At 47.7% G+C, this 144,179-nt stretch overlaps 1 protein-coding gene across 1 annotated transcript; it reads left to right on the plus strand.

Annotated features, from left to right (window-relative positions):
* The first annotated feature begins 6,645 nt into the window (after positions 1-6,645).
* TCF19 (transcription factor 19) lies at positions 6,646-66,476 on the plus strand. Its single transcript, XM_078641731.1, has 3 exons — positions 6,646-9,789; positions 23,772-24,726; positions 65,505-66,476. Exons 1-3 carry the CDS (start codon positions 9,507-9,509, stop codon positions 65,731-65,733), a joined length of 1,467 nt encoding a protein of 488 aa, XP_078497857.1. The 5' UTR covers positions 6,646-9,506; the 3' UTR covers positions 65,734-66,476.
* The last annotated feature ends 77,703 nt before the right edge of the window (positions 66,477-144,179 follow it).

Here is a 144,179-nt window from a genome sequence, read left to right on the forward strand (position 1 = left end):
GCATTCGACAAGGACAAAAGGACACAACTGAGATCCGAATGCCCAGACCTGCCAGGTAAAGGGGCAGCGACTCCAGAGGTAGACCCCTCTATGCTTACATACTTGAGAAAATATGCTAAAGACCCTAAAAAGGGCATACCGGGCATGGCGATCATGCCAGGACAATCTATTGAATATGACAGGCCCTTGACAAAAATTCTGGAGGTGGGCTTTAGAGCCAAGGAGTCTGCTATGGCGATCGACCCAGAAGAATTAATTGGATGGGCGCAAAGGACGGTGTACCAATTAGGAAATGCGAACTGCGCAATGTCCAGTGAGAGCAGATGCCTAATCTTGTTAAATCTGGACCCCAGGTTAGCAGAACTTTCTTCCTCCGAATCAGGGCCCCTAGCTCAGGGCCTCCTATTCGGCCAACTCTTCCTCAAACAGCTTACAAAATTTGTCACCACATTCAGTGGGTTGGACAAGGCACAGGGCTCCCTCAGACGTGCCTTCCGGACGGTTTTCTGCAGGGCTGAATGATACAGAGGGCGGCTGTTTGACTGGAGTTATAACCAAGGCGCCCCACATGGCCAATACCACCAACAACGAGGGAGTTACCAGGACCCCAACTACAAAGACAGCACCTCCTTCTACACGACACAGTATGTAAAAAATAGATTCTGGAAGGGCAGATACAGAGGAAATCAAGGTGGACAATGGGCTGCCGGAAATTCAAGTGAAACTGATTCTATGTTCAGAAGTAATGTTGGGGTGCAGGATCCAGTTTTTTCTACACATATGGCACACAATCTCGAAAGATACATGGATCCTAGAGACAGTGCAAGGTTACAAGCTAGAACTGTACAGCTCTCCCTGTTAGAGTTCTCCTCCCCTCAAATGTATTTTTCCCACCAAGAGCAATACTTTATTTCCGAAGAAATACGCTCCCTACTGAGGAAACGGGACATAGTGGCCACAGACCCTCACCCGGAGGCTTTACCAGCAGTATCTTCCTACTCGAGAAGAAGGGGGGTGAATCGAGGCTAGTTTTAAATCTCAAGAAGTTCAATGGATGGGTAGTATATCGACACTTCAAGATTGATGGCATCCATCTTCTTTGCGACCTTCTTCAGGAAGGAGATTGGATGGTCCATTTGGACCTGAAAGATGTGTACCTGTCCGTTCCCAGGTTGGAGATGTTGTGGTGGTTAGACCACATGGAAACTTGGAATGGCAGAGACATCTTCGGATCCACTCCGGAAGTAGTGATCGAGTCCGATGCCAGTCATTGGGGTTGGAGAGCCCGTTGCGGCCAGATTTCCACTGGGGATCGCTGGTCACCGGAGAAACTCGCTTTGCATGTCAACTGTCTGGAGCTGCTGGCAGGCTCCTTTGCAATCCGCAGTCTTTCACCTCGGAAGACGAAAAGTTGTATCCTGCTTCGCATGGACAACATGTCAGCGGTTCGATATGGAAACAAGCTGGGAGGAACGAGGTCCTGGATTCTAGCAGAGATTGCCAAGAATTTTTGGCACTTCTGACCTCAACACAGAATTTCAGTTGTAGCGGAATATCTCCCAGGTTGCAACAACAATATGGCTGATTGGCATTCCCGATATCTTAAGGACTTCAGCGACTGGAGACTCCACCACCGGATTTTCCAGGCACTGAACCGCTTTTGGGCCCCCTGTCGGTTGGACCTGTTCCCTTCACGTCTCAACAGACAACTCCCAGCCTTTTACTGCTGGCGTACGGATCGGGAGGCCACAGATGCGTTTCTTTAGAGCTGGCCAGCATCTCTGTGCTACGCCTTTCATCCGTTTATGATGATTCCCAGTGTTCTGGCACAGACCCGGCATCCGCAATCCAATTTAATACTGATCACCCCACTCTGGAGAGCACAAGAATGGTTCCCAGTTCTTCTAGAGATGTCATGTGCTGTGCCGATCCTCCTTCCACATCAGTGGAACCTTTTGCTGGACCCTTATAAAGCTCCACATCCGTTGGTAGAATCGGGGCAACTGCCTCTGGTAGCCTGGCAAGTTTCAGGGACAGATGGAAGGTCCCGGGCCTTTCGAGAGATGCTGACAGGTTTATCAGCGAAGCCTGGTCAGCTAATACCCACAAGTGATATTCATCAGCTTGGAAATGATGGTGTGGTTGGTGCTCTCAACAGGAAGTGGATCCCGCTAAAGCACATATCTCTTTGATTGTGATTTTTTTGACCTCCATTGCTTCCTCTGGTTTTGCTTACAGGACTGTAAACAATTTCTGTTCAGCCGTCTCAGCAGGGCATGATCCAGTGGCAAACCGGTAGGAGAGCATCCCCTGGTGTGCAAGCTGCTCAGGGGTATCCGGATGGTCAAGCGACCTTGTCCTAAGTAATCGGTATTATGGGATGTGTCTATCGTCTTGAAATTCTTGGAGGCCTGGCCTTCCAATAAGTATTTATCAAGGACGCAACTGTCTGCCAAGTTGACCATGTTGCTGTGCCTGATTTCCTGCAAGCGAGTCTTTGATGTCCGAGCTTTAGATCTAGCGGGTTTAGATTTTCCCCGGCGGGAGTTACATTTGCTATCATAAAATGGACTAAATGCAATACCTCATCTGTATCATATCCAGCTTTCCCAGATAAGCCTAAGCTGTGTGTTGTGCAATGTTTAAAAGAGTATGAGGTAAGTACTGCTGAATTTCGTTCAGACATGAAAAGCCAATTATTCATTGCACTGCAAAAACCTTTTCGCCCATTGACTCCAGCCACCTTGTCGAGATGGGTGCGTTGGCTCATGGGTGAAGCAGGCATTGATGTGTCAAAATTTGGAGCCCATTCGGCTCGAGGGTCTATGGTATCTAAGACTTTCTCTTTAGGAGTCAGCCTTACAGACATTATGAATGCAGATGATTGGTCAACAGAGACCACTTTTAAATCATTCTATTATATGCCTATTGTTGATGTGGCATCTGTGGTAGTGGCTAAGGTTTGAAAAAGCATATTTGGAGCCTCCGGCCCTGACATAGAATTAAAAATTTGCAAACATTTGTGACAAGAATTTTCAATTCCATTAAAGACACGGAGGCGAGGATTATCCCTCCCAAGCTATATATGTATTGCCATTGTATTTGCATGGTACTATTTGCATTGTATTTTTTATACTGCATAAGTTGTCCCTATGTTTTTCCCTTCCCTTTATGATTACGGTATCAGACATGGAGACCGGAGTTACGGTTTATCCTTTACAATTTCAGGAGCTGAGCAAGTAGAGCGTAATGGAATACAACGCTGTAATGTCTTCGCTCTGCTGTTGGTGCAGAGTATGTCGCTTTACTCAATAAGACTACTGTTGGGCTATAAATTGTCTCTTCACGAGGAGGTTCTTCTATCATAGCTGCCAAGGTTTCAGATAGCTATGTGTGACAATTTTCTAATTTCAGTGAAATTATGAGTGACATTCAACGATTATGAGTGACACTTTCTCGGAAGTTAAATCAATCAATGAAGACAAGAGAAACATACAAATATCAGAAATTACACCCATTTGAGCAAAAAAGAAACTCTAAGAAGATCTTTAAATTGCTGTGATCACCAGAAATGGAAGGCTATCGTGGGACCCCGGAGATCCAGCAACTGCTTACTGAGGGAGGAGGCCAGACACAGTGTAACTGTGTACAGTACAGGAGGCTCGGGGTTTGCAAGTCACAGTGTACAAAGGAGGCCCAGAGATTAACGATGGCTTGGGGTTTATATAGGAGAGCAGTGTGCACAGAGAAGGAACGGAGGTTACATTTAAAACGGTTATACAGGATGTCAATAGACTAAGTATTGAAGGTTACGGTGTTTACATGGGGCTCATGGCTTTCCTGTGGGTTCTGGACAAAATACCTGGGAGGCCTGGGCCTGCTTGGTGTACAAAAGACGTCCACGGACTCCACAGCCAGTGCAAGTGCACACAGAATGGATAGGGGTTATAGAATGATACTGTAAGGTGTACACTGGAGACTGTCTATTGTTCACCGTCTTGACTGCCTTTTGCTGTTTGGCCTTCCCTACCTGCGCTCCTCTCCCTCCCAGGAATTCTCCTTACCAGCAGGGTCTAGGGTAGCTTGAAGCCTTGCTCCTCTTTGACCGTCCTACGCCTCCTGCTGTGACCCTCAGCTCCACTCACTTTGGAACAGCTGATCGCACTGACCTTACTTCGAGGTTCTGTGCACAGGAAAGTGGGATTCACAGCGAGGGCCTTTCTGGGGCTTGTAGCTCTTCCATTTTCATTCTCCAAAGGAATCTAGGAAAGCTTGGACTTAATGTCCCAGAAAGCAACGAGGTAAACTGAGAAAAGATTCACGCCCAACACTTGTAGATAAAAAGCAGGCAGAAGTGACAAGCCGGTTATAATCTAATGTACGTTGTAATAAGCTGCACTCAGTGCTCATTCATGCACAGCGCTGTAATTAATAGCAAACAGAGGCTTTGTGTACTCTCTTGCCACAAATCATGTGCCACCCAAATGCGTCCATAACTCAGCCTAACCTGGACGTGTGTCTGTGTGTGGTGGAGGGAGTGGGGGGCGGGGGAATGGTGCAGGGTGAAGGTCTCGTCTTGTGAAGCACCTGCAGTAGTGTGTGACAGCGAGCACGTGGGTGTCCGGACCGTGAATTAAGAGCAATTTTAAAATGTGTATGATGCATGTTGGGCAATTCATTGTGGGAAATATGTGGCATTAGCAGAAGACGTATGAGTGACAGCGTTTAGGCCAGCTACAGGGGAGTCAAATGTACATCTACCGCCAGAGGCGTAACTAGAGCCAAATTTCGGGGGAGGAGGGGCGCTAAGAAAAAATGTCGGGTGGGGGGGGGGGGCTGATGCTTCTAGCAAAATGCAGAGTCGAGCTGCAGGAGTTCTTAGAATGGGGTGAAAAACATTAAAGCTTCATTAACAAGGAAAGGGTCTTTAAAAGACCTGTGAAGTGCTCAGCTGCAGCTGTGTGTGTGCCCGGGAAGCCGTGTCATCATCCCAGGCTTACACACACAAGGGGGGTGGGTGGAGGATGAAGCCCTTTGAGTCCGCCTCTCTACCGCTCAATTTTCAGCCAACCTTAGTCAGGGATCGTGGTGCCTGAAGTGAAATATGTGGCTGCACGTGCAAGCGTCATATGTGCGAGGAAGGAGGAAAGCAAGAAAATACCCGCAACATTAACTGAATATTTTTAATGTATGCCTCTGCTTACTTGCTTGAAGATGATTTGCAGAAACGGCCAACTGCAGCCAGCGAGAGCTGCATTTCCCGACGGGGCCGGCCGCTGGATTTACTGCGGGGCAGCGATCTAATTCATCACAGCAGCCTCTGCGCTGGCCTTTACAACACTGGTCACTCCCCTCGGCAAACTTGCACCGTGTTCAGCTTAGCAGCAGGCGCCCCTGCTGCACAGTGGGCTCCACATGCACAGCGGTCCCGTGGGGCTGGGTCCGGGGGTCATGGTGACTGATTTTAATTTGCCACCATGATGCGCTTCTATGATTTGCCATAGCCTAGGCCTTAGGGCAGCCTCCCACAGACTTAACTGCAAGCCCGGGAGTTTGCAGTTGAACGTAACGTCGCGCCGACCGGCCGGCGCCTATGACGTCAGTCAAATTGCAACGTCTCTATATTGATACATTTTAGCACTAGCAGCTTCTAACTAAGCCATCCCACATGAAGCCCTGTTTTGTGAGCTGCAAGCACACCACGTTGTGATGCGCTGCCAGCCACTCGACTCCAGCTTAGTCTAATCAGTATAGCCGGTTTGACAGCCAAGGCGCTATCAGCCTATTATGCGTGACAAAGCATTTCAGTGCGGTGAAGCGGATCACCACACTGAAATGCGTTAGTATCACGCCTGATGCGTGATACTTGGCAGGACTGTTCTATCGAAAAGGCTGGATCTACGAGATCAAGTTCTAAGGTTTTATTAACAACTATTGGATGATCATTCAAAGAAAGAGGACACTGTTACCGTGGTCAGAGCTTAAATAGGGTTTAACTCTATGTTTGGTCATGTGACATTGAGGTGTTCACGGGTAGTGTTTATGACTTTTCTTTTTATTGGCTGTTGTGAATAAACAGTAAAGAAATGAGAAGCATAATATTCCTTAATAGAATTGAAAATTCTTGTCAGTAATGTTTGCCAATTTTTTATTGTTTTTATAATCCAAATGTATGCTTTAATGGTTTTAAATGTAACCGAATTAAGTTACATATTGATTATACTGATCGTCTTTCAAATATTTGCCAAGAGAGTATTATTTGCCTTTTCTTGTGGTATAAATTAGTGAACCCTACTACGTAACTTGGTGTTCCCCTAACGCATAATTCCATTGGCCCCGTTACGAGCTCACTACGTGCGAAAGTCGAAGTAATTTTTCCAGTTAACTACGGTTAGCGTTCTAGCTCTACCGTACATTCACATGGGCGTATGCAAGGTCTGCGCATGCGTCAACTCCCTCGACTCATTCCCATTGGTAGCCGCAGAATTTTTTCAACATGGCGTCGTCAGCCTTTGAGTCTGTCATCGGCTGCTCGCGCGCCACTTTTAGCGGAGGGGAGTCACGTGACGGCGGCGCGCGCTAAGTTTCAAAGCGCCGCGACGTGGTCCCGCCTCTCGCTCCTCCTCCGCAACTCGGGCTCCACCCCCACCCACTGCCGGAAGCGGACGGAACAGCCGCGCGCGGGTGCCGGCCAAGGGGCGAGAGGGAGGGGGGTGGCGGGAGAAGGCAGCGCGAGCCCGGCGGCAGTTACCAAGGAGGACCGCGAGCACTGACTGGAGGGGGGCTCGCGCCAGGCCTCAGCCAATCGGAAAAAAGAAAAGCGGGAGCGGGCACCGCGCGCCGGAGGGGGTGGGAACTGGGAGGGAGAGGGCGCCCCCTGGAGGGCTGGGGCAGAAACTGGGGTGGGGAAGGGCAAAGCCGGGATCAGAGCGTGACACTGAGCCCCGAACGGTGAAGGGAAAGTACTGCGCTCAAGGAACTAGAACTTCTCTCAAAGTGCCCTAGGTCTACGCTGAGGAGCTTGGGTGGGCGGGGCCTGGGCAGCAAGGGTGAGGTGTCTGAACCCGAAGGGTCAGGGCTCTACGCTAAGGGGGCGTGGCCTGAAGGGTCAGGGGCGTGGCGGTGACCCTGAGGGGGTGTGGCCTGGAGGGTCTGAGCGAAGGGGGCGTGGCGGTGACCCTGAGGGGGTGTGGGGTCTGATATCAGGCCTAAACAGCAGGGAGTGTCTGAGCCTGAAGGTTTAGGGGTATGTTCTAATGGGGTGGGGCCTGAACAGCAGGGGTGTCTGAGCCTGGGTGTCTGGAGTCTAAAAGTTTAGGAGTCTGATCTATTGCGGATCCTTGGTGCCTAGAGCCTGAAGGTTTTCTAAGGAGGGTGGAACCTGAGCAGCAGGGGTGCCTGAGCCTGAAGGCTTAGAGGTCTGATTTAAGGGGTGGCGCCTGAGTAGCAGACTTACCTGAAGGCTTAGGGGTTTGAGCACAATGGGTGTCTGGGGCCTGAAGGAATAGTGGTCTGATCTAAGGGGTGGGGCCTGGACGGCAGGGGTGTCTGGTTTCAAGCGCATAGGTGGTACCTAGACAGGAAGCTTCAAGGTCCTGAATTGGTTGTACTAAGGCTGAAGAGTTATGGGTAGGTTCTGAGACTTACAGGTTTGGATTTAAAACGGGTGAGGTTAATTGAGGTAGAGATCTTAGGAGTCTGAGCCCCTCCAGAGCCTGAGGGGGCAATGCATGAGTGGTGGTATAATTATTATACAGGAGGGTGCAGCTCTGCCACGGTGATAGGAGCTCTTAACTTGAGCAGCCCTGAAGGGGGTGTGAGCAATGAGGCAGGCCTGAACGAATACTGATCTGGCGAGGAGGCCTGAATGCGGAGTTTAAGAAGTTTCCTGGTCTGAGCTTAGAGTGGGTCTGAGGCAGCATTTGTAACTTGTGTCTAAACCTCTCATGGTTGGAGCTTGAGGAAGGTGGGCTGATCCTCGGGCAGGTTTCTGGAGCTGCAGTAGTCGGACAGGCCCATCGGTGCGGGTTAGGAACAGAGGTTCTTCCCGAGGAGAACGCACATATAGTGTGTAATCTGCATGGACATAACGAGGGAGGGAGTTGGTCCGACCTTTTTGACGCACTGTTTTGAAGACCCTTCAGTGCTTTGTGGCACCCTTACTTGGGTATTGCTTAAGAAACCCCCCTTCCCTCAATTAGTTGTTGGGTCCAAAGAAAGATCAACCTGTGAGACTAGATTCTGCTTTTGAGCCATTATCCACTTAAACTAGGCGTCTCAATTCCCTCTCCTCCAACCCCCAACAGCACCTTCGAGGCGTTTAACCAGTATACGTTTGTGTTTTATTTCCTAGCCCCAAGGCTGTTACCCAGGGTAACGCATTGAGGAAGGACTTGATCTGTAATGCCCTGTTGTCTGAGTTCAAGACATCACTTGGATTGATGGATGAGGGCAGGGTTCAGATATTACCTCATAGGTATTGGTGGCCATGCCGTTCCTTTGAAATAGAAAGGGATGGTATATTTGTGGAATAGCCCCTCCAGGATCCTTTCAGTTAGATTCTGTGTCTTTGGGAGTCCTTGTGTCTGGTCTATGCATTTGGTAAGGCAAGCTGCTCGCTAGTTGGTAGTGGTGTCATTGCTGCTGCAGTTCATAGGTAGCAAGGGGTCGCTTCATTAAGGGCACTACGGGTTGGGTTATAAACTCAAGCACTGCAGCAGAGCCATTCTTTTCTGCCAATCACATCCCTAAACTGCTTCCTTTCTATTTGAACCATTGACCCCTCTGACACGTGGGCTCTGCCTCTTTGGGGTGGTAGTACAGGGCCTTGGGTATCCCTTTCCCCCGGCCTTGGAGTGGGCAAGGCTTCCACAAACACTGTGAGCTTGAGCTTTTTGGCCAACTGTCTGTCTGCCAGCTTGGTGCCAGTCTGCACTGTCGCAAACCTCTGCTGCCTACATCTTGACCTGCATCTTCTGCATTAAGCTTATGCCCCCCCCCCCCACCAGCTGCTGTACTTTGCGCCCCTTTGCTCACACTGGCAGAGAACAAATTAAATGTATATATATTTATATCTTCAAAGAAAGCACATTATATGTCCGTTTAATTTAAAGAAAAGTGTGCTTTTTTTATACAGCCGCTAAAGAAAAAATTTAGTAATTTAAGCTCTGTGAAGCAGGCTGTTTGTGAGGACGCTTGGGCCTCTGGGTTTTGATGGCAGTAGGAGCGCGGTTTCCATAGGTTTAGCCCACTCCATATTTATCTTCCGTTTGCACTGTTTTTATTTGGGGGGCTCTCTGTGTACCCCCAGGCTGCCCCCAAATAGCGCCCCCTTTATTGCTAGAGGGACCTGGTTGCTGCTAAATGCTCAGGATCAAACAGGCTGCTGCACACAGTTAGTCTAGGAGCCCTGGACATTAGATCTCCATTCTGATCTATACTTCTGGAGGGGAACGAAGGGTTCTGCAGATGCCAGGCACAGGCTGGCACTGACCGGGGGTACTGCCATGCTGTCAGAGGCGCTGCCCTGCTTCCAGCTCCTTCGCATCGGCCTGGCCCCTGCCCCCGGCTCTAACAGCCCGGTCTCCCAGGACCTGTACACCTTCCGGCCTGAGGCCCCCCGTTGTACCTTCCGCCTGGGTCGGCGGGCCGAGGTCTGTGATGTTACCCTGGTTTCCGAGCGGCACCCGGAGCTCATCTCCCGCGTCCACGCTGAGATCCACGCCGAGAGGGATGCAGAGGCCCCATCCGGGGAGTGGCGGGTCTACCTGCTGGACTGCAGCTCGCATGGTAGGTGTGTGCGCTGGGCCGGGGCTACTAACTGCTCACTTCTTCCCTTTACAGGCAAACCCTGACCAGTGACTGGAAACACCCTTCAGGTAACACCCTTCACTTAGCGGCCAGGTTTATCACCGACTATAAAAGTTCTGACCACATCTCCTTAGCCCTGAAGGCCCTTAGGTGGCTACCCATTGAAGGTAGAGGCTCCTACAAGACAGCATGCATTACACATAAATATGTCCACCAAAACACCCCGGCATACCTCACCAACAAATTCAAATTAGTGGGCGGCTCCAGACTAATGAAAAGCACCAATGTCCTCCTCCTCGTCCCCCATTTGTTAAAACAGAACTCCACACAATCACTCTCCTTCTCCGGAAATGCCCCGAACATCTGGAATTCTCTCCCCAAGGACCTGCGATGTAACCCCTACTACCTCCGCTTTAAAAAAGACCTTAAACACCACCTTCTCATCAAGTATTGAGGTCCATAGTTCCTGCCTCCTATCCCACACTCTACTGCCCCCGTCATGAGTCTCCGCTCTCTCTATCTTCTCACCTCTTCCCCGCGTTCTATTTTTCTCCCTGTTCATACCCCTCACCCCTTCCCCCTCACCCCTTCCCCCTCTCTTCCTACTACCCCTACCCCTCTCCTCCAAAATCTGACTACATTACCTCCTCTTCCCCAACTTCTACTTTAGCTCTTCTATTCGCCTTCAAATCATGCCCCTCCCCCAGTTCAGCCCAGAATCTTCTTTTCCTGCCTACTTTACCCCTTACCGAAAATTACCGGCGCTGCTTATTACTCTGTAAATAGCACCTGTATCACATGCTCATGTATATTGTTCTTTGCCTATTTTGTGGTCTAATGCTTTTGTTTTAAATTGCAACTGTCTGAATGCTCCGCTACTGAACAACTGTTTTTGTTCCTGTAATTTTTCTGATCTCATGTAAAGCGCTCGGATACCCCCTGGTCGAGTCGCCACTTCACATTAAATGATTGCAGTGGCGAAGACCCAAATATTAAATTTATATATAGTGTCTTAGCACCCGGAGGCGCAATTGAGCCCATATACCCTTTCAGAAGATAAGTATCATTAAATTGCAAAAAGGTAGGTCTCGTACTAGAGTCCTCCCTCATTATGACCCGAGAGGTCAATGCGGTCGCCTCCACCTGCTTCAACACCTTCTGCATCCTTTGCAAGGCTTTCAAATGGATTCCCCCACCTCCCCAAATCAAGTAAAAACGTCACGCACACAGTTCTAACCAGCAGACTGGACTACGGAAACACACTTTACCAGGAATCACGTCTCTGCTCCGCAGACTCCAGACCATGCAGAACACTGCAGCCAAACTCCTCCTCGACAAGAACACATCACCCAAGACCTGCAAGACCTCCACTGGCTCCCCGTTGAGAAGAGAGTAACCTTCAAGATACTCACCCACGCCTTCAAATGCCTCCACAACAGTGGACCCCAGTACCTCAACAAGAGAATCTCCTTCCACGTACCCAAGAGAAACCTCTGATCCACCGCCCTTCCTGAAACACCGCGCATCCGCAGAGCCAGAACGGGCGGAAGGGCCTCCTACATCGCGGTCAAGACCTGGAATGAGCTCCCGTTCGACATCAGATGCGCCCCCTCTCTGAACATCTTCAGGAAGACACTCAAGACCTGGCTCTTCGACTGAACAGAGCAGCTTCCCCCCCCCCCCCCCCTCCCCTCAGCGCCTTGAGACTCACAGGTGAGTAGCATGCTTCACAATTCCCGGTTTATCCCTGGTTCATTGTAGAGGATAAAGTGCTTGCCCTTCCTGGTGCAATCTGCAGTCTACGTGTCTCCAATAACTCTCCTTGAGCGTAGACTTGGAAGTACCACTGGACATTTCTGGATGAGCCCATGTCGCTGCACCCAGTCTCCTTGAGTGAGTTCTTAATATACCCCAGCCAAGGAATTCTTATGACCCGGGAAGTTTTGTAATCTCTTCCATGCCCTGCCGATAGTGGAATAGATCTTCTGAGGACCATATCCTCCTCCAGTACATCAAGGGTCTAAGTTTTACTTTATGGGTAAGTGAGCGAATGCCAGAATCTAAATTAAGTAGTACCAATGGAGTACTGGGGAGATGATTGGTGAGGAGTCTGAGAAAATGATTTTCAGTCAACTGCAAATCGGTAACATTAACATGCCTCCAAAGCTCCCCACCGTATAAAGACCCCCCCCCCCCTTCCGAAAAGCTTGTAAATTGGCAGAGAATGTGTCACTGGTCGAAATCTGGATGCCATCAAGGCTCTCAGGAGGCCACCACTATAATGTTCTAATCTAAGTTTAGATTTATCTGCTCACTCTCTTCCTGGCAGACTCTGGCCTTTATGTAAGGCACGTCCGCAAGGAGTCATGTTTACATTTCTCATTTTGTGTGCCCTGCGCCGGTGCCGCTGAGTGCTCACTCCCTTCCCTTACAGGCAAACTCTGGCCTTCAGGTAAGGCACGTCAGCGAGGAGTCCAATTTACAGTTGTCTTGGTAAGCGAGTGCCCATGGCAGGGGTTAGTAGCTGTTAACTCCCTTCCTTTATAGGTAAATCCTGGCCTTCAGGTAAGGCACGTCAGCGAGAAATCCTATTTACAGTTCACATGGTAGGCGAGTGAGTGCCCTGGGCCGGGGCTACACGCTGCTCACTCCTTCCCTGATCGGCAAACCCTTGCCTTCAGGTAAGGCACGTCAGCGAGGAGTTCTGTTTACAGTTCATTGTAGGTGTGTGCCCTGGGCCGGGCTGCTGACAGCTCACTCCTCTCCTTACTGGCAAACCCTGGCCTTCATGTAAGTCATGTTAGCGAGGAGTCCTGTTTACAGCTCACATTTTTACTCCATCTGCAGCCCCTCAGGTTTGCTTTTCCCAGATATTGTTTCTTTAGTTTGTTTTCAGCAACTTGTGACGCTTGTATGGTGGATTCTGTTTAGTGAGCGGCCTCCAGTCTTGGTGAGTTCAAGATGTGGATGGCTAACGACAGAGTTATGGAGCTGAACCTCACAGTGCCTGACTCCATGCACATCCAATCCTTGGCCACTCTGTAGCGGGCATAGAGCGATGCTCCCACATGTCATTTGTAATGGTGGGAAGTGTGTGCAGGAAGGCAGTGCTTGGGAAATATGGACAGCACCAGCAAAAAGAAAATGCAGGGCTCGCAGCTTAGTGGGTGGGCTCTGTGTGTGTGTGTGTGTGTGTGTGTGTGTGTGTGTGAGAATTGGAGCAGATGAAAGGATTTGTATTCAGAAGGAGACTGCGAAATGATGCTCTGAAGAGGAAAGATTTAAGTTGAAGAATTCAAGAAACTTGTGGCGCGAGAAGTGTAGTAAGAGTGGCAGAAGTATTTGGTGTGGTAATGCATTGTTTTTAGGTCTCGCAGACCTGCGTTGCAGCGCATGTGCGCTGCTTGCTCTGCAAGGCTTCTTCTGATCGATAAGATTATAGAAGTGGAGTGTAGGCTCCGCCCCCTATTTCTATTGGCTAGCGTCATCATGCATGCTAATCCCTGGCTTCCCAGTCTTAGTGAGGCTTCTTAGTCTCTCCTGGTTACCACCCTGTCCAGTTTTAGCCCCGCCCAACTGGATTGGAGGCTTTACTGGCGATGTGAACTCTCCTCTTCATTACACGGTGTAGGCACTATTTATGGGGAGAAAACGTCTGCTGTTCCGCAATGGCCACAGCTAGTTTTGCCCAAAGTACTGAAAAATTGCTCAAAGCAGGACGTCTTTCAAGGTGTTTTCACTATTTCTGTGGCCGGTATCAGAGCTTCATTAAGCAATAGACATAATTGCTGAGGAGGAACAGCTATATTTGCACTGTTGTGCTTTGAAAACTGAGGGTGGTTCAATATCCAAGTTTGTAGGGCTGCTTTCGGCAATCAACTTGTTTCCCTGAGCAGTGACGAGGGACAGCTCGTGAGTACACCACACCTCTAAAGGATCTCGCCTGAATAGGAAAGAATCCAAATTCTCCCCCACCACCCTACCCGCCGGCCCTCCCCGTCCCTCTTTCCGCTATTGCAGTACTGGTGAGTACCTGGTCTTGTTTTTTAAGCACACTATTGCGCGATTTTACTATAACGGCTGCCATGCTCCTTTCGTCATAACAGCTCGCCATATATAAAGAAAACATTTTAACGCACTCATGCTGCGCTTATACTTTGTCAGCCATAGGCCTTTATTTATAGGTTTGCCGTATTTACATTAACAAAGAAATAGTTTTTAAAAGCGCACCCATTCCGCGCGTGTACTTTTCACATTAATGGCGGCCGTGCACCGTAGATAGCCTTGCTGAAATGATTTGGGGAAAAAGATATGTCGGGGGCCCTTGACGGAGGGTGGGGAGACTACAGCATCTAAGCCTTCCACTATTTATCACCAAGAGGTAGGGAACCATGTATTATCAGAAGATTATCCTTCAGTAAGGTTAGAGGGACAAACAGCATCCTGCCCAGAGAAAGGCCCAGTAGAGCTCATTGTAGAGGCCTCTCCTCTTGTCTTGGTTTTGGCTAATATACCACCCTTGAAGCCTGGTCAGATGGAATCTACATCGACTTTGCTAAGTAAAGCACTACACTGGCTATCCAATAACATGGCAATATCTCCATGGGGCAAACCGCAACTAGCGGGGGAATTAGTCACGGCAAGAAGAGTTGATTGGATAGGGAACAGCCTTAAAAAATTTGGGGGTGACTGTGTGGTGTTGAATTTCTCAGGGCCTGATGTACTCCCTAATATTCTGCCAAATTTATTCCCCCCTCAACGCAGAACAGCAGACATAATCCCCCTCACTTTGGATTTTTTTCTATCCTAGAAAGGGAACTGTTCTGAATACCAACACATTGAGGACGAAGTGGAATTTGGTGACCAAGAGAAGGGCTAAGGGTGGTCAAAATAGTGACTGGGGTTTGAGCCTTGAAAATAGATTTACAGCACTGTCTAATCTTAACGAATGCGATTGACTTGGCTGGGGTGGTAGTATTGAATGTAATGTCCCAATAGTCTTCGATAATTCTGGTACTTCTGCTGAGAAGGATTCTGGTACTACTGCTGAGAAGGATAATGAGCCGGTTGTGCACTCAGTAAGTGAGAGGGGACTATCCTATTTAATTGAAAGAGGGTTAGAGAAAGATGTCCCTGCTCAGTCAACTGCGAGCAACTTGGAGAGAAACATTGGCCTTGGATCTGTACTTCCTTCTTTTGAACCAATAGATCTCCCCTCTGGTAATACAGATTCTGATCCTGTTGTGATGCATGCTAGACAAGATAGGTTGATACCACTTGACCAAGCATGTTCAACCATAGATAAATCAAGGCTGACTTTCCTTTCTCGGAATCTTGCCGGAATAGTAAATAAACTGATTTTGCCGGAATGGTGTGACTTCATTGACCAACATGATATTATTTTATTGCAAGAAACATGGTCATTGAATCCAGTCCATCGCCTTGGGTTTCTCAACTTCTATATACCAGCTATAAAGAAGCCCAAAGGGCGCCCATCTGGTGGTTTGATAATCTGGGTACGCCAATCATTACAATGTAAAATCCAGCAAAGGACCGTTTTATCAAGGGACATATTTCCAATCAACATTATGTGGGCAAATGGCCGGGGATGGCTATCTTTAATATCTATGCCAGGGGGGTTTGGGGGGGGGGGGGAATACCTCGGAAGTAATATCTGTCCTTGACCAAGAGCTCGAGTTGTTGCCAACCCAGCTATCTATTATAGTTGGGGGTGACGTTAACATCACTTTTGAACCTCTAGGACATGAGGATCAGATCTTGGCCTCAGAGGAGGATAGCAAATGGGGAGTTACCCAGCTTGATCTGCCTGTAGTCAAGAGATGGTCAGCTGTGGCCATACAAATCAAGAGTCTATGCCTAGCAAGGGGCCTTAGAGCTGCAAACGGATGTACCCCATCAGATAGCCAGGGGAGTAACACATTTGATAACGAGAGGTCAACTAGCCGAATAGATTATTTCCTGGTGGATATTAGGGATTGGCACAGGCTGCTAGATATGATCGTAAAAACTAGAATTGAAAGCGATCACAACCCACTCTGCATAGACTTTCAAATTAACACAGGGACGAGAGAACCTAGCTCCGGGGTTGACAAGGTGACATTAGATATAGTTTCCTCAAACAACCAGCGACATGTTAAATGGGAAAGATTGGTAGAAGATCCTAGCAAGCTTGAGGATCTTAAGAGAGTAGTGACTGAGGAAGTATATAACCTGGAATTACATAGTAATAAACCAAACTTCTCGGAAATTATGCCAGAGGCTCATACACATTTTTTTATTAGGCTCCAAGGATTCTTTTTGAAAACAATAAAACAAAGTAATATCATGAAAAAGATATCTAAGCTGGGGTGGTATGACCAATCTTGTATGATAGCCCGCCAGAATCTTAGTACCGAACTTAGGTGTAGGGATATAACAAGAGTAAGAAAGGCCAGGGATCTATATAGAAAAGTCCAAAAAAAAGCCAAGAAACAGTGGGATGAGGATCATTGGCGCGATTTAAAAACTGCTTGTGCTGCTAAAGACCAAAAGCAATTTTGGGCAATTGTTAAGTGGGATAGAGGAGGGACAGCAGAATCGCCACAAAATAATGTTGCTAAAGACCGGTGGGTAGATTTTTTTTAAGCCGCAATATGCCTGCAATTTAGCATCAGATTGCTATACCCTACCCCCATGGTCTTCTTTAAACAACAAGTATTCACCATAAAAGATGTTAATATAGCACTAGACTGCGTTACAGGGGGGAGAGCGCCAGGCATTGATGGCATTCCAGCCGATGTGTTTTTAAGTGACCGGGAATCATGGTGCAAGTATTTCACATGGCTAGCCAATTCTTTGGCCCAAGGTGCACCTATGCCTAGTTCTTGGAAGGGTGCGGAAATTATTCCAGTTTTTAGAAAGGGGGACAAATCGCTACCCAGCAACTACAGACCCATCAGTCTTATAGACTCTGCACAAAAACTGATGGGTCGATTAGTGCAGAATAAGCTCCAATCCTGGATAGCTGAGAAAGATATTTTGTCTCCATATCAAGCCGGATTCCGCCCCCTAACAAGTTCAATTGACCAGGTTTTCTTTTTTAAAGCCCTCTATTGGAGGAATGTGATCCTGACTAATGGTCCTTTGTATGCTGTTTTCGTTGACTTAAAATCAGCCTTTGATTTAGTTCCACGGCCAAAACTCTGGAGTGTGCTTGTTGAAGCTGACATAAGCCCAGAACTGCTGACGCTGCTTGTCCGCTTGCATGAAAATAACTACGCTAGAATTAGGTGGGGGGCACAGGGTGAAGTGACCGACTCTTTCCCAGTGGAACGTGGGGTCAGACAGGGGTGTGTCCTGGCCCCCACATTGTTCTCCATATATATTAATGGCATTGTGGATCATTTAAGAAGGTCCCCCACCGACGCACCAGTTCTAGCAGGGGCTCGCGTGCCAGTCCTCATGTTTGCGGACGACACGCTGATAGTATCACAAACTCCTAGTGGGCTTCAGAAGGCAGTTACTGCATTTGGAGAGTTTTGTTGCATCCGTGGTTTAGAGCTGAACACTTCTAAAACCAAATTCATGTGCATGAACCAACGGAAGCCATTCAAAGGCTCAATTACTTTTAATGGCACCCCATTGGAGCAGGTAGAGGCCTTTACATATTTAGGAATAACCCTCCACGGCAATATGAGATGGAAAAACCATATTGACATGGCGGTTTTAAAATTTCACCAACTAGCAGGCGTAGTAGCGTTAAAACACAGAGCCTCATTGACCAAACCAATTACCCCTGCACTTGAAATCTACAATATGAAGGTGATAAGTGCTTCATTGTATGGATCTGAACTTTGGGGATTTTCTAATTTGAAGGAACTGTCATTGGCTGAGAATAGGTTTTTGCGACGCCTAGTTGGGGCACCACAAAGTACACCCACTATTCCCTTGTTGCTCGATCTCGACAGGAAAAGTATAGAGGACCTAGCACGTCTACGCCCTCTGTTATATTGGAGACGGATAATGGTAACCCCGGAACTAGCTCATTATGCTGCCGCACTAGCGGATATTATCAATGCTGATCGTTTTCATACCATCGTGTGGCTTAAAGAAATCCGGGGTTTGTTAATTAAGTTGGATTTAGACCATCTGTGGGCCAATACTAATGCATCATGCTTCCCATCAAAGTCTACTTTGAAAAAAATTTACTGGGACATGGTTCGGTCATCTGCTCTTTGTACTGGTCACAACTCCAAATTAACCTGTCGTTTTCTTGATATCAAATCAGTACCATTTTGTGAACATTATTGGGATATTATTGAAAAGCCGTTCGACAGGAAATTGTACTTCCAATTTAGACTTGGTACTCTTCCTGTAAACGCTTTTACACAAAATTAGTCTGTGAATGGGGATGGAAAATGCCATTTTTGTAAAGATCTAATTGCGAATGTCTCCCACCTACTATTTGTTTGCCCTTTATATGTCTGCCCACGTCGTAAATGGATAAAACCAGTGTGTGTCAATTTAGGGACACGCAGACATAGAGGCGCTTAGAATTTTGGAAACGGACTGTTCACCGCACTTTGCGATTGCTGTTGCTAAATTTTTAGGCTGGGCCTGGACTATTAGAACTCGCACTTTAGTGCCATCTGATGCAGTATAATGAATTATTGTCACCATGATTTTTATGTTTGAATAGCTTTTAATAATTCTTGTATGGACAATCCCATATTGTGTATTGAAAGTGACAGCATAAAGTGTTTAATGTGTTTTTTAAAAGATATAAGAATTTTAGATTTAGTATTTATTGTGTAGTTAGGGTGTATCTTGCTTTTATGACTTGCTGTCGAATAAAGCTTTGAAATTTGAATTTGATATGTCGGGGTAGGCGCGGGAGGCCTCACAATGTAAAGAAGCCAAGCGACGAGGAGAAGTAGGTAATTGGTAGTCTAATGTGCTCTCTGCACTATGTGTAGCTCACTTTCGGGTTACTCCTGACGTCCGTGTGAGCATGACGTAGTAAAAAATGATTGAGAAGCTGGCTTCTTTTATTTGGTTTGTTCAGGCGGATAGTTTGTCTCTGTTGTTTTGTCAGGGGAAGAAAGAGTAGACTCTTGTGCCTTGTGTGTTTCTCTCCCAGGCCTGTTTGGAATGTGATTGGAGTGTGAGTGTTGTCTGGGAATAAAGAGTTAGACGTTCAGCCGCAGGCAGAGGCTAAGGTGTGAATATCTGCTACTCTTGGTCGGCAGTGCAATAGGTTTCGCATTTGCAAGGGTTTCAGCTATTGGCATTGTAAATGACTGACTAACTGACTGAAGGTATTTATAGAGCGCACTACTGCAGAGGCTTCTTGACGCTAAAGAGAAGTGAACAGACACCATGCATGACAAGTTTAACGCTGAGTAAAAAGCCAGGTTTTAATTTCCTTCCTGAACAGCAGTCGCTTAGATACCATTCTCAAGTGAACTGGAATTGAATTCCATAGCTTAGCCGCTAGGAAGGAAAAGCGTTTTCCTCCCCATCTTGCTCTTTTCATCTTGGGAAGTTTGACCAACCCAAGAGTGGCAGACCTCAGAACACGCATTAGTATGTACCGGGGGAAAACAGGGACTGAACATCCTCTGCCCCTCCACAGAACAAGGCTTTATGAACCAAGCAGAGTGATTTAAACTCAATGCGCCGCCGTACAGGGAGCCAATGGAGTTGTTTTAACGCTTGTGATGGAGGGGGATGTTTCGGTTAATTAAGCAACACTCTGGCTGCCGCATTGTGAATTGATTGCAGTTTAGCCACATGTGCCCCACCCACTCCTAAATACAGAGCATTGCCATAATCAATTCTGGAGAGAATTGTGACAATTATAACTCTTTTCCTCAAGAAAAGAAGAATGAACAGGAGGATCTTTCTCAAGCGTTTCAACATAAAAAAGCAAGCAGATGAAACTTGATTAATCTGAGCAGCCCAGGCCAAATCTTTATCTAACATGAAGCCGAGATTCCTGGCTTTATTTACTGGTACTGGGCAGACCCCAGCTGAAGATGGCCACCAAAGCTGATTCTAGATCGAGGCTTTGTGACCAAACTCTAAAACTTCAATTTTGTCAGTATTCAGTTTTAAAAAGTTAGATTTCATCCAAGTCCTCAAAGCCGAGGTGCACTTGGAGAATTCCGCTGCCATGACATCCGCCGCATGAGTTAGACAATATCAGCTGAGTGTCATCAGCATATGACACCAGCGTGAAGCCAAAACTTTTTATTAATTTTGCCAGTGGGGCAACATAGATGTTGAAAAGAGTGGGGGATAAGGCGGAGCCCTGAGGGGCTCCTCCAGGAAGTAGAAATTCCTCCGACTGATATCCATCCCAACAAATGACTTATTCTCTAGATGATAGAAAAGAGGTGAGGAGGGCAAGAGCTGTACCCGAGATACCTACGTCCTGTAGCCTTTGTATTAGCACCACATGACTCGCGGTATCAAAGGCTGCTTTTAAGTGAAGCAGGACTAGTATAGCCCTTCCTCTCTCATCCATAACCGTGCGAATTTCTTCCGCTGCCATGTTTTTTATTTATGCGTTGGTGTTTAAAACAGATAAATAAAAGGCAACGTCATTTACAATACCAATGGGTTAAGCTGTCCCAAATGCGAGACCTATTGTGTTGCAAATGCTTGTTTTTATCATGGCGTCACTGCTATAGTGGTGGTGTCGATTGTAATAAATGGAATGACCTAACGAGGTCTGTGAAAACAAACATTTATATCTAAATCTAGATATCTAAATGTCAAGCTTGCATTGGAGTGCTGACAAAATTAGTGAAAAAGCTTATTATAGAAAAATGCTTGTTTTGTGCATTGTAATCCAAACTCCATGGGTGCTGGAAGGACAGATGAACAAATCTAATAGTATGTGTGGCGAGTGGGTAATACCCCTCTGGGTGGAGCCAAAGCCCACTGTATGTATATTTTATATAGAATTGAGAACTTAAGTCTGCAGCCAGCAAAGCTATAAAGCCAGACCTAAAACAAAAAAGAACAGTTGGCACAGAAAGTGACAGGTTGCGCAGAGACATGGCTCGAACAGCCAATGCACCTTTGTGCACGCCTCTTTGCAAGCGTTCGCACATTGAAGTCAGACCTATGGGCTTTGCCATCAATTGCTTTGTACATATTGGAAGGCTCGATTTCTCTATAATTAGTGCAGTATAAAATCACTTTAGTGTCTGTTTTTGGTTCTACCAGGTGCATGCTTGTTGGACAGGTCTTGTCTCTTGTAAAACGGACTGCCAAAGTTTCAGAAACACACGTTAGTTCTTCATGTTGGCGCTACACAGCCTCTTGGCTAACTTCCTACCCCTAACACACGGGAGTAGTTCATTTATTGTGGACCAGGCTAAATCAACAACGCTGTCTGGATATTTTCTGAGATTGAAGTTATGGCCAGGTTGAGGTTGGCTGTCCATCCTTATTGTCTTTGCTCTTTGTCGACTTGCCCTTTGCGCTTGAAATTGAATGCTTTGCAGCTATTCATGCATGCTGCTTCTTTGCCAGTACTTAACACCTGGGGAACTGGTTCCTGTGGCACCCAGGCCTCTGCTGGGACATGCCGCACTTTGTTTACCTTGACCTGCTGCTGCTATAACACACACGGGTCCTGACTACTGCCTGCTAGATGCCTTCATTTTTCCGTTCCAGTGGCACATCTGGGAGAAAGCTCCGTTCTATTGTCTCCTTGGCAATGTAGTACTGTATCCACCTCTGAGCTGCTCTTAATTGGTCTACATTGCAAGGTGGAAGACGCAATGTCCTGTCTTAGTTCTGCTTTCCACTGACATCTGCTCTGGCTTGCAGGTGAGTGCGAGACAGGGACTTGGGTTCTCATGTAAATACTTTTTAACTCGCTCACTGTCATCTGTGACTTGACTGCTGCTGAAAAGTTTTCTTGGTACATCTGGGATTGGTTGGGGCACCTTTCTTTGGGAATGTTTGGCGAGCCGCGTCCTGGTGTTGGTCGCATCATGTTTCCCATGGTTGAGTCAGGTCATTTTGTGCTTGGTCTCTAAACCACCCCCTGTCAACCACTTTTATGTGCTGGCATGTGTCCCTCTTGTGAAGAGTTTTTTGATTCCCTTTGTTGTCATATGTGGACAAAATGGTTGAACATTGTGTCTAGGGCGAGTAAGGCACATTCTGTTTGAGTGGCATGATTTGATGCCCAGGCCAGAGGCAAAGAACTTCTCAGATACTAAGTTTCCCTCTATCTGGGGGTCTCCATCTTCTGATTGGATGGACTTTGTCAGTCCCATCCGTAGTAGTGGACACCGTTGACTAATGTTATCACCGTCCTCCTTAACAAGGTAACCAGTGGCCCTACTCTTGGCTTTACAGTTACTTTAATCAGAAGGCTGTTTATAAATTTAAGAGGTAGCCTGGCCATGTATTGCTGACATTGGGTTAGAATTGCCCTGGCAGGTGCCGGAGCATCAACTGAAATTGTTTCCAGAGTCTGTGCAAGAAATGCCTTTTGTCTCCGTTGCTAACTGAAGAGAGAGGTGTCCACTTCAGTACGTTGGCTAATCTGATGTCTGGTGATTTAGCCACCTTGTCCTGGTTTGGTGTTACCTGCAAAGCAATTCATACCATTCTGTCACTGAGTTTTAAAAGGATCCCTTGCGTTTATTATGCGAGCCAGAGACTGAGCATAAAGTGCAGGGCTATCTGCTCCCTCCGTGTACATTTGGAACAGCTGCCGCTCTACAACACAGCAATAGAAAAGCTCTAAACTCCTCATTCAAATGGGGAATGTTCCTTTTGGCACAGAAGGTACTCCAGTGTGCTTGGCATTGTGTGAGTCAAGTATAAGGTGTGCACAACATCTATATGAACAGAGAGCCAGCACCACAGGCTACGAGTTGTCACAAGGAAGCATTTGATTGTGAAGAACTAAGCTTGAGAGATCACCTTTGCTCTCTGCAAAGGGTGTAGTTGGGATCTGAGTGACTGGATGCATATAAACATTTGGCACGTCTTTAGTCTGTGTTGTGGAGGAGAACAAGATAAGATGTTTATTTAATCCAGTATGTGGCAGTGTACCTGCAGAAGTGTGGGAACTCTTTAGAACTTTAAGGTGTGCAGGTGCAGACTGGGGCTTCCTCCACAAGGAATGTTACCAGTGCTGCAGAGGGCCAGAACAGTCTTGCACGCATTTCAGATTTGGCCTCCATAGACCATCGAGTTCACTGTGCCCATTGTGCCACATTCCTCCTCTTGTCTGTTTCATCTTAAACCGCCCTACTTGCCTCTTGTTTCTGTTTGCAGCTCTACAGTCCTGTGGTGAGCTGTATGTCTGATCCAGGTGGCCTACAGTAATAAAGTCAATGCGTTCATAACCACGAGCTGGCTCTCGACTGCCTCCACTCTAGGCAGGCAGCTGCATTGTGCATCGTGCCTTAGAACTGGGGCATCCTGCACCTTCCTTTGTAGGGGGCCACCTAGGGGTTCAGAGATTCCCTGCAGCCCCACAAATTCTGGTGTGGCTGTATAGCGAACATTGAAAGGAAGTGCCTGATCTCTGATTTAACTTCACCTTTGAAATCTTAGATGGGAAGTTCTTGACATTTCAAATTCAAAATGCTTTTGAATCTGTGAAAGTTCCAATGCTGAACGAGTTGATTTTAATATCTGTGTTGCATTGGAATGTGTGCATGGTAATGCTACTGTATTTGGGAGCCTGAGTAGTGTTCATTACTGCAGAGGAGATGGAGCAAAAACGTAGACCACATTTTTCTAGCACTATTATTTTGATCTGAATTTTGCGAAAGCGCTGTTCAGCAGCACTTGAAGCAAAGGCATTTTGTGTCCTTCAAAGTATTGGAAGAGCATGTTGGTGGAATTTGGCAGTGATCTATCTGTATCAGTCTGTCAGTTTTGTCCTATCTTAACATGGTTTCTTTGTGTTCCAACTTTAGGCACTTTTATAAATGACATCCGTATGACCCGTGGCGAGAGGGTGGAGCTTTCAGATGGGGATATGGTCACCTTTGGCCACGAAGATTCTGATAGTCTGCCTGAGGGATCGCTGTCCATGCAGCAGGAGTCTGAGTTCTACTTCATGTTCCAGAAAGTGCGCGTCAGACCACAAGACTTTGATGCCATCACTGCCCCTAAGGTGCAGAGCCTTTGTGGCTTCCAGCCTGTGAAATTCCCTGACAAAGGTATGAACTCGAGTGGCGATCGGATCCGTGAGCTGACCAAGTTCCCTCCCAGCTCAGGTGCCACGCTCATCCTAAACTCCATTGGCAGCATCAGCAAGTTCAAGCCCCAGCCATTGACTTTCTCTCGCACCAAAGGTGACAGTCCAGGATGGGCTGGCAAGCAAGCCCAAGCAAGTTTGCCACAGCCATCCCGGACTGCGGAAGAGGAGGTGGCAGCTGCTGCTCCAGCAGCCTCACCGGTTACCCCTTCCCGCTCTGCCTCTCTTAAGGACAAGCCCAAAGGCCGAAATCGGCGCAAGTCAGCACACACAGTGTTGCCGGAACTGGAGGATGAAGTACCACATGGTGCCGAAGAACCGCCCCCTCTAAAAAGGCCAAAAATTGAGAGAGAGGACGAATTTAGCCATTACAGTACAGCCTGGTCTGTGATCGGCAAAAGAATATCTGATGAAACTGGGCTTAAGAAGCCAAAAATTGAAAGGGATGAGATGACCAGCCATTTCAGTGCAGCCTGGCCTCTTGGTGGTAGGAGGGTGTCTCAGGAAGCGGAGGGACTCAAACTGAACATTGACAAGGAGGATGAGCCCAGTCATTACAGCCCTGTTTGTTCTGTACGAGGAAGGAGAATGTCCGAGGATGCAGGGGGACAAAAGAGGATGACAGCAGGAGAAGAGGGAGAGCAGCCACTTGACGCAACACCTCCAAACAGGTGAGAAGATACTCAGCTGTTTCTTAGTAGACCGGTTCTCTGCCGATCCGATGTTGTGGAGAATTGAAGGACGAGGATATGTAGAACTGAGTGGTCCTAAGTTCTCAGTTCTCTCTTTTGAATGCAAAAACATAGATTCATGATCCTTTTTATGGCTCGCTTCTTTTTGGTCGTGAGTTAGCATACTTGTGTACCCTCTATTAAATGTTTTGGAACCTCCTGAGGCAAAATAGCCGGGAGATAGAGACTTTTTTTTTTTTTTTTTGGTAAGACTTTATTAGCATTTGTCAAACTTACAGTAATTGTACAACACAATGGAGGGAATGAGTTCTCGGTCAGCCAAGGTTGTACATTGTGACACAGCTATTTAGCCGACATCCTTCCGGTCCGGCAGCAAATGTTTGACAAAACACATAAGGCAATCATGATATATCAATAGTTGGTAAGACGTCTTACTGTTTTATGCTTTTTATAACAAACAATCCAAACTTTAGACTCATGCCAATAAGGACAGTTACGTCGAATCTACCCATATATCCCAGTGTCACTTGATTAGGACCAGGTTCCTACGCTATCACCCCTCTCCTTCCCCACACCCGCTCCACTGTTATCCCTGGCACTCGACCCCTAACTTCGCCAGTCTATCCACCCACTCCCTTCAATCTAGTCCTCCAGGTCTTCACCCTCGTCTGAGCTATCGTCCTCATCCTCCGGGAGCGGCTCACAGAGGTCCCCCCTATACTTATTCCAAGCCACCCAGATTGCATTCCACTTGCGCGGGTTAGCCCTCATTTTGTAAACTGCACGTTCAACAATCATCAGTTTGTCCATCGTTCTACACCACAACGCCAGCGTAGGGATTTCCGCCACACCCCACCTCTGCGCAATGTCGCGCTTGGCTACCATAGTCCCAATGGTGACCCACTGCCGTCTCCGGTGCGGCAGGTCAACCCCCTCCCACACATTCAGAAGGCATAGACGTGGGTCTGGCGGTATGGAAGTGTCAAGGGTTTGGGAAATAGTGCGCATGATTTGCCGCCAGTATTTCGAGATAAGAGGACATTCCCAAAGTGTGTGTAGTAATGTTCCTTCCTCCCCACATTCTCTAAGACAATACGGGGTTTCTGCCCTATGCATTTTGTGTAGTGAGGACCTGGTGTAGTATACCCTGTGCAGTATTTTGAGCTGTATCAGCCTGAATCGGGCCGACACACCCGCCTCCCGTGGCGATGCCAGAGCGGCATTCCATTCTACCTCATCCATGGACCCTAACTCAGATTCCCACCGTTCCTTCAACTTCTGCAAGGGATCAGGTAAATTATTCAATAACTTACGGTACGTGAGTGAGGTGGCGCGTGTTTGCATGAATTCCGTGAGGAGACGGTCCTCCAGAGGTGAGGAATCCGGGATTTTAGTGCCCGGCTCAATGACCGCCATGAGTGCATGTCGAATCTGTATGTATCGGTAAGTTTCATTGGGACCTAACGCATATTGTTGCTGCAGGTGTGGAAAAGGGATCATTCCCGTAGAAGTCCATAGGTCTCCCACTGTCGAAATGCCGATATTATCCCACTGAGTAAAACCTTTACTTGATCTAAGACAGCCCAATTGTGCAGTGTCCCACAGTGGAGTAAGTTTGGTTAAGACTCCCTTCCACTTAAGTCGTGTCAGTGCCCTGTGCCATATAGTGACCGTGTGTTTGGTTGGACCGAGCAGCGTCTTCGCAAGGGTAGGAGTATAAAGCGGGGCCAGCAAACTGTGTGTCCCTAATTGCGTTCTATCTGAGAAGTACGCCGGGTCATTCTGTGGAACGTGTAACCAGTGATTAATAACTTTGAGTTGCGATGCCCAGTAGTAGAGCTCAATATTAGGTAAGGCTATCCCTCCGTCGTACCATCCACGGTTAAGCTTCGTGTGCGCAATTCTGGGTGGACGTTCTCCCCAGAGCAACTCGGAAATCAGCGCCGTCACTTTACGGAAATAGGATGGTGGAACCAGGATCGGGGTGTTTTCTAGCACATACAGGAGGCGCGGTAAAGCCTTCATTTTGAATAGCGCCGCGCGTCCCAACAGCGTAAGGGGCAAGGTTTTCCAGTGTCGCACATCCGCCCATAGACGGGTAAGAGGGGGCGCCAAGTTCAAGTCATAGAACGTAGCCGTGTCACTGGTGACCCGGACGCCCAAGTATTGAAACGAGGTATCAGCTATAACCAGCGGGCAGTTATCGGGAAGGATTGGCACCGGGCCTTTCAGCACGTAAACGACTGACTTCGTCCAGTTAATCATGTATCCGGAGTGTAATCCATGCGCGTCGCAGATCGCCAGCAAATTCGGGATGCCCGTGTCCGGGTGGGACAGGTAAATTAGCATGTCGTCGGCATATAGGGATATCCTGTCCTCCCAGGCGTCCCCCCACGTGAGACCTTTTAGCAGGGGAGTGGCCCTAATGACAGTAGCCAGTGGTTCCAGCACGAGGGCGAACAGCAAGGGGGACAGTGGACATCCCTGACGCGTCCCTCTAGCCAAGGGAATCGCTCGAGAGATGTGGCCGTTGGCCGCTACGTGTGCCACCGGATCCGTGTAGAGTAGTTTGATCCACGAAACGAATTTGGGACCAAAGCCCATACGAGCCAGGACCGCGAAGAGGTACTGCCATTCCACCATATCGAAAGCCATTCTGGCGTCTAGTGACAGAATGGCCGCCGGTTCCTGCAGTAAGTGGGCTCGCGCCACCACCCCATGCACGCGTCGGAGGTTAAGTGCCATGCTTCTGTGTGGCATGAAGCCTGACTGATCCGGGTGGACCAGACATTGCAAGTGTGGGGTCAGTCTGTTCGCAATGAGTTTCGCCAGTATTTTAGCTTCAGCATTAAGCAGTGAAATCGGGCGATACGATGTACATTCCGCGGGTGGTTTACCTGGTTTTGGGACAGTCACTATGGTTGCTACCCGTTGATCCAGGGGCAGAACCCCCGTCTCCCTGCACTCCGCGAACATGGCCAGGAGTGGCGAGCTCAGGGTGTCAGAGACTGACTGGTACCACTCAACTGGAATCCCGTTAGGGCCGAGCGCCTTGCCCGTACGTAATGCACCAATGGCCGCCCAGAGTTCTTCCTCCGTCAGATCAGCCTCCAATTCAGTCATCGCTTCCGAAGGCAAAGTTGCGACCGGTATGGTTTGCAGCGCTGCTACCGCAGCTTCCGCAGTGACAACCTCCAGTGGGGTGTAGACCGTCTGGTAGTGGTCAGCCAGGATCTCGATAATTTCGGAGGGACGTGTATGGGGCGTACCCATCGGATCCATTAATTGTAAAATGTGCCTGCCGCCCTCGTTCTTCCTATCTAGCCAAGCCAGTAGTTTGTTGGCCTTGTCTCCCACATCATAGACTCTTTGCGCAGTCGTCTCAATGTTTTCCACCGTTCGCTTTCTGAGGAGATCGGTATGCAACTGTTGGCGGAGGTGGAGTGTGTGGCGTGTGTCTTCCGTCGGGAGCGCCATATGGGCCGCATTAGCTTGCTCCATTTGCAGCTCCAGAGCCAGCAGTTCAGCTTTCTGCTCACGTTTATGTCGCGTTATCGCTGCAATCGCCTGGCCCCTGAACACTGTTTTATATGCTTCCCACAAAGTCGTAGGGGAGGACACCGTGCCTAAGTTTTCCGCGAAGTATAGCTTGGTTGTTTCCTTCAACGCTTTACGGACTTGAGGTATTCTGAGGTATCCTGGGTAAATGGGGTAAATTCTTTTACGAGCGATCGCTGCGCAGGACAGGGACATAGTCAAGGGGGAGTGATCCGAAATACCCCGAGGTCTAATACATACATCCTCCACCGTGAGTCGACCACCCCCCAGTGTGAGGAAGTAATCAATGCGAGATAGGCAGTCGTGTGTAGCAGAATAATAGGAGTACTGGAGATCCTCGGGGTGCAGGTGTCGCCATATGTCTACCAACCCTTGTGCCTCAACAAAGTCACTAAATCTGGACAGGCCAGGTGTTTGTGTCCGGGCCGGGAACCTATCTTTCGTAGCATGGGCCAACGCGTTAAAGTCTCCTCCCACCACTAGGTCTCCGTCCGGGAGTTCCAGAAGGAACTTCCCCAGGTCCGGAAGTGCAGCCGCATGCAATGCCGGGGGGATATATACAGACACCACATTAAGGGAGACTCCCTCCCACTGCCCACAAGCTGCCGCAAAGCGCCCGTAACTATCAATCTTGGTAGCCTGTAAAATAAATTTAGACGCTTTCTTCAGTAAGATGCCAGCCCCACGAGACCCCGTAGTGAAGTCCGAGTGTGCGATCATGTGGTATCCCCGCCTGTTCAGAGCCTTACTAGCCGCACCAACTAAGTGTGTCTCTTGAAGAAGGATCAGGTCGCAGTGGAACCGCCTAATACTTTGAAGAACCAACCCTCTCTTTACCTTATCCCCCAGGCCCCTCACATTCCAGGACATAATTTGTAACGGAGGCACAGGCCCCACTCCAGGAGCATCCATCACGTTACTCGGTTGGGACATTCCCGCCATTGTATATCTGTATGTAGAGACCCAGGACCTGTAAGGCTCGGCAGTGACATGTCTGATGAGTACCCAGTCCCGGGGCATTCCCCCCTCGCCAGCAGTGGCTGGCCTGGCGTCTTCGAGTCAACAGCAGGCCATTCGGCGTGCGTAGTCCGGTCCAACGCGACAAATGTGGATACCAATGTAATTAGCAGAGTCGAACAATACAAACCATGAAACCGCAACAACCCTCCCCTCCCCAAAACTCCCCCCCTCCCTGCTTCCCTGCCACACGGACTCAGAACTGCCCGCCACCCCAACTCAGCAGAGTGCTTGAACCCACCCAAGTAAAAGTACAAAGTTACTTGCTCGTCGGGGTGAGGAGTACTCCAATGTCAGCGACCCCTCGTACCCTCTGCAGGGGCCCTCAGGCCAGTGCGCACGGCAGCACAGGCAGCAGCCATAGTGTCAAAAAAATAGTCTCGTACCTGCCGGGTCACTAAACATCAACCTCCAGATCAGCATCAGCATTGTCTCTCAGCGGCGAAGTCCTTTCGGTTTCAAAGCCCTCACCTCGATTCTCGCCCTGGTCCACCAGAAGTCGGCCCCTTTGACTTCGCCCTTGACGGCGGGGTTGTGAGGCTGGCCGCCATCCGTCCAGCCAGTCCCGGGCAATCTCAGGATTATCAAAGAACCAGGTTCGATTTTCCGCTACCACCCGCAGTTTCGCCGGGAAGATCATGGAGTATTGGATCTCCCTCCTCCTAAGTTCCTTTTTGACGTCCATGAACGTTTTCCTTCTTCTGGCCACCTCCGCTGTATAGTCCGGGAAAGAAGCCACGGTGGAGTTCTGGACCTTTATAGGTGGGGACACTCGCGCAGCCTGTAGGATGGCATCCCTATCTCGGAAGTTAAATAGTCTCGCCAGGATTGGTCTAGGGGGTGCTCCCGGTTTAGGCTGACCACCAGGTACTCTATGCGCCCTCTCGACCGAAAAGAACGATGACAATCCCTTCGGTTGGAGCTGCGATTTGATGAGGTCTTCCACAAAAAGGTCAGTCGCTCTAGTACCTTCCGACTCTGGAATTCCAAGAATACGGATGTTGTTCCGTCTGGAGCGTCCTTCTTGGTCGTCCAGCTTGTCCTTCAGTATTTTATTCTCAGCCACAACTGCCTCCATCGCCGTCTGGAGCTCCGAGACATCCTCCACCAGTGATTTTGCGACAACCTCCAGCGAGCCCACTTTTTCGGCCATTTTGTGGAGGTCTGCTCGGATGAGGGTGATTTCCGTCGAGATCGAACCCACCGTGGTCTGGACTTGCGTGAGAGCTCTCATTACGTCGTCCAGGGTTGCCTTCTTCGACCCCGCAGTGTCCGCCGGTCTCGTAGATGCATGCCGTTCTTCCGCCGGAGGGGAGGCCGTTTTATCACTGGTGTATCTCTCGATACGTGTCTGGGTCGTGCCGCCCTTGGCGCCCTTTCCTGCCATGATGACCACTGTAGAGCGCAGCAGGTCAGTTGGTGGGACGGATCAAGAGAGATAAGGTCAGCCACAGGCCCGGCCCCACCTGCAGCACTGCCAGGGCAGACAGTCGGATGTAGAAGGGGATCACGCCCCCAACGATGGTGGAGAGTCAGCCACGGTACGTTTGCCCCGCCAGGCTTTCCGCCCCCTCCGGTAGCTTCACCCCAATTACGTTTGCAGGGTCACAGCTATGGAGCAGTGCGGGGTCCCACTATGGCTCCGGGGCGCCACTGGGAGCGCCTCGTGTCTAGTGTGTCCCTGGGCGTTACCACGGGCCCATGCTATGGAAGTTGGTAGGCAGTCACCGGTCCACCATTTGTGTCCCCCAGTACTGGAGTCGCGCAGATTTGCGTTGCAGGCGTAGCGCCTGGTGCTGCCTCCCTGCTAAACGCACGCAGGTGGTGGAAATGAGGGGGGGGGGAGAGCTCCCAGGTACTCCGCAACCCCCGCGGATCTTGCCCGCTCCGGTGGTAATCACTGCTGGCTCCTCACCGTACCCTTCCAGCTCCCTCCTCACAGCGCCTCGGTCCACGACAGGTCCTCCGCCCCACCAGCTGCGCAGGATAGCGTGGGCGCTGCACCGGTAGAGCCAGCGTAGGCAAGAAAGGTCGCCGAGCCTTCCGCGGGGTCTCCTACCAGTCCCGGCCACTTCCGGTCTGTCACCGCCGGGCCGCACACACTTCCGGCCGGGCGCGCTGGCAACTGGCTTCCCCGGTCTCTGGCCTGTGGTCTGGGCTCGCTGATCCTCGGCCGCAACTCAGCCACCCGGCACCCGAATTCCTCCCGGTTGCTCGCCGCCTGCACCGCCCGGCTCCGGGCCCTCGGTGCCCCCGCCTGAGGCACAATTCTGCCACGGATGTATATTCGGATCGTCAGAGAGGCCGCTTCGTGATCGGAGCTAGTCCTCTACGCTGCCGCCATGTTCGGCCGCTAGCCACGCCCCAGATAGAGACTTTTACTTTTAAATCTTTGGTGCTATTTTGTGATTTTGTGTGTAACTTTGATATCTTCTGCTTTTAAAAACTTGCCTTACCTGGCTGCACAAGACTCGCCCCTGTCAATCCACCGCTCAGCTGCCCTGCGCTGACAGCGGGTCTCTCCTAACAATCACGGCGCCATTGCCGGCGTGCGACTAGGCCACGCCCCCTTGGAGGCCACGCCCCCTCCCGAGTAGGTATAAAAGCTGACCACTAGCGCTACCTGCCAGAACCCTGAACCTCCTGAGGCAAAATAGCCGGGAGATAGAGACTTTTACTTTTAAATCTTTGGTGCTATTTTGTGATTTTGTGTGTAACTTTGATATCTTCTGCTTTTAAAAACTTGCCTTACCTGGCTGCACAAGACTCGCCCCTGACAATCCACCGCTCAGCTGCCCTGCGCTGACAGCGGGTCTCTCCTAACAATCACGGCGCCATTGCCGGCGTGCGACTTGGAGGCCACGCCCCTCGCCTGCATAAAAGTATGTGTCACTTCCGTACGCGCAGCGGACGGGCGCAGCGGGCGCGCCGTTTGCGTGCCGAAGGCGCGCCTAAGGCAAGCCCGTCTGCGGCCGTCCGCGCCGTGCCTAGGGCCAGTCCCCCTGCCCGTCCGACTAACATCGACCGCACGTGCTGGACCAGATCCCAACTTCTCTTCCTAAAACCCACTACCTGCCCGGCTACTTCACGATGTTGCCCGGATCACTTGGAAGAGGCTTCTTACCACTGCCCCCGTTGCAATTTCACGCTCTTGCCGTGGAGTCGTCGCTCCTCTCCCTGCCCTAACCTGCCTACCCGCCAGTCCCTCCCCCTTACGCTGAAAGCTGGCCTGGTCAACTGCAGGTCTTTGCCCCGCCATACCAACGAGATCTGGATGTCAATTATCTCCGACGCTTGGGACATCCTATTTCTCACCGAGACGTGGCTCACAGATTCCTCCACCCCTGACATCCACCTTGCCATCCCGCCAGGCTACACCTTAAAGGGCATCAACCGTGCAGGGGGCAAAACAGGAGGCGGTCTAGCCATCATCCTCAAATCTCATCTTAATTTGTCTACTACCAAATTGACAAACATAGGGATGATTGAAGCTATGTACTTCACTGTCTCGGATTCCGCGGCAGTTATACTGGCTGGTACACTAGTATACAACCCTCCTACCACCTCCACTCTCCCACTAACTGCGCTCACCCACCAGCTGGCTGATCTCTCCCTCAAACACCAATACTTTTTGGCGCTGGGAGACTTCAACCTTCATGTGGACAACCCTCTCTGCTCGAAAGCGAACAATCTACTTGAAACTATGCAGAGCTTAAACCTACTACAATTAGTCAAAGGCCCCACTCATACAGCTGGACATACCCGTGACCTAATTTTTTCTAACTGCACGAACATCACAGTCCTCCCTTCTCTCCCTTTCACCTGGTCTGACCATTTTCTTATCCCCTTCAAACTTGCGCTAAACCTAAAACCCGCCCCCAACAAAGAGCTGAGGAGAAAATGGCATAAAGTTACCACTGCCACCTTTGACCCAGTATTCCACTTTCAGCCGGAACCCCACTCCAGCGATATCGATGGAAATGTCACCAGACTCAACTCTGCTTTGTTCCAGGCCATCGATTCCATCGCCCCCCTCAAATCCATCTCCTCCACCAGATGCCGCCCTTCTGCTCCTTGGTTCTCTACCACCCTCCGTGAGGAAAAAAGCAGATGCAAAACACTCGAACGCAAGTGGCGACAAAATTACGACCCTGAAGCCAAAGCTATTTACAAAACCGCGTTAAAAAATTTCCTTAAACAAAAAAAATAACCATGAGAGACTACTTCTCACTACAAATTGCCAATGCCAAAAACTCCTCAAAAACCCTTTTCAATATTGTCAGAGATTTCATTAAACCCCCCCCCGCTACGGCCACGCAGAACTCACCTAGCCAGACACTATGCGATGGACTCTCTGACTTTTTCTTTGAAAAAATAAATAAATTACGTGCCGCCTTCCCTTCCGGGGTAGCCCCTCCGCTCCCACACACAAGGGCTCCGGAAGCCGTCTCCCTGCAGTCATACAACGAACTGACTCTTGAGACCGCACTTAGGCTATTCACCCAATGCAGATCTGCTGCTCCCTCCGATCCTATCCCCGCCAAAATCATGGGTGATCTGGCCCCCTCACTGGCAAGTTCCTTTCTCTCCATTTGGAATGCCTCCCTCCATCATGGCATCTTTCCTACTACGTGGAAGGAAGCACTGGTTGTCCCCATCTTGAAAAAGCCCGATGCCGACCCTACCCAATTCACTAACTAACGTCCCATTTCCCTCCTCCCGATACCCGCTAAAATTCTGGAAAAGGCAGTGCAACTACAACTTACAGAGTATCTGGAGGTCAACTCCCTTCTGCACGATTCTCAGTCTGGATTTAGAGCGGGTTTCAGCACTGAGACGGCTCTATTGGAAGTGGCTGAAACTATTCGTGAGTGTGTAGATAGGTCGAGGAGGACCAACATGGCCTCCTCGCCTCTATCTGCCGCTTTTGATACGGTCTCCCACAATATACTCCTAAACCGTCTCAAGCAGGTTGGAATCAGCGGCATCGCTCTTACCTGGATTGAATCCTTCCTCACAGGCAGAAGTCAGAGGGTGATACTGAGACCATTTAAATCAGAGGGTAAACCCCTGCTGTGTGGTGTCCCGCAGGGCTCTGCCCTCAGCCCTCTGTTTTTCAACGTCTATCTTGCTCCCCTGGCCGCCGTGGTGGAGTCTTGTGGAGTCAGAGTGGTCTCGTACGCTGATGACACTCAGCTGCTATTCTCTTTCACAGACTACTCCACGTTTGCCAACTTCCGCCAATGCCTAGACAACATCAATATTTGGATGACTAATAATCATTTAAGACTTAACTCTGATAAAACAGAAGTTCTGTTTTTTAATCAGAAAAACCCTATCTCCCCTTCCCTATGGTGGCCTACAGTACTTGACCCCGCACCCATCCCAGTTCACTCTGTTCGCAACCTGGGTTACCAGTTCGACGACTCACTTTCATGCAAAGCACAAGTCAATAAGGTCACCTCTGCCTGCTTCATGAAGCTGCGCATGATCAAGAAGATCCTTCCCTATCTACCCTTGGTCGCCCGCCGAACGGTCACTCAGGCCCTCATCACCTCTCACTTGGACTACCCTAACAGCCTGTACGCCAGCGCTCCTCAATATCTGATCGACCGGCTCCAGATCGTTCAGAACGCGGCGGCTAGACTGATTGGAAACATCCCCTACCGTCAGTCAGTCGCCGCCTATCGCAAGGAGCTACATTGGCTCCCTATTGCAAGCCGCATCCAGTCCAAGATCCTCACCCTCGCCTTTCGAGCTATCAACGGCCTTGGTCCCATCTACCTTCAAAAGCGAGTATCAATATCCCACTCCGTTAGATCACTGCGATCTAACCACTTACGCCTTCTGACCTCTCCCCGCTTTCGACGTGCCAGAATGGGCGGCAGATGGTTCAGCGTAATCTCTGCTAAACTGTGGAACTGCCTCCCAATCGACCTCAGGTTCTGCCCGTCCGAATCCATCTTCCGTGCTAGATTAAAAACCTGGCTGTTCTCCGGACTATGATCCCTTCTTGCTGACTTCCTTCTCTCCCCCTTTTTCCCCCCGAGGCTCTGGTTCTAGCGCCGGGACACCCCTTCGGGGGTAGCTGTGCGCTCTATAAACTACATAAATAAATAAATTGGTGTAATCAACTAGTTTATGGATAACCCTAAAACGACAGTTAACATTTCCCTCCCAGAATTGTAGCCCTACTTCACTTCTACTTTTTTTTTGTGTAGAGTTTTATATAGCGCGAACTAGACCCGACCCGAATCGGGTATCAGAGCGCTTTACATACCACAAGTTACGTTTTACATGAGGACACACACTTTCATTTTTAGGCACGGGGAGATTAAGTGATTTGCCCGGAATCACAGGAGGTTTTGGCGTCGTTACCGAGACTCGAACCCAGATCCCCAGGTCCTTAGCCGTTAGGCCAACTCTACCATCTTTACCAAAAAAATGCTCTTCCAGCTCCTAATCTATATTAATTTCTCCACACTCATATGCTCTTCATTACTAAGTGTTATTTATCAACTTTCATTCCTTGGATGGCTATCTGAATTTCATGCTGTGGTACAAAATTTGAATTTAGTTGACATATTATTATTGAAATTTAACATATGTTAATGCCAACAGCTCATCATAGGTGTGTAGGAAAGGGGAAGGAGGGAGGTAAATTGGTTAGGATAATTCATAAAATATAGTAAATCGGTCAATACCACTAGGATCCAGAGTGTTTGTCTGGGAGTTCTTTTTCTTCAGGCAGTGAGATCAGATGGAGATAGATTTTTTTTTTTAAATATCACTTGCATAGGATCACAGATAATAGAGCCATAGATCTTTTAAGTATTTCTGAGAGAAGTCTCCTTGTATGGATTCAATTCTGTGAGTTGCACAGACCAAGTTCAACCATTGCTTTTGGGTTGGCGGTGTGGAGGTCTTTCTTGTGTTTGGTAATTTATCGTATCTCAGTCAAGCTGAGCATCCTTGAGGTGGCCATAGGCTTTTGGGTTGGCGATGTGGGGGTCTTTCTTGTGTTTGGTAATTTATTGTATCGCAGTCAAGCTGAGCATCCTTGAGGTGGCCATAGGGTTCTCTGTAGTATGAAGAAGATGCTGTGTGATAAAGCAGAGGTTTTGCACGTCTGCTGGTTCTGTTCCAAAATTATACTTGGATGTCTAATAGCTGCAGGTTTGGAGAATTTGCCCATTAAACCAGAGCATTAGGCTTTGTAAGGCTTCCATAATTACTGTGGTTTTTCATAGATCGCATTGAAACTGAAGGAATTATGGCTTTTTTGTTGAAAATCATGAATCTAACATTTGTATTGTGAAGGTGGAATTTCTTTCTAGGGAGAACTTGTAATATAGATTGTCATTTCTTTTCTTTTCAACAGTCTAGGCCAAACTCTGAATGCTTTGGAAAGATCTTCGAGTCCTCATGAGATAGGTGGCTTATGATGTAGTGTTTCATCCAAGAGTTCCAGAAAACCTGTGTACAGATGGTACATATTTTTGCATTATACTGTTGCTAATTATTCAGCTGGTGTTTTGTAGGAACCTAACAATTTAATAGGACTTATTAGGATTTCCTTGGTAGCTAAGCGGGTGATGGATGTAGAGCTATCTCTTCTTTTGATAGTTGAGTGGAATAATGTTAAAGATATATGATGGGTTAAGGAATGGTAAATTCAACGTGTCTGCAGGGGAGAGCAACCAATATTGATACTCCACTAGTCTGATGATTGTTTGGTAAGTAATAAGTTGAGGCCACCGAAATGCTTAGGTGGTTGCAGTTTGGCAAGGTAGATTTTCAGACTTTTCCCTTTTAATGGAAAGGCTTTGAGTAGCTTGCCAATTTCTTTAACCGCATGCGTGCGGGCGGAATTCCGCCCGTACGCTGAGTTTTTTAAAAACGCATGTTACGTGACGAGCTGGGCTCGTCATGAGCGTGCGTAGAGGCTACCTCATGACGAGCCCAGCTCGTCATCAGCGTCGAAGGGGTTAAAGAAACGAAGCATTGTCAAAGTATATTGGATAATTGGTTTAAGCATTGTTTTGATGGTGTCAAGGAGGGCCCTAGGAGGGGGATCAGTTAGATATTTTACTTCTGGACCAGTCTAGGATTTTATTCTGGTTCAAGGATAGGAAAAGGTCTAATTCGGTGGAAAATGATGCCCAAGTTGTTACTTAATTTGTGTGCCAGGTGAAGTTAGTTGAAAGGCTTTTGGCTAAAAGAAGTTGGTCTTTGTCCTATTTAAGTTTGCATCCTAAAATATTAGTGTATCAGTTTACCTTTTCTTGGAGAATTGGTATTGGGTTTACAGGTTTGTTTAAGAATAGGATATAATCCGTGTATGCTGAGTTTATATTCATGAGCTTGTATTTTGCTACCTTGGATGGTTAGGCTTAATCGAATTCTAGTCTGTAATATTGCAAGGACTGATATAGTGTAAGAAGACACCATTGCTTGATTCTTCTTGAGAGAATGAAACATTCTGACAGCAGCCCGTTGATTGAAATTGATGCATTCAGCTTGCTGTAGAGGTTTTTTTTCTGCATTTGAAATTTTATTACGTTTTTACAAGAATCTAACAAGCCACTTTGTGTGTTACACCTTGTACAGTGTAAATCCCAACTTCACGCCAACCTCCTTCTTCCACCATAAGTTGAGACACTCGATGTGCCAACTGTAAGGAAAAGAGTTTGGATCTTCCCATGCCTCCCATCTAGCCATTGTGATTCTTTGGAACTCTCTGCCCCCCTATTCGGGGCCTCAACAATCTTATTGATTTTAGAAAAGCTATTAAAACTACTGTGTAGGCTGCTTTCTGTGGTGATGTTGCCTTTCTGCTGTTAGCGCCGGGACGCCCCTTGGCTGGGGCAGCTGTTGTGCTCTACAAATGTTTTAAATAGAAATGTCACTATCACTATTCTAATTCTTACAGGCCTCAAGCAACGTAGTGATCTAGGAGCGGGCAAGCAAAGTGTGAGCCCTTGTTTAGGAAATGCAGCTAGCCCAGTCCTGCCCCCTTGGACTGGTCAAACATTATCAGATGGCGCTCTCTGTGACTTGAGCTCTGATTGGTCCAGATGGCTCAAGTAGGGCAGGTAAAAGGCTAATATATTCTCTAAAAAGTTTTAGTGTGGATCTTTGCATCAGAATTTAAGAAGGCTATTGGCTGCAGGAATCAACAGGATTCCCCAGTTTGTATATCATGGTAATATTTGCTTCCTTCGTTGAGGGTGTAACAATTTTGGACTGGAGAAAGGAATTGACCATCTTCACAGGGTGTGGGGCAATCAATGTGAATGTGTTTGTAAGAGCTATTTGTGAACCCATCTCGACCCGGACTTTAATTCGTTTCAATTGTTTAATTGCTGTTGCTGCTACTTCCATCTTTATGAGCTTCCAGGGTATCTCCTATTCTTCGAGGCAATGAGGGCATTCCAACTGTTGAGAGGAATGTTTCTTGATCTACTCGATTCTTGAGGTTCTCAGCATAGAGCCTATTTTAGTATTCATTAAAGGTGTTGTTTTGCTTGCTCATTTTGCCAGACTCTACCTTGGGATTCTCTGATGTTGGGAATTATGTGTTTGGGGGCAGCAGTGTCTTCTCAGAGAACTTCTTTCAAACAGGAGCACTTTTCTAATTTCTCTGTAGCTAGAGCCAGGTGGCCGTGTAGGGAAGTCTCAGATTTAAGGGATTTGTGTAAGCCCATGGGCATCCTCTCATCTCAATTTCTAATTTCTGCTTCTAGATTCATATTTCTTTTTTGCTCTAGTCTCCCCACTATATATTTGGTCTCCAATGACTGCATTGAAGGCATCCCACAAGGTGATTACTTCACTCGTGTCATTGATCTGGAAAAGTTCAATTAGACGCTCACTTCGTTGTTGGCCTATAAATCTAGCCTACAAAAGAAAAATGTATCCTATTTCTAATTTGCCCTTGTGGTAGGTCTGAGGTCCAATCCACGGCTACACTAACATTGTGAGGTCTGAGAGCACACACTCCCCTACCTTCATCGTTCTAGTGCTTTGAAAAAGTCCCACAGAGCCCAGGCTTGAGATATCCGTGAATATGACCACTGTACATCCCAAAAATATGTTGATCATGTGTGATTAGTTACTGCCAAATATCAACTGGCTCTTGTTCTAGCATTGTTTCCTGTAGTTTGCTCGACATATTGCCTGTAGATATTTTTTGTGGGTATCGATCAAGTGTGGGGTTCGGGAGTAACTTGAAGTCTCCCACGCCTATTAGTTCTCTTGGGACCCATTCCTTCACTGTATGGCGCATAGTCCTCAAGAAGTGTTCTTGATTGGCGTTTGGTGCTTACATGGCAAGAATATCTCACCCTTTTCCTCCCATTACCCCTGTTGCATATACACATTTTTCTTCCTGGGAGTTTAAGCTTATTTTTGTAACTGTGAAGTCACAATCTTTTTGCTGTCGTAACTCCACATCTCTTGGCTTCTTCGATTGAATGAAAGTGTCGTCGGGAATAGCTGTATTTTGGGAACATCCCTTTTAAAAAAGTGAGATTCCTGGAGGTAAATTATGTTTGGCAGCTCAACTTTAGTGCTCCTGTAATTGTTTTGCCTTTTGGCAAGGGGAGTTCAAGCTTCTGACATTAACCATGATGATGCCAGCTTAGAAATATCAGTTCTAATAGTTATTTGAAAAGTGTACTTGGATATCCCACTGTCAAAAGGCACTTGTCTCTTGTTGGGGGGGGGGGGGGGGGAGGGTTCCTCCCTCTCCAACGACCCAAGCCCAACACACACACACACACACACCCCTTGACCCTAAAGTAATCACCAACTCGAACATAAGAACATCTTTTAGGGAAAGGACTAGATAAATCACTGATGCTTGAGTGGAATGTGTCGTAGCCAAATGCACCTCCTTTGGACCTTGCCCCACCAGCCAGTAGCACATGGGTGCACACAATATATAGACTGTGCAGCAATAGTAACATATACCGTCAATTCAACCATATTGAACTTTCAAGAGTGGTTACAGACATTTCGACCCCCCAAGATTTTTGTGGAGTGCATCAAGGTGTATTTCAAAGGAGTTCTTTACATTTCCTAATAAGAACTTTGTTGCTTGATCAATAAAAATCATTGTAATCAAAACATCTTCACAATTACACAATATATAAAGAAAGCTGTACCACTGACTGGTATTAACAATTCACCAATACTTTCATAGTTATATCATAGTACCGTTCCCGTTCACCACACATACTTTGCAAAAATGGATTTATAAAATCTATCAAACATGGGCTAACTCATGCAATAAATCGTAATCCAACATATTATAAAGTACATCAATAATTACAATAACTGGATATTACACATTGTGGATATCAAAGTGCTGACGTGAAATAATTAGTAATTCCATTGTACAAAACAATTGTAAAGTGCATCAATTACAATAGCAGAGTAACTTCAATTATTACGTTCCTAATTATTACCCTACCGACATGAACATTAAGATCTACAAAATATTAAACTATGCAAAAGTCTCTTAAGTACAACTAATATAGATCTAATACATCTCGAATTGACTGTACCAAACATTTTTTGGGCTGCATTTAAATATATCAATTGGCATAACAACGGGGTCGACTCTGCAGTAAGAGACATAAGTGCCTGGTGAGCTGATCTAATCCTGATCTTCAAAAATAGGGGTTTCAGAATATACGCCGTATGTTAATCAATTTGGGACACACACATTCTATATGAACTAATGATTCTGTGGCCATCCGCATATTGTACAGTTAGTATCCTGCCACTGCTGAATCCAAGGCTACGTGCCCTCTTTTGTTAGATTTATTCCCATTCGTAGATTAAACATTTATTTATTTTTTTGCCGAAAAATGAGCAGTCCGATATTGCTGAATACGTAGACTGGTATGAGTTAATCACATACCATGCATGTTTTTTCCCTACTAGTGCGTTTTTATCCAACTTAAGGAATTCAACTTTGATTTGTTTTTTTTTAATTAACTTATAATTGGGGATTTTGAATTCTTGCAGTGCTATTTGCAGGTCAATATCCCTTAGGCAAGTTAAGAAATGAGATCTCCATTTAACAGCATAAGTAGACTTATTTATTTCAAGCCAGAAATTGTTCTCTAGGGAAGGAGGAGCAGAAGAAAACATACATTTCAAAAACGCACCTTCTGACACCAAACACTGTCGTTGAAGACCTAACTCGAATCTTATTCCTGCCTGGCCTACTGGTCTGGAGATCCTAAAGTTGATTTTAAAGCCTTAACTACCAGTAAATCTAAGAGCTCTGCATCTTTGCCTCTAGTAATGGTTGAACCATATAAAAGGGTTGGCTGTAACTTTGCTTTTATGACATAAAGAATATGATCAGAAGATTGACAGTTCAATTATTTTTTTCAAACATTTAAAAGCATCCGCAGTTTTTTCCCTTATGTCTTTAAAATGGTATTTAAAAGATTCTCTGTTAGCGAACACAACCCCTAAATATATATGTTTTAACAACTTCAAGAGGAGTTGGCTTAACGGCTAGGGCGGTCGACCTCTAATCTGGGGAACCGGGTTCAAGTCTTGGCAATAACGCTGAACATCCTGTGATTCTGGGCAAATCACTTAATCTCCTTGTGCCTAACAAAAATGAATGTGTCCTCATGTAACTCAACTGGTGCTATGTAAAGCGCTCTGATACCCGATACCGGGTCAAGTTTGCACAATATAAAACTCTGTTAAAAAAATAATTGGCCCTGCTCTGGCCCTCCATGTGTTAAAGGTCTGTTTTGCAGGTTCAATTTTTATGCTTTTAGTTTTTTTAACATTCGGTTCAAGGCCTATCGTTTGTATATAGTCATCAAAAGCCTTTGAGTCTTTGTAGGTCAATAGGAGTGTGGCTCAAAAGAATAGTATCATCAGCATATTGGAGGTTGCTGATTTGCACCTATCCCAACCTTGGGACATGAGCATTAACAGAGCCTAATTGCTGAAGAAGGTATGATAAAAATAGGTTAAAAAGGCATCATGCAAGAACACAACCTTGCTTTAGGCCATTATATGTTCTAATTTTCCTTGATAAAGAACTACCATCACCCAGCCTGACTTAAACCCAGGTATCCATATACAAAAGGATAATAGCCTTCAACAGTTTCACTGGGATACCACAACCAAGCATTTTTTTCCGTAACAAATTTCGAGGCACTGAATCAAAAGCTAGCTTTAGATATATAAAGGCTATAAATAAATGTTGTTTTTTAAGACAGCCCGCTCCGCAAGTAAAGTAAGTTCCAACAGGTTGGTAGTGTTAGATTGGCCCTTCTGAAAACCAGTTTGGTTAAGCGGAATGTTTTCCTGCGTGGCCCATTTTTCTAATACTTTCTACAGACTTCGTGGCGAAAACTTTAGCATAAACATCAGTCAATGAAACTAAACGGTAGTTAGCAGACACTTTTATAAATAGGCTGCAGTACGCTTCCTTGCCATGATGCTGGCACAATTTCCAATGTCAATACTTCATTCAACAATTTGTCGCGTTCCAGCCCACAAGTCCGCATTGGCACGGAACATGGCATTAGGCAGCCCATTAGGACCGGGAGCACCATTTGAACGAAGCCCACGTAGCAGAATTAATTGCAGTCAATTAATATTGACTACAACTTATACCTTCTAAATTAATACACAAATCAAAACTGTAATCACTAGGTTTCCCAGAAGTACACTTCCCCAGGCACATGCCACTCACCATATCAATAGTTGATGTTCTGTTATTCGCATAAGCAAAACACTGTTGATTTACAGCTTGATCCACCATGCCATACAGATTAGTAATAAAAGTTACCCAACCAGTTTCCGATATGTTTACACAAAATGCCCTGTTGTCTCCCCTTTCAAGCTTGTTAATTATTTCCCACAATTCTTTAAATTTCCTAAAAAGACTCTGGCCTAGTCAAGTCTGACACCCACAAATCTTTGTTTCCCTCTTTCATAGTGCAGATCACGTGGGTTCTGGATGTAGCTTGGATCCAGAGTGCCAATTGAAAGACGTGTCTATCAGATGTGTTGCTGGAGTCCACATCCTGTGATTACCAGTGCGAGTCATGTGTCCAGGATGGTTTCTGACAGGTCCTGGTATATAGTCACCACGTTCCCTCTGAAGGCAAGTCTTTCTTCGCTTCCCTAATATTTCTGTCCTTCAACTTGGAGCAGCGTGGCTTCACCACCATGTGTCTGGGAGAGGACACTGAGGCGTCTTTTAGAGCTCCCACTCTTTGGGCTTGCAGAGGTCTTATCCTCACTCAAGATAGACCTGAACAGGTCAGTGCAGAACCTTTTTAGTATCTGAGACTTCCCCTGCTTCTTTAGCATTCTATATTCTGGTGTAATCTCTGCACGACCTATCGCCAAGGTCAGCAACATTTTCTGTTTCAGATCATCCTTCATTCCAACCAGTAACGATTTGGGTGGTCAACCAATCCTAGCTATGACTGGCCAAATGGACTTTATTTTTCAATAAATCTCTGATGGTCTGTGCATCATTGTTGAGATCTGCTAGGACCGCTTTAATTTTTGTTGTCAGAGCTTGTAGCTGTGTGAAGAATCTCTGAAATCTTCTGTTGGACTTCAAGAGACCTAATTTCATCACCAAGGAATACCTGAAATTATGGCTTTCTTTTAAGCACGTCCAGCGCCAGATAAAATAGGTCTTTTCGCTTTTTTAGCAGCTTCTTTTTTTCTTCTTGACCACAAGGGTTATGATTTTGCTTCGTAGATTAGCATTGTATCCTTCCTGGTAAGTTTCTGTAGAGGTTGACTTTGTGTTCTTGATCCTAAAGAATTCTTTCTAAGCAGGTTTTACGATGTTTTGATATTTTGGTCATTCGGCAGTTTAGTGTTGAGGCACCATTTGGGAAGGTGTTGTTGAACATTCTGTTCCCCGGTGTCATTGACAGGGCAGAATGATCCGAGGTAATGATTACTCCAATATCGTTAGCTACAATTTTGTTGAGATCGGTATTGTGATGTGGACAGATCTACCGGTCTTGTTGAAGTTTATGTGTAGGGTATTGTAACACCATTCTTTACCTGGTCAGGTTCCTTTTAGTTTAGAACGTTCTGCTTTGTTGAGGCTAGTTTCTTGTATAAGGCTAATGTTACATCTTAACCTTTTCAGGTGGGTGAGGAGTCTCCTACTCTTAATTAGGTTATTGAGTTCTTTCATGGAATACAGTTGAAATGCGTTGTCCGTACCTGTGAGGAGCTAAGCGACTGGCACTAATGATGAACACATAGGTTGGAATCTGCCAACAAGGGGAAGTCATTATCTAACGAGAGGAAACAGATGATCTGAGGGCATCTAGCTTAATGGTTTATGCTGCGCATCATGATGCAATGCTGAGTCGGCCTTAGTTGAGGAGTGGCAGAAACGCTACCATTTTGTATTGGAGTATTCGAGGGTCTGTTGCTTGGAGTATTTAATCGAGGTGGGAATGACGGATTCATTTCCATTTATTAGGGTTCAAATTGTTGAGGAAGATTTGCTGTTCTTTCAGTTTGTAGAACATTGTCATTGTGGGTGATTTTGCAGTGGCTATCCTATTTTATGCCCTATCTGAAGTTTGTTTTCAATATTAGTCTCATGTAGTCTTTTATTTTTCTTACTGTTGTAGCTTTTGCTAGTTTTTGCAAGAGGAAGGTTTGAATTCACCCTGTTTTCGTTTTGTTCTAAAATCATTGTGGTCTGTGTGTATTCAAGACAGAACATGGTGATTCTCTTAAGGGTGATTCTGATTGCTTGAGATAGAGGGCTGAGCAGGTGGTCTTGTTCCATATTGCCACAAATCCAGGGGAATATTTAGTAGTCTGGACCGAAAGAGAGTTACGAAAGAGCGTCTTTGCATTTCCTCTCTGGGATCCAATACAGTCTTAAATTGTTTCATCTACTTCTATTTTCCATATCATTTTGAGCTAAGTTTCATCTGTTATAGCTCTTAGGCTCTAAATGGGAAAGGTTTCGGGTGTTCTATTGGTGTTGTCATTGATGTTCCTTACCAGGTTGTCAAACTTCACTTTGATGGACTTCGAGTTGTCTTTGGTTGAGGTTAGGCAAGGTATGAGTGCTTTGAGTTCATTCATGACTTCGCTGTGTTGGCTCATTGTGAGGATTTATGGGTGAAGGAATCTCTTTATGCAGGATTTCGGACAGTTGTTGGGGTCAATATTTGGTTAGCAGCTTTACGTATTGCAGGTGAAGTGGAGTCATTTCAATTACAACCTCAGTTTTAGGGCAATAATGAAAGCTAGGGTGCACCATTTCCTGAGTTATAGAAGAAGTTCTGGGCGGGGGGAGGGGGCATGGTTACTGTTTCTACCCCTGTTAATGGTGCAGTCACTTCCACTTTCACAGTGTAGGTTGTGGTTTGGAGGAAGGGTTCTCGATTGCTTTGCTTACACACTGCTTGCTATGCAGAGTGCAAATGGCTGCGAAGTGCAGGCAGCCAGTTGCTTATTGTGCTGGCTCGGTGGGCTGAGATCTGCACTCTGTAAGGGGCATGATTTTGTGCCAGATGGTCCCCGTGGGCTATAAAGTGCTGTGTAGGCTTCCCTGTATGTAGATCATAAAGGTTGCTGAGAGGGTAAGAAGAAAAACGCGGAGCATTGAGTATTAACAAGTTGCAGTTGTTACTGTGTGTTTGCAGTTTGGCATTGTGGATGCTGTGATGCTTTAGTGTTTTTAGACTGTTGATATTGAGGGAACTCTGTAACTAAGAATCCAAGATGGCGACCACGACTACTGGTTAAGTCGGATGCCTGGAAAATGGCTGGGAATAGCAAGACCAAAGTTTGATATTTCTATAATCCCAGCTAGAGCCTCAGCATTATTATTCATTCCTTTGTGTTTTAGATGGGGAGGATTGAGAAAGGTGTGGGACTTTAACCGTGTGGTATCTGTGGGATTCCCCTATCACAAGATGGCAACTTTGGCTGCAAAATGGGAGTCGGTGTGATGTGGGAGAGGCATGGTAACAGCAGGAGCTAAGTAATGAGCAAGGTGCAACCGTACCTATTCTTTTGGTCTATAATTCCAGATGCCCCTTGGTCCGTCGATAATTCTGTTGTGTCTCGGTAGTGATGAATTACGGCTTTATCTGTGATGTTCGAAATAGGGTTTCTGGTTGGCAGACGATGCACCCTGTCCAAGCACGAGCCAGTCATAGTCGGGGTAAGTCACTACACAACCTAAATTATCTTGTGCTCACCCTTGTGTAGCTTGGCATTGGGTAAATGTGCCTAGCCCAGCAAGGCACTGTGACTCATGGTCTGTCCTACCATACGGCTGGTCCTGGCGGGCAAGGTAGGAATACAGAGGACAAATCTCCTTGACAAGAGTGTGACAACAGGAGTCTTCCACACCCGAACAGACGATGAGGCACAGTGCCTGGCTGGGCAAGGTAAATATACCTAGTGACTTTGAAAGGCAAGGTAGGTCCTCTCTTTCTTTATATGGTCACCGTAACCAGTATAGGGGTCCATACATGAGCCCTGATGAATGACGGAGACCAAGTTAGGCTACCCATGGGTAGAACCATGTTGATACCTCAGAGATAGCGAGGGCAATGGTTCCCAGTAATGTCCTCTGAATTTACTTTCCAGTAGTTTTATATATACCCAGAGAACCACCTATTAAAGGATTCTTTGTGTTTTACTCTGAGGTATTTTTAGCTGAATTAACTGGATCCTGGGTATTTATCCAGACTAAATAATTTATAAGAACTCCCTCAAGATAGTCCCACTTGAGGTCCAAAAGCTGCCTCCCTCTTGGAGAACTTCGCCAACATTGGACTCAAGCAGATAGTGGCCGCACCGACCCACACAGCTGGACACATGCTCGCCCCTGTTTTTTCCGCCAGCGGGAACATCACCTACAGACATACCACCGAGTTCCTCTGGACTGACCACCACTGTGTACATCTCTCCTTTGCCACGCCCACTGTACATCACCACCCTAATGGCCCCTCCCCTCCAGTACCCCAACCCGGTCGCAGTTGGAACAAGGCCACCAAACAACATCTTGTCAACCTCCTTGGTACAACCACCCCACCAACACCGCAGCTCGCAACCTTCACCAATGGATCTTCAAACTGCTCCAACACTCTAGCTCCCCTCAAGAAGACACCAGGCAAGCAACGCTACAAGAAAGCCAGCTGGTTCTATCCCGCCTTCCAAGAGTCCAGGAGCAACTGCCGATTTCTCGAGAAGAGCTGGAGGAACAACAAAACCCTGGAAACAGACGCAACCTTCAAATCGGCTGTCATTGCACACCACCTTCTCCTCAAAGTAAAGAAAACCGCGTTCCAAGAGAGAATAAACGCCAACGCACACAACAGCAGAGAACTCTTTGCTATCTTCAAGGAGTTTGCCAGGCCCAGCAGCAAGACCACAGACGTCCCACCTTCCCAAAACCTCTGCAACAAACTCTGCACCTTTCATAAGAAGATCCGCCAGATCTACGACTGCTTTTACATCCAAGACCCCACCAACACACTTACCACCTACACTGCACCCAACAATGCCGCACCACAAAAGCTTGTGCTAAACTGGAACCCGCTCACCACACTCAGGAACTTGAAGAGTATCCACTTGTGAGCCTCCCAGCTTCGCCGCACCACCAGCTGCTCCATTGAAACCGCCACCTACCCAGACAACTTTAAACACGCCAAATTCAACCCCTTGCTGAAGAAACCGTATGCCGACCCGACCGACCTCAAGAACTTCAGTCCCTTTTCCCTCCTCCCCTTCCCAGCCATGGTCCTCAAGAAGGCCATCAGTACCCAACTCTGAGTTCATCGAAGAGAACCACGTCCTGGACACCTCCCAGTCGAGCTTCTGAAGCAACCACAACACCAAGTCCAGACTCCTCACTGCCACTGACAACATCCGCTTCCTCCACGACTGGGGGGAAACTGCAGCTCTCCTCCTCCTGGACCTCTCGGCCTCCTTCAACACAGTCTCCCTCTGCACCCTAATCCCAAGACTCCACAACGTTGGCATCCTCAACCAGGCACTGGACTGGATCCACTCCTTCCTGACCGGCTGAACACAGCTAGTCAGATTACCCCCGTTCATCTCAGAACCTACCGAGATCAGCTGCAGAGTGCCCAAGGGCTCCTCCCTGAGTCCCACCCTCTTCAACATCTACATGGCTCCCCTCGCAGCCATCCTCAGAAGCCATGGACTCAGCATTGTTTCCAACTCTGACTACACCCAGCTGATAATGTCCCTCACCAACAAATCCACAACCATCAGAACCCCCTTTCACAACGTAATGAAGGGGCTCATTACCTGGATGCAAAAAATCTGCCTCAAGCTCAACTCGGACAAAACAGAAATACTCATCCTTGGACCCACCCCCTCAACCTGTGACTACTTCAGGTGGCCCGCCGCGCTAGGAACCCCTCCCACCCCTATGGACCATGCATGTAACCTTGGCATCATACTGGACTCCTTGCTCTCAATGACCGCCAAACCAACTCCGTATCCTCATCCTGTTTCCACATGCTCCGCCTACTTCAAAAGACTTTCAGATGGCTCCCCACAGAACCAAGAAAGAGGATCACCCACCCCCTCATCACCAGTAGTCTGGACTACAGCATCACCCAGAAACAACTCTGTATACTACAGAACATCCAAAGCGCTGCAGCCAGACTGGTCCTAGACCTCCACAGCCACATGACATAACACCCCTGACAACTCCACTTGCTCCCTATCAACAAAATAATCTCATTCAAGCTCCTCATATATGCCTACAAAGCTCTTTACAATGCAGGACTAGAATAGCTGAACCATCATCTCACCTTCCACACACCTGTTGGATAACTCTGCTCCGCCCAACTCGCCCTAGCCAACGAGCCACAGATCCACAAGACAAGAATCGGAGGAAGATTCTTCTCTTTCGTCACTGCCAAGACCTGAAACACCTTGGTCCTCCCCCTTGGGCAATCCTCGTCTTTGACACAGTTCACAAAGAACCTCAAACCTGGCTCTTCGACTGTACATCTTAACCCAGACGAATCAGCAGCCCCCGGACGCCAGCACCCTGAGACCCTCGAGGATGACTGGCCGTGCTTCACAAACCCCTGATTGATTGATTGACATTGTAGTACCATCTTACCAGGATGGGAAGAGATGGCCTGTAATGAAGCATGTCACATTGTGAGTGAGCCCACCTCATCCAATTCTTGGAATTGCCAGGACCTAGAGTAGGAAGTTAGGACAGGTAGGCAGAATCACTCCTAGAGAGGCGCATACAACTTTAAGTCCCTTCCTGACAGGTTACCACTTCATTGTGTTTAAATACAGTATTTGTGCAACAATTACTTAAAACAGTGAAAACGCTACAAACAGTTTAGGGAAAAGGTATGACTTTATAAATAAAACATGACAAAAATTACCGATGCAATATATAGAAGTTGAGATATGAAATTTGAAGAAATAAATGTGAAAGCGTTTGGACTGGAAACAAGCACCCTGGGAACGATTTTTAGGATGCCTGTTTCCGGTCCAGGGAGGACCTGGCCTGTCAGTTCGCTCTGGACTGTTCCCATGAGGAGCAGGGTCAAGACTGATTTGCATATGGCTGGGTTCAAACTGGAGTGGTGTTAAAAATAAAACAATGTATTTAACCCACATCTAACTTAATGGGAATGTTTGATTTGTTCAGCATTCTGGCCATCATTTGTTATTATTTTCTAAGTAATGTTAAATCCAATTTTACCTGTAATGAAGATTTATCATTACCATTCCAAAGATATAAAACATAATGCAGCTATTCCTTTCTGATCAGGAAGTGCAGCTTAAGTGTGTTAAGGAAATCCCAATGTTATCCTTTGAGAGGAGTAGGCCTCACAGTAGTGAAAACGAATTGAGCTGTTTGTCACTACCAGGCCAGGTAAAACTTACGAGTGCATGTCCTACCTTTTATTTACACGGCTCACTGCCCTTAGGGCTACTTAAGGCCTACCTTAAGGGTGACGGGTGTAATAAAGGAGGATTTTAAAGCTTGGGAAGTAGCTTCAAAGGCTAAGTCAAAGGGGATGTGAACTGCACAAGCAGGCCCTGCAATAGTAGACCTGAGCTATAGTTAAGGGGCTACTCGAAGCATTTAATTGATAGACTCTGGACACATGTAGTGCACTTTAATAGGGATGTGTAAGTAAATTAAACATGCCAATTGGAGTGAACCAATTTTACCATGTTTTATGGGAGAGCACACAAGCACGTTAGCAGTGGTAAAGTGCGTAGAGTCTTAAAGTCAGCCAAAAGGAGCTCTGAAATATGGAGGGAGACAGACTAAAAGTTGGGGGAGACCACCCTAAGGCTGTCTGGTTTAACATGTGGCATTTGCATTGTGGTCAAGGTGATGATCCTTGCAGCCGGTTGCAGCTGGATCCACTTTAGTGGAGCACTGAACTGGCCAGGAGAAATATCATTTGTGATATAACTAGCCGGTCCCGAAGGTTTTCTTGGTGAATACACGTAGAGGATTCTCTCATTATATTATTATGGTTTAAATCTCTGTATTCACTTTATACCAAGAAGTACATTGTAAAGCAACACTGTATGCATCACCCTTGTAGAAATCCACCAATCTTGGTTTGAGTAATCCACAAACAAAAACATAATTCACCTCTTCCTTCCTTTACATTTTTAAAGAACTGATTGTTAAGGAGCTATAAGCAGTGGTGACCATCTTATTGCTGGGCAAGCTCTGGCCACCCAAAACGATAATTTAAATTCCCTGTCTTTAGCCTTTTCCTGGAGGTGTTTTTGCTGCAGGTGTCTAGTCCTAGTGCTGTTCTTCACCGGCTAACACTAATCCCTTCTGTCAGTAGCCAGCTTGACCTTGACAGTTTGTTAAAGCCAGTTGTTTTGAAATGTGTGCCTACAACATTGCTTCCAATCAGTTAGGCGAGTTGTCAATGTCAGGCCACTGTGACCAGTGCCTACCTAATTCTGTGTATGGGTCTTTTGAGGTTTGAGTATTTGTAGTTTTTATATAGTGTGTACCTACCCAATATGTAACCTATGTTGATGAGTGGGCGGGACCGAGGATATAGAGACCCTTACTCTAAATAGTGACTTCACATTTCTTTTATTTATAAAGCACTTGTTTGGTGCCAAATGGTCGCTTCAGAGCACTAGAGAATGAGAAGTAAAAGTCTAGCATTTGTAATGGAATAGGTCTCACATTTGCGAGAGTTTAAAATATTGGCATTTAAATGGCAATTCCTTTTATTTATGTTTTGATAATTAATGCATAAATAAAAGGCATGGACATTTACAATGCCAATAGCTCAAACTCTTGTAAATGCGAGACCTATTTCATTTCAAATAAGCGGCCATCATTGTCCTGAGCTTCTTGGAAAGTGAAAGCGTGCATGGTGCGCTTAATGTTGCTGGAAGCATGTTGTGCCTGCAGTAGGAGAATATTGTTAAAGAAAATAGTGCTTACCGACTAAAGAAGAGCTACCTTGTAACAGAAGTAAAAGGGCCAGTCCTCATGGCAGGTTAGAAAGGAAGGCAAGGCGGTACTAGGGAGAGACTAACAAGCCTATTAACGAATTAGAAGCCAACATTCACCAAGGACAGTGACACAAGCCAATGACCAATATGGGCGGAGAGTGGGTGGGGCGTCAAGTCTATACTTGAATACAGCATGCCTCGCAGAGCAGGGCATGCTCTGCCTAGGCTTGACCTAAAAAATGGAAAGGATAGATGGATACGCCTAAAAGCAAGATAATTGTAAGTTTACAAAAGAAATTAACAGCCAGAGGATGCACAACATTCTACTTGCAGTATAAAATGTCTTTTTAAATATTGTCCACCCTGAGGCCTTTTATTGAAGCATTGAGAATCTTTCAATAATAGGCAACATCTATAGGTTCAGAGCAGTATAATACAATGAACGCTGTGTGGTCGGGTATAGAAATCTGTGAAGAATAGGACTCTATGGGAGTTTAAAAGGAGCAGTTAAATCTGAGGCACAGGCACACAACTTCTAAGGTGATAGCACTGTGTGGAACCTGGATATGTTATGTTAAAGCAATTTCTAAAGCACTCGTATACCCGGAGGTGCGATGGCTTTGCTCGAACACAACTATGTAACGACACCCAATTCTTAAAGAGCTAGGTTTTCAACTCCTTTCTAAAGGAGAGCAGAGTAGTTAAAGCCATAATATGTGGTGGAAAAAGATTCCAACTCTTGACTGTGCCCACAATTAAACTTCTTCCTCCCAGTACGATCTAAGGGTTCTAGTGGGTTTGTACCAAACAAATGCTTGCCTTAGAAACTCAGGGCTGATGTCATGCAACACCTTGTAGGCTATACAGAGTCTTAATTTTGACACACTTCCTGACTATCAGACGGTGTAGTTTATGCATTTCCTCGGAGACTGACTGAAACTTGGGGATCTGAAGAAGTAACCTGGCTGCCGCATTCTGTAAAATCTGTAATTTATTCAGGTACTGTTCTTGCCTATTTAGATAAAGGCCATTGCAGTAATCAAGTTTTGACAGGGCTAAAGTAATGTTTAAAAAGAATATCGGATAGAAGGTATGGAAGTAGCTTTTTCATAATTCTCAAGGTGTGAAATGAGGATGAGCTCAGGGTTACAAGTTGTTCACTACCTTCTGAGAGAGTTTGTCAGTGCCAGAGCCTTTCCTTGCGTGTGTGAGTGGCGTTGCGTGTGTGAGTGGCGTTGCGTGTGTGAGTGGCGTTGCGTGTGTGAGTGGCGTTGCGTGTGTGAGTGGCGTTGCGTGTGTGAGTGGCGTTGCGTGTGTGAGTGGCGTTGCGTGTGTGAGTGGCGTTGCGTGTGTGAGTGGCGTTGCGTGTGTGAGTGGCGTTGCGTGTGTGAGTGGCGTTGAATAGAGTGAATTGTCCATTCAACGCCACTCACACATTCTTGAACAGGGCGTGGGGTGCACCAGGCGCAAAGCAAGCTGTAGAAGTTGCTGCATCACTGGCGCACAGCCTTTCAGACCTTAAAAAGAAACCGTGGGGGGTTGGGGTGGGAAATCATAGGCATAATGACGAGTACCGCCTAAGAAGGCACTCTTCCATCAGAGACGAGCACGCATCAAATCAAGAAGACCCGGGGCACATGATGCGTGCCAAGTCACAAAGCATCATCTAATATTTCGACCGGGAATAGAAGCTGCTTAGGTAAGAAAAACATGCATCATCGTAGAGAAATTTGAAACGTCCTCCAGCCCCGTCCCTTCCTAATAATGTAGCATGTAATGGGGCCTAAACACAGTATGAACAAAGAGTGCACGCACTGATAATACAAGAGAAATAATCTTGGAATATATGCTGTACTTACGTAAAATTCTAGTAAGGCAATTTCCAAGTGGCCTTTGATCTCATGTAACCGGTCGGAGTCCGTCCTATTAAAGTCAGCTAATGCAGAAGAAGCCATGAGGAGGAAGCTGGCTGGGGAGGGGGAGGAGAAATCCATGGAAGGCGGGGTGCGGGGAGAGAGGGGAGGACGAGGCGGATCCGCCTGGATGTCTGCTGCGCCTCCGTGTAAAAGGCGAGAGAATAATTAGGGGAGGAGAAGCCGAGAAGCCGCAGAGCGCACGCTGGGCGAAGCCCTTTGATGTGCTCTGCGGCAAGATGCAATTAGGAGGGAGGGAGGCTGATGCGCGTTCGTGTTGATCACGTGGTTCACGTGAACTTCGTGAAAACGCCAGCAAAAAAGCTGGTGGTTTCACGAGCAGTTTGCAGACTTGAATTCTCGCTCCGCTCGATGCGCTTGCGCGCATCGATAGGTGCGAGACCTAAAAATGAACTCAAGGCTGGGAACTACTCAAAGTTTCTACGAGCAACTGGTAGCTCGCGATCTACTGGGTGGAAGGCACTTGCTCTACAGTCTAGAGGTAGAGATATTTGGATTAACATTGACCTCAGTAGTTTATGGCCCCGGATTTGTGTAAAGTGTCCTGCCCCAATGTTTCCATACATCTGTCTCCATGAATGAACATTGTGGATGAGTAAAGTTTGATAACCATAGCTCCGTTGCTCATGTTGGTGTAATTGGGATTTATTGCATAGAGCAGCAGGGAAGGCGATCTCAGGCAAATAACCTTCACCAAAAGAGCATTCCGTATGTATTTTGTTTGTGAGCATTTGTCTGCGAAGAATTTGATGTTCTCCAGTATTGGGGTATCTTTCAAAGATTCACATGCCTGAATCATTCCCCTTCGTCGGAGTGGGAGCCCTACAGTACATAAAAATAGCAATAAAAACGCACATAATAACTATACCATAGGTAAGATAGAAACAGGAAGTAAAGTAGCTAGAAATTAAAAGGAAAAAACTTCCACATTTATGACTCGTCCAAGTCATTATATATAGTCCAAACTACAGCCAATCACGCAACAGCACCCTCCAGAATGTTCTCCTCAGAGGCTCAGTCGTGTGAAGGGAGTCTCCTCGAGTTCTGCTCCGTACTTTTCAGTTTTCTTCAGGAATTCTTCATTTCATGATGAGTTCTTCAAGAAATCGCTTTAGACCTTGTGAATCTTGTGGGCAGCTCCGGCTGTTTTCTGAAGACCCCCACAAGAAGGGCATTTATTGCTTGCATCCTGACCACCAGGTGAGTGACTGCAAGATCTGCAGAACCTTCCCTCAAAAGACTCTCAGGGACAGAGAGGGACGCCTACTTCTGTGGCTACAGTAGATTAAAGATCAAGACAACCCCTTATCTGAGGTTGGAAGTATTGCCTCTGGTAAGATTACCTCCTCTAGGAAGAGGGTTGCTGACGAGGATTTATCTTCTCCTGGGGCTAAGGTGTCGAAAAAACAGCACACCTCTAAGAGTGCTGAACTGCTTCCACTTCAAAAAAGGCTCCTCCACCTTCTAAGAGTAAACCTCTGCCTACTATGCCTCCGAGAAAAACTGCGAAGTCTCTGGCTTCAAAACAAGTTTCTGACCAGGATTTACCTCAGAAACAGGTTCCCTCGACGACTAGCTCAACAACATCTTCGTCAACGAAGCCTACCGTCGACGCTATGACGACGTCGACTGCTACTTTCTCGTCGCCAAGACCTCAGATGATCATGTCGTCCGCATCCTCTCCATCGACGCTGGTATCCGTCTCCGTGAAACCAGTCTCGTTTTTTCTTGTTTGTTTCTAACAGAGTTTTATGTAGCGCAAACTTGACCCGAATCGGGTATCCGAGCGCTTTACATAGCACCAGTTGCATTACATGAGGACACATTCATTTTTTTTTGTTAGGCAGGGGGAGATTAAGTGATTTGCCTAGAATCACAGGATGTTCAGCGTCGTTGCCGAGACTTGAACCCAGTTCCCCGGATTCAAGGTCGACCGCCCTAGCCGTAAGGCCAACTCTCTCCCCCATTGACGAAGGAAGTGAAATCTACCGTCGACGTCCCTTCGACGACAAAGATTAGAATGGTATAGTCGATGATTGCCTCATCGACGGCTGCCTCATCGTCGGCGGTTGATTAGTCGACGATAACTTAATTGACGCCAACTTAGTCGACGACTACTTTGTCGAGGGCTCCCTCCTCGACGCTGCAGTTATCTTCATGTACAGCATTACAGGTTTGGTCAGCATCTACAGCATCTCCTACATCGTCTACGACGTTGCCTCCTTTAACAGCGCCTTCCTTGCTGCAAAGACGTGGATCTTCATTGGAGGCACTCTCTCTAATTCCTATTTCCCCTACTAAGTTCCTCTGGAGTTACCTGAACAGTTTCTGGATTACGGAGAGGATGATGAGGAATCTGATGAGGGTGATAGGTTTCGTACAGACAGGAGCCCTTCTGAATTATTCATTAAATATCAGGAGGTGGATCACGAGGATAATCCCTCCCCAGAGACTTTGTCTAGCTCCAGATACTATCCCTACGGCCCAAATGCCTTTGGCTCTGCTAAATAATCTACAGTACATGTTGGATGATTATTATCGCCGTTTCCCGCCATCTGAATCTGCTTCTAATGTACCGCCAACACCGGTTCCTCAATCTTTTTCTGCATTTTGGTGACCCAGACCAAATTTTCCGGTACCTTCCCATCATTCTCTTGATGCTCACACCACAGATGACAATGGGGGGGGAGGAGAATTGGACGCCAGATCACTCCTTACGGAGTGGGATGATTACCAGATACAAACTCAGTTTCCTTCTACTCCTGCTCCCATTGATTCTCCTCCAGTTGACATCAGAGGGTTTCATCTTCTCATGTAGAGGGCTACACAACGGTTCCTCCTTCCTATGGAAACAAAGAAGGATGATTGTTTCCTATACGATTTTAGAGATCAACCGAAGAAGCAAGTACGGACTATCCCAATCATTGATTTCATTTGGCGGGAAGGACTAAAAGACATGAAAGCTCCTGCTTATGTTCCTGCGGTCCTGCCACCCCTTGACCAGAAATACAAAGCACTAGACAATTTGCAGGCATGCCTCATAGGTCAGCCTAAAGCTGATTCTGTTATCGCCTAGGCAGCACAACGAAGAGTGAGAAATCCCTCCTCTCCGATTACAGCTCCTCCAGATCGGGTTGGCAGAAGCTTGGACGCCATTGGTAAAAAGGTTTCGACTAGACAGCGATGACTGTCCGTGCTGCTAACTCACTGGCCATCCTAGGCCGATACGACAGACAAATGTTGTCGGGCATTTCTCCCTACATCAACATGTTGCCTGAGCCCTCTAAATCAGAAGCACTAAAGATCCTGCAGGAGGAGGAATGTATCTCTACTGAGATTATAGATTTGGCTGTGGCTGTTGCGTCTACAGGTTTTTCGGCAGTCCTGCGGCGACAAGGCTGGTTGAAATCCACATCATTTCGCCAGGAGGTTCAGGCAAAAATAATTGATATGCCTTTTGATGGCGAATCCTTCTTAGGTCAACATGTTGACGATGCCCTCCAGGCCATTAAAAAGGATACCGAGACTGCAAGATCTCTCAGTACTCACCAGTTTTGAAGTCGCCCTTTCGTGGCGCTAAGGGTCATGGATCCTTCTCTGCTCGAGGAGGTTATAATCAACAAAGACAGTACCAGTCCTATCAAAGTAACCAACGTTACTTTTTTCAGTGCCAACAATCCTACAGACGGCAACCAAATACCTCTTATTCACCAAACAGGAGAAAGTCTTCCTACTGCGGACGTGATACGTCTGAGAAACAGTGACCACTGCCACCTGTTCTACCACATACCCCTTTAAAAGTTGGAGGAAGAGTCTCCCAATTTTACACGAACTGGTCAGCTAGAACATCAGACAAGTGGGTCTTGGACATTGTGGCCAGAGGCCAAGTTCTAGAGTTCGTAAAGATTCCTCCAAATTCTCCTCCCAAAGGCCCACCTCCAGCTCATCTCACTGAGCTTTTTTCCCAAATAAATTTGATGTTAGGAAAAAAAGCGATCTAAGTACAATACAAAGAGAAACCGGTTTTTATTCAAGATTTTGTTCTTGGGAGCCACCATAGACACTCAGCTGACACACGCCTTTGTCTCAAACGAACGGCAACTGAAGATTTGCAAACTCGCCCAACTACTGCATTCCTTTGGTCCCCCAACTGCCGTCTCAAAATGAGACCTCTGCAAGAGGAGCTCAACAACCAGTGGTTGCAGGTTTTGGGATCCTTCGACGATGTTATCCACATCACTCCTTGGATTCGAGAAACCTTACACTTGTGGACTTGCAAGAGGAACGTGGCAGCAGGCTGCACATTCCTTGAGGAAGCTCCAAGTTTCTTCATCACCACGGACTGTCAGCCCTTGAAGGGTGGGGAGCACACCTTCAAGAGCTGACAGTCCGTGGCAAATAGGACGTTCAGCAGTGGACGTGGCATATCAACCTTCTGGAATTGCGGACTATCTTCCAGGCCCTAAAATCTTTTTGCACGATCATTCTTGAAGCATCAGTGTTGATCAGGACGGACAATACTACAAGTATGTACTACTTGAACAAACCAGGAGGAACGAGATCCGCCCTGCTGTCTCAACAAGCCCAGCATATTTGGGATTGGGCGCTCAGACACCGAATCAGCCTGTCAGCAGTCCATGTTCGCGAGGACGTTGCAATCTCCCGGGATTCTCTCAGCAGGTAGACAGTTTCCAATCACGGGTGGGAGCTCCATCAACCAATGTTGGATTGAATTTTTCAGGAGTGGGGTCGACCCGATCTGGACCTGTTTGTGACCAGTCAGAACCACAAATGCCCATTCTTTGCAAGCTGTCTTCCCCACAAAGGATTGTGCAGGAATGCGTTTTTGATGAATTGGTCGCAGATCTATGCTTACGCCTTCCCACCGATACTGTTGGTTCCTAGGGTTCTCCAAAAAGGAAGGAGCCTTGTCGCCTAATACTCGTAGCTCCCAGGTGGCCTCGCCCGTTCTGGTACACCAAACTCCTCCTGCTCTCTGAATGCGATCCCATTCAGTTTCAACCGAACCGAACCTTCTATCCATTCAGAAGGGACAGATTTGCCACCCGGACCCTGCATCTCTGCGCTTAGCGGCCTGGAGCCTGAACTCCTTGAATTCGCTCACTTAGACATTCCTGCGGACTCTAAAGAAGTCTTAGCCAATGCTACGGCGCCTTCCACTATTAAGACATACAGGCTTAAATGGAAGCGATGTTGCCTGTGGTGTCAAGCCACCAACATTCATCCAATCCATGCAAAACCGGACCAGATTTTGCCTTTCTTTTTACATCTAGCAAGATCAGTCCTTTCCCATTCTACTCTTAAAGTATTCTTAGCGACTATCTCAAGATTTTAACAAGATTGCTCAAACTCTCTTTATTCTGCTAGGATCATTCAGCAGTTCTTCAAAGGATTGTTTCGAATGATTCCTCCCATCTGCGGTCCACCTCCATCCTGGCATCTTAACGTGGTGTTTGCACAGCTTATGCGACACCCCGTTGAACCTGTTCATAGCGCGGATTTGAAGTTTCTATCTTGGAAGGTGGCTCTGCTGTTGGCTTTAACATCAGCTCGGCAGGTCAATGACATTCAGGCCTTCACTATCAAACCGCCTTTCCTTTAACTCACCTTGAACTCGGTAGTGCTACGCACTAACCCTAGTTTATTGCCTAAAGTACCTTCGGACTTCCATCGTAATGAACCGATCATTTTAAAGACTTTCTTTCCTAATCCTCAATTACCTGCGGAAAGAACTTTGCATACCCTTGACGTCAAGAGATGTCTGAAATTCTCTTTACAACGGACATCTTCAATCCGAAAATCTGATCAGCTGTTTGTGGCCTATGGGAAGATGCGCCAGGGACACCCAGTATCCAAAAAGACCATAGCTTGTTGTATTTCTGCTGCAATTTGTTTCTGTCATCAGCAAGCAGGAAGATCATTACAAACCACTCCGAGAGCGCATTCTACTAGAGCAAGCTCCTCCTCTACTGCTCTTTTTGCTGGTGTGCCTCTTCATCAAATCTGCAGAGCTGCAATTTGGTCCAGCACGCACACTTTTACCAAACACTACTGTATGGAAGCGGCCAGTAATGCAGATATGTCTGTGGGACAAGCGGTAACCTTTTTAAATACGGTGAGCCTCTGTTCTTCCCTCCTCCTCTTTGGTATTTCTCAGATACATATCGACTATGATTGTTTGTATATATATCTATCTATCCATATGTTATTGCATAATGTCTCATCTACATATGCTTATGTGATGAATATGATCTCACGAGCATCATTATGGATTCACTGCTTTCTATTCTGTTTCAGGCATGTGAATCTATGAAAGATACCCCAATACTGGAGAAGAACAAAAGTTACTTACCTGTAATCTGTGGTTCTCCATTATTGGTATCGTTCATGGATTCACATGCAACCCACCCACCCACCTCCCCTCAGAGGCTCTTCTATGCTCTTTTCACTATGGATCACACTTGTGCGAGAAAATCTGAGAGCCTGATCCTCTGAGGAGAACATTCTGAAGGGTGCTGTTGTCTGATTTGCTGTAGTTTGAACTATATATAATGACTTGGACTAGTCATAAATGTGGAAGTTTTTTCCTTTTAATTTCTAGCTACTTTACTTCCTGGTTCTATGTTGCCTATGGTATGGTTATTATGTACATTTTTATTGCTATTTTTATGTACCGTTGGACTCCCACTCCGAAGACAGGGAATGATTCAGGCATGTGAATCTATGAAAGATTGAAGAATAAAGCACCAAGTCAGAGTACTTTGTGTCCCTCTGTTGCACTCCGTTCAGGTTGAAGTAACCTTTTCTAAAAGTAAAGGAAGTTCCACAATAAATTGGTAATGAATTCAGTACTGAACTATTTACTCACAGGAGACAGTCCCCTGATGAAGAGTCTCTGACCAAAATGCATTGCGATGGTTCATACAAAGTGTACTAAGAAATCGCTGAAATACTGTACAGTCACATATGAGAAGTATCATTATGATGACCAACTAAGATAATAAACAAGAAGGCTGAATCTTATGTATTGCCTGCATAGCTTTCCAAGAGAATGCTATGATTCGATCTATAATTTTTCAGACGGTACACAACGTTTTGTAAATCATGGTATGTATTTTTAAGACTTAAGAATGGACAGTTACAGTTTTAAAGAATAACCCCATGCCATTGGAAGATTCTTCAGTGGTCATTTGTGGTGGCTTCTGTGATTGGAGTTGTCCTTAAATTCTCTGCCCACATCCTTTTCACTGTGGTCTTCTCCTGAAGGTTGCTGGGAATGTTCACCCCTCAGTTGGATACTGTGAGGCACTACTTTTAGGTTTCGCCCACGGACCACGCTTGTGTGGTTCTCTGCATGGGGTGTTCTAGGTTTCACTTCCTTTTCTGTTAGTGGAGCATGGACCAATCACAGATTGATTCATCTTAATTAGTGTCTGTTGTTTGCGCTGTGATTGAGGTACTATTTCTTCTTCTCCCCCCCACTCCCTTGTCTGTGATACTACTCCCACCCACATCTTTCAGTGTTGCTTCCTCCCACCCACCCCTTTTCAGTGTTGCTTCTTCCCTTCCTCCCCCCACCCCTTTTGTGTTGCTTCTTCCCTTCCTCCCACCCACCCCTTTTCAGCATCGCTTCTTCCCTTCCTCCCACCCCTTTTCAGTCTCTTCTTCCCTGATTCCCACCCACCCCTTTTCAGTGTCGCTTCTTCCCTGACTCCCACCCACCCCTTTTCAGTATCGCTTCTTCCCTGACTCCCACCCACCCCTTTTCAGTTTTGCTTCTTCCCTGACTCCCATCCACCCCTTTTAAGTTTTGCTTCTTCCTGGCTCCCGCCCACCCCTTTTAAGTTTTGCTTCTTCCTGACTCCCGCCCACCCCTTTTCAGTGTCGCTTCTTCCTGACTCCCACCCCTTTTCAGTGTCGCTTCTTCCCGACTCCCACCCCTTTTCAGTGTCGCTTCTTTCCGACTCCCACCCCTTTTCAGTGTCGCTTCTTTCCGACTCCCACCCCTTTTCAGTGGTGCTTCTTTCCGACTCCCGCCCCTTTTCAGTGACGCTTCTTTCCGACTCCCGCCCCTTTTCAGTGGCGCTTCTTCCCGACTCCCGCCCCTTTTCAATCAATCAATCAATCAAGACATTTATAGAGCGCACTACTCACCCGTAGGGTCTCAAGGCGCTAGGAGGGGGGGGTGCCGTTACTGCTCGAACAGCCAGGTCTTGAGCTTCTTCCTGAAGGAGAGGTGGTCTTGGGTCAGGCGCAGGTCGGTCGGGAGGGAGTTCCAGGTCTTGGCGGCCAGGTAGGAGAAGGACCTTCCTCCTGTTGTCGCTCTTCGGATGCGGGGGACGGCGGCGAGGGCGTGGCTGGTTGATCTGAGGTGGCGCTTGGGAGCGTAGAAGTTGATTCGGTTGTTTAGGTAGCTCGGGCCTTGGTCGTGTAGGGCTTTGTGTGCGTGGGTGAGGAGACGGAAGGTGATTCTTTTGTTGACGGGGAGCCAGTGCAGGTCTCTCAGATGTCCAGAGATGTGGCTGTTTCGTGGGATGTCGAGGATGTGTCTGGCTGAGGCGTTCTGGATCCGCTGGAGTCTCTTCTGGAGCTTGGCGGTGGTTCCGGCGTAGAGGGCGTTGCCGTAGTCCAGTCGGCTGGTGACGAGGGCCTGGGTGACAGTCTTCCTGGTCTCAGTGGGGATCCACCAGAAGATCTTCCGTAGCATGCGCAGGATGTTGAAGCATGACGAGGAGACGGCGTTGACTTGTCTGGTCATGGAGAGGGATGAGTCCAGGATGAAGCCCAGGTTGCGTGCGTGGTCCGTCGGTTTGGGTGCGGTGCCCAGGGTGGGGGGCCATCAGGAGTCGTCCCAGGCGGAGGGCGAGGAGCCCAGGATGAGGACCTCCGTCTTGTCGGAGTTCAGTTTCAGGCGGCTGGTCGTCATCCACTCGGCTACCTCTCTCATCCCTTCGTGCAGGTTGGCTCTGGCGGCGGCGGGGTCGTTGGTCAGGGAGAGGATCAGCTGGGTGTCGTCGGCGTAGGAGATTATGTTGAGGTTGTGTTGGCGTGCGATGGCCGCGAGGGGGCTCATGTTTTCAGTGACGCTTCTTCCCGACTCCCGCCCCTTTTCAGTGACGCTTCTTCCCGACTCCCGCCCCTTTTCAGTGTCGCTTCTTCCCGACTCCCGCCCCTTTTCAGTGTCGCTTCTTCCCGACTCCCGCCCCTTTTCAGTGTCGCTTCTTCCCGACTCCCGCCCCTTTTCAGTGTCGCTTCTTCCCGACTCCCGCCCCTTTTCAGTGTCGCTTCTTCCCGACTCCCGCCCCTTTTCAGTGTCGCTTCTTCCCGACTCCCGCCCCTTTTCAGTGTCGCTTCTTCCCGACTCCCGCCCCTTTTCAGTGTCGCTTCTTCCCGACTCCCGCCCCTTTTCAGTGTCGCTTCTTCCCGACTCCCGCCCCTTTTCAGTGTCGCTTCTTCCCGACTCCCGCCCCTTTTCAGTGTCGCTTCTTCCCGACTCCCGCCCCTTTTCAGTGTCGCTTCTTCCCGACTCCCGCCCCTTTTCAGTGTCGCTTCTTCCCGACTCCCGCCCCTTTTCAGTGTCGCTTCTTCCCGACTCCCGCCCCTTTTCAGTGTCGCTTCTTCCCGACTCCCGCCCCTTTTCAGTGTCGCTTCTTCCCGACTCCCGCCCCTTTTCAGTGTCGCTTCTTCCCGACTCCCGCCCCTTCTCCGTGTCGCTTCTTCCCGACTCCCGCCCCTTCTCCGTGTCGCTTCTTCTGCCACGATCGCCCTACCCTAACATCTGAGAGTTGTTTTAGTGCTCACGATTTTCAACTTTGGAAAACCTTTGGTTTAAACTTCCACCAGTCTGTTCTGTTTGCCTCTTCTCACACAATGCTACTCCACTTTACACAGTTCCATTCCACGCCACAGAATTTGATTAGTGGCTGCATAGTTCTGTTCCAGCAAAGCGAGTAGATCTCATATACAAAACCTATTGGCTTTGCCAATGCTTGTTCCAGTTTCTCTGACGTAAGGTGACTCCCACTCCCCTTTGCATCTTCTCCTGAAGGTTGCTGGGAGTATGTGCCTCCCATTTGGGTACTGTAGTTCATTGCCAAGATGTCCCTCTGGAATTACACTCCAAGTGTTGATTCTGATGATGGTGTTGTCCTAGCACTTCTTGGATTAATTAATGTTCTCTCTCACAGCTCTGCTGTGATTGCAGTCAGTAAGGTTCATTCCTTTTCTGCAAACGCGTCTTTCTGTGGCCTGTGCTAGAGATGGGTTCTTGCAGGTCTTTCTTACCAAGAGAAGACAAACTGAAGACTTACTTTAGTTCCTCGGTTTCCGCCAGGCTGTGCCCATTGATCATTCGCACACACCAGGCACAGGCCGATGTGTGATCTGGCCTGTGCACTGGTGGCATGATGCAAGCATGCCTTGCTGAAAGCCCTTTGGATGTGGAGTTGCCCTGTTTTAGGCATATATGACCCTGGTATGTACCTGCTGCTCAGAGAAGCCGGAGTCGTAAACTTGTCTGTGCAGCAACAAGAGAATGACCCCAGTGTCATGTACCCAGATCGAACTACTGGGAACTTGCCCAGATCCCCCATACTTGTGCGCCAGCAACAAACAAGCATTGAGCGAATACACAGACCTTGATGACTTTAATTTTGGTTGTAATTCCAGGATCTATAGATGTGAAAAATGTCCTAGCTAACGTAAAGTTTCAATTCTGTAAGGACACTGAGGCGAGGATTAGGCTGTTCATTCCACTTTATTAACATTCATTTTTCTCCAGCGCCATTTTCCAAAAAGTTATTTACTTTACAATAATACAAGAACCATTATACTGAGGACTGCGTTATGATTGGATGGACTGTTTCTATTTCTTTTTTCCCCCAACTGTTCATGGGGAATGTAGTATTGTAATGTAAATGACTTCTTGGAAAATGGCTGCTGGAGAAAAATGAAATAAAGTGCAGAGAGAGCAGCCTAAACCTCTCCTCTGGGTACCATAGAATCTGGCATTGAGTATGCAAATACCATTATTTTAGTTGGGAGCACTACCTTCACTGGTAGGCATATTCAATGTACTGGTGCCCTGCTCTGTGTGCAGGGCTCACACTTGCTTGTATGAAACGTGTTCCATCCTTAGGTGACCTGTACAGATAGTCCAGAGTGCCCTGCACTAAACATTGCTGGTGATGTTTTTCATGTCTTCTGAGACTCATCTGGCCTACAAACTTTGGACCTATTTTTCTGCTATGCTGCTGTTTCCTTTAAGTGGGAATTGTCTTTGGGATTTTGTAGCACCTCTTGATTCCTTTCTGCCTTGTATGAAGGAATTCAAGGCTAATCCTAACTGGGCTCTTTGTATGAACTCGTCTACTACCCCCAGCCCTCAGGTGGATGGATGACCAGTTTCACGAGTGATATGGCTCTGCGAGGGCGCAGGCAGATTCTTTCAGGACCCTGACCGTCTCACCAAGCGCTTGACAGTCTCTTCTGAGCCAGAGCTCCCTGCCTATCAGTTGAGGGGTCGAAAAGTTGCTGCTAAGAACAAAGCTCTTTGTTACAGGAACGTAAATATAATTTGAAAAGTGAAATAATCTTTACTAATAAACTAAGGACTCGAAAGAGCTGTTTCTTTTTTTGTATCCTTGTAGTGTGGCATATTTTACTGGCTTGATGCATGCAGAAGCCCTCACGCACTGTGTCTTCTTTCAGGAAGCGCCGGGGCCGGCCTCGCAAGCATCCGCCGTGGAGCAGCTGCCAGGTGCAGACCCAGACCCTGTACACTGTGGAGCAGTGTGCTGCAGAGCGATGCCACCTGCCTCAAGATGACACTGTGCAGTGGGTGCAGTGCGACGACTGTGATGCCTGGTACCACCTGGCTTGTGTGGGCTGTAACTACAATGCGGTCAAGGATGCAGATTTCCACTGTGGCTGCACGTAAACACCTGGACTCCTCACCTGAGGTGTCCGTCACGGTGACCATTGGAAAAGACTTGCACACGCAGCTGGACCTGGAAGGTGATTTCAGAGGAGGTGTGACTCTTCCGAGCCTGTGCACACTGGGCCTTTGGGACTCTTAGAAGAAATCAAAAAACATGCTTGATTGTTGTGATGAAATAATGTAAGGGTCTGCCCAATTTGAGATTATGGAGGAGAGGTGGGCAGAAAGCTGGTGGTATGGAGTAGAGTACCCCTGCAGAAGCCCTCAAACAGAAGTAGTTGATGGAAATGGGATTCTACCCTGGGTGGGCTGAGTATGAGTTCATACTATCTACCCTGCCAACACACTGCTCCTTTTATAAGCCGTGCTGTGGGAGAGGTGAGTAGCTCAGGCCAGTACTTGAGATTCAGAGCATACTTCTGTTTGTAGTGATCTTTTTCCAAACAGCCACCTTTTACTACTTAATTAAAAAAAAAATTAGATGGGTGTCCTCTTATCTTCTGTCGAAGAGGGAGAGGTTGGATAAGAATGTCTTTCTGGTTGGACGCTTAAGATCCACCTGCTGGTCTAAGTGTCCTAACCACAGAGCTTTCCGTTGCTGCTGGAGTTTTCCAAATTTGCTGTAAGGAGTTTTCTGACTGGATTCTTTTTTGAATAAAAACTACACGTGCACCTGATGTCTTCAAGAGGTTTGGTGCATTTCATAGGGTAACTTGTGAAATAAAAGAAGTTCTTAAACCATTGTCACTTTTTATATATAATTTGCTCCTGTAGATTCTGGGCAATAATCTAACAAGCTGACCATTTGGATTCCGGTGTCCTGAATGGTATCCGACAGAAGAAATAAATGTACGGTCTGACTTTTATTATTGTTTGTGTCAATACTGCACACTCCACATACTGGTGAGGGGAACCGGACTTGCACTTTATGGGCGCTTAGCTTGCCCCAGCAGAAAAGGGCAACTGGCCAGAGGCATGTTACATGCAGTAATGCACACAGTGGCTTCCACACTCTGTGATGCAGTACACTGAGCCTTGTACGTCTGTGCACAACTTTGCACCTTCCACAGCCCCTTGAGTGTGGCTTTGCCACCACCCTGATCTGCCTGTAGCACACTGCCCTCAAATGCTTTACCTTAAGTGTGCTGCAGGCTACAGAGTTGTAGCCAGGACCATCCAATGTGAAAGTGGCTAGCCTGAAGCCATTCATCCCGGAGGGTTGGGGTGGAGATTGGTTGTACCACCAACTCTGGGTTACTTGGGTCATGACTGATACCCTTAACAGTTCTTCTCGTTTTCATCCATGTTTTTGCCTCCCTCGCAGCCTACCTATCTATTGGTAGCCTCTTAATTAAATTGGAATAGTTGAGGTTACCTGGTTCAGATTGTCAACATGGACTCTGTCCTTTCCAGGTGTCCTATCCAATGGACATTTCTGGAAAAGCCTTGGGCTAAATGAGTAAACAAAATGTCATTTTCTACAGGTTTTCCAACCTTTTCTTGGATTATATTCCATAGTGAAAGTTATTCTCAATACTGACAAATTGTGGAGTTACTCTCCTCGCATGGGACCTCTAACACATTCTACAGATATACATAGTTAAATTTTTGTAATGAGTTTATATCTTGTGTTGTACTACGGAGTTGAATGGAATCTGTTGACAAACGTAAATTAGACCGAAATCAGGAGAATGAAAACCCGATAGACGAAAAATAAACCAGGAATTTGTGCTTCTGGGGGATAGGATTTGATAAGTTAGAAAACTGCATCTGCACCTTTAAATATGCTGACCTATCATGGTCAGCTCAATATTCACAAAGGGTAGGATTACTACCCCTATGAGACCTCTCCTAGTGAAAAAGATATATAGCTTAATTTTTGGATCTAATTAAAAACGAAAAATTGCCCTGCAGCGCACATTTTTTCTAAATTACATCTTAATACTCAAATACACCAAATCTGATGAATAGATTACATTAGACTGAAATCACCAAAATAATAGCCTGATATAGGAAAATAAATCCGCAATTGGTGCTACCAGGATAGGCTCATGTGAGTTAGAAAACTGGCCTTGCCCTTTTAGAAATTCCTTCCCAGTATACGTTTAAAGTGCCTCTCTTCCAGACTGACCAGTAGGATCTGGACTAAGACTCTGTAGACGATTGGTGGAACATTTGCAACACTGACATTTGGACCATGAACTCTGGTCTGTGCTTGCCCTGTAAACACACTTTGGACCGTAAGCCCGAGCCCTTTTGAAGGTAAGAGTTTGCTTGATCCCTCATCAGACAAGATTCTACAGACCCGGTCACTGCTGAATCACACAGTGCCATTCATGCCATACCATTGAGACCCTTTGCTATCTTTCTGCTACTGAAGTCTTCTTCGAGTGTAGCCTACCTTGTTGCTGCCCTTCTGTAGTAGGGGATCTCTGTGTATAGTCATAATCTAGTGAATAGTCCCGCCCATGTGCGTGGACCCCGGAGCAATCAAAAATAATCATTTAATGTGTTGATAAATGCAGAACTGCACAGACACTTAAGAGGGAATTAAAGACAGATAATGCAGCCTATATCCACAGGCTACACTGTCCAGTACTTCAACTAGAAATTCCACCAAAAATCCACAAACAGCAAAGCCTGTCCAGATTTCCCTTACTCTAACAGCAAAAACCCTCTGGAATGATAGAGAGGAGGACATGGACAGACAAGCCCCATAGGCTGCCATTATGTGGCTCAAAACAGGATACTGTGCCTTGAAGAGAACTTTCCAGAACTTCACAGTATCCCAGAATGCACTGCAGGTCCCTTTTACTTTCAGTTCTTTTTTCCGGCTCCTGCAAGCAGGACCCTGGAGCATTGAGCTCTCCCTTTTCAAGGTTTTATTGGTGATTTTTCACTTTTTCAAAGTTATTTGAAGCATTTTGGTGGCTTTTTCTTCCTGTTTGTCCTTTGGTGCACTCTTTGATTGTCAATATGCCTGCATTATTTGACAAATGTCCAGAGTGCTCCAGGAAGAAGGCCAAATCGGACCCACACGAGATGTGTATCATCTGCCTCCACTCCTCTCATGACCCAGAGGAGTGTGACATTTGTCAGAGCTTCTCCAGCAGGACTCTGAGGGATAGAATGAAGATCAGACTTCAGGGCCTGGGGGCCAGACGACTGAAGGCTCGAGGTGGGTCTGGAGGGGCTTCCTCTACCCATGCTGAGGCCTCTGGGGGGGCTATTCTCCGTCTGTGTCGATTGCACCGACTATGGCGTTGAGAGGGATGACTGCAGTCTGTTCCCCGTCTCCCCAGGGCTCTGGGTCGAAGCGGCGTCGAGGGAACTGAACAGGCCGCCGTCGAGATCTCCTGTGACGATTTAGTCGTTGTCATCGTCTGAGTCGTGGTCGAGTTATCGACGTCGAGAGGCCCGGCGTAGGCGCTCGCCGTCGAGGCGACACCGCCGTTCGCCGTCGTCTAAGAGGAGGTCGTTGTCGAGGGGATCCTTGACGTCGAGGAGACGGTCGCCATCGAGGCGAAGGAGGTCGCCGTCGAGGCGACGAGACTCGCTGTCGAGGAGACGCAGCTTGCCGTCGAGGGACCGTCTGGTCGCCGTTCTTCGACGCCGAAGAGGCTCAGACAGAGGTCTGGCGCCAGGAGTCAGTCGGGAAGGCGTCAAGTGCCTGTGGAAGACTCTCCAAAGTCCCAGCCTAGTCAGGAGGGCGGGTCACCGGGCTCTGTGTACTCTTGTGTATACCCCTACTAGGCCGAAGCCAGTTACGCCTCCTCTTCCTCCATTACCGAGAGGACCCCCTACGCGGGCTCCCACCCCGCCTCCACTTTCGCCACTGCCACCCCCTCCTCAACCTCAGCCTCACCCTCAACCGCAGCTGCCGCCTGACAAGCCTCCTCCGATTCCCCCGAGGACAGTTTCGCTGCCGCGATATCCGACTCCTGCCAAACCACAGTCGCCCGCCCCGTTAGAACCGGCGGGACGGCCGAAGCCAAGGAGGTCGCGATCCCGCTCCGGACGGAGGGGGAGATCGCGCAGTCACAGATCCTCCACAAGGTCCAGACGGCGCCACAGGAGGCGCGGGTCACGGTCTCGCATGGACTCGACCAGGACCTACTCCCGACATTGTCGGAATCCCCGGGGACGAGTGTGTCTCCCGTGGATGATATCAGCACATTCCAGGATGTTCTTCTGAGGGGTGCAGCAAAATTGGGAATCACGGTGACGGCTCCAACACCTACAACGTCCGTGATTTTTGAGACACTTCATAAGAAACATTTGTCTCGTCCTTTATTGCCGCTCGTACCAGGCTTGGTAGAGCCCGCGGAGGAGCTGTTCCTCACGCCTGCAGTGACGAAAGCCGCTCCATCCCGGCTTCTTAAGAAGTACAGGGATCCGGATTCCGACCCTCCTTTTCTACGGATTGACCCGATTCCGGACTCCGTGATCGTAACGGCTGCCAGGAAACCGCATTCTACCTCCCCATCTTCTACCGTGACTCCTGATATGGAGAGCCGATGGATTGATTCTGCGGGCAGGAAGGCCTGTGGGACGGCATCTACGGCCATGAAGGCCTCTAGCGATGCGGCTCTGCTGGGGAGGTATGATCGTGCCTTGTGGGAATCCCTCCAGCAGTTTGCGGAACTCCTGCCAAGAGATAAGAAGGAAGATTTCCTGGAGATCTTGAAGGAAGGGATGCTGGTTTCGAACCAGGTCATCAGCGCGGCGGCTGATATCTCTCTTTTGGCGGCCCATGGGTACTGTCATGGGATCAACCAGCGACGCCATGCTTGGCTCACATCACTCAAGCTGGAAGCCCAGCAGCGGGTGGCCAAACTGCCCTTCTCGGGGGTAACCCTGTTCGGCAAACATGCGGACGATGAGATGGCCCGCATGAAAGCGGAAGCTGAGACCCTGACGGCTGTGGGCTTGGACAAGCCGAAAGAAAAGAAAGCCTACCGCCCGTTCCAGAGACGGTTTGGGGCAGAGGGCGAGGACAGGCTTCGGGACAGCAGCAGCAATAACAGCAGCAGTTCTGAAGGCCCTTCCAGAGGCGCCGGAAGGGTAAAGGAGGTCAGCAGTCCTTTACAGCGGACAAAGGCCCGGCTGGGTCTCGACCCTGAGCGGTTACTTCCCCTTCATCCGTTACCCGCTCCGGTGGGGGGAAGCGTTCAATTTTTTCTGGCAGAGTGGAGAAAAATTACTCAGGACAAGTGGGTGCTGAATATTGTTTGCAATGGATACAGTCTTCGGTTCACTAGCCCGCCTCCATCCGTTCCTCCGGCCAGCTCGCAGTTTCAGCTGCGCGAGCTGCAGGCGGAGGCCGATAATCCTGCTAAGGAAAATGGCGATAGAAGACTTACCTCTGTCTCAAAGAGGAAGAGGTCTGCACTCGAGTTCAGGCCCATTCTGGATTTGCGACAAGCAAACAAGTGGATTCGCGGAGAGAAGTTTCGCATGCTGTCATTGCATCAGATTTATCCTCAGCTGCAACAGGGAGACTGGCTATGTGCTATAGACCTACAGGATGCGTACTTCCATGTGCCCATTGCACACAAACACAGGAAGTTCCTGCGATTCCAAGTCGGCGCCAATCATTATCAGTACACTGTACTACCATTCGGACTGAAGTCTGCACCCAGAACATTCTCAAAGTGCATGGCAGTGGTAGCCGCACACCTAAGGAAGAACAAGGTGTTTGTCTACCCGTACCTGGACGATTGGTTGATCAAGGCCTCCTCCTTCTCGGAAGCTCAAGCGCACTTCCAGAAGACGTGCGTTCTCTTGAACAAGCTGGGGTTGCACATCCAAGTCCGTCCCGACTCCGGTCCAGTGCATACAGTACTTGGAGGCCTCCATCAATACTCTGTCAGAAAGCGTGTCTCCTTCGAAGGAGCGACGGTTATCACTCCTTCGGAAGGCTCAGGCTCTTATGACCACTCCATATACAACAGTGAGGACGATGTCTTCTCTACTGGGATCAATGGCCTCATGTATCTTCCTCACGCCACACGCACGGCTGCACATGAGACCATTGCGGGAGTGCTTGGAGGATCAGAGGAAAGGATCTTGGGATGACCGGATACGACTGTCTCTGCATGCTCTTTAGTCTCTGAAGTGGTGGTGTTCGGCGGAGAATCTCCTGAGAGGGGTTCCCTTCCACAAGGACATTCCCACACAGACTATCGTGACGGATGCGTCTCTCCACGGCTGGGGGGCGCACTCCGGGGACTTACAGATTCAAGGGACGTGGTCCCAGACGGAGTTCACGTACCACATCAATTTCCTGGAACTCAGGGCTGTTCACTTGGCGCTGAAGGCCTTTCTTCCGTCCTTCCAGACCAACTCTCTGCTTGTGCAAACGCACAATATGACCACGATGTATTACCTCAACAAGCAGGGGGGCTCGAGATCGCGCACCTTGTCGCAGGAGGCGCAGGCGATCTGGCACTGGCTTCTAGCCAGAGGGCTGACGATAACTGCTACCCATCTACCAGGTGTGCAGAATGTTCAGGTAGACTCACTGAGCAGACTGATTCAGGAAAACCACGAATGGGTCATAAACGACGAAGTACTAAGAGAAGTCTTCGCAAGGTGGGGGACTCCAGGCGTAGATCTGTTCGCCACCGCCCAAAACAGCAAATGCTGAGACTTTGCCTCCAGGTACTACCAGCCGGGGACGCTGGGGAATGCGTTATGGATCAACTGGTCGAACAGCTTTCTGTATGCTTTTCCACCCATTCCCCTGATTCCGACGGTGCTCATCAAGCTGTCCCGGTCCAGGGCGCGGATGATCCGGATTGCCCCGGAATGGCCCAGGCAGTGGAGGTTCACGGACCTGCTTCACCGGTCTCTCCTTCCTCACATACGGCTGCCGTGCAGGCCGGACCTTCTCACGAAGTTCGGGGGGCAGATGTTGCACCCCAACCTCTCGTCTTTGAGTTTGGCGGCATGGCTCCTGAGATAGCGCAATATGGCCATTTGAATCTACCTGAAGATTGCATGGACCTACTGAAGGAGGCTAAGCGACCTTCCACTCTGACTTCCTATGGTTACAAGTGGAAGAGGGTTTGCATCTGGTGCAAGTCTAATAACTATGACCCAACGACGTGTAAGGAATATGTCATCCTTCCGTATCTTCTCCATCTGGCGCATTCTGGCCTTAATGTCCATTCCATTAAGGTTCATCTTGCTGCGCTGACTGCCTACATGAAATGCCCTTCACAGACTTCCTTCTTTCAGATCCCTGTGATCAAAGATTTTTTGGAAGGCTTGAAGAAAGTGTTCCCTCCTGTCCGGCTTCCTTCGCCTTCGCAGGAATTGAATGTGGTGCTGTCCAGATTGATGAAGGAGCCTTTTGAACCTATTCGTAAGGCTTTGTTGCAGCACCTGTCCTGGAACCGGCGTTCCTTGTGGCCATTACATCGGCCCGCAGGGTGAGTGAAATTCAGGCGTTGTGTTGCCAGGAACCTTATACTGTATTTCATGCTGCTAAGGTTGTTATGCGTACTCACCCTAAATTTCTTCCAAAGGTTATATCTGATTTTCATGTTAACCAGACCATAACTTTACCTACGTATTTTCAGAATCCTTCCTCTCCAGCGGAAAAGTCCCTGCATTTCCCTGGATGTTAGGAGAGTGTTGAAATTTTATCTGGATAAAACCAAGGATATTCGTAGGTCAGACCAATTGTTTATCAATTATGGATCAGTCAGGACAGGTCTTGCTACCTCTAAACAGTCCATCTCTAGGTGGATTGTGTCCTGTATACAGTTGTTACCAAAAAGCTAATAGGACCTTAGGGGGTAAGCCTAAGGCTCATTCCACCAGGGGCAAAGCGGCTACAACAGCTTTGCTCCGTAATGTTCCAATTGCAGAAATCTGCAAGGCGATCACTTGGAAGTCGGTCCATACCTTTGCTAAGCATTACTGTCTGGACACAGATGCCAGGGCAGATGCTCAGATTGGGCAGGCTTTGCTGCGGAATCTGTTCGCACAGTAGTGGTGTTAGTTTCTCTTTTCTCCAACGCTGCTTTGTTGTGGGGATGGGCTTGCCATTCTATTCACTAGATTATGACTATACACAGAGATCCCCTACTACAGAAGGAGTAGATTCTGTCCTGGAACTCCAGTTCTGTAGTAGGGGTATCTCTGTTATAGTCATACGCACCCGCACTCCTCCCCGGTGGAGAGAGAGATGTTCATATAAGGAATGCTACAGGTCTGGCGTGTTTCGCCTTAAAAAAGAACTGAAAGTAAAAGGGACCTGCAGTGCATTCTGGGATACTGTGAAGTTCTGGAAAGTTCTCTTAAAGGCACAGTATCCTGTTTTGAGCCACATAATGGCAGCCTATGGGGCTTGTCTGTCCATGTCCTCCTCTCTATCATTCCAGAGGGTTTTTGCTGTTAAAGCAAGGGAAATCTGGACAGGCTTTGCTGTTTGTGGATTTTTGGTGGAATTTCTAGTTGAAGTACTGGACAGTGTAGCCTGTGGATATAGGCTGCATTATCTATCTTTAATTCCCTCTTAAGTGTCCGTGCAGTTCTGCATTTATCGACACATTAAGAGATTATTTTTGATTGCTCCGGGGTCCACGCACATGGGCGGGACTATTCACTAGATTATGACTATAACCGAGATACCCCTACTACAGAACTGGAGTTACAGGACAGAAACTACTCCATCCCTGGCTGGAGTTCCCCTGCTCTGTTTCTGTTTTAAGAAGTTGAAAAGGAGAGGCTTCCACAGAGGCCAGGAGGTTCTAGTGACTTCCGCAGGGTGTGCTTTCCTCTGTGCCGTAGCAGCAGCCCAGTCCACTATTGTGAGAGGAGGGCTTGTTCTCTAACATCACTGGAGCCAGATAGTGACTGATGCCTGGGTCTTCTCCTTTTGGAAGACCAGCTCATAGTTTGTCCTATCTAAACCATCTTTGACCCATTAGGCATCCTAAGAAAACATGGGAGGACAAATGGTTCCTCTTTTGGTAGCATTGGCGGTGGCCCTGCTACCAGAACGGACGTCTCTATTTCTTCCACTACTTCCTTATAAGGAGCTCACCTATGGGCATATGTAACAAATATTCTATTTGCGATTCACAAATAGCGATTTTTTTTTTTTTGAGAATCGCAAACGAGATGTAATTAAAAATTCGCAAATAGTTAGCGATTCCTTGGCATTCCTTAATTGCGATTAGCAAATTGCGAATTGCAATTAAGGAATACTTTCCCATTCATTCCTAAGGGTCAGCAGGCCCATAGGAATGAATGGGAAGACATTCTCAATTTGCGATTCGCAATTAGAGAATCGCAAATTGAGAATAATTTTAAGGGTGTCATAAAAACATCCTGATGCACCCCTGAAATGAATGTGTGTGCGCATGTGGCGCACATACATGCCCTAAGGGCATGTATGTGCGCCACATGGCACTTTGAAAAATGTCCAAAAAGTGCATTTTTCAAAGAAATCGCAAATTACCACCGACTTGAGGTTGGTGGTAATTTGCAATTTCTTAAGGAGAAGTCGCACAACCTGTGTGCTTGTTACATCGCATTTAAGGAATCGCAGTGGGCGATACCTTAAATGCTTTCGCAAAATAGGGAAATGTTATCCAAATCAATGCTTCTCCCTTGCAGAAGGTAAAGTACCTTCTTTGGCTCAAGTTAGTGCTAAACCATCTCTTAGTGAAATATTCGCACAAGGTAAGATAACGCAATATCCACACATGGAAGAATAGCTTAAACACTTATAACAAACCGAACCTGTGCAGGAAGCTACTATTTGGTGTCCATGTTACTCCCCAAGCCTTCACGAAGATTGTAACCTCCTGTTGTTTCTGTGGAATGTATCTGCTGCAGGAGGTCTACTTCTACCCTTGTCACACGTGAAGAGTTACTTCTACCCTTGTCACACATGAAGATGCAGAGTCTGGATTCACCCTAATGCTGTGGAGCCTATAAATACTTGCGTTCTTGGTGAACTCCAAAATACCTGGTGTTCTCAAATTTAACTTCATTTGGGGCAGTTCTGGACTGGTTTGTTGAAGGCCGTCCTTCCTTATTCAGGTTAAGAGATAGTAACAAGACTGAACCACTACCTGAATGAAACAGTGACCCTCGTAAAATAAAAAATGTCCGAGCTAATTATAATATTTCTAGCGGCCTATTAGTAGTGATCATGTGCACAAACAATTCTATGGCCCTTGCACATGAGAGCAAGCTTTGTGCGCCACCAACTGTTTGCACCTCTGTTGGCGCACAGTACGTCTGTGGTAATGGTCTACCACTTTCCTGTTACCCTTCTGTATTGTGGATAGCCAGAGAAGGTGTCTCCACTGTCTAATTAACCACGGCATATAGGAGCAGACAGCTGCGATTTTGTTTATGGGAAATCCTGAGACGCGCAATCCTCGCTTCCTCTGTAGGTCCATTGAAAACTTCTTTCTTGGTAGCTATAATATACCAAGCCTGTGAGGGTGATTCCTTGCTTCTTTCTCTTCTGGTCTGCCTTAAAGCCCCATGGGACCTTTCGCGAGTCTTTGGAATCAGCCGGCTGATCTCTCCTGATTCCATGCAACCCCCCTTCATTCTGTTCCAAAGGAAACAACTCTGGCACCAAGATCTTGGAACAATCGGTCTCTTAGGAGAAATTACACTCTCCTTTTTTTTGTTGTTGTCTCTGATCCTAGACTTCAGTCTCTTGAACTTTTAACTCTTCAAGGAAAGGTGAAATATGCGGTCTGTCTCGGGTCCTTCTGGTGCAGGAAGCAGAAGACTGCATGGTGTCTCTCAACTTGCAGTATGCATACTCCCAACTGCTCATCAGTTACCTGTGCTTTCTTGTATTGCCTTCTCACTACCAGTCCTCCATGTGGAGGTGGTGCAGCACATCTTTGCCTCAATGGGTACCCCTCAGGCAGATCTCTTTGCCACACACAATGCCATTGTTTGCAGTTCTGTACCCTCCGGTATCAGGGAGTCTTGGGGAATTATGGATGCTTAACCACTTAAATAGCAGATGTAATCAAATTGGATATATTAAGTTAAGTGTTTTTGCAAAACGTTTTACACGAGTTTGAAATTTTTCTGTTGGTCCCATTCGAGCCATGTAGTTCTTTTTGATAATTCACTCCATACATTTTAACTAGCCAATATGAAAATGTAGGAATTCTTCCATTTCTGCAATATCGAGGATAGTTGCAAGCATAGAAATAGAGATCAATTAGGAATACCTGGTTGATAATTCAGGAGTTGACCAAGACAATAAAATTATTGTGGGGTCTTGTTGTATATTATAACATTTTAATTTGTTTTCACAGTACTTAAAAGCTTGATTCCAGTTCTGTCTCAACATGGGGCAGAAATATATATTGTACCAATTTCCTACTGTTGGAGGCATGTGGGCTGCTGAATTCATATCTTTGCATAGATCGCTGCCTAGTGTTGGGTCCGGATGATTGCACCTTGCTGTCCTGGAAGAGTCTTCGAAGTATCACGAAATGGATGACTCTTCCCCTGGACCACAGTGCGCATGGGCACTTCTCCATTCTCAGATTGTTTTTTTCCGCCATTTTGTTCGGATGTTATTCCTCTACTCTAACTTCGGAATCGAAACTAACCTACTTTCTAAGGCCAAAAGGCCTTCTACCTCAACGGTATTGTTCTAGTTCTGTACTCCTTGACTCTATTTAACTTTCCATCTCGATCCGGTCGTCGACGCGGGCTGTTGGGCCTTTTCGACGCCACGTGGGACTGCTGTTCATTGAAAGGAGTCCGTTCAAAAGGTGCCCACATTGCCACGCCAAATTCCCGCATACTGACAAACATACAGTATGCAACAGGTGTTTATCACCAGACCACAACGAACAAACTTGCTCAGCGTGTGCCCTATTCCGTTCGAAGAAAACCGTCTGGAATCGACTGGCCGCTAGGCAAGAGATGCAGCGGCAAGCACCGGAACCGGAAGACATCTTCGATGACAAACACGATCTCCCGGAAGCGGCAGACTCGGATATATAAATCGTCACCGTTGAGGACCAGTCGGACTCCGACGACCAGATCACGCCGGGGCAAAAAGTGAGTACTCAGCTCCCGACCCGCTTTTTCCAAAAGAAAAGGCTCCGGTCGACGCATTGCCTAAATGCCTTAGCTGAGATCGACAAGTTACTTCAGAAGCCCCGCCTTCCGGCTCGTCTCCGAAGCCCAAGACTAAGCCTTTTGAAACACCTGGCCCGAGTAACACTCTCCCCAAAAAGGTTGTCGAGCCGAAGGTCATTGTACCAAAGAAGGTTGTCGACCCAAAAGTCGTCTAACCGTAGAAGGTTCTCGAACAAAAGAAGGTCAGCCAACCCAAGAAAGTTATCGAGCCGAAAGCGAGCTCTAAGCCACAGAAGGTCGTTGATCCAAACAAGATACTCGACCTGGAGAAAAAGCCCGTCAACACGAAAAAAGCCGTCGACTCCAGCAACGACATTGAGCCGATAAAGGTCATTGAGCACAAAAAACAAGACAAACGTATCGAACCAAAGACTCCGGTCGATCCGAAACAGGTTGTGGATCCAAAGAAGGTCGCCGAACCAAAAAAGACTGTTAAAGTACTAAAGAACGTCGACAAGGACAAAGTCGTTGAACCGAAAAAGGTCTCCAACCCTAAAGCAACAGTTGAACCAGACAGAGCTCCACGACCTAGGGCTCTCGAGCCAAAAAGTCGCGGACTAGTCACCAAGCCAAAAACATCGGCACCAAGGCCACGGACAGTTGAGGTAGAACTCTTCCATCCTGATCCAGTGAGTGAGGAACAATCTAAACTGTACATAGACCCTGAAACAGGAAAGGTTACAGTTTACCATCGGAAAAAGAGACCATTGGACATGGACACTCCTTCCCCTGTTCCTCCAAAGAAAAAAGACTTCAGGATATCTCCCTCAAGACCTTTCACTCCTCCTCTCTATCCTAATATGCCTTTTGTGCCTTACTCTCCTTCATATTCACAGTATGATGAGGAAGAGAACATGGGGGTAGATCCTCATAACAATTTTGATGAGCCACAGGATCCTGATGCACAAGATAACCCATGGGATGACAAACGATCCATATGATCCACAGCCCAATCCAGACACCTCCACATACCCTACAAAACCATCGCCTACTGACAACACCATTCTTTTCAATCAATTGCTAGATAGGGCAGCAAAATATCACAATGTGGACATGCACACTGACCCCATAGAAGAGGACTTTTTATTTGACACCTTTCCTACTTCTGAGAAAAATGTCAGGACACTTCCTATGTAAAAAGGGGTACTTAAACATGCGCCAGACATATTCAAAGATCCAGCCAGAGCGCGTGTACTCAATCCCAGAATAGAGAAGAAATATAAGGCGGCCCCTTCCGACCCCGCCTATATCCAATCCCAATTGCCTTTAGACTCACTAGTAGTGGCAAACGCCCAAAAGAGAGCCAACTCACAAACAGGAGATGCTTCACCTCCTGACAAGGAGTGTAAGATCTTAGAAGCCTCAGGCAAAAGGGTGTCCTCACAAGCTGCAAATTCATGGAGGATTGCAAACACACAGGCTTTATTAGCACGCCATGAAAGAGTTCATTACGATGAACTTGAAGGTTTGCTGCAACATTTACCAGAACCTTTTAAAGCGAACGACCTCATTCAGGAAGGCAAATTGATAACTAATGCTTCCATTAAATGTGCGCTTGATGCAGCTGATACAGCAGCAAGATCCATTAATACTAGTGTATTACCACGCAGGCATGCGTGGTTACGCATCTCTGGTTTTAAGAACGAGGTGCAATCCACAACCCTCAACCAACCAGTTAACCCAGATTTCCTGTTTGGTCCAGCAGTTGACTCAATCTTAAGACAAAATGAAAAATGATACTGAAACTGCTAAGTCTATGGGCACACTTCAGTTTCAACAACACAGAGGTTCCTTTCGTCTCTCCTCCTACAGAGGCTCCGCAAGAGGCAACACATCACAGGCTTCCTCTACATTCAAAAGTAACACCCAGAGTACCTTTAATAAAGGCCCCAACAGAGGGGGTTATAGGGGAAACAATAACAAGGGCAGTGGACGTGGCGGCAATAACACCAGAGCCTCCACTGCCACCAAACAGTGACTTTATCACACTCCCTCCGGACCACCCGACACCGGTCGGAGGCAAAATAAAACAATTCCTACCAGTCTGGAATGCCATTACCACAGACAGGTGGGTGAGACAAATTATCCAGTATGGTTACTGCCTGGAACTCACTCCACCCAACATACCACCCAAACATCGTCCTATGTCCAAAGAACACATCACACTGTTACAAGAGGTCGCGTACATGCTAGAAAAGGGAGCCATAGAGCCAGTCCCTTTTCAACATCAAGGGACAGGAGTATACTCTCTATACTTCCTAATTCCCAAGAAGGATGGGTCCCTCCGACCCATTCTAGACCTCAGACTGCTAAATCAATACATACTCTCAGAGCATTTCCATATGATTACTCTACAGCAAGTACTCCTGTTACTCCAGCAAAACGACTTCCTTGCTACATTAGACCTCAAGGACGCATACTTTCACATACCTATACATCCAGCTCACACAAAATACCTCAGGTTCACAATAGAAGGGCAACATTATCAATTCAAAGTTCTCCCCTTCGGGGTAACTACGGCCCCAAGAGTTTTCACAAAATGCCTAGCGGTTGTAGCAGCACACCTCAGAAGGCAACACATCCACGTGTTTCCATACCTCGACGATTGGCTCATAAAGGCCAACTCGTACGCGCAGTGTGCAAGCCATATGTCTCAAACGCTCCAGCTGCTGCACAGTCTGGGGTTTTCCATAAATTACCCAAAATCAAATCTTCAGCTCTCCCACGTACATCCATATCTGGGAGCCACAATAGATACCTCCGTAGCAAAAGCATATCCAAATCCAGCCAGGATAGCCAATATGCAGACTCTCATTCAAAAGTTTCAGCCACAACACTCCTTACCAGCTAGAGTGTTCATGCAGCTCATAGGCATGATGGCCTCCTGTATATTCATTGTCCCTCATACCCAACCCAACTTCAAATGCGTCCACTGCAAGAATGCCTGGCAAGGAAGGGGAACCAAGCTCAAGGACAATTAAAAGACCTAGTGTTGGTGGACAGTCGCGCTTACAACTCTCTGCAGTGGTGGAAACCACAAAACCTTTCCAAGGGGCGACTGTTTCAAGAGCCGGTTCCACAAGTACTAACAGCGGACGCATCACTGACAGGTTGGGGAGCCCACCTACTTCAATTCACAGTTCAAGGGCTCTGGACAATCAAACAAAAAACACTGCACATCAACCACTTAGAGTTGCTCGCAGTATTTCTAGCACTGAAAGCTTTTCAGAAGTACTTGTACAACAAGACTGTGTTGATCCAGACGGACAACATGACTGCCATGTATTACATACAGAAGCAGGGAGGGACACACTCTCCACAGTTCTCACCTAGCACAGAGCATATGGAGGTGGGCAATTCCAAAGAACATCTTTCTCCTAGCAGAACACCTGCCGGGGAAAGACAATCAAGTAGCAGATCTGTTAAGTAGGCACAGCCAACAGCTACACGAATGGGAGATTCACCCTCAGGTTCTCAAACCATTCTTTCAGCAATGGGGGCATCCAGAGATAGACCTGTTTGCCACAAACGAAAACTCAAAATGCCAGTACTTTGCCGCCAGGTTCCCACATCCGTTGTCACAGGACAATGCGATATGGATGAACTGGTCAGGCAGATTTGCGTATGCTTTTCCACCAGCCCCACTGAGTCCGCTGGTGGCACGCAAACTAAGCCAGCAGTCACTCACAATGATCCTGGTTGCTCCCACATGGGCAAGACAACCATGGTACACAACGTTTCTAGAACTTTCAGTAGTTCCCCACCAAAGACTGCGCCTCTCGCCACATCTTTTAACTCAGATCCATGGAGAAATCAGGCACCCAGATCCCAATCAGATGAACCTAGCGATCTGGCTCCTGAAGTCTTAGAGTTTGGGTACCTTAATTTGCCTCCTGATTGCATGAACATTATCAAGGAGGCAAGACGTCCAACTACTAGAGCATGCTATGCAGCTAAATGGAAAAGATTTGTAATTTATTGCAAAAATAACCAAATCAACCCATTAGATGCTTCCATCCAAAACATTATCTGTTACCTATTGCATCTTCAAAGATGCAATTTGGCATACTCTTCTATAAGACTACATCTTGCTGCTTTGCAGCTTACCTCCAAAATAGACAACACATGTCTTTGTTTAGAGTACCCCCAATCAAAGCTTTTATGGAAGGACTTAAAAGGATAATCCCTCCAAAGCACCCACCTTCACCAGTCTGGATCTTAAATATAGTACTTTCCAGACTCATAGGACCTCCGTTTAAACCTATACATTAATTTGAATTACAATTTCTAACTTGGAAGGTGGCATTTTTGATTGCCGTTACCTCCCTCAGGAGAGTGAGTGAGCTACAGGCATTAACCATTCAAGAACCTTTCATGCAAATACATAACAATAACGTAGTGCTTCCTACTAACCCTAAGTTTATGCCAAAAGTTATATCCACATCAATCAGTCCATAGACATGCCAGTTTTCTTCCAAAACCCGCAGTCAGTGGCTGAGAGAGCCCTACACACACTAGATGTAAAAAGGGCTCTGCTATATTGCGTTGACAGAACCAAATCATTCAGGAAAACAAAGCAACTATTCGTAACTTTTGCACCACAACATAAAGGGAATCCCATCTCAAAATCAGGAATAGCCAGATGGATAGTTAAATGCATTCAGATATGCTACCAAAAAGCTAAACGCACTCTAACAGTTCCCCCAAAAGCACACTCAACGCGTAAAATGGGGGCATCCATGGCATTCCTAGGAAACATTCCCATAGAAGAGATATGTAAGGCAGCTACATGGTCTACCATACACACTTTCACTAAACACTACTGTGTAGATGTGCAAGCAAAGCAGCAAGCTGCTGTGGGCCAGGCTGTCCTTAAAACTCTTTTCCAAACTGCTGCAGCTGGTACAGGTGACCACCGCTAGAGGAGATACTGCTATACAGTCTATGCAAAGATATGAATTCAGCAGCCCACATGCCTTGAACGGAATATGCTACTTACCAGTATGAGTCTGTTCTTGGCATGTAGGGCTGCTGACATTCATATCGCCCACCCTCCTCCCCGGTGCCTGACACAGCTGCAGTACTTTTCTACATACATTTGCATGGCCATCTATTAATTTTCTATACTCCATCTTTGCCACAATGGCGAAAAACAATCTGAGGATGTAGAAGATGCCCATGCGCACTGTAGTCCACGGGAGGAGTCGCCTATCTCGTGATACTTCAAAGACTCTTCCAGGACAACAAGGTGCAATCATCCGGACCCAACACTAGGCGGCGATCTATGCAGAGATATGAATGTCAGCAGCCCTGCATGCCAAGAACAGATGCATACTGGTAAGTAGCATATTCCTTATCGTCGACGCATCTAAAGTATTTCCCAGTGCAATTCGAATCAGTCTTGTATAAAAACCTACATGGTACGATAGAGTAACTGTTTTGCATAAATTGCTTTTTACGATCATAGCCCCTCTTAAAACCAAAAAATGTATCTCATTGGTTTTATTCCACGTATCGAATATCGTAATATGTTCCTCAGTATCCTACCTTTCTGAAGCTTTCATAAAAATCTTTTTTTTATTGCAAGAGTTCTTTTCTGTGAGCTGAATCTCCATTAGAATGAAAACCGAATCCTTATAGTTCTAGGTTGAATACCTGTTAGAAAATAACTAATAGTGAATTGTATTGTAGGACTATGTCCCATAGTTTAAGTTATTTTTATAAATAACTGTAAATTTGCCCAAGTTTCCCACTCGCTGTTAATTAGGAAATCTGACCGCTTAGCCATTAATTTTCCATCCAGGTATTGGTCACGTTATACAAAAGAAGCTAGTCCTTAAGTTTTAATTCATCTAGTTTAGGAGAAGTGTGGCTCAATGGTTAGAGTGGCAGACCCTGATGCAGAGGTCTGGCCCGGGACCAGGGTTCAATTCCCGCCTTGGCTGGTCTCGGCGGATCATGGGCTCATAATTCCTCGGACCTGATTTCTCGCCTCGGTGCCTACTCTAAGCATGGGTCCCACGCTGCAACTCTGGGCAATAGCTTGCTTAGTCTCCACAACAGCCCCCTACAGCGCTAGGGATGCCTGGTTGCACCCTGGGGATGCCCAGGGGTGGACATTTCACGGGGAAAAGCCAGGAAGGGTTCCCTAGCGGTATGAGTACAGCGCCAGGACACTCAGGAGTATCAGTGCGCTTTACAAGTACGGCTACATTTACATTTACATTAAACGTGTAGCAACATTAAAATATGAGGTAGAAACGTGCTTAAAAATGCTTGCTGAAAACAAAAATGCAGCACCTTATAGTTGCCTTTTAGGTGATTTGAGCAGTTTCAACATATCAATTTTGCTTTCATTAAAGTGCATATTTTTATATGTACATATAATTGAATTTTTTCATTCTGTACCGTATTGGGTCTATACTATCATTTCGAATAGCTATTCAATACAATAAAGGTGAACTGAAGACAGGGGGGGGGCAAACCCTGTCGTGTTCTGCGATTCTACCTTAAAAGAAATTATTTTGGATGAATTCTGAATTAGTGTGGCCTATGTGCCTATTTAAAGCACTGTTTTGAGATGAGGAGAAAATCCAAATACTTTTAAAATATAAAATACTTAAAAGCACACGATTTAAAAGCCCTTTCTGCAATTAATGAAGATACAGTCGCCGGAATTTGCTTACAATTAAAAACCTGCAGGAATTCTGATTAATAATTTGTGTTTGCATATAATTGGCAGCCATCGATAAAGCTGCCCGGATCCTTATAAATCAGTTCATTGGCTGCTGTATTAATTATGTTGGCTATTAATTTAGTTATAATTTTAAAATCATAGTTCAAGCACTGAGCTCCCATCTGCTAAAGGCATGCTTCTTCCTGGGCAACTGGTTGTCAGAATTAAAGCAGCTTTCCTTCTCAAAGGGGTGACCCATTTCCATCTCAATCACCCTTTCTGCCGTCTACCCTCCTCCTACCAATGAGGAGAGATTACACTGGTTGACCCCAGCAGGGTGGTTCATTTTTCCACCATCTGCACGAAGGGGGTGAGGTCTGACGACTAGCTCTTAGTCTGGTATATAGGCAGCAATTAGGACAAGGCAGTTTCAAACAGTGTTTTATCCCGGTGGATAATATTGTGTAAAGTGATGTGATATGTCTTGCAAAGAGACCACCATCAGAGGGAATCTTACCCATTGCACCAGGGCAAAGTCTGCCACCTGAGCACTGGCTAGGGGCGTTCCATGGGATTAAGGCAGCACTGCCTGGTCTGCTGCCTTGGTCCTCTTATCAGGCCTGGCCCTTTCTAACCCTGCTTTTGCTTAGTTGCTCCAGATTCAGCTCATTTAGGGCCAGATGTAGGTAATGCCGATTTACCGACTCTTAAATACCGACTCATACCGAATCGGTATTTAAGAGTCGGTAAATTGGAAGGAGGCAGATGTAGGTAAAAAATTACCGAATCTGTAAGAGTTGGTATTTACCGATTCTGTAAATACCGATTCTGTATTTCCCATTGATTCCTATGGGCCTTGAAGCCCATAGGAATCAATGTCAAATACAGAATCGGTATTTACAGAATCTGTAAATACCGAATCCTGCAAGGGTGCAGGGGGTGTCACTTTGACACCCCCTAGCACCCCAAGTACAGGCTAGTGTGACATGTGGCACACATACATGCCCTAAGGGCATGTATGTGTGTCACATTGCACAGGTGTGCATGCACAGATGTGCATGCATACCTGAATTCGGTATTTTACCACCCAATAGGATTGGGTGGTAAAATACCGACTCTTAAGGGCCTGTGGCACTCTTAGGAGTGTCACCTACATATGGATTTACAGAATCGGTATGTTTACCGATTCGGTAAAATACCGAAGTGGTAAATTTACTGATTCGGTAAATATACCGATTCTGTAAATGACTACCCACCTACATCTCAAAAGCCAAATACCGGTCGGTAACGGCCGAATTCGGCCGTTACCGACCGGTATTTGGCTACCTACATCTGGCCCTTAGTCTTCTGCATTTCTTTCCTCTTTTCCCAATTTGTTGGCTATTTTTCTTGCCTTTTACCCCTTTCTTTTCATCTTTTGCCTCTTATGTGTTTCACCTCTACGTCTCTTACTCTTTTTCCCTGCTTGCACTCCATTTGCCTTGTGGGACGTTTTCCTCATTTGCTTGTTTTCTCTCACTCTCTCCTCCTTTGCCATCTTCAGTTTTATTTTCCACTTTGCTTGCTCACTTTACCCTGCGTCGACTTTGGCACTCTTCCTGATTATTCCGCCTTCCACTCCACTCTTACCCCTGTGGCCTCCTCTTTTTGCACTTTGATTTTTCATTTTTTTGCACCTTTTTTCTTTTGTCACCTTTCCACACGCTGCCCAGCTCATTGACTCACTTAATGCCTAGAGTGTTCCCTACCCCCACCCCCTCACAACTCCTTAATGGTGGCTGCAGCAGGCACACCTCTGGCATGCCAAATGCAAGCACATCTGTACCTGTCCATGCCCTGCCTGTGCCAGGACCCCTGGTCCGCCACCTACTTGCGTCAACCCTAATGTTGCAGTCCTCCCTGCGAGGGTGCCAATCCCCTCGTGCCCTTCTCCCAACCCCCTCCCCATCTCCTGTCCCCGCTCGCTACACCCACCATATTTCTGAAGTCCCCACTGTGCAAAACACTGCCCTTTGTTCTCCTCAAAAACACATTCGCTTGGATCGACTTTGGGACGTGGCCAACAACATGGCCGAGTGAGATGTGGGCTGCCGCAGCTCCGGCGAGCAGGCAAGATATGACATACCTAACGATGTCCAGAGGTACCCCAATAGCTGCCATAAGTCACCGGAGAGTCTGACCGTGCTGCAGGGAGGGGTGAACATCGGGAAAGCAAAGTGCACACGTCGTGCAAGGACGAAGAAGCGCAGCCCTCCAGAGAGACGCGGCAACTCCAAGATGGCGGTGTCCTCGCGGGCGAACCTCCGAGCCTGAGGCAGGAGCACCGGAGTGAGTGAGAGGTCTGCCACATCCTGATCGCCTAGTGCCGGCTGGTGAAGACCGCATGGACTCCGGGACACAGGCTGCGGAAACTAACGCGGCCGCACCACGACAGGGGCTGCAGCGGGAAACGGAGGCCTGAGACGGTGAGCCCTTCGGGGGAAGCAGTGATGGCTGGGCGCTGAGTGGAGCTGCAAGGCGGCCTTGAGGGGCAGGAGGCGCCGGTCACGCGAAGTGTGAGGAGCACAGCCGACCGCCATCAGTGACACCCGGGAGGAGCCGGAGCTGAGACTCTACGCGAGGGGAGGCACCCAGGCGGTCTGAGCGCTGCGGGACCCGGGAGATGCGGAAGCAACAACGAGGACTGGGGGACAGGCCGAGCCTTTAGAGATCAGGAGGCTGCAGCAAGGGGGGCCTTTGTCGCCAGCAGGAGGGGAGTAATGGGCAGTAGTGTGCATTAGGGTTCCTGGAACACTTGAACTGGTGCCTGGGCGGCCCCCCTCCCCTCCACCCCCCCACATAGAGATTGACAAAGCTGGGGACCAGACTGTCCGGAGGATTACGGGACTTGACTTGGAGGGTTGGGGTGAACTGACGCTCCCTGCACACAGTATGGCATATCGGACAGTGCTTTGGACAGTCCATTCCTTGGACCGGTCTTGACCCTCCCCCCACGCCCGAGACAGAATCGGAGCCCCTGGGAGCTGGCCCAACGGAACAGGGGCCCAACCGTTGGCGGAACGAGGAATCAGGGGCATGTAGGGGCCACCCAGGGCTGCAGCCACTAGCACGTGCAACCAGGCCGGTAAACCCTGGGGGGTGAGCAACACACTCTGGGACAGAGACTCTGACCATCCTCTCCTGGTGGTGCTGCCACCTGGCCCATCCCAGCTCCCCATTTGGACATTTGACGGTCCTCACCATCGGCCTTGAGGGAGGTCGCATTCGAGGCCCTGCTGCATCTAGAACGGGACGCGCCTGGAGTGCTGGCCTGCTGCGGGCTAGACAGAGCACAAGGTACCCTGGGAAACGCAGCGGTGGAGACAGAGTCTCGGCTTGGCACCCATCGCCCATACGCCCCCCCCCCCCGCAGACCGTCAGGATGGGCAAGAAGGAAGCGGCCCCTAAGGTCCCTCGCCAAGGCACACTGGATCGATACGCATCGGCCCCCACCACGGCATTGCCAGGCACGGAGGCGGTGGGTCCACGGTCGGACACAGCACTTCTGATGGAAGACATCCAGGCGTCCAGAGACGACATACCGGCATCCAGGGCGGCACAGGAGGTCAAGATCGGGGAAGTGGGCTCCGAGGTGACACTCCTGCGACAAGACTTCCGCAATCTTAAGGAGAAGGTGTCCACGGCAGAAACTCGATTGGGCGAAGCGGAAGGCACTATCTACTCGCTGCAGAAAGACATGAGGGAGCTCATGGCCTCCCATCAACAACTACAGTGGAAGGTGGACGATGCGGAAAACTGGGCCCGCCGCAACAACCTCCGCTTTGTGGGCTTTAGAGAAGGAATTGAAGGATCCAACATGGTGGACTTCCTCCGCAAATGGTTGATGCAGACCTTACCTAAGGTGACCTTCTCTAACTGTTTCAGAATTGAGAGGGCGCTCCTAGCGAAGCCATTGGTGGGTGAGAGACCGCGCCCGATTATCGCTAGATTTCTGAACTTTGCAGATCGAGATGAAATTCTACGTGAAGCACGGAAGCTGGGTGAAATACGGATGGAGAATGTTCAGATAATGATTTTCCCCGACTACAGTCAAGAAGTTCAGAGACAGCAACGCTCTTTTGACGCAGTAAAGGCCAAGCAGAGAGCCCTTCAGATCCGGTATATGCTACTCTTCCCAGCCAAACTCAAAGTCATCTTCAAGGAAAAGGCATAATCTTTCACCCACCCGGATGATGCATGGCAATGGCTAGAGTAGCGCCCACCGCTTTGAAGCCGAGAGGGAGAGGTGGGGGGGGGGGCGACGGAGAAGAGGACTGCGCCCAGGCCTCAGTGGGAAGCACCGAAGACGCAGAGGCAACGGAGGACACAAGGCTATAAACGGGTGAAGACGATGCCCTACCCTACGCGGAATCCGACGACCACAGGGCAATGTTGGAGCACGAACTTCACCGCTGGAGCTTAGGCGGGATCTAGGTTTCGCTGCCTGGAAGGCACTGTACGATCCGAAGAAGAAGAAGACATCGAGGGTGCCACATCGGGAGGGGAAGACATGGAGGACCAATCGATACATCCCCTGGTGGAGGCGATTAATGAACTGGAACAGGATGCGGCAAAAGAGGTCCAGTCCTCGCAGGGGGACGTCCTAGACTCCAACGCATGAACTAAGGGGGACCGAAAATGGACGATTTACTGGCTCAGCAAGGAAGCATGCAAGTTGTTTCACACACACTTATTCTTATTGTGTTTATAGGTTGTAATACTCACTTCGCCATTTACTGTGTTTCTATAGCACTAAGGGACAATTGTAATTTTGGTGGGGCAGTTGTTTTCTATGCTGCATTCTCAGGTTGTTGAGGTGGGTTTTGTGGGAGGGATACCAGCGGAGGGCGACAGACCTTCCTTCGCCAGAAAGTCCTAGAGCCGGTTTGGGTGGCTGATGGGACTAGAAGGGGAGGGTGGTGGGGGGAGGGTGTGGAAGAGTGTTGGGATGTTGCTTATGTTCTTTGGGGAGGGGCGGGGGGAAGGCGGGGGGAGGGAGATGAGCATACACACACATGTCCTGATGACTCCCATCACAGGACGCTAGATACTAATAGGTCTCATTCCCCGATAGGATGATGGGTAGCCCTGGGAGGGAAACTAGGTCCCTAGGCTGTCTTAAGGTACTGACTTGGAACGTAAACGGCCTGGGCTGTAAGATTAAGCGAGGACTGGTCAACAATTATGTGAAGAGAATGGGGGCAGATGTAATAATCCTCCAGGAAACACACCTACAGTGTACCAAATGTGCCTTCCTGGCTAGGGGGCAATATAGAGTCCTGGTGCATGCTGGGTTCACGTCAGGATCCAGAGGCGTAGCAATCCTGATTAAAAAACATCCACCTTTGTGGATAGCGCAGACCTGGGTGGACCCACAGGGGACATATGTGGGGGTGCGGGGACAGTGGAGAAGGAGGGAGTAAACGTTTGTCTCCGCTTATGCCCCACCCAAACTACAGGCAGGTACACTCCGGGGAGTCACTGATATTATCCTTAACACAGTAGACACGATTCAAATCTTAGGGGGGTGACTTTAATGATGTAATGAACCCAGTGATGGATAGGACGGGCGACCGTGACAGACCCCAGAGTATTACACCGCTAGCCAAATCAATGACTAAACTAGGTCTGCTTGATGTCTGGAGATGGCTCCACCCGCAGACTGGGGCATACTCCTTCTTTTCCGGAGCACACAAAGTGTACTCTCGCTTGGACTACATATTTATGGCACGACAGACACTGCAGGTCTCGGACAAGGCAGAGTAGTGCGCACGAGGCATTTCTGATCATTTACCACTGTTGGTAGAGGTGGGAGGGGGGAGGAAGGAGGGTCCCGCGACACTCAGACTGTCGGCCTGGGACTTACAAAATGCAGAGATTCTGAGAGGCCTACGAGCGGACGTGAAGGTGTACCTGGCGGAGAATGTAGGCTCGGTGGACTCCCAGGTGGTTTTGTGGGAGGCGCTCAAAACGGTGCTCCGATATAGGGCACAACGTAGACTAGCAGAAGATAGGAGAAAAGTTCAGGCTGAGGTCCAGGATGTGGAAGTTCAAATACAGGCACTAGAGCGCGAGCACCAGACTACCAGAGACCCAAAGACACTTAGACGTCTCGCTGATTTGCAAACCCAATACAAGCACCTGGTGACGGGCGAGGCTAAGACACAGGCCCTGGCGACTCTGCATCACCTCTACGATGTGGGGGACAAATCCGGGAGGTTACTAGCGTGGCTGAGCATGAAGGAGAGGGATAAAAGATGGGTGGAGAGGGTGAGGGATGACCGGGGGGGTGGGCCCAAACAGATGTCAGAATTGCGGATACCTTCGTGGGTTTCTATGAAGCCTTCTATGATGCACGAGAGTTAGGGACGAAGGAGGACGCAATGCAATACATGGCACACATCAATCTCTCGACTCTCGAGGAGATAGACCAACAGAACCTGGAGGCGGATATCACGGAAGATGAAATTAGGGAGGCATTGATTAAGCTCCGCACGGGGAAGGCCCCGGGTCCTAATGGTTTCCTGGCGGAATTCTTAAAAAAACAGCGGATCTCCTGGCTCGCCACCTAGTTTTGGCCTCTTTGTGGATGCTGAAGCGGATGGGCGGTTCCCACGGGACCTCCGACAGGCCACGATCATTCCAATTCACAAGCAGAGCAAGCCACCCGAGGACTGCTCGTCCTACCGACCCATCTCCCTCCTAAATGTGGAGGCGAAGCTCTATGCAACGATTCTAGCTCTCCGCCTGAAACGGGTCATAACGGGACTGGTCCACCTTGACCAAACGGGGTTCCTCCCGGAAATGGCGGCCAGATACAATCTACGGCGGACTCATAACTGGTTATCAGAGGTACGTAACAGACCGGACCCCCATTGGTTCTTATCCTTAGACGCTGAAAAAGCGTTTGACGCTGTCCATTGGCCCTTTTTGGAAGGTGTACTGGAGCGGCTTGGCTTTGGACCCAAATACAGACGTAAAATCAGTCTGCTCTATATTGACCCCAGAGCGAGAGTTCGGGTCAACGGGGCACTGTCGAGGGACTTTCCTATATGACGGGGCACTAGACAGGGATGCCCCCTGTCTCCCCTGTTGTTTGCCCTTTCTATCGAAGTAATGGCGTGCCCAATTAGACAGAATGCAGGGATTACCGGTTTCCGGATAGGGCAAGCAGACGGCACTGACGAAAAACTGTCTATAAACGCAGACGACTTCCTTCTCTACATCACACAGCCACGGGTAACTATACCGGCGCTGTTTTCGGAGCTGGATCGCTACAGGGCGAAGGCCGGTTACCGGATTAATTGGCACAAGTCGGCGCTCTATGACCCCCAAGGAGGGGACGTGTGGCCTACGTTGCCGGCGAGACTGCAAACAACTAGAGAGGGATTTACATACTTAGGAATATTTATAACGACTGATGGCACCCTTTCCTATGAACGGAATATTAACCGAGTAATACGTAACTTTACTAAGGACGCAGCTAGATGGCAATCGCTCCCCCTGACGCTGCTGGGCCGGGCAGCGATGTTTAAAATGATTTCGCTCCCTAGATTCTTATATGCGTTTCAGAATAAATACTTCCCCGTGCGGTGTGGGGTCTTCCGGGACATCCATGCGGAACTGAGGTCTTTTCTATGGCTGGGAAAGCAACCCAGGGTAGCGCTATCGACCCTGCAGAGAAACCAATATGATGGGGGGATCTCCTTACCCGACCTAGAGGCATACTACTGGGCGGAGCACCTGGCCCCTATTAATGAATGGATACACGCACCTGCCACACACCCCACCTATTCGCTGGAACAGTATATCATGGGCACTCACACGTGTATACACTATCTGTACGGAGGCAGGGGGCAGGCCAGACTGCTGCCGGCTACTAAAATCACGTTGGGGGCATGGAATAGGGCGACTAAGACAATTGGATGGGACCACAAGCCAATGAAACAAACCCCGTTGTGGAAATGCGCCTGGCTGAAGGAACTTAGTAAGCTAAGAGGGTTCCAGTGCTGGGATGCCCTTGGCATCTCTACTCTGGGAGATGTGGTAAAGAAAGGGGTTCTGCAATCCTTCCCCGCATTGCAACAGGAGTATGGGCTCCACCGCTCCCAATATTTTAAATATATGCAACTGCGTCATGCATGGAGGGCAGAGGAGGCATTGACGGAGGCACTCCCCGAGTACGCGCCTTTAGAAGGCCGCCTCTTGCAAGAGCGGATACCTGGCAAGGCGGTGTCCCTGATGTATAAAACGATAATGAATAATAGACCAGATAAACTTGGGGGTCCCAGGGCCGTGTGGGAGCGAGAGGTGGAGGACATGGATGAAGTGGACTGGGGTGTGGTCTTGATGCATCTTAGGGAGGTAGCGATTACATCCCGCCTCAGATTGATCCAGTTTAAAATCCTCCATAGGACATATTTTGATAGAGTGCGCCTGCATAGAATGGGGAGAGTGCCTGATCCATGCTGCTTACGCTGTGGCTGTGATAGGGGGGATTTCCTTCACACGATCTGGTCCTGTCCGAACATTCAAACATACTGGGGGGAGGTCCTCTCAGAACTGGGAGAGGTGCTGTAGACGGCCATTCCCTTAGACCCAAAACTTGTACTCCTCGGAATGACAAATGATGTAGATTTGGCGCGCCCACTGTTGATATTTCTGGTGCTAGCCCTAGTGGTGGCCAAGAGAGACGTGGCCCGGAAGTGGGGGGCGCCTGACGTACCACAGTTCGAGGAGTGGAGGAGGGGTATGGATCTATACATGGCGGCTGAAAGAGTTACATACAAAGCGGGAGGGTGCCCAAATAAGTTCGCTAGGGTGTGGGGCAAATGGCGTCGCTACCATGGACTGGATGGAGGGCTTTGATGGGATGCAGAGGCATGAGCATATGGTCGACATTGATTGGATAGGGCTACAGGATTCAGAGCTACGAATGTTGTGGACTTGGGCGAAATATCTGGATGAACTATTGGAAGCAAGCAACTGTGTCCTGAAACAAAGGATGGGAGGGGAGGGTGGGGGGTTGGGAATGTGGGAGTGTTGCTCGATATTGGCATGCTTATTGTTTGTTGTTCTGCTGCAAAATGACAATAATTTTTTTTTTTTTAAACACATTTGCTTGTCAAACCCACCATAGAAGTGTGGGTCTCCCTGCTTGACCTCTCCCTGACCTTCTCTTGCTCTCTGAGACCTGGCTCAACCAGTCTCCCCTGGTTACAAGACAGAACCAGCAAACGTGAAGGAGTCGTCACCATGATTGATAATGAAAGCCTCTGCTCCATCTCTTGCCAATTCCAGCGACTTCTTAGCCTTTAAGATCAGCACCTCTGGCAACTGACATCCCAGATCGAACTTCGGGATCTCTATCACCGACCTCGATGCTCCCCTAGTGCTCTCCTCCAGCTCCTTCATACTCCTTAGCTACTTCAACTTTCACCTCAAGGGCCTCTCCAACACCCCAAACTTCCAGGATGACCTGAATATAATGGGACTCTTCCAACAAGTTATCAACCCTCCCCACCCCCCACCAGCCAGACACCACCTCAACCCTGCCTCCACCAACCTCCCATACATCACTATAGATAACCTACCCCCACCTGAACTGACCACTCCATCAGCTGCAGCCTTCACCTTCTAACCAGCACCGAATCACGCTCACCAAGACCTCCTGACACAACTGGAACAAGATGCCTGAGGAAGTCTGGACCGCAGAACCCCTGTTGTCAATGCTCGCTCCAGCTCAAACTTTACCACGTCAGTCACTGCCTGCACAGCGACACTCACCCTGTCGAGATGGTCGCCAGTGGGTGATCCCAGCCGCAGACAAGCTGATACATGGAAGATCTTACTCTCCTCTGCAAACAGCTGGACTGCCAATAGTGACCGATGCACGACGGACATGTACAAATCAGCTCTCAACTCTGGACTGCCAGGAGTGCAGCAATCACTGAGCAGATTGAACACTGGTCCTATAACGGAAAATAAATCTTATACATAGTGTTGGAAAGTGGGGTATTATATTGTGAGGCTGGCTAGGCTTCACTAGGCAATACTATCGTGTTACCCCAAATAGGTCCTTTTGGATTCACACTAATAAATCCTTAGCTTAGTCCTGGTAGTGTGGCACAGAGCAGTCCGTATTTACTGTTATGCATTTCAGAGTACTAACATGGACAATAATTGACAGAAATCCTACACCAATTTATAAAAAGCAGATGTTTATATAAATTTAGACACCAAAACGAAGCCCATCGGATGGGCATAACCAGAGGTATGGATTTTTAAAGGAAAAATAAATCCGTGTTTCGATCAATTTGAAAACACACTAGTGACACTGTCCCTTGAGGTCGAGTCAGGTGGAAACCACTGGGGGAAGCAGGGGTGAGGGGTGTGTGTTTAATGTGATGCGGGTCCCAAGACCAGGCTCAGACGGTCAGTTTAATTTTACCTGGCTCAAAGGGCCCGGGTGTAGATTAGTTCTGGCTGTCCCTGGTGCTGAATGCGGGAGCTGCGGTGCTGGTTTTGGTTGGTGCAAAATCTGGACAACGGGGACAGTGAGTTGGTGGGTTGAAGATGCTATGGGATTCTCTTGAGGCACAGTATCGAACAAAGGTAGTGGTAGCTCGACGGCCCAACAACATGCCTTGGTACTAGCAAACACAGCTTTTGGTTATTTTTGACGTCCTAGGGTCCTGGAAAAACAGTAGCCGCCTGAAACTTTCTGAAGGCCAGGACGATGTTTCCCATAATCCACTAGACCATTTAATTTTGAGGGGGCCCGATGGCCAATGATTTTTTTTTTCCGGGATTCGGTTTGCCTGTGGGCTGCAAGTGATTAGAATCTCTAGTCCAGGGGGAGTAGCCTTTGGCTTGCTCAGAGGTTCCTCTGTCCCTTGGAGCTGATCTCTGGTCCAGGAGTCTCGGTCACAGGTCTCTTCTTTATCCTTGGTTGCAATTCAAGCAGATCTGAAGTTCTGTTGCCAGGGGAGCCCCTCAAATCCTAGATTTCGGGATGTTGGGAGTGTGGGTACTGGTTGCCAATGGGCTACTAGCCAAAGCGGCTCATCTGCCCCTGAGGTGACCACTTCTACCCAGAAGCTCCTATTCTGCCACTTTTAAAAATGGCAAGCCCGTTTTGGCTGTACAGACCAGGTAGCCCACCTTAGAGGTGTGGCTTGCCTTTTGGGGGTGTACACATTCGGACTACCTAATTTTTCCCGCCTTCCCGGGTTGCAAATGTGCCTGAGGCAGGCGGTTAGCGCTTTCCTCCTCTGGTGGGAAGCCTGGTTGCATATAGGTGGGGAAGACATTGAAACTCACCGCCTTGATGGTCCTCTTCACTAGCTATACTGCCAGAAAGGGAGGGCACACCTCCGTCCAGGCCGGCCCTTCTTTCTGCCTCCTGAGAGAGTTCACACCTCTTGGCAGGCTGTCAGATCCCTATATTGGTGGCAATAGCTGCAGACTCTTAGCCAGCCCACAGGAAAGGCTGGGGCAACCTGGTGGGCAACCTCTAATAGGTCACAGGCTACCTAATGGCGCCTTAAGTGTCTCATGTTTGTTGTTTTTTAATCGCCCCTACACCACTTATTAATAAATATTGAATTTGAAAAGGCAGGTGTTTTGGGTTTTTATATTATAATAGGACCCCCATCCCTTAGGTGCATCCCTGAACAGTCCTTCAAATTATAACGAGGGCCTCCCGCCATTAGAGTATTCTCTGGCAAGTTCTTGATGGCCAATGATGAAGCAAGGCCCCCCACCCCTCCCCCAGGGGGTGTGTGAGGCAATCCCGCCTTCAATCAAAGCTGCTAGAAAATAGTTCAAAGGAGTGGTCCCAGACTGTCTTCCTGCTGGAATGTGCCATTTGGTCATCGCAGAGGTTCTCACACAGTGATTTGTGTTCATTATACAAGGAGGCCCAGCTCCATTAAGGGGGGTGTGTGTGTGTGGGTGGGGGGGGGTGTTGTTTTCTTTTGCTGTCATACATAAAACTTGCAAAACCCCCTTCTGAGGGAGCTAGCCCCTATTCGTATTTTAACTATAGGTTCTAAACGTTGTGCAAAAGTACTTGAGGGCTTTATGGAAAGTAGGTAAATGCTAAATTTGACTCCGGATCCTGTATCTTATTGTAGCCGTCAACATTTGCTTTGCTAATGAGTTGCCTTTGGCAGTAGTGTCTCTTGATGCAGAAAAAGCCTTTGATCAAGTGAAGTGGCAATACTTGTGGTGAGTCTTAAGGTACTTTGTGGTAGGTGATCCAGGCAACGCAACAGCTGTATGCTGGTCCCACAGCTAGAATACTCGTAAGTAGACTCTTTTCAGGTGACTTGAGAATAGAAAGAGAGACTAGACGGCAGTGGCCCCTTTCGCTTACCCAGTTTGTGCTAAACAGAGAACCTTTTCAAGGATCATCATTGGTGTATTGGGGGCAGGAGAAGGTGGATCTCTGGTAGACTTTCAATGTTCAGGTATTTTCAGATGGGCTTGTAGTTTGCCGCTTTGAAGGTCGAGAGATTCAGATGCTTACCTGATAATGCAGAAACCAGTACAATTCAGTATTGGGGATAACAAGCAAGCACACTAGCTGCCTTTTGCAAATACAGCGCAGACGCTCACTTAACTATCCCTTTCTTACCTTCTAAAAAATCTGAAATTTTCTCCTGAAGATACCAAAGCTTCTGATTTTAGGAGCTGGTTCCGGACATTTAAGAAGGTTCTGGGGTTTTACCCCAAGTACTTTGTCACCAGAGAGAACTGGGGCAATAGACTATCCAAGGTCTGTGATCTGAAGTAACTTTGCGTGGTAGCTCTTGTGTTGGCTGTGGAGATGTTGAAACAAGTTGAACTGGATAGCATCTTTAAACCTCCAATATGCCTTTTGTATACCGATAAAGGAAGCACCTCAGCACAGCTTCAGGTTACTATAAGCAATCGCCACAGTCCATATGGAAGGATTAACGTTTGACTTGGCTGTAAGTGCGCTTACAAAGGCCCTCCATAGGGCCTCTAAACTCCTGCAGAGAAGTCACCCTGAGAAATGCACAGTCTCTAGAGGAAACTGACAAAAAACAACCACCTTTAAGTGCAACCATCTTATCAGCTTATGTCTGTTATCTGCTTGACAAAGGCCTCTGTTTGTAAGGGCTGTGATTGACAATTGTCTGAGAATGGCTTTTCCTTTTGTGGGCGGGAACTGAGGCACTGAAATATATAATCGTCCCCCATAGAGGCTGTGGATTTTGGCATGGTGATTTCAAAGACTTGCTGATATCCATATTGATTTTCCAACCCTTCTGAAAATTATTTGCAGAGCACCATCTTGCTCTTTAGCTTTACCATACGCAGAAGATGTTGCAGAGAGTTTTAATTCTCATACCTGGCAGCCAAGGTTTGGAACCACCTCCCCCTGCACCACAGGACTGCACCATTGCTCCAGCAATTCAGTTGAGAACTAAAGACCTGGGTGTTTGAATGATCAAACCCCACACAGTAGCACACCGCTCCAGTGCCTCGAAACGCTCATGGGTGATTTTCTGAGCTTTATAAATGTTTTTTTTTTTTTTGATTGATTAATTTAGGAATCCTGTCTCCTCCAAGATCAAGGCATTAAGAGTCATCGCACAAACAGCAATGATGGCTCAAATCAGAATGGCTGGAGAACTCCTTGCCAAGATCTCAGCCGTTGCAGGTTGTGGCCATCTCTAGAGATGAAGCACCACATTAGTCATCCGTACTTGAAAGCCTTCCTTGAGTGAGTGAAGCTATCCCTTCCCTTTATCAAGGGAACGTTGTGTAAGTCCTTGCGGGCAACACAGCAGCTAAGCTTCCTTTCCGCAAACTTGGATAAATGCGCTTCCTCATTGCTTTGCCTTAAATTTTATCCCAAGGGCCAGAAGACTAATTCACTATTCTGGTTCCACTTTGGGGGAAGTGTAACTATCCCCTAAATAGTCCAGGATGATAATTTGCTATTCTGATTCCCTGTTTATAGCATCTGAAAGAGACACGTTAGTGATAGATTCCTTACCTTAGAATATCCCCAGGTGTCAGACTGGATCTGGAAAAGTTTGCGTAGCAATACCCCTGCGGCCGGCAGGCGTCGTCCGCGGCTCCGCGTTCGACGTCGTTCGTGCCGGAATGACCTCGTCGGAGTACTTAGACGCCGCCTATGTGCGCTGACGTCAGTTCTTCTTTTTTCCGCGCCATCTAGCGCGAATGTCTGACAAAATATCGAAATCAAAAATATCGAAATACAAAAATATCGGAACAAAAATATCGAAGTCAAAAATATAGGAATCCTATCCCTAACAAGGTAAGTACAAAAATATCGAAAAAATAATATCGTAGTACAAAAATATCGAAATTAAAAATATCGTTTTTTTAAATGTATTAATAATAATGTAAAAATAATTATAAAATACATATAATGTTACAAATATTAAATAAAAATATTAAAACATAATTAAAAAATTAAAACTAATACATATACATTTAAAATAAATTAAAAACGTAATAATTTAATGTAATTTTATATTTTTTAATTTCATTTAATTGATTTAATTTAAATTTATTTTATTTTTACCCTGTACGACTGTACCCCAAAACCCCAAAACTGACCCTGAACCCTAAAAATACCCCTTTACCCAAAAACCCAAAACTGACCCTGAACCCTAAAAATACCCCTTCACCCATGAACTGAAAACTGACCCTGAACCCTAAAAATACCCCTTTACCCAAAAACTGAAAACTGACCCTGAACCCTAAAAATACCCCTTTACCCATGAACTGAAAACTGACCCATAACCCTAAAAATACCCCTTTACCCAAAAACTGAAAACTGACCCTGAACCCTAAAAATACCCCTTTACCCAAAAACTGAAAACTGACCCTAAACCCTAAAAATACACCTTTACCCAAAAACTGAAAACTGACCCTGAACCCTAAAAATACCCCTTTACCCATGAACTGAAAACTGACCCAGAACCCTAAAAATACCCCTTTACCCAAAAACTGAAAACTGACCCTGAACCCTAAAAATACCCCTTTACCCAAAAACTGAAAACTGACCCTGAACCCTAAAAATACCCCTTTACCCATGAACTGAAAACTGACCCTGAACCCTAAAAATACCCCTGTACCCATGAACTGAAAACTGACCCTGAACCCTAAAAATACCCCTGTACCCAAAATTAATTTATATTATTTAATTACCAATTAATTATTAATTAACAATAACAATAAAGTAAATATATTAGCACATTTGCTGTAATTAATTTAATTTAATAATTAATATTATTTTGCACAATTAATTAATTAAGAATAACAATAAATTATATATAAAAAATTACTATAATTAATGTAATTAAATAATTAATAATAATTAATTACCAACTAATTAATAATTATAAATATGTAAAAAATTATAATATTTAATTAACTAATGAATAGAAATTAATTACCAATTAATTATTAATTAAAATATGTACAAACATATATCAATTAATTAATTATTATTAAATTACTTCCCACCCTATCCCCTATAAACCCATAACCCGCTACAGAACATATTTATCTATTAATAAATTAATTAAAAATAATTAAAAATTAATTCTCAATTAATTAATTAATAATTCCTACTAATTAATAATTAATTTAACATAATTAAATTACTTCCCACCCTATTCCCCTATAAACCCACAACCCGCTACAGTAGTAAAAGACAATATTTAATAAAATAACATTAAAAATAAATAATAAAACATAATAAATACAATATAATATACACTAAATTTATTTAAAAATTGATATTAGTAACATCAAAGTTATTAATTTCGATATTATTAACATCGATATTTACAACTTCGATATTACTGATATCATGCCAATATCGATATTTAGACTGTCGATATTACTTACCTTCGATATTTTTGTATATCGATATTTAAACTTCGATATTTTTGCATATCGATATTTAAAAATCGATATTTTGTCTGTGTACCATCTAGCGCAGATCCGGAGAAGCTCTACCCCTTAGGCATTTTTTGACTAAACTTTTTTGATCTTTTGATCCTTTCTCTACTCGAGTCTTCGACTCCGACGGTGCCGGTAGGGATGCCTGGGTTTAAACCCTGTTCCATGTGCGACCGACTGATGTCGGTTACCGACCCTCATCGCCGGTGCCTCAAGTGTTTCCTCGACCACGACGACCGCACCTGCTCTGACTGCCGGGCCCTGACGTCTAAAGCTAGGCGGGAGCAGTCACGCAAGTGACTTGAGCTCCGGCAGTCTGCCCCGCGCCGCTCCAGGTCCCGGTCCCACAGGAGATCGAGGGACCGGTCGCGGGGTCGGAGTCCTCGCAGCTCCGGGAGTGGACATCGGTCGTCAGGATCCAAGTCCTCAGGTAAGAGGCATGAGAGGTCAGAGAGACGTCATCGTTCCTCCGACCCACCCCGACGCTTGCGCGATGCGGCGGGGGATTCGGGTGACACCACCCACGCGGCTCCGACGGAGTCGCGGACTTCGCCGCCTGCCCCACACCTTCGGGTCCCTGGGCATGATGCGACGCCAGAGGAGGTCGAGCGGTATCTCATGGCCATGAGGTCCCTCCCTCCTCAGCCGGGTTCCGTGGCGCCTGCGGGCCCAACGGCCCTGGCTGGAGGGGCTAGCGGGTCGGGTGCTTCGGCTCCGATGCCGTTGGGTGCTTTGGCGCCGGCGACTTCGGTCCTGGCGCCGCCGGCCCTCACTGGATCCGCTTCCGGATCCGGGTTGTGGCTGGTCGACCTCAATGGCGGTGTCGCCCCCGGCGCCCACTATGGACGCCGTCCCCAATCCTACCCTCGGTCCGGTTCCGGCACCAGAGCGGCGCCGCTGGGCGCCGCTCTCGACAGCCTTTGGAGATTTCTATTTTCACGAACTGGCCCCGTCTGTTGACCCTGATCTGCAGGAGAATGGTGACGAGGGTGATTGGGAGGGGTCTGTGGACCCTCTGGCACAAGAATGCCAGTCTCAACAAGACTAGGCATATGAGCTTGGGGAGGCCAGTGGACTTGACACTTCGCCAGACACTGGATTTGTCTCCCCTCCCACCGTGGCTACGGAGGAGGGGGCTGCTTACAGTTTAGTGTTGACGCGGGCGGCCAAGGCCTTACACCTTGAGCTCCCCGTCGCGGCCGTGAGGACTAACCTCCTCACTGAGGTCCTTAAACAGCAGGCAAGCTCCACTGAGCCTCAGCTGCCGTTTAATGAGGCCTTGTGTGACGTTCTTGTGGGCACTTGGTCCAAGCCCGCCACAGGTCCGCCTGTGGATAGGAACGTGGCCAGACGCTACCGCCCGGCCCCGGGCTACCCTTGCTTTTTGTCCACCCATCCCACCCCCGAGAGCCTAGCCAGGCCTCCACTTCCCAGACCGCATTCCCGACGGCTCCGCCCGATCGGGAATCCAAGAGGTATGAACAATTCGGGAAGAAAGTGTTCTCGTCCCTGAGTTTGGGATTGCGGTCAGTCAATACCGCATGTCTCTTGGGCCGCTACACCCACGCCCTGTGGGACACGGTCGCGGACGTGCTGCCACAATGTCCGGAGGAGGTCTGGGCAAAACTCACCCAAGCCCTTGCGGAGGGTCGAGATGCAGCGCGATATTCCATCCGATGTGGGCTGGATACCACGGACTCACTGGGCAGGGTGATGGCAACGACGGTGGCGGTTCGACGCCACGCCTGGTTGAGGTCCGCCAACTTTTCGGCCGATGTCCAGGCCTCTCTTCTGGACATGCCGTTCGATGGCCGTCGCCTCTTTGGCGACAAGGCAGACCATGCGCTTGAGCGTTTTAAGGACTCCAGGGCTACGGCCAAGTCCTTGGGCCTCTCGGCCCCACGCCAGCAATCGGGTGCCTTTTGCTCCTTTCGTGGCCACGGAAGGGGCGCCCCCACACGTGCTGCTAGCCAGGCACCGCAGAATGTTCAACAGCGTGGTGGCGGCCATGGAAACTGCCGTGGCGGCGGTCGGGGACAACGGCGGGGCCAGTCCACACCTTCCCCCGCGGCACCTGCCTCAAAACCCTCCTAGTCTGTGCTTTCAGGCCCATGTGACGCCAGTGGGGGGCAGGGTTCGCCATCACCTCTTCCACTGGCGCACTGTCACGTCGGACAGGTGGGTGCTGCAAATCGTCCGAAGGGGCTACTCCCTCCCTTTCGAGGCGACCCCTCCAGCCATGCCACCGCAATTCCACCGCGTGTCGGGGGATCACTTGCAACTTCTGCAAGAGGAAGTCACAGCCCTCTTGGCCAAGGGGGCCATCGAGCGCGTTCTTGGACCAGAAGTAGGGTGTGGTTGTTACTCCCACTACTTTCTGGTACCCAAGAAGGGCAAAGGGAGCCTACGCCCTATCTTGGACCTACGGAACGTCAACGGCTTCCTCCGTAAGGAGAAGTTCAAGATGCTGACTTTGGCTCAGGTCTTAACTGCCCTGGACCCTCGATGGTAGCGTTGGACTTGCAGAATGCTTATTTTCACATCCGGCCCACCGGCGTTACCTGCGGTTCACGGTAGGCCACGGGCACTTTTAGTTTACCGTGCTCCCCTTCGGCCTTACCAGCGCGCCACGTGTGTTCACGAAAGTGATGGCGGTGGTCGCAGCTCATCTGCGCAGGTTAGGGGTGTCAGTCTTCCCCTACCTCGACGACTGGTTGTTGAAGGCGGGCTCGCCCCAGACAGTCGTCAGACACCTCCAGACTACGGCCGACCTCCTGCATTTGCTGGGGTTCTCCATCAATGTGCCGAAGTCACACCTGTGTCCCTCTCAGAAGCTCCTCTTCATCGGGGCTGTTCTAGACTCGGCGCAGTTTCAGGTTTATCCTCCCGAACAGCGGGTTCGGGATATTCAGGCTCTGATTCCGATCTTTCAGTCTTTACCCTGAGTCTCGGTCAGGTTGACTCTGCGGCTTCTGGGGCTGATGGCCTCCTGCATCCTTCTGGTGCATCGCGCCCGGTGGCGGATGCGGGCTCTGCAGTGGGACCTAAAGTTTCAGTGGGCCCAGCATCAGGGCAACTTGCCCGATCCTGTCTTGATCTCGGAGGGCACCTCAAGACAGTTGCAGTGGTGGCTCACGGACCGCGATTGGGTCGGTGGCAGATCCCTCTCCCTACCCCACCCGGAGCACGTGGTTGTGACAGACGCGTCCCTCCTGGGCTAGGGGGGCCACATGGGAGAGGCGGAGATCAGAGGCCTCTGGTCTCCGGCGGAGTCCCAGCTCCACATCAACCTTCTGGAGCTGCGGGCGATCCGACTTGCACTGAAGGCATTCCTCCCCTCTGTCCGGGGGAGTGTAGTGCAGGTGTTCACGGACAACACCACCGCCATGTGGTACTGCAACAAACAGGGTGGGGTGGGGTCGTGGACCCTATGGCAGGAGGCTCTGCGCCTCTGGCAGTGGCTGGAGCATCAGGGCGTGACCCTGGTGGTTCAACACCTGGCAGGTTCTCTGAATGCCAGGGCGGACGAACCCAGCCGTCAGTGCATGATGGATCACGAATGGCGTCTGAACTCGGACGTGGCGCAAGGTCTCTTTCAGCAGTGGGGAGTGCCTTGGTTAGATCTATTTGCCACAGAAGAGAACGCGCAATGTCATCAGTTCTGCGCGTTGGAATTTCCAAGGCGGCACTCGCTCGGAGATGCTTTTCGTCACGGGTGGAGTTACGGTCTATTGTACGCTTTTCCGCCTATACCACTTCTGCCCAGAGTGCTGAAGAAGATCAGGCACGACCGGGCCCAGGTTATCCTTGTGGCTCCGGACTGGGCACGAAGATACTGGTATCCCGAGCTACTCAGCATGTCAGTCGATCCCCCGATTCGTCTGCCTCTTCGGGAGGACCTTTTGTCGCAGCAGCAGGGGACGGTCCTCCACCCGAACCTGTCCAGTCTCCACCTACAAGCTTGGAGATTGAACGGCGACAGTTGAGGCCATTTGACTTGCCTCCTGAAGTCCTTAATGTCATTCTGGCAACCAGGGGTCCCTCCACAAAGTCGGTATACACCTGCAGGTGGAACAGATTTGTGGCATGGTGCACAGCAAAGGCTGTGGATCCACTCTCTGCACCCCTTTCTGAGGTTCTCCTCTTCCTTCTTTCTCTTGCCCAGCAGGGCTCTGTTCTGGGCACTATCAAGGGGTACCTTTCTGCCCTTTCCGCCTTCTTAAGGCTACCTGATCAGCCTTTCTTGTTCAAGTCCCCACTTGTAAATAGGTTTTTGAAGGGCATCGCACACATGTTTCCTCCTGTTCCTTTCGTGATGCTCCCTTTGAGCCGCTCCATAACTGTCCTCTCCGTCTTCTTACTTTGAAGACTGCTTTCCTGGTTGCCATCACCTCTGCCAGGAGAGTGAGTGAGCTCCAGGCTCTTTCTTCTATACCTCCTTTCCTCTCTGTCCATCCGGACAAGGTTGTGTTGCGGACGAGACCCTCTTTCCTGCCCAAGGTTGTCACGGCCTTCCACATCGGGCAGTCCATTACCTTGCCCACCTTCTTTCTGCCTCTGCATCCCTCGAAAGAGGAAGAGAGGCTCCACTGCCTGGACCCAAAACGTGCGCTCTCTTACTATCTGGACCGCACACGCCAGTTCCGGGTGGATGACCAACTCTTTGTTGGTTACGTGGGCGCTAAGAAGGGAAAGGCGGTGCACAAGAGGACCATCTCTCGGTGGATCATCTTGTATATCCAGGAGTGTTACTCCTTGGCTAAAAAGTAGCCCCCTGTTGGACTGAGGGCTCATTCCACTCGAGCCACGGCGACTACCACTGCCCTGGGCCGAGGAGTGCCCTTGCAGCACATTTGCCAGGCAGCTACGTGGGCCTCGCAGCACACGTTTGCAAGACACTATTGCCTGGACAGCCAAGTCCGGAGGGATGGCTTCTTTGGCCGTTCCGTCCTCCAGGACGTTCTGGTGTGATTATTGGTTCGCAGACCCACCACCGGGGTTGGTATTGCTGGGGTATCTATTCTAAGGTAAGGAATCTATCACTAACGTGTCTCTTTCAGATCCACTACTTGTGTAACGATATATCTGTAAGAGACATTAGTTAGTGATAGATTCCTTACCAACCCACCCATCCTCCCCGTTCTGCGAACCGATATCTAGGGTTAAGGTCATCCCCTTTCAGGGCCCTAGTTTCATGGCACCAGTGTTGGTTCTATCATGGCTCTGCGTATCTGGCGCGGAAAAGCTGTGTATCAGAACTGACGTCAGCGCGCATAGGCGGCGTCTAAGTACTCCGACGACGTCAATCCGGCGCTAACGACGCTGACGACTGACGCGGAGCCGCAGACGACGCCTGCCGGCGCGCAGGGGTATTGCTACACAAAATTTTCCGGATCCAGTCTGACGCCTGGGGATATTCTGAGGTAAGGAATCTATCACTAACTAATGTCTCTTACAGATATATCGTTACACAAGTAGTAACTTGTGCATTTTGTAGACGAGGGAAGCGTAGTATTTCCCAAAAAGTATTTTTTGTCAAATGTTTCCTTTGGGTTGCACTCAAAGGAAAGCTACTAGGAGTGCTGTGGAGAGTGGTCTCACTCCTTGTCTCACCTGGGTGCTCCTCTGCAGGTCAGTGTAATTCTAATTTGATTTGAGGGCGTCAAGGCGCTTTAGACTAACGTCCAGAAAGAAAGTACCTGGGTGAGGGTGATATCGGTGATGTCTATAGGCAGAATAGCCAAGTTTTTAGGGCCTTTCTAAAAGGGAGGTGCTGGGAAATGGCTTGAATGTTTATCGGCAGGGTATTCCAGAGTTTACTGGCAGCCGTGGCGAAGCCTCTGAACACTATCCCTCCCTGGCTTCCACCCCAAGATGATACGCGGCATCCAAGCATAAACGCTGAGCAGATTATGCTGGGCTACTCACCAGTGGATGTTTCAATTGGTTCTTCAAGTAATATAGATCGGGTTGGGGTTTCCTTTGATAGATATATTTGGATTAGAAGAAAAAAAACAGCAATCACCCGTGCTATTCAGTACACAGTGGGTTGCGGGTAGGTGGGTGGGTGGGTTTCCCAGCCGTGCCAGCTCGCATGGCACCAATGTGTATCTGATCTCTTTAGACTTTGTGTCTCCTGGTGAATAGTCAATGTCATGGTGTGACCAGTGAGCTGGAAACCCCCACTAGAGAGCGGGTTTTCAATTCATTGCTTGGTGGGTCTGCGCAGCTGACATCCATCAGACATTTCACAACCTCCCCGGGTCCTCAGCTTTTGCACCAGAAACCTTTAAAATGTGTCTGGGGGGGGGGGAGAGGGGGGGGAATGGTAGGGTTTGCTCAAGCAGGGCTGTGGGAGCTAAACCCTCCCTCCCTAATCCAGACCCTACTTCTTCAAGGCTTCACCCCCCTCCTCTCATGCTGTAAAACTATTTTCAAAATTGCCATGTTTGAGACAGTGAAGTTACTTTTTTTTTAAAATACCAGCTCCCCTGATTTGCTGAACTTTAAAAACCGTCAAGGCTTCCATAAACTTACCGATGCTCCTCTTATCGCTGTTGCGGCTGAGGTGGGTATGGTTTCCATTTCCATTTTCCATTTTATTTCATTTGTATCGCGCATAAATCACCCGAAGGTCTCAGAGCGCTGGCAGGCAGAGAAGATCCTTGTGGTCAACTGATCCAAGAAGTGGGACGACTCAGCTGACTAGAAGAGCCAGGTTTTTAGCTGCCTTCGAAACTTCATATGGTCGGACTCTAACCTCAACTGAAGGGGGGGGGGGAGTTCCAGGCTTCTGGGGCAGTTTTACTGAAAGCTCTATCTCCGTTTCTAACTGTTCGAACTCTGGGTACAGAGAGAAGAGCTTTGCTGGAAGAGCGTAGCGTCCTGCTTGGGACGTAGGCCTTGAGCTTATATTCGAGATAGCCATTTACAACCTTATGGACTAGGCAGCAGAGTTTGAATTTTATGCGCGTTTGTATGGGGAGCCAATGTAGGGTCTTAAGGCAGGCTACTGATGGGGTGCGAGGGGGTATATCTAGAACTAGCTTCGCAGCAGTGTTTTGCAGGACTTGCAGTCGATTCAGTAGTGTTACGTTGATAGATGAGAAGAGGGCATTTCCATAGTCCATCCTGTTAACAATAAGTCCCTGGACTAGGAGCATACGTGCTGAGAGGGGGATCCATTTAAAGATCTTTCTCAGACTGCGCATCTGGCCATAGCTATTTCCCACTGTTTTTCTTATGTGTTCAGACATGGTCAATTTATTGTCTATTGTTACTCCGAGATTCCTAACAAAGGGCTTGGGGGTTGGGCAGGGGCCGAGGGAGACAGGCCACCAGTCTGATGACCAAATTTGATCAGCTTTGCCGAAAAGCATGACCTCAATCTTTCCAGCGTTCATCATGAGGTAATTTCTGGTCATCCATTCTTGTATACTGATCATACAGTTCTTGAACCTGCTTTTTATATCCTCAGGGTTCTGGCTGATAGTGACGAGGATTTGGGTATCGTCAGCATAGGATACAGTTCCAAACCCGTGTTCTCTGATGACTTTCGCCAAAGGGGAAACATAAATATTAAAAAGGGTCGGGCTCAAAATGGATCCCTGTGGGACACCCTTGTCATTTTCATACAAAATGGAGGAGTTGGAGCCTAATTGAACCCTGGATCGTCTGTTACCAAGGTAGCTTGTCAGCCATTTCTGCGTTAACAGGTCACTTGCATATACTTATCAGGTGTGTTGAGCTCAATGTGCTTTTTATTACCATTGTAAGGAGGGGCCATGAAATGAGGTGAAGCCGTGAGTGGGTCATGATGTTGATGCCTTCCCTCAGTACTGGTAATAAGTTGCATATTATATTCTGTGTATCTGCATTATGCCATGGAATTTATTCATGTTTACTTTGAAAACGCTAATTAACAAAAACCAGGATGCAATGTTTTAAATTTATGCAGTAAGCTAAATCACACAGAAGAAGTCTTGTTAGTATTAGGAGGGTTCTTTCCCTGCATAAAGTGGCTACAACGCACAATTTACGAGGCAGAATTTTTTTACAGTAAAGGTCAAATGCATGGAATTTGACTTTTACAGCATTAATAAGTGCATTTCTCAACTTCTGAGTCTTTCATAGTTTCACATGCCTGAATCTTCCCTGTCGTTGAGGTGAGAGTCCCATGGTATTCATATTAACCAGTACGAAGAAAAGCATTGTACAACCAAGCTGAAATAAGTGATATTATTAACCAATTTGCATTTTACTAAGAACCAATCTTTGGGAAATCATAAAGCATCACCCGAATGTGTCTTCCCTGCAGGGCCACCATACCTCAGTTGCTGCATGTCCTTTGAAGGGAGTTTCCCTGAGTTATGCTAAAAGGTTCCTAATGAATCGATTCTTACCTTAATTGGGCTAGGTTCACCTGCTCAAAGTCATTCATCCTACAACCATTGTACCATCATTTGATTCTGGTCTTCTTTACCGCATAGTGTGCCCCCCTTCGTAGCCCGCTATATACCTTTTATTGTATTACTCTCCTTGACTCATTGTCTTGTAATTATGCGATTATTCCTCTTTTTTTTATTCTTACTTGATGTCGTTCTTGCATTTATGTTCTTCCTTCCATCCCTATGTAAAGCTCTCTGATATCCTTTGGGATCTTGTTTGCGCTATATAAAACTTTATAAAATAAAATTTTAAAATGCTCAGTTCTTGTGCTTTGAAGATATTTGGTCAACTTTTTGCCTTTCATCGGATCCCAGCTTGAGGACTCTTTCACGGTAATATTCTTTAGTGTTTACCCTGACAGAAAATTGTCCTAAGGCTCACAAAAGGCCTTTTCAGGCCTGGCAATCCCTGCGGGAAACTCTACGTCTGCTCTGAGCACCCTCACAAGAAGTGCCTCTACTGCCATCATCCCCCATCATAGCCCAGAAGGCTGCAAATATTGTCGCATTTTCTCTGTGAAAACATTGACAGACAGAGAGGGCAGGCTTTTGATTTGCATACAGAAGAGGAGGGCAAAAGATAACCCTTCATCTGAAGAGGAAGGTGAGGGAACATCTAACAAGAAGACTCACAAAAGGGACCACCCCGATAAAAGGGAATCTTCTCAAGAGCCCTTCAAAAGATTCATAAGGCCAAGGAAGGAAAGCAAGCAGATGAGTACTGCCTTAGAAATTGACAGATCTGTATAAGGATGATTCTTGTAAATACCTGAAATAACAGGTCCGAGGCTTCGGCTGAGCCCTAGTTCAACAAGACACTACCACCACCCGTGTTCTACGATGGTAAGCTGGGAAATGGCCCGGTTGTCACGACAGACTGTGTGTAGTGAGGGCTGCAATCTCAGATCAGTGGCGGGGTGGACTCCCTATGGAGGTATCCGTTCCAGGGGTTGGAGCCCTGGTGGACTGAGGCTCTATCAACGAGCTTGGCTGATTATGCCCTTAGGAGGGACATGCAATTTGGAAGCTTGGCTGTCTGTGGCCTCAAGTAGGGCCCTACCCACAGGATGCTTGACTGTCTACAGCTCCCAGGGCAGCCATGTCTTCAGGAAGCTTGGCTGTCTCTGGCCCCTAGCTAAGCCCTACCCATGGCAGACTCATCTGTCTCTGGCCCCTACAAGGGCTCTACACTCAGGAAGCTCAGCTGTCTCTAGACCCACAGAGAGTGCAATCCGCAGAAAGCTCAGCTGGCTCTGCACCTCATTGCCCGCCCTACCCACAAGAAGCTGAGCAGCCTCTGGCCACTAGCATGACCCTACCCACAGGAAGCTTGCCTGCCTCTATCCTGGCTGTCTCTGGCCACTAAAAGGATACTATCTACAGGAAATTTGGCTATCTTTAACCTTGTGTCTCTGCCCCCTACGTGAGCCCTACGCGCAGAAATCTTGGCTGAGTTTTCTCTCTTTTGAGGCCCTACCTCAATGAAGTTTGCGGTATTTGGCCCCTCGGACATAGGAAGCTAGACGTCTTGGGCCCATAAAAGGGCGGCCGTACCCACAGGATGCTCGGCTGTCTCTCTCTCCCTAGAAAGGCCCTACTCTCATGAAGCTCGGCTGCCTCTGGCAGTAGGAAGACCTGGCCTGGTGTTCTGATGGTCTTCAGCTTCTTGTGGAATTCAAGAAGTGAGGAGGCAGGCTCCTATGTGCAGAGGCAGGTCATTCCACGCCTTAGGAGCAATGTAGTAAGTCTTGGCCACCGAATATGGTTTTCCGTATGCGTGGGATTTGTGCAAGTGGGAGTCTGGAGGAGCCAAAGTGTCTACAAGTTTTGTGAAATCAGATGCAATTTTTGCTGGGCCAGTGTTATGTAGTGCCTTAAAAGTATGGGTGACGCGTTTGGCTTGTGCTCGTTTGTGAGTGGGGAGCCAGTGGTGCTCCTTCAAGTATGGTATGGTATATTATGAGTTTGGTGTGGAATGTTGAGTGATTCTGGCCAATAAGTTCTGAATAGCCTGCAGCCTTCTGGTGAGTTGTTTGTTGATCCTGGCATGGATGGTATTCCTGTAGTAGTTTGCTTGTGACTAGAGCGTGCATGGCAGTTCTCTGGTTGCTGATTGGGAGTCATTTGAAAATCTTTCCTTGCGTCTCCAGAGTATGGGAGCCTGAGGTGGAGACAGCCATGACTTGGGTGGTCATATTGAGCTTGCTGTTGATGGTGATCCTGGGGTTCTCATACATGGTGGGGGTCAGTCCTAGCTCTGTTGGCCACCAGGTGGTATCTCACGGTCATGATCTCTTCCCAAAGATCACAATGTTTCTCTAGTCTTGTAAGCTTTAGACAGCTGGACTTCATCCAGTGGACGATTTCAGTCATGCAGGCATTGTACTTGATCCAGGTACTGGGCATCTGGTCTGTGAGGGAGAGAATGAGTTGCCTGTCATTGGTGCAGGAGACGACATTGATGTCATGAGAGAGGATGATGGTGGCGAGAGGGATCATGTTTTTTTTTAAGGATCCTTGTGGATGAGGCTGTGGGTGTCTGCGGTGTGTGGAGCCAAGCTGAGTGACGGGTTCCTTCAAGTGAGGAAGGAGCAGATCCATCAGAGCGTGTGTCCTTGCATTCCAGCGTTGTGAAGGTGTTCGGATGAGGATGGGATGGGAGACTGTGTTAAATGCTGCGGAGAGGTCCAGGAGGATGAGGGCTGCCCTGTCTCCTCTGTCAGTCATGCAGATGTCATCTGTGGCGGCGATTAGGGCAGTTTCCATGCTGTGGTTGGGTGTGAAACCAGAATGAGTGGTGTCGAGGAGTAGCTGGTTGTTGAGGAATTCGGTGAGGTATCTGTTAATGATTTTCTCTAAGACCTTGGCTGGTAAAGGTAGCAGGGAGATTGGTCTGGAGTTGGTGAGTGCTGAAGGGTCTGCAGAGGGTTCCTACAGTAATGGGAGGACAGTTCCATATTTTAAAGCATCTGGGAAGGTCGAGGAAGAGGTGGAGGAATTCAGATTGGGTGAGATTGGTGCTGATGGGTTGCAGTCCTCTGGAATAGGTGTGGTGGGGGGCGTTCGATGGGGCCCTGGAGTGGATAGAATTCAGGGTGGCAACTGTTTCTTCTGGATGATGACGGGCCCTGTAGTTAGCATTGGTTTTTGGATAAGTCTGGGAGGTGTTTGGTGAGGTTGTGTCCTTATGTTGCTGTATATGGTGGTGATTTTCCTGCTGTTTGAGATAGATTGTAGCAGAGGTCCTGCTAGGGGTAAGCAAGTTGCAGGTGGCCGATGTTGAGGTGAAATCTTTCACAATGGCCAAGATTTCTTTGCTTCTGTTGGTGCTGGCATTGATGTGGTCCGCGAGAGCGGGCGTTTGGTAGTCCAGATCATTTGGTGGTAGTGTCTTAGGGCAGATTTTAACGCGCTCCTGTCTGCATTGTCCTGGCTCATTCTTCATTTGCACTCCAGTTGTTTGCAGTGGTGCTTCATCAGACTGAGTTCCTCCGTGTACCAACTGGCATGTGGTCTGGATCTTGTTGTATTGCTATGTTTGAGAAGGACCAGGAAGTCTGCACAGGAGGTGATCCAATTGTTCAAATTCTTGATGGCTCTGAGGAGGCTGTTGCTGTGTTCAGGTTTTGGGTGTTGAGAGTGGTGTTTCAAACCTTGTCAATGATGCTGTTCCAGATTCTGGCACTTGTGAATATGTGTTGGACCGGGACTGGGATGCTGAACTGAACTGGGCATGGTCTGTCCAGGAGACTGGTGTAGGCTCATTAACTCAGATGTTCTCGAAGTTGGTGAAAATAGGGTCCAAGATGTCTATAAAACTCGCCTGTCTCTGGCTCCTAGGAGGACCCTGCTTCCATGAAGCCTGACTGTCTCTTTCCCCTGGGCGACCCCCAACTCCATGAAGTTTGTCTGTCTCTCGTCCCCAGGCGGGCGCTGCCCCATGATGATCAGCTGTTTCTCTCCCCTAGTGTAGCCTACTATGCTGGGCCAACAGACTGGTAAGCCAGGGCCCAAAGTAGCAGCACACTTGGATGCACAAAACACATAAACACACATTATGATTTCTGGGATGGGCCAGATATATATATATATATATGGCGGACTGGTGCTGGGCTTAGAATCTAAATAAACAAAATATTGCACCATCTTGGGTCTTGCTGGTTCCTGTTTGTTCGTGTGGCCTTATCTGCTGTGCTTACGGACCTTTGGAACTGTACATACCTCATATATATATATATATATATATATATATATATATATATATATATATATATATATTACCTACTGGCGATAGCCAGTAGGTATATATAGTTAGGATTGTTTTCCATAGGGAAATCGCAACATTCTATTGGGAATAACTTTGGCGCCGGTTGAGGAATCTTCCAGAAATTTCCCTTAACTTTGCCTCCCGGCGCTCTGCTCCTTCCCTGAAAGTTTGGGGGGGGATTCGTCAAGCGGGGGCTGAGATAAAAGGGGGGTCCCAAAACGTGTTTTCCCCATGTTAATTTCCATAGGGCGGTTGGACTCACTTTTAGCCCGAACGTCTGAATGGTTTTCCACCAAACTTGGCAAAATTGTAGGGACTGGTAGCCCGATGTGCCTTTGCTATGTCTCAAGATATGTGCTCCAGTGGTTTTTACGAAAATTAACTTTGAAAAAATATATATTGGGCTACATTGGGCTATATATATGTTAGAGCCCAAATGTAGCCCAAAGATGGCCACCAGAGACAAAAAAAAACAAATGTATCCCAAATATCAGCCAGATGTTGCCCAACTATAGCCCAATGACAGAATGTCCCAGAGTGTTCTAAAGAACAACTAGAGCGCTAACAGTCTTACTTATGACAAAAGTATGGCACTCCTGAAGTCATCTTGATTGGAATAAAGTGTTAACACTTAAAACATTTAATTTGCAAAGGAACAAAATGAGGGGGTTCATTTTGCCATAGAAATTATGATTAGTGCTGAAGAAAGAAAAATTAGGGCACATTTTGAGTGACTTCTCAAATCCTCTTATATTTCATTAAAAAAATTCTGATATGCAGTCTCCCAAGATGGCCACCAGAGACAAAAGAGCCTGTGCTTAAAAACTCTGTTAGCAAAGCAGGCATTTGAGATTTAAAAACGTTTTAATATATAAAAACGTTATCCGCTAATAGAATTAGCATTTAAAAAACCTTGCGAATTCAATGAAAAAACCATAGGTTTCAGGCCTTATATAGTTAGGAATTAGCATTTAAAAAAACCTTGCAAATTCACTGAAAAAACCATAGGTTTCAGGCCTTATATAGTTAGGAATTAGCTTTTAAAAAACCTTTGAAATTCACTCAAAAAACTGTAAGTTTTAGTGGTGTTATAGTTAGCTGGACATTTTACTCATACAAAACCATTGAAATTGCTCCTATATAGTTAGTTGTACTAACTATATTTCGCGCACCTGCAATCCACTGCTGATGATGTCACATATTAGATCATTCATGACATGGTCAGTGACATCACTGATGACATCTCAAATGACATCACTGATGACATCATCCACGTGACAATCACATACACCTTTTCATACACTATTACAATTTTTCATCACGCTTTGTAAAATACAGAGTATCATATTTAAATCCATTGTCACAGCAATACAAGTATCTAAAAATCCACTCAGTGATTCATAGATGTATACACACATCTAATCACTTACCTATGGATTCACTCATACATGCTGTCAATGAACAATAGAACACTATCAAAAATACTTGTACATCTATATCGACATTAAACAACAGCACGCATCCTATTCACATATGAAGTCATCCTACTCACTTATGCAAACAATGGATCATACTTACATATTTACTTAGCAAAAGGATCATACTTACATATTTACTTAGCAAAACACTTATACAAACACCACTTCTTCTATTCATTTAGATAGTAAGTCATACTTAGTGAATTATAAAATCATTATTACAAGTATACAGTTATCCATACAGTCACTCACACAATCATTGTGTCTTATGTATACTTATTTATATACAACAACTGACACATACACTGCCTTTTATTTTTCTAGTTTGTTGGACCTGTACCATTGAGAAATATATTTGCTCATCACCACACCCATAAAGATATTCACTCACCCAAACAACTGTTAGAACATGTAGTTTTAACTTCATATATCTACTGAATCAACTATTCACACATCTTTGGACAGTCACACACCCCCCACCGAACCACACACACTTTCACACTCCCATACAAATACTCAGTTAACTAATCAATAACTAATATAGACTTTCACATAGCTAGTAACCAACTGTAGAATCAGTTTACACAACAACTGCCAAAGTGATACAGATACTCACACAGTTTAGTCACTATCCACTATATTTAGTGAGACATTATAAATTGGTCAAGTAAAAAGTCAATTACACTGCTACTAAATCCTCCATCCAAATATTTATTTATATATATCCACTTATTCTTCAATGCAAATTGCTATACATATAATGCATATTTAAATAACGAAGCAAACCACATTCACTGGATGATGTCATCAGTGATGTCATCAGTGATGTCATTTGAGATGTCATCAGTGATGTCACTGACCATGTCATGAATGATCTAATATGTGACATCATCAGCAGTGGATTGCAGGTGCGCGAAATATAGTTAGTACAACTAACTATATAGGAGCAATTTCAATGGTTTTGTATGAGTAAAATGTCCAGCTAACTATAACACCACTAAAACTTACAGTTTTTTGAGTGAATTTCAAAGGTTTTTTAAAAGCTAATTCCTAACTATATAACTCCTGAAACCTATGGTTTTTTCAGTGAATTTCAAAGGTTTTTTAAATGCTAATTCCTAACTATATAAGGCCTGAAACCTATGGTTTTTTCAGTGAAAAAAAAAAAAAAATATATATATATATATATATATATATATATATATATATATATATATATATATATATCCATCCACAATTTGGTAATGAAAGAAAGGAATGTCCGGGCCAACTTGTTGCAGAATAACGAGCTCTTTATTTTGGCTCCACTCGACGCGTTTCGAGAAAAACTTTCTCTTGATCACGAGAAACTCTTTAAATTCAGCTTCCTAAAATGGCCGACCAATATCAGTTCTTATTTCTTCTGGGATGCCAGATAGGGCAAACAGTTTCTCCAGCAAGGGATGAATTTTGGAGAATGCTTTGGACTTTGTAAGCTCAAGTACAGAGTATTTAAAGTACCCGTAACCACCACCATGGTGATACGCCCATCCGGGAAGCTGCCAAAATTGTGGCTTAGCCTTGCATCTGTCCTAAATGGCCACTAGCGCCAGGGCCTCGGCTCCGCTAGTTATCTGGCATGCTGTGCAGTCTTTCAGCAGGTAGTCAACTACTGTGACCCACCCGGCGAATCGCATTTCACACCGTATATGGGCTTTTGTCTTTGCTGCTTCCTGATGACCAGTGCAGTGTGGGCTAGCTCGCCTACTCTCTTGCATAGAGCCGCGGGCATCTCGATGCAATAGTACTACCCCAGCTGGAGCTACTCTCGATTTGTTTGTAACGCTCCATAACTGGGATAGTCTTTCCTTGTCTTGGTCTGTCCTCTGGTCGGCATCTTTCAAGAATGTCTTCTACTTCCCTCCCCGAGGGTGGTGATAACTTTCTGTAGTGCATCATTCTCAAGGGTGGCTCAGCTGAACTCTGGGGTGATTAGAGCCTCCAGGCATGGGGTTCACTCACCAGCCGTACATGATCTTCCTTTGCCGATCCAACCTCATTTGTGCCCCCTCCTGCAGCGGCTGGTGCCAAGATAAAAAACTGTATGGGTACTTTGCGTCTCGTTGATAGACCACTGTGCAATGATATTGCTGCAACTGTACCGCCCATTGTTTGATACGAGAGAGAGGGTGATTGGCAGTTCCACCAAACAAGGAACCCAGTGGCTGATGATCAATTATGACTTTGAGCACATGTCTACATAGGTAAAGATGAAACTGCTGACAGCCCCACTTGATCGCCAGGGCATTCCTTTCAGTTTGGGTGTGGCGTGTCTCTAAGACTATGAGTGCACGGCTGGTACAGGGGATGGGTCCACTGGCCTTGTTCTCTTTCCTGGGTTAGGACATCCCTGAGACCTACTAGGGTAGCATCAACGATGCATTCAGTAGGATTGCCAGTGTCCAAATAAGCCATCATAGCACCATTGAGCATGGCTTTCTTCAAGCTCTCAAATGCCTCATCTTCTTCGGTCCCCAGGTCCACTTCACATCAGCCTTTATCGGGTCTCTCAGTGGCTCCACCAGCGTGGCCAGGCCAGGAATGACCTGGCCACAGTAGGTGGCTAACTGCAGGTTACTGCATACCTCTGTAGCGTTACAGGTGCACATGTGACTTTCTAGGATACACTATGAACCCATCATTGTTAAAGACATTGCTAAAGAATTCAATCTGTGATTCGAAGAAAGAACACCTTTTTATGGTGGAGCCCAGATAGTGTATTGTGGACATCTTTCTGAAACACTTCAGCCGCTGATGATATTAGAGTTTAGCCACTGGTAGCTTTGCAGGCCAAGTTGTGTGGAAAATGTTGTAAAATAACACCTCTCCTGGTCTAGCAACAGCTAATAATATCCTGCATTAGGATCTAGTTTGGGGAACCATCTTGGTCCATAGTAGGAGTGATCTGCCTTTCTCTTTTGATTGTTTTATTTGACAAACACATATCGATACACAACCTAATCGTTAATGGCTGTTTGGGTTTTTATGCAATGATAATCAGGGATACCCACCAGGTGGGCCCCTAAACCTTTTCAATGATGTCAAGTATTTGAAGCTTCTCTAGGTCTTGCTCCACCAGTAGCCTCAGGTGGAGTGGTATTCTGCAGTGCCTGAGTGCCATGGGCTTCACTGACTTGGGTATATTATATTGGGGTTTCACTGGTGACCCTCGAGGCATCCTAGCTCTTTAAACAGCTTTGGAATCCCTTGAATGTGGTCTATTTGCGAGAAACTGACCGCATGTGCAAAGAATACCAACACGAGATTTACGGCCATGTGACATCCCAAGAGTGTCTAACCGTTCTTTGACAATGTGGGTTGGAATCTGGCTGATGCTTCTTTCTCTCCATTCTATAGCACTATGTTTATCACGTCTGTTAGTTTTAATGGTTTCTGTGTGTCTTAAGTGTATACATTTGTCCTGGTCCATGATCGCAATGGCCGTAGCTTTAACTTGTACTATACGTGGCTAATTCATGGATGCTCCTGTGTCAATCAGTGCTTTCACTGTTGTTCCTGTTATCACCTTGCATGTTGGCTGTGGCCTCCTCCCGTGCTTTGTCAGTGCTGTGTATGAGATCAGGAACACGTCCTCTTCTTGCTAAGCAGTTTCTATGACTGTGTTGGCCTGTGTCTTCAAGCGTGAGGTTCCAACTTCTCACAGGGTTTGCATTTGCACTTTCCGACCTTGACTCTTCTCCCCACTGTGGCAGACCTGTGTATATTTGTTGGGCTTCCCACAGCTGGAGCATGTTTTTACTTGGGTAGGGCAGTTGTTCATCATGTGTTCTTCCATCCCACAGTTTCTGCATCGGCCTCTGGTAGTGTGGGCATCTGTGCTTGAGTGCCTTGTTGTGGGTTGGGTCTGTATTGCCTCTGTCTTGACGATGGGGGATTTGGTAAGCTGTGGCGACGCTTAGCTAGCAGTGAGGACCAATTCCATTTCTGTCACTCAGGAGGTGGACAGATCATGTGAGCAAGCTAGGAGAGGGATGTCCACAAGACTCATAGCCGGTTAGTGCAGGGTGAGGCCTCTCTGCTTTACAGACTGGCAGCCTTGGGTGAGGCGGGCCCGGATTTCTTTATATTGATCATCCTCGGTACATGTCCTATCCAGGACTTCCTTTCTCGCTATCGTACTTGCCAGAGCTTTAAGTGCTCAATGTCCTGGTTGAGTTGGGGCCGAAGTAGACATGGAGTGCTCTGACCGCTGCATCATAATCATCTTCAGCGCCTCGAAGACGTTTGATGAGCTTGCATATTTCATCCACCATGTAGTGGAGCCGCAGGGATCTCCGAATCATGCCATCAGCCTCTTGTGTTGTCCTGAAATAGTTATTTAGGAGACTAATCCATGTCTAACAGCATGGGGCGGCAGTGGATCCAGAACGCCTCTGCACGCCTGATCTTCGACATCCCCTGCTGCAGCCACATCACCCCCCACTTGAGAGACCACCTGCACTGGCTTCCCGTCAACAAGAGGATCAGCTTCAAGCTTCTCACCCATGCACGCAAGGCACACCACAACACTGGACCAGGGTACCTCAACAAAAGACTCACCTTCTACACCCCCACCCGCCAGCTCCGCTCCGCAGACCACACCCTCGCCACCGCCCCCCATTTCCGAAGAGTGACCGCCGGTGCAGATCATTCTCCCACCTCGCCGCCAAGACATGGAACACCCTCCCCATCCACCTGCGGCAGACCGAAGACCTTCTAACCTTAAGGAGACTTCTCAAGACCTGGCCCTTCGAACAGTAGCAGCTCCTCCCTCTCCTAGCACCTTGAGACCCTCACGAGTATATAGTGAGCTTTACAAATGCTATGATTGATTGATTGGATGGGTCTGTTAATTTGCCAAAGGGCTGCAGTGCTATTAGTGGATTCTGCACTTGTGCCACGCCCGCAGGCCGTGGGCCTCAAGCCGGACTTTGCACCGCCTTGTGCTGCGGCGGCGGCCGTGGGAATCTGTTGAGTGACTCACCTCTGTGTCTGGTGTAATGAGGGTGGTGGGGTCATGTCTGCAGCGGCCTCTGAGGGTGGTGGGCAGCTCTTGTCAAGCTAGACCTTGGCAGAGATGTATGATGGGTGGGCGCAGCCCCAGGCAGGGCGCTCCTTCCAAATTGCTTCCCCCATCTCTTTCCCAGGTGGGTGCTCACTGTAGTGGCTTGCTGGCTGTATGGGCGTGGTGCTGCCTGGCCCATGGCATGTGCCACCGAGGGACTTTGTGAAGCGCTCCTGGCAGGTGTTGAGGGCCTGTGCCTGTAGGCCACATGGTGTGTCTCTTCCCGTATTAGTGTCGATCAGCCTTCTCTGGTCCTTGCCTTTTGAAGCTCGGCTGTCTCTGGTCCATAGGATGGCCCTAGCTCTATGAAGCTTGGCTGTCTCTCGTCCCTAGGAGGACCCTGCCCCCATGAATCCTGGCTGTGTCTCACCCCTAGGAGGGCCATAGCTCCATGAAGCTTGGCTGTCGTTCACCCCTTGGAGGGCCTGAGCTCCATGAAGCTTGGCAGTCTCTCTTCCCTAGGAAGGCCCGCCCCCATTAAGTTTGGCTGTCTCTCGCCCCTCAGAGGGCCCTAGCTCCATGGAGCTCGGCTGTCTCTCGCCCCTCAGAGGGCCCTAGCTCCATGGAGCTCGGCTGTCTCTCGCTCCTCGGAGGGCCCTAGCTCCATGGAGCTCGGCTGTCTCTCGCCCCTCAGAGGGCCCTAGCTCCATGAAGCTCAGATGTCTATTGCCCCCAGGTTTTGCCCATAAAGCTCAGCTGTCTCTTGCTCCTAAGACCTTGCCCCCATGAAGCTCGGCTGTCTGTTGCCCCCCAGGCCTTGCCCCCATGAAGCTCGGCTGTCTCTGGTCCCTCTGGTGATGGCTCCGGTCCTACACATAAGTCACTGGTACTTTCAGCTGTGGGGTCTGGGTGGCCCCTGTGCTGCCTGAAGGGTGACTTGGGTTCTTCTCAGACTGTCACCCTACGATGAAACAACTCCCATCACCCAAAACCAAAGAATCTGCGTCATCCTGAAACTTCTGGGGCCGCCAGGGGAGAGATGTGTTTATCCAGAACAGACGGGCTGCCAACTCCGGGGAAATACCGCCATCCAGCGGCAGCCGGTGGAACTGCGCTACATCAATTCATCCGGAGCGCAGCATCCTAACCAACTATCAATCCCTCACGCGCATCCCGGCGCCACCCCCACACTCACCCTTGCTGTGCCTCACACCCGCCTTCACTCCCAACAAAGCCGCAATAACTCACACCCAACCATGGTGCCCCTGGCGCCAACGATGAACTAGGACAAAAATTAGGCTCAGGGACGAAAATAAAAGCGTCTCCCCCTTCAGCGAATCAGAGGCAAACGTGTCCCACCTGCTGCAAACCAGAGCAGTTTTGAAGTTATAGAAACCCGCTGTACATGTATTTTGCAAAGTACGCTGGGAGACTGCGTGCATTTGTGTTTGCTGCAGGCAGTGTTTGTGGTAATAACAGAGAAAGGAACAATAAAGGGCGGCCCAGCAGACCATAAAACAGGCCACACAATCCGCCGTCTGGCCAGCCCCTCTGTCATTGCCCGAGTGCCCCCCAGGTCCGTCCGACCCTCGTCACTCTGAGCCACAGCAGCACTCACACCCGCCCACGGTGTCCCTGCAGGGCCCGAGACACGCCCCGTGTGCGAAGGGCGCTGTGGCAGGGTGTGAGGACGGGGCACCGTGGAGGGCGTGAGGGTAAACTGCCCTGCGCGGCTCCACCTGATGCCGCTGGGTGGCGGCAGCTCCCCGCGACTGGCAGCCTGTATATTATCTGGTAGATTACATTCTCTTCACGGGCAGGCACCAAAGTTTTCTGTGGATGGGGCCTGGGCCGGCGGTGGCGCAGAGCCAGCTGAGCTGTCTGTGGGTGGGGCTCTCACAGGGGCTAGGCGGGACAGCCGAGCTTACTATGGCTAGGGCTGCAGGCTCTGGAAGTGACGCCTGCATAGTGAGCCCCGCCCTTCAACTGACCTGAGATTGCAGCCCCCGCCCCTCCCCCTCCGGCCTCATCCCAGCTCACAGAGCACTGGTGCTGGGGCTGTCTTGTGGGACTAGGGCGCCAGTTGCCTGTACGGTGCCAGGGGTCACAGGGCTGGGATTAGAAGTGGTGTAGACCTAGGGTACAGCCAAGTGCCAGAGCTCTCCATGTCCCCTCCTTCCCTCAGGGCTCCCTGTCCCCTCTTTCCCTCAGGGCTCCCTGCCCCCTCCTTCCCTCAGGGCTCCTTGTCCCCTCCTTCCCTCAGGGCTACCTGTCCCCTCCATCCCTCAGGGCTCCCTGTCCCCTCCTTCCCTCAGGGCTCCCTGTCCCCTCCTTCCCTCAGCTCTCCATGTCCCCTCCTTCCCTCAGCGCTCTATGTCCCCTCCTTCCCTCAAGGCTCCCTGTCCCCTTTTTCCCTCAGGGCTCCCTGTCCCCTCCTTCCCCCAGGGCTCCCTGTCCCCTCCTTCCCTCAGGGCTCCCAGTCCCCTCCTTCCCTCAGGGCTCCCTGTCCCCTCCTTCCCTCAGCTCTCCATGTCCCCTCCTTCCCTCAGGGCTCCTTGTCCCCTCCTTCCCTCAGCTCTGCATGTCCCCTCAGATGCAACCCCTCCTTCTCCTGTTTCAAAAAGGACATAAAACTCGGATCAGTATTGAAATATTGAGGGACAAAATATCGAATTATCAAAATATCGACGCCAAAATATCGAGAGACAGATTATAGAATGCCTATCTACAAACAGGTAAGTATTAAAATATCGATTCCAAAATATAGAATGTTAAAATATAGTTAACTAAAATATAGATTTTTTTAAATGTATTAAAAATGCTAGAAATGTAATTAAATAATGAACATAATTAAATAAAACATAATTAAAATAATGTAAAAAAGATTGAAATGTAAAAATAACAAATGAAATGTAAAAAAGTTTTTTAATATAAATGTACTCAATAATATCATAAAATAATGATTAATCTTAATTATAAAATATTTAGAACATTAAAAAATATATATTGACAAATTTATAAATAAACATATATAAATATAAAAAATAAAATATAATTATTAAATTAATTAAAATACATTTTGTATGGTAATTAATAATGAGTGCAACAGTAGTGCAAACGTTGGATAGCGTAGGGGTAAAAATTACTATTCCCACTCCTAAGAGTGCAACAGTAGGGAAAGCATTGGATAGCGCGAGGGTAAAAATTATTATTCCCACTCCAGAGAGTGCAACAGTAGGGAATATGTTGGATAGCGTAGGGGTAAAAATTACTATTCCCACTCCAGAGAGTGCAACAGTAGGGAAAGGGTTGGATACCGTAGGGGTAAAAATTACTATTCCCACTCCAGTGAGTGCAACAGTAGGGAAAGCGTTGGATAGCGTAGAGGTAAAAATTACTATTCCCACTCCAGTGAGTGCAACAGTAGGGAAAGCGTTGGATAGCGTAGGGGCAAAAATTACTATTCCCACTCCAGAGAGTGCAACTGTAGGGAAAGCGTTGGATAGCGTAGGGGTAAAAATTACTATTCCCACTCCAGAGAGTGCACCAGTAGGGAAAGCGTTGGATACCGTAGGGCTAAAAATTACTATTCCCACTCTAGTGAGTGCAACAGTAGGGAAAGCGTTGGATAGCGTAGGGGTAAAAATTACTATTCCCACTCCAGAGAGCGCAACAGTAGGGAAAGCGTTGGATAGCGTAGGGGCAAAAATTACTATTCCCACTCCAGAGAGTGCAACAGTAGGGAAAGCGTTGGATAGCGTATGGGTAAAAATTACTATTCCCACTCCAAACAGTGCAACAGTAGGGAAAGCGTTGGATAGCGTAGAGGTAAAAATTACTATTCCCACTCCAGAGAGTGCAACAGTAGGGAAAACGTTGGATAGCGTAGGGGGAAAAATTACTATTCCCACTCCAGAGAGTGCAACAGTAGGGAAAGCGTTGGATAGCGTAGGGGTACAAATTACTATTCCCACTCCAAACAGTGCAACAGTAGGGAAAGCGTTGGATAGCTTAGAGGTAAAAATTACTATTCCCACTCCAGAGAGTGCAACAGTAGGGAAAACGTTGGATAGCGTAGGGGTAAAAATTACTATTCCCGCTCCAGAGAGTGCAACAGTAGGGAAAGAAATTATGTAATATTAAAATAAGATTAAATTAATTATCAATACCAATAAAAAAATAATAAAAAAAACCAATTAAAAAAATTAATTACCAATTAAAAAAATTATTACCAATGAATAAATTAATTACCAATAAATAATTATCAATACATATAAATAAAAATAAATATTTACTTTATTACAATTAAATTACTTCCCACTTAATTCCCCTATAAACCCACAACCCGCTCCTAATAATAAAAAATACAATTAACATAAGTGTCAACTAATCAATTTATAAAAATTATTTACCAATTTATAAAAAATCATTACCAATTATTAAACATTAATTACCAATTAATAATTAATGATCAATTAATTAATTATCAATACATATAAATAAAATGTAATATTTAATTTGCTATAATTAAATTACTTCCTACCCTATTCCCCTATAAACCCTCAACCCGCTCCTAATAATGAAAAATACAATTAACAGAATTATCAATTAATCAATTGATAAAAATTAATTACCAATTTATAAAATGTAATTACCAATTAATAATCAATCATCAATCAATTATCAATACATATAAATAAAAATTGATATTTAATTTAATATAATTAAATTACTTCCCACCCTATTCCCCTATAAACCCACAACCCGCTACGGAATTACATTACGCAAAAATTAAATTATATAACATTCATTACTTAAATAAACATACATTAGAAAAATAATTAATTTTAACACATATACTACCATACATAATACTAAAAAAAATCGATATTATGGGAATCTATATTATAAAATTCGATATTGTGGGAATCTATATTATAAAATTCGATATTGTAGAATTCGATATTTCCTATCCCAATTTCGATATTCTGTCCTATCTATATTTTGATAATTCGATATTCTGTCCATTCTATATTTTTGATTCGATATTCTGTCCATTCGATATTTTGGAATCGATATTTAGGGTGTTCACCATAAAACTCCATCTCCTGACCAACGTCAACTAACCTAGTCTTCAATATCCAAGTTTTTTACCCCTCTTTCTTGACATAGAAGGATAGTTGGGGACTGTGTTAACCACCTCATTATTCATGCTGTATTTTGTGGTCCTTGGGTTGCTTCCTTACTGCCTACTATGTAATGCAGTTTCCGTCTGTTCTTGCTACAGGATGTATGTAAAGCGCTCTGATACCTACGGGTTAAACTATCGCTATATAAAACTTTCAAAATAAATAAAATAAATTGTATAGCGCACGTTCGCGCTTCTTGGCGCTGTGGAGGGAAAGGTGCATTGGCGAGTTGGACTCATTAACATTTAGTAAGAAAAAATATTTGAGCCATTTTATGAATTCAGGACCCCTGCCCTCCCTCCTTTAGGGTTCTGCTCTGACTGCCCCCGCTCCTCCCACCGCTCCCCTCCCCTCAGTAGCTCCTGTTCTCACTTGCTTCGGGGTCTCACCCTCCAGATCCAGAAGTTCCTCTGGGGGTTCTTACTGTTCAGCTCTCTCCCCTCTTCCTTTTGGGGCCCTCGTCTTGCTGCGCCCCTAACTTTCCTATTGCGCCCCCCCTCTCCTTTTTTTCTGTGCCCCCACTCAGCAGGTCCTGCCCCCACATGTTGCTTTGGGGTCTTGCACTCCGCCGCCGCTTGCACCGCCTTAGATTGGGGCTTGCACCCCCGTTTCGTTTGCCCCCCACAGCACCAGCCCCACCGCGCAGAGGCTTCTGGGAGCCGTGCGTGGGTGAACCAGAGTTCAGGCTAATCCTGCCCAGTGGGCTGCGGGGCTCTTGTGTCATTTGAGGGGGATTAGCGGCCTCCCTGGGGCCCCCCGGGGCCCTCTCCCTGCTGGGGGCCTCGGTGCCGGGCTGTGATCTGCCTGCTGCCCACTGTCCTCTCCTCGGCTCCTCCTTTCATCTGCCCCTCAAAGGGTCTCCCTGCTTCCTGCAAGGATCCGAGGCACAATGACCCCGGGGGGCAGGGGGGGGGGCTGCTGTTAAGCACAGCGGCTCCCAGTGAGCGCCGACATGAGGCTTAACTCGAGCCGGCCTGTCCCGGCTTCAGGCCTGCGGGCGGCAGAAGCGGAGGCCTCACGTGCAACTATAGCACATAATACAGCGCTACGAAGTAGACGCGAGCAGAGGCGAGGCGCTGCCGACTGCCCCTCCACCCTACTGTCTCTCTTCTGCCAGGGATCCCCAGAGAGGAAAAGCTGGGTTATATCGGAAACACTTTAGGTATTCCACCGAAGTGCACTGCTCTTACAGGCTCAGCCTGTCCCTCTCTTTAACTGCTCTTACAGGCTCAGCCCCTAGCACAACTGTCCCTCTGTTTACACTGCTCTTACAGGCTCAGATCTTAGCAAAGCTACCACTCTCTTTACACTGCTCTAACAGGCTCTGCTCTTAGCACAACTGTCCCTCTCTAAACTCAGCTCTTACAGGCTCAGATCTTAGCAAAGCTACCCCTCTCTTTACACTGCTCTTACAGGCTCAGATCTTAGCAACACTACCACTCTCTTTACACTGCTCTTACAGGCTCAGACCTTAGCACAACTGTCCCTCTGTTTATACAGCTGTTACAGGCTTAGCTTTTAGCAGAACTATCCCTGTTACCACAGCTCTTACAGGCTCAGATCTTAGCAGCGGAGCTCTCCCTCTGTTCACACAACTCTTTCAGGTTCAGATCTTAGCAGATCTCTCCCTCTTTTTACACTGCTCTTACATGCTCAGCTCTTAGATGAACTGTCCCTCTGTTTACAGTGTTCTTACAGGCTCAGCTCTTAGCTGAACTGTTCTTACAGGCTCAGCTCTTAACAGAACTGTCCCTCTGTTTACACTGTTCTTCCAGGAGTGTCTCTTTGCAGAGTTTAGCCAGCTCATACAGATTTTACAGGCTCTGCTCTCAGGAAACAGCTATCCCTTGAGGTCACGCGGCTGTTACAGGGTCACCTCATAACCAGCAGAGCTAGTTCTCAGTTTGCATAGATAGCCCCAACAGGCCCGCGCCCCTCAGATTACCCAGCACTTCTGGACAGCGATGCTTTCCCACAGGTTACACATATCTTACAACCCTGTCATCGGGGCTTCAGATAAAAGTGTGAATTAAGGGCATTCAACTTTCGACTTTCTTTTTAAAAGTCAGTTGGTAATATTGTTTTCTGATCGGTGTATCTTTAAGCAGACAGCTACCCTGGATATTGTTTTTTCTAACTCCCCTAATGTCTCTTGTAACTCTTCACAGTTTACCCTGGTCTGACCAAGCATTAATCACATTTTGTATCTAGGAAGAAAACTCCTACCATCAATGACACTCCAGGGGGCATGGTACCAAGGAATAGCGATATTTATATTTAGCGCATTTTTTTTTTATCGCTGGCTATCGCTGGATATGTTAGCGGAGAAAACATGCTATTAGCAACGTTTTTCTCCATTGTGCTAAAATATCTAGCGATAGCGGCGAAATGCGTGAATATCGCTGAGAATACAGCGATATTCACGCATTAGTGACGAAATGCTCTTAGCCATGTTATCCACATCCCATTGGATAACATGGCTAAGAACTGGTCTGACCAGGCGTTCGTTTTTGGAGATATTCGCGCTTAGCGCAAATATTTCCAACGTTACGCCTGCCTTGTTAATTGCCGATAGCGATGTTATCGACTGCTTTCAGTCGCCAACGGGTTGGGTACGCCCACTTTGCATGTCATTAGCGATAAACATCGCTGACATGCGAAGCGGGCCCCAAACCGCTCGCTATCGCCTAAAAGCTGTCGACAGCTTGCTAATAGGGCGATAAAATTATCGCCGCAATTCGGCGATAATTGCCTATCGCCCCCCCTTGGTAATATGCCCCCTGGCCTTTTTAGACAATGGAAGAGAGTTACTCCAGAGGGCTTTAAAGCCACTTTTGTAGAGCCACGGATATCGGAACTAGACAACACTGAGGAGGCACTCGCCAAGTATTTAGTACCCTGTTTTTAGAACCCTGGACCAGTTAGCTCCTCTGAAACCCTTCCCTAGTTTGCTCAGGCTCCCCCAGAACGCCTGGTATTCTCCCTCACTTCGTACGCAGAAGCAAATCTGTAGGAAGGATGAAAAACGGTGGCATCTCACTCGCGAGGAGGAGGAGGATAACATTTGATTTTAGGCGGCCCCGGCTGACTATCAGGGGAAAATCAGGGCAGCATGTAAAGATCATATAGCCCTACAATTAGCCCAGGCCAAAAATTACCCCAAGGTGCTATACCGCATCTTAAAGTCTTTTACGGACCCTAAGGCGTGCGAGAACCCGATGGTCCCAACGCAAAAATTGTGTGATGATATTGGCACTTTTTTTTACACAAAAAATTGAGACCATTTATGGTGAGTGGGCAGTGGACCTACAGTTGGCTTCTGGGGGGATGAAGTACCTGGGAGTCTATTTGTCGGAAAGTGCGGGCGTCTCCTGAGCTTGTAACCTTACTCCGGTTTGGGATCGCACACGGGAAGATCTGAAGGTGTGGTCTCGTATGCCACCGTCTATTTTTGGGAGGTTGGCCATATTCAAAATGGTGGCGCTCCCACAGCTCGTATACCAACTGCAGAATCATCCCTACTCTATTCCGCTTCGCTGGTTTCAGCAGGTCAACTCGGCGCTGGGCGGGTTCCTCTGGGAGGGGGGACCGTAAGGGTTGTGCTACGGACATGCTTCCTGTCCACGTACGTAGGGGGCCTTGCCACATCAGATATACCTTCGTACTACCAGGCGGCACATCTTTTGGTCCTCAATGACTGGTGGTACAGAGACAGGGGTGATCCATTATACGCGGTGGAGCGCCACCTGATGGGCTCGTCGGCCATCCATGCTTTACTATACTCGCCGCCGCTTCAGCAGGGTCTTCCTTCCGCCACGCAAGTGGTCTTCTCTATCTGGCGGCAGACGCTGCGCAGGATAAGATGGTGGAATGTACTCACTCGGGAGACCCCTCTTTGGCACAATGGCCGCTTGCCCCACTCGGAGACCCTTAGGGGTTTCGGCGAGTGGGATGCAATAGGTATCTCCTCCTTGGGAGATGTGATGTCGGGCGATACCTTGAAGTCTTTCCAAGATCTGCAGAATGAATTTGGGATGCCCCGTTCTCAATTCTTTCGGTACCTCCAATCTGACGGGCATTGACACTCTCCCAGACTTTAGCCCACTCGAGGCCCAACTCTTCATGGGGGAACTGCCGGACAAAAAATTGTCCCGTATATACCAGTCCCTGGTGGGACATTGTTCCACTGACCTACAGAGGTTGCGGGCGGCGGGGGTGGGGGATGTGGGGGAGCTAGAAGAGAAAGACTGGATGGAGGCCCTGGCGAGTCCTAGGGGGGCGGCGATCTCCACACGCCTGAGGCTCATACAATTCAAATACCTCCACTGCACATACTTCACCAGGGAGCGTCTATGGAGGGCGGGCATGATAGGTTCTCTGCATTGCCTGCGATGCGGGTCAGAGGTTGGCACATTTTTACACACCACATGGGGCTGTTCGGCGTTGCACAGGTTCTGGACTGGGGTCTTTTGATGCCTATCAGAGGTACTGGCGTGGGAGCTTTCTAGAGATCCGAAATTGGCCTTATTACATGTTATGGAGGGGGTAGGGGGAAATCGCTACAAACGTTGGTCTAACCTTGGCTAAACGCGATATTGCTAGAGCCTGGAAGGCACCTCTGGCCCCGCCCCCGGCCGCTTGGAAGAACGGCATGGTTTTTTGTATGGGGCTGGAGCAGCCCATCTTCCTGGCTAGCGGATGCCCCGGTAAGCACTTTCGGATTTGGAAAAAGTGGGCTGATTACAGGGGGCTGGACTTGGACCCCCCACCGGAGAGTGATTCCCTTCTGACAATTTAACTGCAGGGGGTTGCTGGAGCACGTCGGTAGTGCTCTGATGGAACTGGCGTGTATTTACTCTTTATATTATTGTTTTTTAGCGATCTAGTGTACGGTAGCATCGCAACCTGGGGGGGGGGAGGGGGTGGTGGGGTGTTTGCATCTCATAAAATGTCTGACAATGTTATACTTGCTTCATTGCTGTGTGCAATTGACTCCGGAGCTCAGGGCTATGCATTTATATTGGTGCGGACAAATAAAATCTGTTTTAAAAAAAATAAATATTAGAGGCCATTTATGACAAAATTGTTCAATTGGGAGAGCACTCCGCCACCATTACGATTCCCGTAAAAACTGGGCAGGTAGTTATTCAATTGCTGGGAAGTTTTCCCCCGGTGACACAAGTGGAGACTGAGTTATTGATCCACTCGGTAAAATCTGGATCACCTCAGGATCACATGCTGGCAAAAATTATTGCTTCTCTTGCCAGCCACCTGTCCCCCTCCATGGCACATCTCCTCAATCTCTCCCTGCGAGAAGGTTTGGTCCCTTTGGAATGGAAGGCAGCTCAGGTTATGCCTATCCGTAAGAACACCAAGGCCCGCTAACTGAGTTTTCCAATCTCCGTCCTATTTCTCTCCTCCCTTTCCTGGGCAAGCTTTTGGAGAGACATATAAATACTCACCTTTCCAACCATGTCGAACAGACGGGCAGCCTTGATTCATCTCAATCCGGCTTTCACCCTGAACACAGCATGAAATCAGCCCTACCAGAGGTAACCGGTAACATCAGGATGACCCTAGATAGAGGCCACTCTACGATTCTGGTGCTGTTGGATCTGTCTGCCGCGTTCGACACGGTTTCCCATAGGATCTTGCCCAGGAGATTGAAGGAGGTTGAACGTAGAGATTTGGCCCTCGGGTGGTTGACGAGTTTTCTTTCCTCTCGCTCCCAGGCGGTTAACCTTGGTTCACATCGTTCAGCTACAACAGAATTGTCCAAGGGAGTCCCACAGGGCTCCTGTTTGAGTACGACTCTGTTTAACATCTATGTGGCCCCCTTGGCCAATCTGCTGAGGAACAGTGGGTTCATCCCTGTTTCCTATGAGGACGATACCCAACTGCTTTTTCCATTCACAAAGTTTACTCCATCGGTGCAGGCTGCCTTCTCCCTGGGAATGAGAAACATTTCTCAGTGGATGAGGAGTAACTTCCTTCAGTGCAATGTGGGGAAGACGGAAATAATGCTTTTCAGGGCCCTGATTGGTGGCCCTCGGATCTAGGCACCCCCCCCCCGTTCCAGAAACCTGCATGAAAAACGTAGGTGTTTGCATTGAACAGATCCTCACCATGAAAGAGCATGCTGCTCAGACAGCCGGCTCGTGTTTCCATGTGTTGGGTCTATTACGTCGTATTCTTCCTCTGCTCCCTGATTCATCTAGGATGACGCTAACCCAGGCGCTTATATTAAGCCGCCTGGATTATTGAAATAGTCTTCTGCTGGCAGCTAACGAGGCCACCCGTGACTGTCTACAGCATGGGTACTCACAAAGTTTCTCTCGGGGGCCAAATTTACAGTGTGGTTTGTGTCCGAGGGCCGCACCGGTGGGGCGGGGTCAGTGGGGGCGGGGGCGGGGCTAGAGCAACAAAAAAAACTTTGACCATGAGGTTGAACACAGGTTTCTGCAGCGGACGCCTTCGTCCACTGAGCCACCAGACCCGGCATACACACACCTCTGTCTCTCTCTCATTCTTTCTCTGTCGCTCTCTCTCTCTCTTTCTCTGTCTCTGTCTCCCTCCCTCTCTCTCTCGCTCCCTCTCCCTATCTCTCTCTCCCTCTATCTCTCTGTCTCCCTCTGTCTCACTCACCCTGACTGTCTCACTCCCTCTCTCCCTCTGTCTCACTCACTCTGACTGTCTCTCTGTCTCCCCCTCTCTCTCTGTTACCTCTCCCTCTCTCTGTTTCCCTCTACCTTCCTCTATTTCTCTCTCCCTCTCTCTCCTTCCTTCTCCCTCCTTCCCTCTGTCCCTCTCTCTCTCCTTCCCTCTCCCTCCTTCCTTCTCCCTCCTTCCTTCTCCCTCCTTCCCTTTGTCTCCCTCTCTTTCCTTCCCCCTCCCTCACTCTGAGGTCTCCCTCAGTCTCCCTCCCTCACGCTGTCTCCCTCCCTCGCTCTGTCTCTCCCTCGCTCTCCCTCTGTCTGCCTGTCGCCCTCCCTCGCTCTCCCTCTGTCTCCCTCGCTCTCCCTCTGTCTCCCTCGCTCACCCTCTGTCTCCCTCGCTCTCCCTCTGTCTGCCTGTCTCTCTCACTCGCTCTCGCTCTCCCTCTGTCTCCCTTGCTCTCCCTGTCTCCCTCCCTCACTCTCCCTCTGTCTGCCTGTCTCCCTCACTCGCTCTCGCTCTCCCTCTGTCTCCCTCGCTCTCCCTGTCTCCCTCCCTCGCTCTCACTCTGTCTGCCTGTCTCCCTCCCTCGCTCTCCCTGTCTCCCTCCCTCGCTCTCCCTCTGTCTGCCTGTCTCCCTCCCTCGCTCTCCCTCTCCCTCCCTCGCTCTCCCTCTGTCTGCCTGTCTCCCTCCCTCGCTCTCCCTCTCCCTCCCTCGCTCCCTCTGTCTCCCTCGCTCTCTCTGTCTCCCTTGCTCTCCCTCTGTCTGTCTGTCTCTGTCTCCGTCTCCTTCGCTTTCCCTCCCTCTACCTCCCTCCCTCTTCATCTCACCCTGCCTGTGTGTGCCCGGGCTGAGACAGCTTCTGGGCACACACAGCCAGCCAGTCATCCCCACCCAAGCACTTCACAGGTCTTTAAAAGACCATTCACATACTAATGAGGCTTTGTTCACCTCTTAGGCCCCTGCAGCCCCACTCTGACGGGAATCGCCTGGCCCCCACAGAGCAGCAGAGTCTCTGGGTCGTGCTGCCGCAGGGGTGTTTCATAGCTGCCAAGGTTTTAGATTGCCATGTGTGACATTGTTAACTGCTGAAAAGCGTAAGAAATAATTGTTAAACGGCTTTTATTTAACAGACTCTAGCCAAAATTGCATAAAATACATAAAACGGTCTGGGAGACGTTCATAATTTAATTTATAATCAGCAGAGTGACTTGCAACTTTACTGGACTTCCGTGAGCAACGGAAAGCTGAAAGTGGGAGGCACGCATTTAGGTAAAAGCTAGGCAGGCTTAAAGTACATTTTATTTTTGAGTCGGATTATGATTTGAAAAGCCACCTCGAACTGTGTGGTGGTTGCCATAGACCAGCCTATTTGCATGCAGTCTCCCCGCAGCAGCGCCCGGTTATCTCCACTCCTATTCAATTTGTACTTACAGCCACTGATAGAGTCCCTGGCAAATATGAACTGTAAAGTTTTCAATTATGCCGACGATACTCAGCTGCTGCTGAGTATCGACAATACACCATCGGCTCAGTCCATGGTCCAAGGCATATTACGATTTACAGTAAATTGGATGTCATCCAATTTATTGAAAATCAACCCAGACAAAACGGAGGTTCTTGTAGTTTCAACCTTGACCTCCCCCTGGAATGATTTGTTTTGGCCACAAGAACTCGGACCCACTCCAAAACCGTGTACTAGCGTTAAGAGCCTCGGCATGAAAATCGATCAGGAACTCTCGATGGCCAACCAAGTGTCCGCTGTAGTAGGTTCTTGTACCAACTTAATCAGGAAACTGCGGAAGCTTGTTCCCTTACTATCACGGAATATGCTTCGAACCATTGTCTCAGCCACAATAGTGTCGAGAATCGATTATGGCAATGCGCTATACCTTGGCCTCCCAAAAAATCTATCCAATCGTCTTCAGGTCACTCTGAATGACGCAGCTCGCCTGATATTTGGAGTGCCAAGGCGGACTCATGCTTCTCCTTTGCTCTATAGGCTTCATTGGTTGCCTATGGTGCAAAGAGTTGAATTTAAGAGCATGTGCATCTGCCACAAAGCAATCCACGGACAGGCGCCAGCTTATATAAAAGAGAGACTCGAAATATACGAACCTAAGCGCGCCCTGCGATCCTCCGGTTCTTTCCTGCTGTCCTGCCCACGCTTTAAGCTGGCAACTAAAGGAGGCAGATCCTTTTCAGTTCAGGCTCCGATCATCTGGAATAAGCTACCGGAGGTGCTTCGCAGAGAGTCCAACCTTCTCCACTTTAGGAAGTCTCTGAAGACTCTACTCTTCAAAGACGCATTTACTTCTTAGTATCTGGTTATTAGTTCCAGAATCCTCATATATTCATCTTGCTTCTTGTTGCTGCACTTGGTTAGTGGTGCTTTGAGACCTGTCGGTGAGTTGGCGCGATACAAAACCCAGTACAAATACAAATACAAATCATGCGGCTCCTGCGATCATGCTGCCTGCGCTGACTGACCCTGTCTGTGACTATCTCACTACTGAGGTCGCTGTGCCTACGCGTCCCGCCACGGCCGGTTTTAATGTCAATTATTGCCTCTCCTGCAGTGCACAGGCAGGAGCGCACTCTCTCTTATACAGCCCTGCCGACTCTGGTCACCTCCGACCTCCGAGGAAATGAGCTCACAGCAGACCCCAACCCCCCCCCCCACTGACTCACAGTGTGATTTACAGCCGCGCACCTCAGCGGGCGAGAATTTACATTGTAGTAAGCACTGATGCTGAGAGGCGCAGATCATTAACTATTGAGCTTCAGCTGCCTGCATTGAGTGAAGTAGTCTGCTGCGGCCCGGGGCGCACACACGGGTGTCAGAAGCGCCGGCGCTCCCTAGCACCAAAGTGGCCAGCCATGTGGTCTGTGGCAAAGTGCGTGACGAATGCATTTCAGTGCGGTGATGCGGTAACACCGCACTGACATGCGTTGCTGAGATTCTTTAAAAACAAACACCGGTACCATGTCTGCACGGTCCGCGGGCCGCCAGGGAAGGCTTGCCGGGCTGCTGGCGGCCCGCGGGCCGTACTATGAGTACCCGTGGTCTACAGGTTGTCCAGAATATGGCGGCTCGTCTGATTCTGAATGCACCACCAAGGACGGCTTCTTGGCCCCTGCTCTGTCAGCTCCACTGGCTCCCAATACGGAAGCGTGTACAGTTTAAGGTTTACTGTACAATCCACAAGATCTTGTCCAACTCTGGCCCTAGTTACTTGGCAGATACATTTATTCCCTACATTCCACAGCGGCTTCTCCGCTCAGAATCTAAACATCTCCTCACAGTGTCTAGAATCAAATGAGCCAGACAAGGGGGGAAGGCCCTAACCTATCTGGGCCCCTGCCACTGGAATAAGCTCCTGGTACAACTAAGACAATGCACGGAACATCTTCTGTTCAGGAAATAGCTTAAGACCTTTCTGTTTACCTCCATTCCCTAGCTGTTAGGTTTTCCCCTTTTGCGTCCTGTCTAGAGCGCAGAGATACCCCTTCGGGGGTCAATTCTGGCGCTTTATAAATAAACTAGCAGCACGTCCCAACGTTGTCCGGGTATGAATTGCTGCCGGCCAATTGTCGCGCCCATTGGTCACGCCCCCAGAACACGAAATATTGCCCAATAAAAATGACCATTACAAATGCCTAAATCCTAATATGTGAGCGCCCTCCATAATCTGCAGGAGAGTTGTTTCTATCTCTGGAGGTCTCCAGTCCAGAATGCGTTGGAAGGACCCAGGAAACCACCTGTTTTCTAGCAGTAGTATATTGTTTTGTAGGACTTCATTTTGATAGCATTTCTTATCTCTGACAGGCCTGTGAAACGCTCCGATTCACAGTGCACTGCTGATGCATTTAAGAGTGCACGTTCAGTAGTGTGTGAACTCGAGTTTCCCTACTTTATTTTTCCTTGCAATATTATATAGCGCGAACTCGACAACAAGGCATGAGCACAATTTACATTACACAAGAACAAATTCATTTGTGGTAGGCACGGGGAGACAAAGCAAATCTGCTGTGATGCCGCCTTTGGGAGTCGGAGTCCCGCAATGCTCTGTGTTGAGCCCGACTCTTTTTAACATCTTTATGACTCCCTTGGCGGCATTGGCGGAGTCTTTTGGGGCCCAGATCGTATCCTATGCCGACGATACCCAGCTCCTCTTTACGTGTGGGAAAGGTGAGGAGTTTGATGGAGAGAGTATCCGTGAGTGCCTTGGGGCTGTTTTTAAATGGTTCCAGCTTAACAGCCTCAAGTGCAACTCAGATAAATCTGAGGTACTCTTCTTCGGATGCCTATCCGACCCAGACTGGCAGGAATGGTGGCCGGCTAATATGTTTCCTCCAGCGCGTTCGTCCCAGCTAGCAAAGAATTTGGGGATCAAGATTGATAATGGTCTGACGCTACGATCTCAGATCCTTGGTCTAACGGGAACATGCTTTGGCCTTCTCAGGATGCTCCGTAAGTTCCTTCCCTTGCTCTCAGAAGATCATAGGAAGACTACGGTGCAGGCCTTAATTGGTTCAAGATTGGACTACTCCAACGTCCTATATCTGGGCTTGCCGGAGTATCTCCTGCAACGGTTGCAGGTGGTCCAGAACTCGGCCGTGTAGGCCATTTTTGGCCTCTACAGGCGCGCCAGAGTTTCCGGCCTTTTGCAGTCGCTCCACTGGCTGCCTATCCGGAAGCGGATAGTTTTTAAGGCCTTGACCTTGGCCCACAAGGCTCTTCATGCCTCGGGAGCAAAGTATCTCCAAAGGAGGCTGGCCTTCTACCATCCGGCCCGGTCTCGGAGATCTGAATCAATGTTTCTAGCAGTGGTCCCTCGAGTAAAAAGGGCCCGCATTGGAGGTCGTTCTTTTAGGCTGCTGGCGCCACAGCTTTGGAACACTCTGCCTTTGGCATTACGCAGCACCTCCAATTTGTTGTCTTTTAGGAAGGGCCTTAAGACTTGGCTTTTTGCCCTCTAGTATGCTTTTATTCCTTTGCTTGGTCTGTTTTATTTTGCTGTGTTGTGTGTTTCTGCTACAGGTTTTCAATAAAAGCGCCGGGACACTCTATGGAGTAGCCGCGCGCTATAAAAGACCAAATTAACATAACATAACATAACATAACAAAGCGATTTGCCTGGAATCACAGGATGTTGAGCTGATGCCGAGATTCGAACCTAGCTCCCCAGCTCTAAACTTTGCAATTCTAGAACTTCTGGCGGGAGGTGTCTAAAAGTGTATGTCGTTGCTGGCCATCAATGAGAGAGACCGTGGCATTTTTCAAATGGGTGGTGAAAAAATATGAGTATGTTGCTGGAGATGTGGCCCGCCGTGCCACCAATGTACTTACCGGGGGAGGGTAAACACCCATTATTCCGCAACTTTCTTTCCGCATACTATCACTCCGCATACTTTCATTACGAAAGTACCATGACTCCGCAATGCCATTATAACGCATGGCATTACATTTTATATGCTTTTACCACGCATACATTTACAACGAAATTCGTTGTAAATGCATGAACGGTAAAAGCATGTTTTTTTTTTAATGTATGGGTAAGGTAAGTATGGTTATAGGGGTATATGTTTTGGGGTACTGAGGTATATGTTTTGGGGTGTTTGGGTATTTTAAGGGTTCAGATATAGTTTTGGGTTATGGGGTACAGGGGTATTTTAAGGGTTCAGGGCTAGGTTTGGGTTTTGGGGTACAGGGGTATTTTAGGGTTCAGGGGTAGGTTTGGGTTTTGGGGTACAGGGTTATTTTTATGGTTCAGGGCTAGGTTTGGGTTTTGGGGTACAGGGGTATTTTTAGGGTTCAGGGGTAGGTTTGGGTTTTGGGGTACAGGGGTATTTTAAGGGTTCAGGGCTAGGTTTGGGTTTTGGGGTACAGGGGTATTTTAGGGTTCAGGGGTAGGTTTGGGGTACAGGGGTAGGTTTGGGGTACAGGGGTATTTTTAGGATTCAGGGCTAGGTTTGGGTTTTGGGGTACAGGGGTATTTTTAGGGTTCAGGGATAGGTTTGGGTTTTGGGGTACAGGGTATATTTATAGGGTTAAGATGGGTTAGTGTTTAAGGGTGTTGGGGTATTTTAAGGAGTAAGGGTGGGTTATGATTATGGGGTGCAGGGGTATTTAAAGGGAGCAGGGTGGACACTCGGAGCTGGAATGTACAGAACCTGGGAAGAAAAAACAATGAAATATTGGGCATAACGCTCGCTTTTTTTTCCGTAATCCCGCGCCCCGCACACGCCCACACCCCCAGCACACGCCCACAGCACACGATATGAGACATGGCATGAAGGCGGAACGTACCACACGCCCCCAGCGTTTGTCACGCCCCCAGCACACTCCCACAGCACAACGCAGACACGCCCACAAGGGACTACTTTGCTGGCACGGTTCTTTTACCTTTTAAATGTATATGGTGGGCGTCTGCATAGCCTATGTCCTTCTGCTGCAACTGCCCTTTCCAACGCTGTATTGGGTGTTGTGATTGATGCTGTGGTTCCTGAAATTACCCGCCTCAAAGGTTTGGGCTCTCTCTTTATTATATTAGTATAGATTAAAAGAAACAAGCATTTGCAATGCAATAGGTCTCGCATTAGGAAAGTTTGAGCTATTGGTCTTGTAAATGACAATTTTTTTATTTATGTGTTGGTTTTGAAAATAGCGAAATTAATAGCTTTGTCATTTACAATGCCAATACTTTTACATTTTGCAAACGTGACACCTATAGCATTTGTAATGCAATATGTTTTGTATTTATGTGACTTAGATGTATTGATATTACAAATAGCAATGGCTTTTAATTTTTTTAAATAATTAATACTTAAATAAAAGTTATTGTAATTTATAATGGCAATAGCTTAAACTTTTGTAAATAACCTTTGTGAAGATTGTGTTCAGTGTATTTTATTGTGACAAAAATCCAAGAACAGAAGTGAAATATTAACATCTTTTTGTGACATTTGAAATAAAGCTTGAAACATTGAGAGAACATATTTCAACTAGTTGTTGTTGAATGGTTGCACAGATTGATGCTGTGGTGGCGCTGAGTGATGTTGTGGTGGCGACGAGTGATGCTGTGGTGTTCAGTGATGCTGTGGTAGCGCATAGTGATGTTGTGGTGCCCCTGAGTGATGCTGTAGTGGTGCGATAGATAGATAAAGTGAGGACGATAGATAGATAGAGGGAGGGCGATAGATAGATAGAGTGAGGGCGATAGATAGATAGATAAATAGAGTGAGGGCGATAGATAGATAGACAGAGTGAGGGCGATAGATAGAGTGATGGCGATAGATAGAGTGAGTGCGATAGATAGACAGATAGAATGAAGGCGATAGATAGACAGAGTGAGGGCGATAGATAGATAGAGGGCGATAGATAGATAGGTAGCTAGACAGATAGATAGATAGGTAGCTAGACAGATAGATAGATAGATAGAGTGAGGGCGATAGATAGAGTTAGGGCGATAGATAGAGAGAGGGCGATAGATAGATAGAGGGCGATAGATTGAGTGAGGGCGATAGATAGATAGAGTGAGGGCGATAGATAGATAGATAGATAGATAGATAGATAGATAGATAGATAGATAGATAGATAGATAGATAGATAGATAGAGTGATGGCGATAGATAGAGTGAGGGCGATGGATAGATAGATAGATTGATAGATAGATAGAGAGTGAGGACAATAGATAGATAGAGTGAGGGCGATAGATAGATAGAGTGAGGGCGATAGATAGATAGAGTGAGGGCGATAGATAGATAGATAGGTAGATAGATAGATAGATAGAGTGAGGGCGATAGATAGATAGAGTGAGGGCGATAGATAGATAGATAGATAGAGAGAGGGCGATAGATAGAGGGCGATAGATTGAGTGAGGGTGATAGATAGATAGATAGAGTGAGGGCGATATATAGATAGATAGATAGAGTGAGGGCGATAGATAGATAGAGTGAGGCCTGTGGTAAATAAATAAATAATACCCTATTTTTGACTAGGCATATATCATAACAGACAGCTCAATAAATAAGAGTCAAGATTCGAGGTAGTAGGAGTTTCTGCAGGTTTATTACAGCATAAGGACAGGATCAGGACAACCTGCATAGGAACAGAATGGCAGGGCTAGAGTGGCCCGGCAGCTGCCGGGGCTGGGTCTGGGATGAGCGCGCTAACTTTTAATAACAATACACGGGCATATATACATAGCGCGAACACATAGCATTACATTGCAGTAGGCGTAGCAGTGGGTGGAGCAGAAGGTGTGACGCGTAGCAGTCGCGAAAGATAACAGTAAAAGTAGGTGTAACTGGGCGTATACATAGACATGTGGTGCAGACGTAACAGAATATGTCATGAATGGGGCGGAAACATTGGAGGGGGCTACCTAAGGAGCCGGGACCTCTAACCTGGTGGTGCGCGTAAACTGGCAATGACGTATCACTAGGAGAAGCTGGGGGCTATGAACTCTGTGCTAGGAGCAGAGACTAAAGTCTGGAGGGTCGGAGCGACATGTACCCAAACCCTATCTAGTATCTGATGTTTAGGGAACAGGTTGATATAAACTAGAAGTCATGAGGGGAAAAGCTAACTTGACTCTAAGACTGGACCATGCATTATTCTACATGTAGTGCGTGATGAAGAATATTAAATGACCAGTAAATACAGTATTTCTCTAACATGGAGACGTGAAGGCTAGACAATGACGGAAACTATTGATGCAGTTCAGTAGCTTAGGAATGCAGAGAAGGAGGACTAAACTGATAGCTGGAATCATAACATACTCTTGGCAGACTCAGAGGCAGAGCCAGGCTGCACCGGGCACTGTGAGGCAGGAAGCAAGTGAAAGGTCGAGGATACAGGTGGGGGCTGTATCGCTCCTCAACGAGGCTTCAGGAGACAGGAGCTGAATCTAGTGTCCGGGCCCTGTTGAGGCCTGGAAACGGGGACTTTATAATGAAATAACGTGCACACTGGGGAACGTGGCAACGTAGCTTTACATAGGCCTGATATCCGTAGTATTCACGAGGACTGGAAACTGGCATACTAGAGGTGGACACAACTATAATTGCGTCATTAATCGGACATGGGGAATAACATATGCATATTGGTCATGCACACATAACATATGATGGATGAAGCGTAGGGACACAGAACATGGCAAAATTTACTTTTCCACATTCCCTCCTTGTCACTACGTTTCCATCAGGAAACATCAATATTCATGATACCATCTATCATTTCATATAGTATCATTTGCTCGTCTCGAATTGTCTTGGAACGGGATTTAGAACGGGGCTTGGGACTAGGAATACAAGAGGTAGCACAAATGCCGCAAATCGCAGGGCCACATTGTATACAGAGGCAGCAGCTGAATATGATCGCTACTGCAATACCTAGAAAGGACAGGACTTTCCATCCCCAGGCGGAAATTATATTCCAGAACCAACCGGACCATGTCCAGGTGCCTGGATTTTGGTGTAACAGATGGGCAATTTTATGAAGTCTGGTTATAGCTGAATAAACAGACGGCGCGTTATTAGGAATGAAAATGCAGCAACTAGATCCGAGAACTCTACAGGCCCCGCCCCTATCGGCCAGTATGACGTCAAGGACGAGACGATTCTGTAAAACGACAATTCTCATAAAGGATTGCTCTTCGGTTAAGTTACCTAGAGCGGAGGCAGTCTCATCTACTACTGCTTCAAGGTTTCTTGTTAACCTACGGATTAGCTTACTGTTTACAACTGTACCTAAATAAGGGAACACACCTTTATCTATATCAATGAATTGCTCTGCGGCAGTTTCAGTATAATCGACAATCGGGAGGTTTCTCTTGTGTCTAGTATGTACTAGATGTGTATTTCTATGATAGTCAGGTGGGGCTAAAAAAACTGGTGGCAGTAGGAAGGCAATGTAACAGGTTCCCTCCCAATCGAGGGGCAGACGAACATATGCGGTCTGACCACAAACAAAATAAGAATGACGTGAAGCTTTGAAAATAGATTTCCCACTGTCACTATACTGGATAATAGTAGTACAATCACTATGTCCTACGTGTACAGAACCCTTATTTCGGACACATAATTCGCCTTTGACTGGTAGTACTGAAATAGCAGGTGTGTCTGGAGTAGTATCAGACTGGACATTCAGGACCATAAAATTCGACGAATAATTACCTAAATTATACACTTCATTTTCTAGATCTAAACCTGTTCTGTGGGGGAAACCTTGCTTGTCTGGGAAACATGTACTGTTAAGAAAAGACATATCTGTTGAGGATGACGTTAACGTGGACCATGCTCCACACGAACCATTATGTGAGAATGGATAAGGAAAAAGTGGCAGAACTCCCTTCGGTGTCTGGAAAGGGGGGAGTCGACCACACACCCAACAATTAGTGGCATTGCTGGTCTGGTGTGAGTAATGTAACATACGGATAAATGAATTGTTACGCATAGCGAGGCGGTAAGCATATTCGTGAGGAGGCAGATCACTAAACGTGTGCTCTCCTGTAACATTAGCAGACTTATTTACATGAGAAACTGAAAAATACAGGAAAAATGCATAGCTGATGCAAGAAATCATAATGCTGATGAATAATATGAAGCTTAGAAAAATGATACATTGAATTGAGCTTTGACTGACTCTCTCACTATGGGGGTCTATTTTATACATGTCAGAAACAGTCTAACCGTTTCACCTAGGGGAGGACTTATACAATCAAACTGACTGACTTATTTTACTAGACCGGAGCTTTAACTTATACTCCTGCTGCGGAGTTTTCTCTAACAGGGAAGGGGTTGTGTCAATGTCTTTTGCGGGACAGTCCTTAGGAACAATATTTCGGCAGTCCTTAAAATCCTGGGAATCCTTGGAAATGTTTTTAGAAACGGGTTTTAATCCATTGAAAAGTTTTACATGAGAAAGATGTATCCATCCTTTTCGGCCTTCCAACTTCACAGCTGTACGGGTGGTGAGGAGGACCTGACGGGGCTCCTTCCAACGAGGTTCCAGCGGACTTGATCTGTCAAAGTTTCGGATCATCACCAGCGAACCTGGAACGATTTCATGCGGTGCCACCTCGGTATTGTCTGGAAATGCGGCGGCAACCTGTGAACGACATGAGTTGAGGGCAGACATCAAGGAAGCTAGGTAATCTGTCAGCATTTTACATGAAACATCGGTAATACTTCGGGGTCTAGGAGTACCCCACATGTTAGGGGGGCGGCCGAAAACGACCTCATACGGGGACAGACCTGATCTGGAATGTGCGACCATGCGCATATAAAATAAAGCGACTGGCAGAGCTACTAGCCAGTCCACACCCTTTTCTTTACAAACTTTGGCGATACGGATTTTCAGAGTTTGATTATGTCTCTCGACTAGACCGGCTGCTTCAGGATGGCGTACACAATGGAACTTCCACTGGTACCCTAACAAAAGGGAAACGTGCTTCATGAGTTCAGATGAGAATGGCTGACCGTTATCAGAATATACGACTCTAGGGAGTCCATATCTAGGGAAGAATTCACGAACCAACTGCTTGGCAGTGGTCGCGGCTGTGTAATCTGGGACTGGATATGCTTCTGTCCATCTGGACAAAGCGCATACAACTACAAGGACATACGTGAAACCTCGACATCGCTCCATCTGAATATAATCCATCTGGAGGACTTCAAAAGGGTGGTCAGGAGGCTGGAAACCACCTTGCTCCACCGGGACACTTTTACCTGGATTAAACTGACAACATATCATACAGGTACGGACTTTCTGCTTGGCTGCAGCTCGTAAATGCTTGTTGAACCAAATGTTCTGGATACTGTCTAACATAGCTTTTTCTCCTAAATGTGCTGGACTATGTGCGGTATTAATGATGACTTGAACCATAGAGTCGGGGAGAAACCATGTGGCTCTACCCTTCGTTAACCATCCTTGATCTGTCTGGACCCCTCCTTGTTCGGACCATTTCTTGATTTCATCGGGAGTAGCATGTAACTGGATATCTATGACCTCTTGAGTAGGGTCCTTAATTGTCATACATGTAGTCGGATCTGGAGTGTGTGTCAGGTTAACTGGAATGTCTGGAGTCTGTGCTGTAAGCTTGGCTGTGCGATCTGCTAGATCATTACCTTGGGAAATAATGTCAGTAACTTTCGTATGTGCTTTGCATTTCATGATAGCAATGGATGTTGGTAAATGTATGGCATCTAACAGAGCTTGAATAAGGAAACCATGCTGAATCTTGGTTCCATGAGAAGTCATGAAACCTCTCTCCTGCCAGAGCACTCCAAAGTCGTGTACAACTCCAAATGCGTAACGTGAATCTGTGTAAACATTAACTTTCAGGTTCTTGGCGTGTATACAGGCTTGTGTCAGAGCAACTAGCTCTGCTGCTTGAGCGGACAGGGTATCAATACGGTGTGTCTCAATAACTTCGGTGTCAGTAGTCACTGCATATGCGGCGACTAGTTCTCCTGTACTAGTTCTCATACATGAACCATCCACATAAAGTGTCAGG

The sequence above is a fragment of the Lissotriton helveticus genome, chromosome 5_1, assembly GCF_964261635.1.
Source record: "Lissotriton helveticus chromosome 5_1, aLisHel1.1, whole genome shotgun sequence".
Taxonomy (NCBI): Eukaryota; Metazoa; Chordata; class Amphibia; order Caudata; family Salamandridae; genus Lissotriton; species Lissotriton helveticus.

Excerpts from the sequence above, each read along its gene's own strand:
- TCF19 (XM_078641731.1), top strand. The coding sequence starts at position 9,507 with ATGCTGTCAGAGGCGCTGCCCTGCTTCCAGCTCCTTCGCATCGGCCTG. Across the intron at positions 9,790-23,771 it reads GCTGGACTGCAGCTCGCATG|GCACTTTTATAAATGACATC; the intron begins GTAGGTGTGTGC and ends TTCCAACTTTAG. Across the intron at positions 24,727-65,504 it reads GACGCAACACCTCCAAACAG|GAAGCGCCGGGGCCGGCCTC; the intron begins GTGAGAAGATAC and ends GTCTTCTTTCAG.